The following is a 142,712-nucleotide window of genomic DNA, read 5'->3' as shown; positions in this document are numbered from 1 at the left end:
TAACAGCGGCTAACTTGACTGCTACCGTTCGTTAGCTGGTTAGCTACTGAGCAGCAAAAGAGGCCAACTCAAATTGCAGCATTCCGAACATAAAATAAATCAGCTGTTTTCCTCTGTTTTGCAGACTACATGGCGAGTTCAGCTCAGTAGAAAAACATTAAAGCACAAACATCAGTCACACACCATATTTACCTTCAGAAGATTTGTCTGCTTCCTCGTCAGGTGTATGACAAACACTTCCGCCTTACGTCACGTACCCACCGGGCGCTGAGTGGTGGATTTCCGGTGACGTAGTGTACAAGATTCGTATTTTTCTTTATTATCCTGAATTTCTACATGTAGAAGAGTCTGTACAGTATCAACAGTTCTTATGCGCATTTCTTGTTTCTTTTTCTAATGTGCCTACATTTTGTACTATCTTCGTCTTCCCCGCATGTAAGTGCCCAGTTTATGTTTTATTTTATTATTATTATTTTTCACTTGACCATATATTCATTCCAAAGTTGATGTATACTAATGGGTTTGACCTAATGTTTAGACTTTATGTTCTTTACAGTTGTACTTTTTAAACAATAAAATAGATGTGTTACTAGAGCGGCCATGTCACTTGTCAAGTTCATTAAAGTAACTGAAAATGTATACTGTATATTTGCATTTGTAATTGTTTTGTTGTTGTTTTACTAATTGTTTCCAAAAACTGTGTCCAATGCACAACATCATGTTGGAGTTGTAGGGCATAAACCTGACTCAACTAGCTTATTCATTATTGTTTGTTGTTACTTTATGGTCATTTTCAGTCATTCATTCCTTGAGAAAGAAACAGACACCTCAAACTGGGGCTCTGACTCTAATGCAGCAAACCTCTCGGTCGGTGATCACTCTGCTGTCTGGAGCAGTGTCCCATCCACAGTACTATCTACAATCTACTACCAACAGTTACACGTCATCAGTCATCACCTGTCAACACTCAAAGATAAATGCAGAAAAGTTCTATCAAACATGGACATGAACAAAAAGCATTAAAACAATGTTAGAGCATGTTTTGAATTCTGACATCAAGATGTTCATTCTGCCTGCAATGTATACTGATTCCAAACAATTGACGTTACTGTGCACAGGTACATTTTTTTTGCATGTCCAATAAGGTTTGTTAATAGAGGTTTTATTTATCAGGCGGAATAGATATTTTTGTTTGAAAATGGTCAAGAAAAAACAGTAAACTGCACAGATGTCAGATGAGGCAACGGAGACTCATTGCTTGCACTGACCAATCATGATTACTGTTGTGTGGAGTCACACACCAAAGGGGCAGGAAAAAACCTTGACTATTAGCAAGAAGTCTCACCGATTACTAGTATTTAACGTTCAGTTGACTTCAACTTTGATCGACCATCCATGACTTCAACTTAGTTGAATAAGAAAGTTTTCAAAATATCACTCTCTTTATGGCTATTTTGTCTTTGTTGTTTTTGCATTTCTGTGAAGTTGCAAACGTCTATGTCAGAGTCGACTATATTTTGGAACCAGTGTTGTCTGGTTTTACCTAGTGCCTCATCATTTATTTACTTCTGCTGTTTGAAGTTTTCTATAAAACCAGAGTGATGTTCAAGAGACTTTTAATTAAACTAATGACTACAACCTAAAGCCCTCAACTGTTTGCAGTGAAAACTGAGCTGAATCATCAGACGGGAGACGAGGCAGGGTAAAATGTTGAGATGCTCTCTTTAATTAAACTGTGTCCAAACAGCCTCCTGCTGCCTCCTCACAGCTCCATGTGACCGAGGAGTTATTAGTTTATTTACACTAATTTTACCCAGACAGTCATTCATTCACAGACACACACTCCATCATAATCACGGTACTGGACCAACATAATGCATTTAAAGTCACACTGTGTAGTTTTTAGGGGAAAGCCAGACATTTTCAAGCCTCTACATCTGTTTAACATCGAGATCCAGGTTCCTATTAGAACTTCACTGATTAGCATTAATTTGATTTTGACACATTCCTCCTAAAAACCACACAGAGCCGCAGGAAGTGGGCGGAGTTTTTGGTGACGTGGCTCCTGAATAAAGTGGGACACCTCGCTCCAACTCTCTCTCATGCAGGAATTATTCAGTGATGGAAAAACAAAACTTCCTTTTAGTCCTTCGAGTGATAATGATCCAGGTCAGACAGAAAAAAGGTCAGACGGTGCGTATGTCTCCTCCTCCTCCTCCTACAAACCTATTTAATCTGAAACAGACAAGAAACAGAAGATCAATCGCTTGCCCAAATCACTATCAATTCATAACGTGCAAATAAATAAGGGAACATAACTCATATTTAAGTTTTTGTTATAAATTGTGCAGAACAAGAAAATTTAGATAATCAAGGCATTGTTGGCAGCCTTTTTGCTTTTTAATTTCCCTATTTCCTATTCACACTTTGAATTTGATGTTTATCCGTTCATCTTATAAATTCTATATAATTTTAATCCATTTCCACTCATCTACCTCCAGTACAGTACAACAGCCATCTTACATATGAAAAAACATTAATGATATTTTCCACATTAAAAGCCTGCCAGTAATGCAAAGGTCTATTAAAATGAAAACCAGGAAAAGTTCTGAGTTTTATTGAGGAAAAAGTAATGCTTTTTGAATCAGTTTTGTTTTCAGTCTGACTGAATGGTAACAGAAACTAAACACCTAGAAGTGACATTTCACTGCATGAGGAATTTATATCCAGGATACTTGTGAGCTGCTGGGAGCTTAGGTTTTCTGCCCCAATACACACAGCTTTGTCTTTGTTCTCTTCCTTTCATTAAAAACTTAATTTAACGCTTACTAGGAGCATGGTTTTCCTTCACCACAACAGCACAGTCATCACTCTCCACCAGCACTGTTCAGCAAGCTTTACTCTCTTTAACTTCATCCGCTTCCACAAAATGAAACTGTACTTAAAAGGTTCTTGTTTTACGAGATTCAGCACTCATCGTAGATGGTATTTGACATGTTTACAGATCAGAATTTCGAGGGAGCGTTACAAGACTTGCACAAGTGCTGGGAACGAAGTATCACTGCACAGCAAGACTGCTGCAATGCAGAAAGTTATAAGAAGTATGTGTTTTGATTTTGATAAGCACAGACTGAATATTTTGATAATACCACATTATTATTACTGGCATTATCTCGTTGCTCATTCTCACTGGAGCAAAACTGGTTTATGTGGTTTTCTGTGGGTCAGCAGTTCTCAGTTGCAGTGTTTTAGACTGAGTCAGTGTGTATTTACTGAGTGTCACGGCTGCTCCTCGTTCCCGGCGCTGGGCGTTCGGTTGCGGATTTGACTCCTCAGCTGTTCAATGAGTTCGGGATTCTGCTGCTGCATCTGCTGAGCGAACTGCTGACCGCTGCAACACAAACAGCACCAACACGTGTTAACATCATCAGCGAACAGCTGTAATACCAAACCCCCTGCTCAGGTACGTACGCCTGGATGAGTCCTGATAGATCTCCAGCTGATGCAGCTCCGGGCACTGGACCTCCTGCACCTCCTGCACCTCCTGCACCACCTCCACCACCACCACCACCTCCTCCTCCTCCTTGTCCCATCCCGCCGTATGCTCCTGACATCATCCCTGACATCCTGGAAGATAGAGAGCAGATACGAAGTTAACTCTGGAAATGCAAAGAAAAAACAGCAACAGCTGACTGGCAGGGATGGACTTACAGCTGCTGAACCTGAGGGTTGTTCATCAGAGATGACGCCTGCAGAGAACAAGGGACAGATATTACCAAAAACAATAAGCACTGAGGCAACAAGTACCAAAGAAAGGTTTGTGTTAATGATGTACTGTTATTCACCATGTTCATGAAGCCAGGGTTACTGAGCAAACCAGCCAGATCGACTCCACCCATTCCTGCAGTCTGAGAGAGCAGAGACACATTCATATAAACACAGAACAAACACTGCATGACCACTCACCCTCTCTCATGTTGTTCCTTCTTACCGGACTGGACGTCTCCATCTTCTCCTCAGCAATTTTCAGGTTGGTTTTATAGGTGTCATTGTCGGGGTCCAGCTCCAGTGCTTTCTTATAGTAACTGACTGCTTCTGTGTGTTTGTTGAGGCTGGCCAGAGCCAAACTGCAGCACAAGAAAAAAAAAGCTCCATTATTTACCTGTGGTAAACCCTCCTCTACATTTCATTCATTTCTAATGACAAATCAGTTGTTGATCATTAACTATCAATGAAGGAAATTATTTGCACTTGGCCACAAAAGCAGCAAATTTTCCACATTTGAGAAGGTGGAACCAGAAAATGATTAATCTATTGTCAGAACCTGTCTGCGGGTTGCAATGTTGTAGCCTATTTATTTATTGCAGAACAATTCAATGAATTTATGTTTTACTGGATTCAGATTACTGGAGTATATTTAAAGCTCCATCTTTAAATGCGCTTATCCCAGGTAATATGCTGTGGAGCCCATCTAGCAGTGATTTCCTGATAAGATATCATTGAGTAATATCATATTAAACTGAGAGGATGTGGTGTCCTACCCCATTCGTCCGTATGCTTTGCTGTAGTTGGGGTCAATGCTGATGGCCTGTTCGCAGTCCTGCACAGCTCCAGCGTAGTTCCCTAGTTTACTGTAACCTGCAGCCCTGCAGAGAACACAACACAGCAGCTCCTTCCTGTTCAGTTCATATTAGGTGTGGTTGTAGACTTCCTACCCTTTAATTTATTCTGGTTAATCATTATGTAGCACTTTGTTCCATCACTGTATCAATTTATGGTGGTAATGTCTTCATCTATGTAAAGGTAAATACAAAATTCAGACAAAAGAGTAAATTATATAGCAGCTTTTACTTCAAATTGAGAACTTTCCATTTTTTCATCCTGAAACACAGCTTCATGAAGTTTTTTTTAATTTAAAACATTCACCTGAAATCAACTTTAAAGTTTGAAAACGTATTCATATAGAGGATCTGCTTTTGGAAGAATACTTGGAGCATTTATAGATTAAAAAGCTGAATAAATTACTTTGATAGCAGGAGTTCATCTAAATCTGTAAAAAGAAGAGGGATACACTGCTAAAGGACTACATTTCAGCTTTGCACTGTGCTTATTTTCCTCTTACATTTACAGTAAATAAGCTACAAGATAACTGACAGAAAAGCATCTTTATACAAGATTTAGGAACTTAAGTCTCAGTTTTGCTTAATAAATGATAAATTGAGCTTGTAGTTCATCCACTTTATTACCACTAAACTTTTTCTGAAGATGAAGGAGAGCAGACCGACACTAACCTGTTGCAGTAGTAGACCGCATTCTGAGGGTTGATTGCGATGGCCTTCGAGTAAAACTCAACAGCAGCTGCAAAGTTCTCCACCTTCATTTGATCATTACCTGCAGGTGAGGCAAAACGTACCCGTTACATTCAAGCGAACATACATCCGATGAACTGTGTTAATATGTGCTGTATTTTATGACTCACCGTCACTTTTGAGCCTCTCTGCCTCGGCTCTCTGTTCCTCAGAGGGGGAGTCTGGGGTGGAATTGTTGTTGGCTGCCGACTGAGCTGGAAACTGTTGCAGACACAAACACTGAGTCACAAATGATGTCCTGCAAAACAACCGCTAACAACACGACAGCTAAGAAAAAAAAATTCTGCAAAATTATGGACCTAATTTTGCAGCTTTATATCACTTACACACTGTTCATATGAACATAATGTTTGTGAAGAAAACTTTCATCCTCTGTTGCAGGGTTTCTGCAGGTTCAACAAGGTAAATCTGAGACTTTAAGCTTCCTCAGGAAGTATGATGGAATACCTGCAGTTATTTCTGTGTAACAGCGGCTTTTTTATCTCAAAAATGTAAAGATTTTCCACTTTTGGGCCAAATATGTAAATTTGACGTATGTGGCTTTCTGACTGGTGCCCAGACAAACCATGACAGAAAAACAAAAGCTACAGAAAATATTTAGTACTTTGTAAATTAAAAAACATTTTAATCAGTGAATTTGATGTTTTTTAAAACTCTCAGAAAAGCCAGTTCTCCAAGTCTACCTTTGCTGTGGCTGAGGCAAAGATCTCTGGTAACGTTATGGGGACGGCGAGACTTTGGTCATCGGTGGAAACTTCAAAGGCCGTCTCCAAACACTGAACAGCAACTGGAGAACAACGAGATTTTGTCAACAGTAGACAAAAAAAAAAAAAAAAAAAAAAAACACAAAACAAAATAATCAAGACAAGTCCAGAAGTCTACAGATCCTTCAGACATTGCTGATCAAGATTTTATCAAGTCATCAGCTACTGGCTCGACACAGCAGCATCTTAGATGGGAATAAAAACAAGAGTGTAAATGTTACTATACAGATTACAGATCATAAAGTACAGGCAATAAATCATCAGAGACTGCACAAAAATTGATGTTTTTACTACCCAAAATACTACAATAATGATGATATACTTTTGAATTGATACTGCCTAACTTTAAGATGTACAGGAGTGTGCTTGGAACCGAAGGGAAAGGAAAGGTGGGATGTTGTTTATGTTTGAGGACTCACCTTCAAGACTCTCCTGAGCGCCTGAGGACAGATTCCCTGAATGTAGCTGATCGTGGAGGAACTGGATGATGGAGAAGGCGAGGCGCTTGTTGTCTGTCATGGTGACAGAGGCTCAGACCTCTCTGTGCTCACTGAGGAAGAGAGACCTGAAAGTAACGGCAAGAAGATGCCAAGGGAACTCTTGCTTGAATGTAGGTGCTTTCCACCACAGTATCACTCAGAGGCACACTGCATTACAGCTAGAATGTTCTAGCAACTCAGGCTAAGTATAACTCAGCATGACTGTCTCAGTAATGGCAGTATCTGCCGGCTAACACTAACCACCCTTGTGCGTAAAGCATAAAAGAACACAAGTAACAGCTGACAGTGCGCAGAAAATCAGTTTGAAACAGAGCAGCTAATTTTAAAAAGGTCACTTTGAACATGAAACTCTGGCTAGCTTAGCCTGTTAGCATGCCAACAAAATACAAAACAGAAAATAAAACAGTGCAGCCTTGCGTTGGGCTACCATGTGTGTCTACATCTTCAAGTGGAAAATAAACAATAGTCCAGTGGATTTTTTGGGGGAGTTTAAGGTTTCATACTGGGACCACAAAGTAAATGTTGGAAGTAAATTTAGCAGCATAGAGAATCCCGGAAATCTTTTCTGAAAATTCGGTTTATGGGTAACTTAACGGACAGCATCTGAACGTAAATTAAACAACTGGTTTATCTTATAATCTACTCGCTGCCGGCTGCCCACTAGCGTATTTTGTGCAAGAAAAGAATGTGATAAAGGGCGAACCCGATACTAAAGCTTACATTAGATGTTTTCAAAGACTACTTGGAGTATGTAACCTGTGCCGAATTGGAGAGTGGTTCCCGACAGTTGATTACATGTCTTAATTTCTGTTCTACAATTCTTTCGGCTTAAGTCAGAAGCGAAGTTGTGTTGTCTTGCAGATATTTTAAAAGGAACTCAGCGTGACGTGTTCGCCAAATCACAACGGGCACGCTGCTAACGACTGACTAGCTAGCAGATGAGATTCCGTTGATTACACTGGCGCTGCTGGTTATATAAAACAGCCACGGCGCCAAATCTAACCTGATAACACAGCAGCGTGTGCTTCCTACCTGCTGTCTCCGGGTTTCAGTCGCGGATTATCCCGGCAACGGAAAGTGAGTTCACGTCAGCTCGACTCCTTCGAATAGCCGTTACTCAGCTAGCGGCTAATAAGCTCGTCGCTGGGTTTTGCCGTCATGTACATGCGCCAGGGTGGTTTTCGCGGGGTCAAGTTATCAGAAGAAGGGGACAATACCGGAAACGAAGCAAAATGGCCTTCAGAATAAAAATAAAAAGCTCAGCCCTAGTACACTTACCTGTTTTAAGCTACAGCAGTTACATGATACAGAGGAATAACTGACATGGGGGCACTGGCAGAGTTAACCTTAATGATCCTTTCCAGCTGGGATATTATTTGTCTATAATCATTTATAAAGCCTTGTAGATGCATTATAATGTCTTATAGATGTGCCCATTATAGATATGGCCTTCATAAGGATGTGGTATCTTTCAGAGCAGCGGCTTTAGTTTTGCTACTGGGTGTTATTTTGAAATGTGTTAGCGGAGGTGGTGTTGTCCCTCTTTAATCCGAACTCGCTGAGCTGCTGTCAGTTTCCCACACGGACCGAACCAACCTTCATTCAGAGAACCATGGGGCCGACAGGTGAGTCATGACGGGATGTTTTTAATGCAACGGGACCGTTTTAATGAAAAAAACCCTGTTTGGTCAGCAGGCTTTCTCTCTGTCTGTCTCCGTGTTTGTTTACTCTTCACTGGCTTTGATCGTTACAGCTAACGGTAGTGTAGCATGCTAGCACCTGATTTACTTAATTCAAACTATGCAGAAGAATAATTTACCCTTCGCTGTTGATTTATTGCAGCGTAAACAAGAAGGGAACGGTTTAATTTAACGGCTGCTCGTTTCTTCGTAGCTATTCTGCCTTGTTCTTGTCTCCAGGTGTTTGTAGCATGTTGGCTAAGTAATTGCTTATTCACCGAGCTAACCACACAACTGTGTATTGAGCAATGTGCCCTTCTTTAACGGGGTAGCTGCTTCAGACACGCAGCGTGGATTACAGATGGATTACCAGTCCTCGATCTCCAGATACTTCACGCCAGAAATTCAGTGAAGGAACAATTCGCCAAACTTCCTTTAAAATGTGACGGTTTAAAGTTCACCCTGCTCGCGGGCTAACACGTGACCTCGTTAAACAAAACTGAAGACCTCCTCTAAACGTTTATAAACTGATTATGGATTCGACATAGAGCTAAGTACCAAGCAACGCTGATTCTCTGTAATTATCACTTCACAACCAGAATTTTTCACAGGGGAGGCCAGACAGACCCAGTGACAATCTTGGGGTGATACCAAAACAAAAGCCAGAACTGAATTTCAAGAATTCAGTGATGCTGTAGTTGTAAATACCATGCAATAAAGTTGTGTCAGTATCAGAGTTAGGAATTCACATACTTTAGGTTCTTGTTTTACCAATAATGTTAATAATTGTCTTTTGTGCATAGACTAATACAGTTTACATTTTGGTTATTTGGGAGACAATCATACAAAATAGCTCAGAAGAAGATGCTTTGATATATTTTACGGGGAAAATGTTCATCCGCTGCTGCAAATATCTTGCTGTGAAATGGAAAAATTATATTTATATAGATCCTGCTGCTGTCTGGTGCAGCACATATTTAATTTAAACCAAGCTCAAACTGTTGTTTGCGCTCTCTGTTATGTTTATTAATGGCTGCACAGTTGACTGGTCGCTGCTTCACAAATCTGTTATGGTCTAATGGTTCACTTGGACACCATAGTTGCTTTCACATAAACTTCACCATCAGTGTTTCAGTGAATCAACTTGACCTGCCGATCTGGGGTGGCTACAGAGACCAGAGATTTCAGGGCTGGCTCCCCTTTGCAGACATCACTGCTTCTTATAGCTGTTTTTGGTGGAAACACAGACTGGGATTTTATCTTTAAAGTTAAAGCTGTATTGACTGTTCTGATGGAACTAGAATTGAACTGTCTGGACTCATCCTTAAGCATTATCTCTTGAGGAAAACACTCATCAGCTGCTCAGTACAACCTACAGGTGAAGTATGGTGGTGGCATCATAATGCCAAGGGGATGTTTTTCAGTCCAGTGGAAAGAGAGACTGATCAGGGTTGATGAAAGCCAATTCACCTTCGAAAAGAAGCTTAAACACACAGCCAAGACAACACTGGAGTGGCTTTGAGACAAATGTAACCCAGTGACCCTGTCAAAGCCCTGACTTGAAGCTAAACGAACATCTCTGGAGAGACCTAATTATACAGACATTTAGGGGTTTAGCATGTAGTCCATGCGTATCCAAAATCTTTCTCTGCCAATAACAGGTGTAACCAGTTTGGCTTATATGTTGTGTTGTTATGAAGAGGATGACAAACCTTGATTTTTTTTTTTGGAGATGATCTCCATTTATTCTAACAATCACAAATTACAAATAATAATCTGCCTGCTGCAGTTGCACAGGATTGGTACAAAGCACTGAGATTATGTATGGACAGTGAGTACGCAGTTGGCGCCAGTGCTGGGTTTATTACTAACTATTCAACAGTACTAGCTATTGCCTTACCCCTCCAAATGAAACAATATGCTGGCCCTCCGTCCTTACCTGTCCTGTGGTCTTGTTGCTCCAGGTGAGGTGGTGTTTGGCAGCCCGGTGCCAGTCTGCTCTGAGAACCGACTGCGCTGGGACCTGAGCCCTGAGCAGATCCAGCAGCTCTCTGATGAGCTCATCGCCAACACCAAGAAGGTGTACGACCGCGTCGGAGCCCTGGACCTCGACAGCGTCACCTTCGACAACACGCTGAAGGCGCTCGCAGATGTGGAGGTTGAGTACACCGGTCAGTGTCTACAATCGATAGAGTCCTCCTTCATCTGCTTATGCTAAACACACATATCTTTACATCTGAACTTAAAATAAACACACACAGTTTTTTTCTGCTCACAATAGGCCTTTATGGTGGTGACCAGTGGCAGTAAACATGATCATCCTGTATACAGTAAAGGCGAGGAGCCTGTGTTACCTTATTTGGTGGAAATTAAACCCCAGTTAACTATACTGTTCCATTCTAATGTTTTTTTAATCATTTTGATGCTTGCTTTCCTGTATTTCTGTCCTGTGATCGTGAACAAAATTTGCTCTTGGCAGGTTTGGCAGCTCAGGATTAAGCCCACAGTTAACAGGTTAACACATTAATCCTGCTTCATGGCACAAACACAACACACAGCGATGTGTTCAAGAACACCAAGATGTCTGAAATTTGGTTCTTTGCTGTTGAGAATATTTAAACGTCAAGATAAGTCATTTGCAAATGAAATTCAGAAGATGACATGGCAGACAACTTGGAGGGATTTCAATGTAAAATACAACTGAAATTAAAACAAACTTTTAATTTTCAGAGATTAAAACTGAAATAAAATCAAATGAGTAAAGTGTGACTGAAACAAAATCAAACTCAATATTGAAACCGTTTCATGCTGCCGCGTTTCCTGGTTATAATTTACCTCCAGATATTTCAGTAGTGTGTCCAGCTCACAGATTATGAACCTGAATGTAAAGAGGTCAAACGTGTAGCATGTACCTGACAGCACAGTCAGTCCGTTGGTCCATTGTGAGTGCTGCAGCGAAGCTCTGAGTCAGCAGAGTCAGTGTGTGATTGTAAAGACTCATCAGCAATTTGCAGAGAAAGCAGCTGAACCAGCTGCTGCTGCCACAATAGAGGAAGGCTTTGTTTGGAGGCAACTGAAAACCTGAAAACACCTGCAGTACTGATGCTGCTGCAGGAGGAAACACTCAAACACCCCTCTGGTTGATCACAAAATGAGATCATAGTAAGTCCATCTGTTTAAGGACTTTAGTGGTTATTGATTAGTAACAGACTGCAACAAGGGAAAGCAGATTAAAACTGTGGGAACTATTTTCTGTCAGGGAAACAAAAGGACTAATGAAATATAAGGAAATTATGATATTTACTGAGCTAAAATTACAAAATAATACAATGAAATTATAAATCATCAACATACCAAAGAAAAATGATCATGATATTAGAGAATAAATTGAAATCATGAGATATCGAATTGAAATGTGACGGACTATATTACAAGACTCTAATATTAAACTATGAGATGATATGAAACTATAAGGTACTAAAAATTACAAGGTACAAAATCAACTCTACTAGGCAGACAAAATGACTGCAAAATACTATATCGACAGTTTGGGACAGTACGTTTGTTTGAATTACAAGATGCTCTGTTAAAGTTACAAGATAGTCATTAGAATTAAAAAGCTGCTAAATTGGAATAGTATAAAACTTGTGTTGCAATTCTATCATGAAATTAAAAGATATTTTAAGTCCCATATGGTGAAAGTGTATTTTTATTATGTTTTAGGGTTCATACATACTTGGAGGTGTAAAATAAAAGCTGTAAAGTTTCCTGTGCTATTTCTCAAGCCTCCCCACGCCTGGTTTCCCTCCCAGCTTTACAAGTGAATAAGAGTTTGACCCAGGTGTTATGTGACACCTAATTAACCAATAGTCATTCAGTTCATACTGGATAGACTGTGTCTTCCTGAAGGGGGTGGAAACGACAGCAACTCGTTTTTTTTTGAGCAAAATAGTCTGTTCAAAACAGCCCTAAAACAAGGTATTAGACGGTTGTGCAGTATTTTGAGCTGAAAATCTGAAAGACGCACTGCCGGGACATGTGAGACTTTTAGCTGAAAAGGGGAGCAAAATGGGTTATTTAAGAAAACTTTTGATGTGCTGAAATGAAATAAAAAGATATTATACACGATATAATACAAATCAAACATTTTTGACCGATCATTGAAATCAAGAGAAAATGCATTTAAACCATAAATGGTACAAAACATGAAAGAAACTTAGTCTAAACCACAAAATGAAATCTCATGGTTACAAAAATGAAGCTATAAAGGTGATAAAGAGCCATATCAAAATGCGTAGGGTCAGAGAAATGTGATTTCTAATTATTAAGTCAAAATTACACAACAGTAAAATTAAATTTGAAAGTCAAAATCACAAACTTGTAAACTGAAATTATGGGACAGTTAATGTGTAAGATTTTCTTCATTTTTGTGATGCTGTCCCTTTACCAAACTTAATGTTTGTTTTCTTTTCTGATCTCTGGTGTCCTTTCCCCTTTCCTGTCTGACTCCACCGCTTTTTCATATCAGTCCAGAGGAACATGTTGGACTTCCCACAGCATGTTTCGTCCTGCAAGGAGGTCCGAGCTGCGAGCACTGAGGCCGACAAACGTCTGTCAGAGTTTGACGTGGAGATGAGCATGAGGGAGGACGTCTACCAGAGAATTGTGGCTCTTGAGGTGAGCTGACATCACAGTACTGTTGACCAATCAGCAGACAGATGTTGACCAATCGACAGACCTGCCATTCGTCTTTGTTTGTTTCTCTACACTTCCGCATACGACAACTGGCCAAAGGTTCATTTGCCCAGAATTAAATTGTGAAAGCTGCTGTTATAGTATGTAGTATGTGTTAGAACCGGTCCAGCTCCAGTTCTGCTCATGGTGTCAGGTTTCTGTAGGTTATCAGTTCTCTGTTTCTGTTTCCGTCTGCAGAAGAATATCGATGCTGACAGCCTCACTGCAGAGTCGAAGCGCTACATGGAGCGACTGATCAAACTAGGGAAGAGGAACGGCCTACACCTGCCCAAAGACACACAAGAGGTGATGCTGCCTCCTTATTTTTAACCTTTGACTCTCCTGCTTCTTTGCCCTGTAGACCACCACTCTCCTCTGAAGTGTTCATATTCTGATTTTGGTTTCTCCTTTCCTTCATTGTGTTATATATCTGCTTTTTTGTGTTTGTAAAATGTCTGCAAACTTATACAGCGCAAAGTCCATGTCAAAATGGAGTTTTTCTTTCCCACACAAAATTCTGCTCCTTACCTCCCTGAAGCACCTAATTTTAAGTCCAGGCTTTTCTTTTGTTACTAATCTACCATGTAGCATGTTTGCGTAACAATAGCCTAGCAGCGATTTGACATGCCTTCAAACAAGGAATAAAGGCACAATCCACGAAGCAAAATGTGTGCTCTATAACATGCAGGATCTCTGTGAATTAAGTCCATTTATGTGAAATGTTTAAAAGAATCTGTGCTGCTAATCACTGGCTTCCAGGAGCTAGTGGTAGTTGGCAATATAGGTAAAATCCTCTTATCATAGCGTATTAACTTTATGCTGTTGTGTCACTGATTATCATGCTGTCGGATCAGTTCATGGACAAAATAACCTGACCAAAGGATTTCAAACTCATGTCACTGTTTTGAAAGTGGTGTTTGGTCAGACAAGTCTGAGACAGTAATTGAATGGAGACTAAAGGCTTCTCTGTGCACGGCCGCCTAGCTGACTTCTGCTGCATGTGAGGTGTTTAAGGAACTTCCGTAAATTGTAGCGTCTGTTGACAAGGAGAGGTTCAGTCAGTGTGGAATTTTTTACATTTAAATTCACATTTTGCATCTAGGAGATGCTCTGAATTTGGGTGAAGATTATTTTAAGCCTTGTTTTGATGCAGATTTATATGCACCTCTGAGTTTCAGATCTGAATGTCTGATTTCTCTCCCTTCTCTCTGCTGTAACAGGTGATTAAGACCATCAAGAAGAAGCTGAGCAACCTGTGCATTGATTTCAACAAGAACCTGAATGAGGACACCACCAGTCTGTCCTTCACCAGAGACGAACTGGGTGAGTTCTGATCTGAATAATCTTGATGGAAAGAAATGAAAATGGAGATACAGGGTTACCAGACTTAGATCTTTGAGATGTTATGGATTTAACAGTAGCGTTTACTCTAGAAATATAACCCAGTGCTCAAGGAAGATCTGGCTTCACAGCATTGCATACGGTTTCAGAAATTTCTGAATTTATGAGTAAAGTATCTTCTCGAAAATTAAGATTTTTATTAGATACTTGCAGTTAAGAGACTGTTTTAAAGAGGAGCTGAGCCAGATGAGCCTTTGATAATGTGATTGTAAATGAAGGGTCTCTTGTCTCTTCTCTACCTATCTTTGGGAGGAAGTTGGAGGAAATCAATCAGGGGTAAAAATCCAAATTGCAAAATAATAAAAAGACTGGTGTTAGTATATGAAATACTACAAATTCACTGCTACAGAGGGAATTCTCGTGGAAGAATTTATTTTACTTTTCCCATAACTTCAGGCAGCAAAATAACACTGTTGGTTGAGCACTCGCATTTTTTCTGAAATTATACAAACAGAAAGTTATAGTGGAAAAATGTTAATGCAGCTGTTTAAGATGTCTTGTGACGTGAAACCCAAACACCTGCCAGATACCTTGGTAACATTGCAGATGTTGTGATGACAGAAGATCTCCCTGACAAAATTAAGGAAGCTGTTAACAAAATTGAGTTAAATGTAATCACTCCAAAACAGGAGTCTGCGTTTCAGTGTATTAAGAAGTGAAATTGTTGCAGGCGGCCTCCCTGAGGATTTCCTGAGCTCTCTGGAGAAGGATGGAGACAAGCTGAAGGTCACCCTGAAGTATCCTCATTACTTCCCCACCATGAAAAAATGCTTTGTCCCAGAAACCCGCAGGAAGCTAGAGGAGGCCTTCAACTCTCGCTGCAAGGAGGTGAGTGAAGAGACTCACTGCTGTCGCTGCTTCATCTGACAGGTCATCAGCAAAAATTGAAACAGTTTGATTTGCACCTGTCAGGATGATTGACATAAAATCTATACATACCTGTAAATACCTCACAGTCAGAAGCCAGAGGAGAGTCAAGAATTAAAACATTGAAATAAATGTCTTTCTCTGCTTATATTTTATCAGCTGTTGGTCAAACACAATAAACGGCTGGGTTTGATATTGCCATATTTGAACATCTATCTGTTGAGCATCTAAAATGAACATCTGTTCATTTTATGTCTGAACAAAAGAGCTCAAAACTACTACATGAGTAAAAGACATGATGAACGTTTTTGAAATAGCCCAGACTGTTCTGGGAAATAAAAACAACATACAGCATGTATGGCTAATTCTTATAATGACCGAAATAAGAGTTTGGAGCGCAGAAATCAGGTTCTAGTCTTTGCCTTAACATCTCCTTTGTTTACTTGCAGGATAACTCAGTGATCCTGAAGGAGCTGGTGGAGCTCCGGGCTCAGAAAAGCTCTGTGCTCGGCTTTGCCACACACGCCGACTTTGTCTTGGAGATGAATATGGCCAAATCTGCGAAGAAGGTCGCCAGCTTCCTGGGTGAGTCGACCGACTGTCTCTGAAACCTCAGACACAAAACAGAAATTAGATCTGAAACCTGCAAAGTGTGAGCAGGAATTAGAGTATTTGGTGTCTGATCTGCTTTTAGGAGGAATCATATAGATCAACTCATTAATGGTGGTAAATCTAAGTATTTTATTTTGAAAGGTAGCTGTGAACTAGCTAGCCAGATCTCAGATTGTGTTTCTCCATATTTATGCTGTGGCAGTCCTTAATGTCAATCAGCTGCCTCTTCAGGAGCCCCGCTGTGAGCTGGAGGTTCACCCCAACCAGAAACTGCAGCAGGTGGAGAAATGCTTCAAGTTATGATTCAGTATACAGAGCTCACTGAGGCTGCAGAACAGAACAAGGAATTCATGGGGTTAATACACCTGTGTTTACATTACTGTGACAAGTCAAAATGTCTGCCATGAAAAAGGTGTGTTGAACCTCCGTGGTGATTTAGAAACATTTACTTTGAGATACTCCAAAGGTTTTCCGTGTTACAGCTAGGAGTTTCATTTCTGACTCTTCTCTCCGCTTGTTGTCTTTCAGAGGAGCTGGCTCGGAAGCTGAAGCCTCTGGGTGATGAAGAGCGAGCCGTCATCCTGAAGCTGAAGGAGAAGGAGTGTCAGAAGAGAGGTCTGCCTTTCGACGGAGAGCTGCACGCCTGGGACACCCGCTACTTCATGACCCAGGTAAGAACAAGAGAGATAGCGGGTAATGTTTTCATTTTGTCCTCATTGTGTTGCTGTTCTGACTGTTACCATGGATACAGACACGATGATGAAGGAGTGTTGATGGTTTACATTGTGAGGACTTATGATGCAACCACTGAGGAGGTTTTCTAATCTTTTTTGTTTTTCTACACACTTCTCCTTCCCCTCTTTGTTTCTCTCTTCTTCATATTCTCTTACGCTTCTTTCTTAATAAACCCCCATTTCCCTTTTTCCTCCTCTTTGTCTCTCATCAGGTGGAGGAGACTCAGTACGCAGTGGACCAGAACCTGTTGAAGGAGTACTTTCCAATGGAGGTGGTGACCCAGGGTCTGCTGGACATCTACCAGGAGCTGCTGGGTCTGTCCTTTGAGCTGGTGGATGGAGCAGCTGTCTGGCATCCTGACGTTACTCTGTACTGCGTGAAGGACCGTGGCAGCGGTCAGGTGGTCGGGCAGTTCTACCTGGACCTCTATCCCCGGTCAGCACCGCTATCTGATGCAGTTTATTACTTGCTTTCCCCAACAAGAGCTTTATTCTCACAAAACTCCATCCGGAAGGAAGCAAAAGGTTCACATACACAGAAAGATAATAAAGATCAGACTTCCTCTTCCATATCCCATGTTTGAAAAATAAGAACATGCTGACAATTCCTACAAAGTGTCAAGAGCAGTCAAAACAAATGATGTAAAACTGCACAGTATCAATAAATTATGAAAACTGAAGATACCACAAATATAAAGATAAACAAATAAGCAATATAATTCTGAAGCTAACGTCTGGGGCAGAAAGCTAAAAATGACATTGTCGTAGATATTAAATTTGAACAGAACAAACATTTAATAGAATTCAATAAATTGAGATGAAAATAAGGGGAATTATATAGATGACATCCAGCTATTTTAAACCATTTGCACATGTTATAGTTGTTCCTGCTGTAATCTGTCGTTCCTGTCCTCTGCAGCGAGGGCAAGTATGGTCACGCTGCCTGCTTCGGCCTGCAGCCCGGCTGTCTGCTGCATAATGGCACCCGCCAGATGTCAGTTGCTGCTATGGTGGCGAACTTCAGCAAGCCGACGGCCGACGCTCCATCTCTCCTGCAGCACGATGAGGTGGAGACGTACTTCCACGAGTTCGGTCACGTCATGCACCAACTGTGTGCTGAGGTGAGCAGGTGAACTAGAGGCTTCACTGCTGAGGAACTGAAACTGTGCAGTCAGATGCTTCTCAAGTGGTATTTATATAAACCCAAATCATAACATACGTTCAACTGACTTTATGTGAAGTAACAAAAAAAATCCACCTCCCATGTGTGCAGGCGGACTACGCCATGTTCAGCGGGACTCATGTGGAGCGGGACTTTGTGGAGGCTCCATCTCAGATGTTGGAGAACTGGGTTTGGGAGAAGGAGCCTCTGCAGAGGATGTCCAAACACTACAAGACTGGCAACCCCATCCCCGACGAGCTGCTCGACAAACTCATCAAGTCCCGCCTCGCCAACACCGGTATGTTTCACAAAGGAAACTATAACCCTGCAGCAGCAGTCTCAGTCTTCGTTTTGTGTCTCTTTGTAGTGTCTTTGTCTCTGTGGTGTTTTGTCTCTTTGTGATTGTTTTGTGTCCATTTGTATTTGTTTGCTTTATCTGATAAGTTATAGGAGTTACGCATTCAGCTGTGAAGTGCCGACAGGAATGTGATAAAATGTCAATAAATTGTTGCACATAATAAATAATTGTAGGCCTTATTGGTAAAGATGCTGACTGGCACTCTGTGCAGTATTGAAAAGGTCTTTTAAGACTCACATTTATTGTGGAGAACCCTGGAGAAACACAGGAAACTCTTTCACCAGAAATACAGATGCCATATTTTATTTAAAAAATTATATTGAAAAGTACAGACTTTGTAAACAGTTTCCTTACTTTGGGTGGTCCAGTGTCACTGTTAACATGTTTAGTGTGACTGTCCTGCAGGTCTGTTCAACCTGAGGCAGATTGTTCTGGCCAAAGTGGATCAGGCTCTGCACACCAGGAAAGGACTCGACCCTGCAGAGGAGTTCGGACGCCTCTGTCAGGAAGTCTTAGGAATCCGTGCTTCACCAGGTCTCTCTCTCTCTCTCTCTCTCTCTCTCTCTCTCTCTCTCTCTCTCTCTCTCTCTCTCACACACACACACAGACACACACACACACACACACACACACACACACACACACACACACACACACACACACACACACACACACTCTTCAACATGAGTCTCTGTGACTTGTTGATTGGATGCATCAGCAGCTTAGGCTAACTGTGAATTTTACGAGCGCCGACCCAAAGCCACAGCAACACTCAGAGTGTATAATTTGAATTCAAACAACACGTCACAGGGTAAATATTTATTTTTTTCCCCTACATTCAAATGAATATTCAAATTTCTCCCTTTTTGGGACATTTAACTTTGTTCTTCTTCCGATTAAAGTTATATGGGCAAGTTTAAAGGACATTTAATAACTGTTTAGTATTTAAGAGTTTTATTTAATGTGTAAAAGTTCTTTTTCTCTTTCATTCAACTAAGTTTGTAATGGCATGATTTGAACCTTATTTGTACATCACTTTTGAGCAAATTGTCAAAAAAATGTAAATGTAATGGTGGAAAATGTTGCATTGGCTATCTTTTTTTATGTACAGACTCAGTAGTAGATTTGATTGTAACAGTAGGATCAAAAGAAACTTCATGGAAACCGATGTTTTTATTAAAATAACTGAACTTGTTACAAAAGCAGACCTCTGAACTTCTTTCACCTTTGACCTCTCCTCTCTGTCCTGCAGGAACCAACATGCCGGCGACGTTTGGACATTTGGCCGGTGGTTATGATGCTCAGTACTACGGTTACCTGTGGAGTGAGGTGTTCTCCATGGACATGTTCTACGCTCGCTTCAAACAGGAGGGAATCATGAACCCCAAGGTGAGCTCTGAGCTGAGGACATGTCACTGGTCCTTAGTTTGGTTCAGCTTCAGTTGTCAGAACTTATAATAATTAAACTCAGCTGACTCACAGCAGGTTACAGCTCTCCTGGAGTCAGAGCTCAACACGAAAGACTTGATTACTAGAAATACTAGCCCTCATCTGTCATAAACAGGGCTGGGGTTTGTATCTAAACACAGTGTCCACTTAATCAAATCAGAATCCTTTCAAATCTCTTACTGAGTCTCATGAAGTTTCCTCATGTGCAGGTAACCAGTGTTATAAATACATTAAGTCCAGATGTGAAATCAGCTGTTGACATCCAGAAGGCAGAAATGGCGTTTTTTATTGGGAGCTACTAAATTATTGAACATGAAGCCTGACTCATGTTGATGACACAGCTTGTTGATCTAAGTGTTAGGAAAGTGTTCATAAAAAGTGGTTGGACAGTTTGACTTTTTTAGCTAATGTTTTATAAACTAATTCACACAACAGAGGTGCTGATTCTCAGTTCTAAGTTTAATAAGCTAGTTAGTAGAAAAAAAATAATACAGTGAATACAGCAAAGATCAAATTGTCCCAAAAATATGAATAAAACATCTGAGAAGAATACAGATGAAATGTTATACAAAAAAACTATAAATTATCCCAAAAATATTACTAAAATTTACCAAAAATGTCCAAATAATTACATTGGAGTTTTCAAAAATGTGAAACTAAATGTTCAACAAATGACAGTAATGACATTTCCAGGTTATATTTGAGGAACGACTAAATAATAACAAAATGTCTGAATATTAATGAACAATAATTACAAAAAATAATAAATGACCGACTGTCTTCTGATTGGTTCTTTAGGTCGGTCTGGACTACAGGAAGTTCATTCTGCGGCCCGGCGGTTCGGAGGACGCCTCTGAGATGCTGAGGAAGTTCCTCGGGCGGGAGCCCAAACAAGAAGCGTTCCTTCTGAGCAAAGGACTAACAGTGGAGCAGGACTGCAGCACACCGTGTCCCTGCTGACCAATCACAGCAGCCAGCTCCACCCCCAGCAGTAATGCACAGAAAACAACGGACTGAAGTTTTCTAGAAAACAGTAAAATGTTGGCCAACATGGAAAAAAAAATTACTCGTAAATAAAATGATTTGAGGTGATTTCTGTGTGTCTGAATATCTGATGTTTTGCAGATTAATGAATAAGAATTTGAACAATTATTTACAGCCATTTTCGTAGTCAGTTCATCGTTTTAAAGCAAAAATGCCAAACATTTCCCACTGTGAGGCAGTCATTTGAGAGGATTGCCTGCTGGTTGCAGTCTTGTTATTTAAGATTTTAAGTTATTTTCTAACTAAAAAGGGTTTCTCCTTAAAGAAACTGACACTTTTCTTGCATTTCACATAAACAATGAACTTGTTTTCTGTAGTTCCCATTATTGCCTGCAAATACTGTGTACATTTCAGAGCTATATTATCATACTAACTAGTATGCCAATAAGAGATTTAATATGCTCCAATTTGCAGTACGTCAAAAATGCAAGCCAATGTGCTTTCCTGGTCATTCTGACACCCAGCCGTCTGTGCAGTTACATCACGGTGCATCGGGTGAGTATAAACGAGTTTGAACCGTCAGGAACACTCAAACAGATGACATCTCTTTTCCCACTATAGGCTGCGACAGTCAAGTATTATTATTGTCACATTATGGCAAAGTAGTATGTCCTCATTGTATGGATGCTGCATGAAATAGGACATCTGTGGAGGACAATGTTAATTTTTGGTTTAAATCTTACATTTGAGTTGAGTGAAAGCTTTCAGTATTGTTAGGTGTTTCCCAGCTGGATCTGATGGCATAAAGTCCTCAGAGAGCTGTCGGTCAACACCTCTGCTTCGAAGGAAAAAAAACAGCCTGAAGGTAAAACTGCACGACAAACAGATTCACAGCATGTAGTCTGATTTTCAACAAGCTTTAGCTCATTAATTGAGCTAATTCAGTGACACTGGAGGTGGAAGGAGAAATCTAAAAACAAGGTATTTGCAGAATGGTCACACCCAGTTATCAGTTAAAATATTTTAAGGATTAAGTGGTGTATAGATCATGGATGGATTTATTAATCATTTTTGATTCCATATATATGATTTATTTGTTTGTTTCACTTGCCAGTCACACGGTTACAGGAATATTGTTTTAAAATGTATTTTTTTTATAATTTGGGCAGTACTGGCTCCTGTGTAAACCACTGTGGCCCTTTATTTTTATTTAGTGATATGTAGTATTAATCACTTAAACTATTCAAACAAGCACTGCGTTATTTGTAGTTTGTGAACAGTAACTTCTTTTAACATTCTGCATTCACAGACAAAGAAAATACTTGGTGAAACAACAACACCTGCATGATGTCAGAAGTTTGTAACTGTCGGCACAGTTGTACAGTACAGCTTTGTTATCCTCATTATCCTCATCCATCTTCAGTGTAATTAGCAGTGAGCTGCAGCTGTGAGCTCTAGCCCCTGAGGGCCCGACAGGTCCCAGCGGCCCCTTCAGTAAACACTCAGGACAGATGACTGCACCACCTGAGCAGGTGAACTGATCTGGTACAGTGTGTCTAGGTCACAGCCCACATGTGCATAAAGCTGAAACACACACACAGGATTTCTTTAACATTTCATAAATCTTAGCAACCCTCTTACTCCAGCTTCTTTACCATCCGCCTGTTTTGTGTTGTTGCAGTATTATATGTTGTGTTTACTCTCAGCTGAGGTGGGAAAGTTGGTGTTTTGATTTTTTAAAAAAATGCAATGCCCAAACTCTGTTATTTTCATAACTGATTAGTCTGCCAATGGTTAGTTTGTTTAATTATTTGGCCTGAATTGTCAGAAATATAGAACAAATTTCTTACACAATTTCCCAAAGCCCGATTTCCCAACTGAAGCAGTTTTTTTTTTTTTTTTTTTTTTGTCTGACCAACAGTCCGAAACCCCAAAAGTACATGTAAGAAATTAATAAATACTTCCATTTGAGATGCTGAAACAAGCCTACTTCTGGCAACAGACCGGTTAATCTATATAATGAAATTTGACTTTATCTAATGTTTCCATTTAGGAGTTAAAACTGGAGGAGATAAGTTTTTTTTTCTTAAAACGTTTTTGTTGACATTAAAAAAAAATTAAAATTATACATGTGCTGTAACTGACAGTTCAGTTGTGGTTATGTTAGCAAGCAGGTCATTTTAGCAGTTCAAACTGGTTAAGCGTAGGTAACAGCTAACAGTCCAGTTTGGTTTAGGGTAGCTATCAGGTAGCTCACAGATTAGTGTCAGAAATTACAAACTGGATAACAGTAACTAATACATAGCTAACAGTTCATGTAGGTTAATAGATAGCTAGTAGTTCAGTTTTGTTAAGAGTAGCTATTTGGTTATTTTAGCTGAAGCGGATTAATGATAGCTAACAGTTGCTAACAGGTATCTCATAGCTAACAGCTCCATCTGGCTAAGGGGAAGCTAACAGGTCAGTTTTCTTGATAGTAGATAGCAAATGGCTAACAGTCAATAGCTCAGTTTAGATTAGAAAGGCTAACAGGTGGCTAACAGTTAACAGGTCTTTTTGGCTGAGGGTAGCTAACAGTTCAATTTATTGGTTAAAACAGTCTAGCTAAGGGTAGCTAGCGTCTAATTTAGCAGTTTAATCAGTTTAGTTTAAACAGGTTAAGCATAACTAACTAAGAAGTATCGTATAGCAGTTAATTTTAGCGACTGTTTAGTGTCTTAATTTAGCACAGTTTAATTTAGCAGACTAAACAGTTTGTTAGGTAAACTACAGAAGCAGCAGACAATACATCTTTTGAATTTATCACAGCATGGTTCATATTGTAATCGGCAGTGATGTAAAAGTGTAATAATTTGTAGTAGGTTGGTCACCTCATGGAGAAACAAAAGGAAGGCCTTTAAAATCATTATCAGGTATATTTCAGTCAGAATGTGAGATAATTAAACAGTATCTATTCATGGATTCTGCCAGTTTTATCCACTTCAACGTGATTACAACAACAGTGTGCTACAGTAACACCAAGTGATGCTCAGCAGCTGCAACTGCAGCTCATGTGGGAGAAGTGGTTGTTTTGGAGTGAACTCTCTGAGGAGGTCCAACAGGCTGGAGACTGGCAAGCAGCAGCTGACAGAGGGAACATCAGACGGCTGAAGGAGAAGAGAGGAAGAAGACTGTGGTTTCAGGCTGAAGACGATGGCCGAGGGTCCAGCAGCAGCAGGAGGAGACGTCAGCCTGCAAGATGTCCTGATAGGACGGATGGATGGATCTCAGAGAATGAAGTCCAACATGGTCAGAGTGTTCATCAGCTCCACATTCACAGGTCAGAGCAGATTAATTCAGTGTCTCTACATTATTAGACTGGATCCAGGGCTGCTCCTCTGCTCTGCACGTGATTATGTGCTCAGATTAGAACCACAATGTCTAAAAATGATGATGATGACATTTTTGCAAACATTTGCAAACATTTTTGTAATAATGTGTTTTTTTTTTTTAAATTGTAGAGATGTCACCAAGTTGTCTGCTTAGAACCTGTTCTCTTTCTGTCTAACTTTATTTAGACATTGTGTAGTATTTTATGCATCTACAGGTCTTTTCTTTTATAGTCTCGTCCTTTCTGTATCCCTTCAAATTTAAAGCTTTATAACTTCCCACAGAAGCACTGTTAGCGGCTTAAACTGAAGAGCACACTTTAAGTGTGTATAAAATATTGTACGGTCTTAAACTTAATATATAAATTAGCCAGGTAAATTTGTATTATTCGTGTATTAATGTTATTGTCAGTCTTACCTGTAATATTTAATTCGGTCAGGTTAAACTGTATTAAACAGTATAGGGTCTTTAATAGTTTAATCTGGTGCATTTTTATTACATAAGATACTGAAGTGACTGAGCCTTAATATTCAAATTATTATTATTATCATTGTTATTATTGTCCAATAATATTGCAGCATCTCAATATTATTGTTTAATATAGTCAGGTAAAGTTGCATAATCAATAATACTGTAAGGTCTTAATATTAAAGTATTTTTATATACTGTTTTTTATATACAGTGCCTCTGAAAAATATTGTTTTTTGATTTTCGACATTCAATCATTGCCAATATAATTTAGCTTTTTTGACAAGAATTTACTCTTAGACTCTGTCATGTCAAAGTGAAACGTATTTTTAGAAAATAATGTCCATTGATTAAAAATAGAAAAGACAAAATAAGAGATAGCATAAGTTTTCAAATTCTTAAAAGTGACTAACCTACTTCAACCCAGGTGCAGCCAATGGATGCTAGAAGTCAAACAGAAACGGAGATCATCTAAGGGCATTGAAGTGAATGAAGTAAAAGCATAAAAAGACACCTAAATCTAGAAAGTTCACTCACTGGTCAATCAGTACATCTGACTATAACTACACTATAAAGACAAAAGAACACTCCACCCAACTATCAGCAAACTCCATCCATCCATTATACACCACTTAATCCTCATTAGGGCCACGGGGGGCTGGAGTCAGTGCTAACCACCGAGCAACTATAGCCTATAAGCAAACGCATTTATCGTAATAATAATATCTTAGTTGTATGTCTTAGACAAAGTTAACAAAGTTATAAAGTCCTTCCCAGAGTAAGCAAAGAGCACATAAAACATAACATAAAACACAGAAACAGAGAAAACACTTTATTACATGACTCAGGTGACATGTATGAGTCTTCAGTGTTGATGCCACAGCAGATGGACTATTTGATTTTGCTTTGAATCGTTTTTCTTACTTACAGTTTCTCTGTTTTATGGTCAGATATGAGCAGTGAGAGGAAAGCCCTGCTGGAGAAGGCTTATCCAGAAGTCCTGTCCTTCTGTCGTAGTTTGGGGCTGGTGTTTGAGGTCAGTTCGGACCTGTTTCCTCCTTTAACCTAAAATTTAACTTGATGGCAACACGACTGAGTGACCGGTGTAATGTTTTAAAACACTGATAGGCCAAAACATTGTGACCACCTGCCGCTAAAACAGCCCTGAGCTGCCGAGCCCTGGACTCCACCTCTGATCCATCCTTCCTCAGACCACCAGCGCTGACCAGGAACAGCCCACAAAAAATCAGAATCAGAATTAAAAGAAAACACTCCACATCCAACACCAATGACTTACCCACTGTCTAATATATCCACACCCTGACATGCTCTGCTTCATCTACAAGTGGTCACAGTGTTTTGTTTTTATTTATATTTGTGCTGTCTCCGTATATACTTGATCAGTGATCAGCGATGTCACCTCCTCTCCAGGTTGTGGATCTGCGTTGGGGTATTCGAAATGTTCCGTCTGGAGACCATGAAGCCTGTGAGATCTTCCTGCAGGAGATCCAGAGAAGTCAGAGGATGTCAGCTGGTCCAGCTTTCACTGTGAGTGTTTCATCCTGTCTAAAGAAGATTTTTCAGCCTGCTGTAGTTCCCTTTAATGCACCTGTTGTGTCTTTATGGGTTTTGATAACTTTGCCATCTAGATACTCAGGGAAACAAAGACAACAGCAATGTGTATCTGTGCAAAATGTACAAGAACCCTGCAGCTTTCAAAAATCCCTGATTTTTACATGTATCGTTTTAAATTTTAGACAATTTTTGAGTCATTCTGGACATTTTTTTTGTCCAAATTATTGGACAATGTGTACAAGATTACAGTCATTATGCACAATTGCTTTTCACACTGGCTAATTTTTTTTTGGTCTTTTTAGACAAATTTTTATGTATTTTGAACATGTTTTTGTCACTTTTGACAAGTTTTGGGTCATTTTGGACAACTGAGAATTAAACTGAGATGACCTGTAAGCATCCTCTGAATGTAGCTCCTGACTGCAAAAAAATCTGACTCACACATGGAAATAAACCGAAGCATGATGATGGTGGTGATTAGGTCAGATAGCAAGTATCCTGGATGGACAGTCCCAGGTGACTTATTTCTGGTTTCCCTTTAGTCAGACTGAAAAAAGAATGACTTGTGTAGATTGCACAGTTGTCATGACAGATAGAAACATAACAGACCTGAGTTAAGTTCCAAATCAGCTCATATCAAACTCAGTGGAAATATACTGGAAAAGAGGGAGGATCTTTTAAAAACTTTACACTATGAATATAATAATGTTTTGCTGTCTCCCAAAACACAAATCTGCAGGAATCCGCAGATGTGAAAGTTCCTCCTTTTGGTCAGCTTTTGTTTTAACCGAACTGTACCGAGTGTGCTGGATGATGATAGTTTTTCACTTGATATGTCTTTTGGATTCGAGGTAGATTCGAGGTGATTCTGTTGGAATTTCCACACAGTTTTCTTCTTCTTCTTTTTATTTCCTGGTGTCTGGGATCTAAAGGCTCTGCTGGGAAACCGGTATGGCCACCGAGCTCTTCCTCGTCTCATCCCAGAGAAACAGTTTGACCTTTTTTTGGCCAAACTCCATAAAAACCCTGAAGGCATTAAACAGCTGAATCAGTGGTTCATAAAGGACAACAATGCTGTCCCGCCCACCTACGTCCTGCAGCCAATCACAGCTCACTTCCCCCACTACAGCGACCTCCAACCTGAGAGTAGGCAGCAGCACGACAGCAATGTCCTGTCCTGGCGTTTAACAGAGACTCAGCTGTTGCAACTCCTACGATCTGCGGCCGCTGACTCTGAGGCAGCCGGAGACATTACAGCTGAGCAGAAACAACACTTTCACACATCAGGTGAGACACGCAACATACCCCCCGACAGCTTGTCCCATGGCGCCTCAAAGTGCTGGTGAAGTGTCTTCTCTTTTCTGTCCACAGTCACAGAGCGGGAATTTGAGCAGGGTTTGTGGAAGAACAACCATGTGCCGCCTGCTGTGCTTTTTGTCCGAGAGATTCCCCGCCAGAGAGTGAGGGATGGTCCCAAACGTCTCGCCAAGTTCATGGACGTCACCGCTGACGGGCTGCTGGACGCTGAAGCTCAGGGACTCCTCAGTGGACTGAAGTCACGGCTCTATGCCACGTCGCAGCAGATCCTCAACCTGCACTGTGTGGAGCTCAGCAAAGGAAGCATCGACCCCAAGCGCAAAGAGCACGCTCAGTACCTGGACAGCGTCTGTGAGCAGTTTGTGTCGCAGATGAAGGCCCGGATTGGAGCAGCAGTCGACTTGTCGGTGGAGGGCGGGAGGAGGAGGATCCGGGGAAACATTCAGGAGGAGAAGCTGGATGTGTCGGACTGGGTGGTTGAGGAGGTGATGCAACACGTAGACATGAGTGTTAAACTGAGTAAAGGTGTCCATTGCAGGGAGGGCCTTCTGGGTAAGCTCTGCCTTGTCATGTGGGAGTCTACCAATGTCCGCCACAGCCCGCTGGTGATACATGGCACTGCTGGAATAGGGAAGACATCTCTGCTGTGCAAACTAGCGCAGGAGATGCGAAGTGTCCTGGAGTCCGGGGCGGTGGTGGTGATCAGGCTGCTGGCAGATCGTCACCCTCAGAGACCTAACATTGACCATGTCCTCCGCAGTGTCTGCCTCCAGGTATGTCTGGCTTGTGGTCTGCTTCCACCCTCACCTCTGACGACCAGCACTCACCTGGAGCTGCTGCAGTTCTTTAGGAAAGTTCTTGCCGACGTTTCGCAGCAGGGGAACACACTGCTCATCATCCTGGACTCTCTGGACCAGCTGTCAGACCAACATCATGCTCACAAGCTCCACTGGCTGCCTGTCGACGTCCCGCCCAATGTCCATCTGGTGGTCTCCATGGACACCAACAGTGAGGCATTTGCCAACATGCGGCTGAAGCTGGACTCTTTGAGGAGCTTCTTTGAGGTGGAGCGTTTGTCTCGTGATGATGGCAAACACATCATGGAGTCGTACCTGCGAGCGTCTCAGCGAACATTGACCTCTGATCAGAGCGATGCTTTGCTGCGGAGTTTCGAGCTGACCGGCTGTCCTCTCCACCTCAGACTGATGCTGTCTGCAGCCAAACGCTGGACATCATTCACGCCACTTACTGAGCTGCGCCTGGGCGCCAGTATGCAGGAGATGATGTCACAGTTCTTCCTGATGCTGGAGGAGAAACATGGGAAGGAGCTGGTGGGTGGAGCTTTGGGATACATCGCTTTGGCAAGGTGAGATGATGTAATTACAGAAGGACATTGTTTCCCAAAAATAAAATGAGAAAACAGTTAACATTGATTAGGGCTGCTTATAGGTACTAAGTGCTGACAAATTTTCTGCTTATTTTCTGGTTTAGTTTTTTAAAAATATATATTTTAACCAAATGATGACTTCAGACTCAGTTTTGGAGAAGCTCCAGTTTGATAAAAGACTGAATCTATCAATGATTGATTGTTGACCTTTAAAAAACTGCCAAATGGAAATGACCAGACGACAAAAGAATGATTTGATAATTTTGTCAAAACACCTGAGTCAAAGTCATAGAAATGCCTAATTTTCTCTAACTGTCCTCAAATATCCAGTAACAGGTGGTCGACTGATGTGGTAATTTTGATATCATGTATTTGTTTTTTTCTGCATTTTGTTTGCATCTGAAAAAATACAACATGTAAATAATAACGTATGTATGTATGTGTGTGTGTGTATATATATATATATATATATATATATATATATATATAAAAACAAGAACAATAACATAAATAATTAAATGAACATTTATATACCACTCTTTGCGATCATGAAACTCGTGTTAAATATTATTCTGTGTGGTTTTAAACATCTTAGATTTAACTTTTAGAAAACAAACTACAGTGACCCCTGTTAATGTGACTATCTAAGACTAACATGTTGCAACTTCCAACTAATGTGATCATTTAATAAGTCCAGTGTCATGCCAATATATTTACAAAATTACAATTATATACATCACTAATTAGACAGTGATCTCAGCATTTATTAAATAATTATTGTCACTTTATTGCAGGTATATATGCTTCTACAGATCTACTCAAAAACTTTAATGCAGCTATGAAAATAAGGAATTATGTTGTGAGAAAAAATACGTAAATACTGCTGCATTATATTCACAATTTGTCTGTTTTGGGGTATATTTCTTTATATTTCAGCTGTAATGTTTCTGTTCTTATATGTCATAAGGAGGTAAGCTTTTAATGTTCTTATTTTTAAACCATTTTAATCTGGAAACAACTTTTTCTCAATGCTAGAAAATAAATAAAGTTACTGTTATTATTAAGCAATGGCATCATCAGTTGTTCACTGTTATGACTCCACAGGGAAGGTCTGCTGGAGGCTGAGCTACGTGATGTCATGTCCCTGGACAACGATGTCATCAGCGAGGTGTACAGGTATTTCCTCCCTCCGACGCCCTCGATGATCCGGCTGCCCCCCTTCCTCTGGGCTCGGCTCAGATGGGACCTCGAGGACCAACTGGAGGAACGGTGGAGTGGCGGAGTCGCCGCCATCGCCTTCAACAGCCGGTAAAAGAAAACCTTCACATCAATCATCAAGTACTGAATTAGAAAAGAAGTCTATATTCAGCTTTACAGACAAGTAAAATGATTTTAGATAACAAAATAGAGGAGTAATGAGAACAGCTCCCAAAATCAAAACAGTTATTTCTATTGTCACTTTTAAATCTCTTTTTAAAAAACTATACATTTTGTGTAAAGATTTAAAAAGATTTAAACTCAAAGCAACTTCCACCTGAAAAGATCCTAAATTCAGTCAATAACAGCTGTGAAGCTAAGCAGAATAACCTCTGACTCGATGGATCAGAGACACTTAAGATAAATAGTGTCTGTGTCTCTATCAGCAGGTCAAAGGAAGATCTGAAAAACTGCAGCAATAATTGACATTTTATTTAGCATTATACATTAGAGAGTTAGTGACTTGTCTTATAGCAATGAATCAGTGACACTGAAGCTGTTTTGAAAGATTTCAGCTGAAGTTCTTCCAAATTCGATACAAAACAAGTTGAGCACAAAAAAGTAAAATGAAGAAGCCCCTTAATTTTAGGCATTTAGACAGCAAAGGGTTGTAAAATTGTGGCCTCGAATTGTATTTAAATGTAAAGGCTAACTAAACTCCAGATTGTCCTTCAGTGACAGTCAATAACCAAACATTCTAAACATGAAATAAGGACAGCATCTCTATTGAAACAACGTTTGGATGCTTCTGTTTAGGCGTCTGTCTGAGGCGGTTTTGGCCCGCTATCTGACATCAGAGAGGCGGGGGCGGAGTCTCAGGATCCTGGCGGAGTATTTCCTGGGTCGGTGGTCGGGGAAGCTGAAGCCAGTGGCTCTGCCAGGTCTGTCGCTGCTGCTGTCCGACAGAAAGGTACAAACGACTCTGACAGACAATCACCTCAGTGTCTTTCTTTGCCGGTGCTCAGTCTCAAGAGAAGGCTGCAATTTGTTGTTTTCAATAAGCATCATAAAAATACTGATCAGAGCACTGTTGAAATAGGAAATTCACACCTAATTTATCTATTGTTCAGGCTACAGTATAAACGAATGAGAGGCAGAGCGAATGCTATGTGACCGAGCCTAAACCTGACATTGGAGATAATTTCCTCTTTGTTAATGCTGTAATCTGATTGGTCTGCTGCTCTGTTAGGTCCCATCACAGCCACTGTGGTTTGCTTCAGGATTAGCTAACGTCAGAAAGCTCCAGGAGCTGCCCTACCACCTGCTGCACGCCGGCCTGTGGGATGAACTGCAACAACAAGTCATTGGTAAGATGAGGAGGAGAGGTGGGGTCATGTTAAAGCACTGCCCACAACACACCTGGACCAGGTTAAAACCAGTACGGGGCCAAACACGTTGATATTGTTCCTGCTATGTAAGTACATGCAGAAATGCATAGAAAAGCCAACTACAGAGATTGCAAACATTAGGATATAATTACTGACCTCAGCATGGCACAAAACACACATAAAACACGGAATATAACTATTTTTGCATTCATTATTTATTAAAATAATGATTATTGAGCTTATTATTTTCCTGTTTTTTTCTAAATGACACGAGATTGTAAAAAATGCTGACATGACTTTTAAAATTAAACCAGTTCAAACCCCTCAATATTCATTTTACTAACACATTTTTTGGTTGAACATTATGTATAATTGGGGTAGATGAATGCTAAATGTTAGGGACTTAAAAAAAATACTAAAATGATAATTTAAACATGAAATTAGTCATTATTTAATATTGATTTAAAACTAAATATATTTAAAATTGCAAAACAGAATTGTGAAGCAAAAACCATTATTACATTAAGTAATAAATAACTATTACTTTATTTATATTAATATTATATGATTACACAAGTCATTGCAACAGCTTAATTTTTTGACATTTTTTAAATAATAATTTTTTGTTTTCTGACACTACATGTGTGTACAGTTTCACATTTTTGCTATTTATTTTTTAAAACATTGAAATGAATAAACCCCTCAAAAGTTCAGAAGCAGATGTAAATCATACTGTGCAATATTTGAAAATGGTATACTTTATATTTTATTTTTAAAGTATATATGTTGTTTACAAAACAGTTTAGTCACTGGACTGCCCAGTGTGCCCAGTCTGTTAGATTAATGTGTGCCGTTGCTTTGTGTGTCCAGCCAGTGCTGAGTGGCTTTACTGTAAAAGCAGAGTGTGTGGGGTGTCCAGTGTGATCCAAGACCTGGACCAGTGTTCCCAGTACATGGACTGCACTGAAACTGGACTGGTCAGAGATGCTCTGGTTCTGATCAAACCCAGCCTGGACTTCTTGGATGGTCACATGGGTCTGTTACATTTATTTATCCGTGTGTTGGTTGAGAGTCTGTAGATTTTACTTTGTCAAAATACAATCTGATTGAGGCTTGTCTCCCTCTCAGACAAGCCTTTGTTCTACACTGAGCTTTTGGCTCGACTCTCTTCCCTCGCCACCGCCTTTCCGACTGTGGTTGGCCAGCTGTGCAGGCAGTGTGAGGAGTGGTTGATGTCGTGTCTGGAGCCGGTTCTCATCCCAAAGACCAGCTTCCTGCAGCAGCCAGGGGGGGCGCTGCAGCACACACTGACTGCACTGCAGGGAGGTCAGACCTTTTGATTAATTGATGGATCAATTGATTATAGTTTTTGAGTCTTAAAAATAATGAAAGATGTCCACATACATGTGGAGCCTATACTGACATACTATGTATAACATAAAATCAGTTCTGTATAAAGCACCAAAGGCTTGAAACAAATATATCATAATATCAACACTATAGACTGAAAATAGTTACAACATGTAAGATCAGGACTGAAGAGTCTCTTTCACAGCTTGAAAGAATGCAGCTCCCTGTCTAATGAGCTGCAGTTTTACTTTTGTGCACAACATTTTTACATGTTTTAATCAGCAGCAGTTGATTTCAGTGGCTCCAACAACAACTGTCTTTACCACAAAGTTATCACATCTTTAATTTGAAAGCTGTTGCCTCCACAGTGTTTAGATCAGGTCATCTGCTGACTAAGCTTTGTGACATTACATTGACAGATCAGCGACTGGCTCATCTGTTGACAGCGGAGTTGTTAGTGTCTTTGTTTTTTGTTTGTTTTTTAATCATTTTTGGGTAAATTTTGAGGCTTTATCGCAGTGCAGGTGAGGAGAAACAGAAAAGGTGGAGGAGAAGAGAGGATGACTGAGTTGCAGCAAATCTTGCCACGAGTTAGAAGTAATCCATTGATTTGTTTTTGTTTTTTTTTGTTATCGAGAACAGACAGTATGTCACTGTGAACATAGGGGTCATGCTGCAGAGCCCACAATTACGTACCTACAATTTAATCAGTGTTTTCTTTAAAGCACCACTGTGGTTTGTTTGTTGGTATTCTTTTGACCTGTGCAGCAGCAGAGACTGTATTCGTTCTTGTGTTTCCAGGTGTTGTCTGTGTGGACATCAGCACTGAGATGAAGCTGCTGGTTGCAGGATCAGACGACGGTGTGGTGGCGGTCTGGAGCCTCGCTGACAAACAGCTCAGACACACTCTGCTGGGACACACAGGTCAGTCTAATTAAAAGCACATTTGGACCATAGAACACACAAATACGGGCAATACAGAGCAGAAAGCAGGTGCATGTTAGGGTCTAAATGAAGCTGCAGCAGTCTGTCAGTGATGTGAATTGTAGATGGATGAGTGTCTCCATAGTTCATAACAAACATGTTGCTGGTGCTCCACTGGCCTGGCAATGTAAGCAGTGCATGAAACACATATTTATTCATTTTTTCCAAATCTGACTATAATATTTTAGTGTATCGACACCAGAAAAGGGAAAAAAAATCTTAAAGAGGACTCGCTTTAACTGCACCAACCATCACCTGAACTCATGTATGAACCCTGATGTACAGTGTACAAGAAATTTCAAAGAACTTTGTATATTTTTGCATAAATGTGGCACAAAACATATTTAGATTTTCACTGATCCTAAGGTCTGTCAATGATCATGAACTGAATAATAACAATAATTCTAGCAATCATCATCATCATCATAATTCAGTATGTACTGTGTTGTGTAGCTGCAATCCTGTATGTGAAGGTGATGGACAGCTCCGCCCAGTGCCTCTCATTGGCTGCTGACAGCTCTCTGAGGAAGTGGAGTCTGACGAACGGCCAACAGCTGCTCTGTATGCAGGAGGTGGTGCCTGCTGACTCCACCCCTTCCTCAGTGCACCTCCACCTGTCTGAGCAGCTGCTCTTTGTGTACACCAGGACACAGGTACTGCTGTTAGTGTTACTGTTGTTACCATTTCTTTACTCACTTGATGCCTGTCCTTGTGAGAGAGTTGAAGCAACAGATACTTAACAACTGGGACACCCTTGCCTCAAAGCTGTTTTGTTAAAGCATCATTAATTAGATACGGTGCATAGCATAGCTGCATCATCGCTCTATGGTTTTGTTTTAAGCTATAACTGTTTTATGATCTTCGTCAGATGAGCAATGTTCACGGTAATTTAGAGGATATTCTTATATAGTGTGCCACGCCTCTTTTATGTCATGTGTGGAAAAGACTTCATTGAAGATGCACCTCGCTCATAGCTGCTCCAACAAGCCTCCTCAATCCTCGAGATTCAGTTTAGGAATCGAGACGTCCATTGCTTAGGCCCACTAGACCGAGTTTTGGGCCATGGGCAGGATGATGGAAGAGATGAGAGGCTGAAATTAGTGAACTGAGATGAGCCTATAGTTTGACTTTGTTGTAGGTTTAAGATTGTATCACAGTATCAGATATTTTCATCCTTGTTCGTGTTTATTCCAGACCTATAGCGCTTCATCTGTCAGTCACCTGTCAGTCTGTACGACACCTGTTTACTGCTTTGTAAATGTTGAGAAGATGCAGGTCCAGACTTTGTTAGGAGATTCTCACTTCTTCCTGTTGTCCCAGGTGAAGGTGTTGAGACTGGATGGTTCAGAGCTCCGTCTCAGCAGCAGCAGCAGCGACGAGGCCTGGCTGGTTCTGGGGGTTCTTGGAGAATCCGTTGTGTCTCTATCAGACTCTGGTCGAGTCAGAATATCTCATCCAGTTAACGGGACCCAAACTGTGAAGCCTCAACTGGAAAACCTATCAGGCAGTCTGACTCCTGTGATCTCTGTTACGTTGCCTAAACAAGGAAAAGTGTTAGTGGTGTCTAAAGAAGGATTCCTCCACCAGGTATGTTTCTACCTGTCTGACAGCCACCTGTGTTTTCACTGTGTAATAAGTGTTACATCCTCACCAGGAATTAGTGGAGACTGAAATAATAATCTTGAAATTGTGAAACTCTCATAATTTAGTCTTTCAACCTTAACTCTGGTGTTTCTTTTCCAAATACTACAGTTTGTCAGAAAAATCTACCAAATATAAATGAAAAAACAAAATATATTTCTAATAATTATGCAGAAATAAAAGTCAGTTTTGCCTATCCAGTGCAAACTCAGAGGTATTTTTTTAAGTATGTTATGTAGACAATGTAAACATAAAAAATACATAGAAAACATACTATATAAGAAATATAGAAAAGAAAATAATATATGTTTTAAGTTCTATTACATATAATAAAAAAAAACGTATGATTGTGTAAATGATAGGAATAATAGTATTAACACTTAAATAATACAAAAATAGATTAAATATAACAAAATCAAAACAGAAAGTGTAATATGACAATACTAATAATACAATTATAATTCATAGACATATGATATACACATTTAAATGAATAAAAATAAATTCAGTGATATCTAAATGAAAATAGATATTAATAAATAAATGAAAAAAGGAAAGAAATACATCCTAAAAAACCCCAACAGACCCTAACCTCTAGGAAATTGTATTTATATCTGTATGTCTTATTTTATGTTTTACATCAGTTTTAACTGAATTTCCTAAAAATTTTAATTCTAGAGTCTCATTTAAAATTGAACCACAGTCCACAGATGGAGCTCATATGGCCATGCTTCATTATCTATCAGTATTTAACATTACCTGAATATTGCTCTTGTTATTATTTCACTTTTTGTGTTTTGTGAAGCTGATATTTACCGTCCTGTGTGCAGATTTCCCAGATAGGTAAACACACTCCTGCTGAGTTCCCTCTGCTTCCTTCTTTACTGTCAGTTACTGAAGATGAGAAAATCCTGTTGGCAGGTACAATGATGATTTATTCATTTATTACGATGGTCATAAATACCATAAGCACAGATTATTCCTCCGCACATACGGCCATACACTTAATGAAAACACATCAGCCTGCTCTTCTGTTTGCATGAACCATCGAGTACAGAAAAACATTAACAGGATATTAAAGACAAACAGCCTTTGAAGCTAGTCACAGTTATTCAAACCATTTATTTATTTCTGCGTTCTGCAGGCAGTGAGTGGACTCTGAGCCTCTTCAACATCCACATACACTCTGTGGACAGATTCCTCGATCTCCAGCATGATGACACCGTTTTGTCTGCCTGCATCTCTTCAGACTGCACACTGGTTGTCTCTGGAGCTGCAGATCAGCTCATACGAGTAAGAGAAAGGAAGAATTACTACTGTGTTCAGCTTCACATTTAGATCTGCCACGATGCTTGAAAATGATCCAAAAAGGTCTGAAACATGGGGAAACTTCTGTAAAGCCTTGGCTCAGTGCTTGGTGCTGTTTCATGTAAAAGCCCTGCAGCTGCTTCATTGCAAACAGCACCTTCGTTGTTTTAAAGTCCTGCATTTTCCTGAGGTTTTTCAGGTTTGGCAATTTCAAAGCAAAGCTGCTTCACAGTAAGCATAGTGAGTTGTTTCACAATTAACTCCTCCTTTTGGTAAAAACCCATCCATTTCTTTACAGTTAAATGCCTGCAGCCTCTTCAAAATAAAAGCCCTGTTCTTGTACCTTTTTGCTTGCTTCTGCCTACCTTTAGTCAGTCCCCGTGTAGTTGGAAGTCTTTTACTGTAAAGCAGGTCTGGGTAGCTATCACACTGATCAACACTTGCCTAAATGTACATTTGTGCATCTTGTGCAGTTTTATTGTAAAGAATGTTTAGTTTCTGAATATTGAAGTAACATAGCAGCTGTCTACACCTGCAGGTTTCAGTCTCAGAACAAAGTGCAGCTCAGAAAACAGATCTCTGACAGTCTGGTCACAGTGACGACCTTCACAGCCACATTGTTTATTTCGGCAGATCTGGTCGGTCACCACTGGCACTCTGTTGGACACTCTGTGTGGTTCAGACGCTCCGGTCACATGTGTACTTCTCTATAACGGCTTTGTGGTTTCTGCCTCAACGGCTGCAGCCTCTGTCCAGCTATGGAGTCTGAAATATGACCCTCGCCACAAACCCACTGCCCACATCCCTGCTGGCTCCGCCCACGTCGCCATCACCAAGGACACAGATCGAGTTTTCTACGTCCGACTGCAGAGTCAGACGGAGGTGATTAGCTGGAACAGTATCACAGGTCAGAGTCGGTTTTAGAAGAGCTGAAGTACAAATTAACGTTTTATTGACACTGGTTGTTTCTGATTCTGCATTTCATTGGATGGAAAATCGTTTCTGTTGCTTTACCTTTATTGCTGTTTCTTCACTTAAGACATACTTTATCACTGCAGAGAGACACTGAAATAAGATTACAAACGTTCTAAAGGAATTGTAGGGTTGGAATGGTACATTTTAAACTAATTAATTCAGTTAGTTTTGATGAACTTTACATTGAAATTTTTATTATGTATTAAAAAAAAGCATCAAAACAGGCCAACAATCTAAGTGCATAGTGGCTAAGTGATGTCCAAATGTTTTCAGATGTGCCGCCTACAGACTTGCTGTTTATCCATGAGCCATCATTTTCTTAAAACTTTAGGACTTTTTAAACACACAGAAAAAAATTTTAAAAAAGATTTTCAAAGGAAGACATTTTATTGAAACACAACAATAACTTAAAAAAATTGAGAAAGTTCAGGACTTTTATGGCAACCTGGACTCTTTTTAATTTCAATCTAGCAAGACAACCTTTCAGATGCTCCTGGTCCAAAGCTTCTGTTTCAAGACTGTAAATGTGTATGTATGATAGTAAATATCTCTTGTTGAGACACAATACAACTACAGTGAAATTAAAAATAGCTTACAGTTACAACAAACAAGCCAACATGACAGAAAAATGAAAGCAAAGACCCTCAAAAAAGGAACATTTAGTGTATGGCAAGCCAACTACAGAGACAAAAGATGACTACTATTAACTGACAAAAAAGTAAAACAAATACAGAGATGCTTAAAATGACCACAAGCAGGTGAAAACCACTAAAAATAGATGCCCAAAGAACATCAAAGGAAACTACATCAAGACAAAAGAGACTTAAAGTATCACATTTTTTAAAAAAATAATGCAAACCATTGAAGAAGAAAAGTCAGAGTCAGATAGATGCACAACTACTACAAAGAGACACAAACAAACAAAAAACATGACTGCAAACCAACAAGTAGGGTGAATGCTGAAAGAACACAAAGCAAAACGTCCACAGAGAGACAGAACACTGAAAATAGCTAAAAGACATTTTTAAAAGATTCAAAGAAGAAAAAAGTAATGGAAAAAATGTAGCCAAAGAATGCAAAATTAACACAAAGAGACACAAAACAACCAGCAACAAGAGCAAAACAGTTACAGAGATGCAAATTTATGACAAGGAGACATACAATGAGCCTGAATGCACAAAATGAGCGCTACAAAAAGATCAAATAGCCTGAAGAGAGACAAATAAAGTCAAAACCAGTCAAAATGATTGCAGATACACAAAACACTGTAGTGTTTGCTTTCACTCAGCTATTCTCCTTCATAAAAATTAAAATAGGTTCACAATTAAGCCACAGACAGAGGAGGGAGGTCAAAAACTGTTGCTGATGATCCGAGCTCTTCTCCCTGCAGGTTCTCTATCGGAGCGTCTGGCTGTCTCTGCTGAGGTTTGCTGCCTGGAGATAGCTCAGCACAAACGTTTACTGCTCTGTGGCCTGACCAGCGGCACCGTCCTCATCTACCCGTTAGCTCTGCCAGAGGAGACGCTCTGTATCCCCCCTCCAGAGAGCCTGTCCAGGGTGCTCTGCCTGGCCGTCAGCAACCAGGAGAAGCACTTGGCGGTGGCCTACGAGGACTCGGTGTGTCTGTTCGAGATCACCACCAGAGACAGAGACAGCTTCCCCACAGTGGAGGGGCCCCTGCAGAGGTTCCCCCTGTCCCTCCTCCACGCCCCGATCTCCTCCATGGCCCTGCTGCCCGACCGCAAGCTGCTGTATGGGACGAGCTGTGGGGAGGTGCACCTGCATGACTTCGACAGCGGCAGAAGCTCCAGCCTGGAGCCTCATCGCAGCAGAGTGACCTGTGTGACGGGCAGTAACTGGGGGACTCACACTCTGGTGGGCTCCGAGGACGCCGTGCAGAGGCTGTGGGCCCTGAACCCACTGGCCTTGGACCACACCATGGAGTACAAGGTCAGTCCTGCTTCTGCTGAGCTGCTGAATCTACAAGCCTCAAAGCAGCTGAGCTTTACAACGGCAGAGAAAAAAAAGCCCTGCATAGGTGTCACAGAAGTGGTTATAAATCATTTTAAAGAAACGTACTACCTTAATGATGGTATTGTGCAGTCAACAGTGTGTTTCTTCTTTGTTTCATTCATGTTCAGGGTTTTTTCTTTGAGGGCGTCCTTTCTGCTGCATTCTCAGACAGCGACCAGTTTGTCTTCACAGGGTCTCAGGACAAAACCGTCAAAGTCTGGGACGTGGCCTCAGGTATGTATGTGCAGGTGTGGTTGAATCTGTTGCATTCTTAGTTTTTCACAGTTGATTTTGGGAAAAAGACAATCAAGACCATGTTGTTGTACAAGGTCCTGGATCACAATTAATTAACAGGTATACTGTGTGTTAAATACCTGCATCTGCTTGCATTGATATTAATCTACACCAAACTTCATTCAGATATCAGTCAGTTAACACAAACATCCCATATATTTTACATAAATTATTCAGCTCTACTTAGGATAACTGTACTAAACTACATACAAAACACCAATCAGTTCTTAATGCCGTAGATTTTTGACACAAAGTATTTTCAACAAGGTTAAGGTTTTAAAGTAAAGCAGTAAAACCTTTACACATCTGCAAGGTGTTACATTTTTTAAAAATGTGTCTACTTTGATAAACCCAAAAGGGGAAATCCTGTTCTCACATATGCCAGCTAGTCATTCAGCTGGGGAGCCATCTTACATACTGTTTATTGAAACCCCCAAATTTCTGTTTGTTAGCCCCAAGCTGGCCATGATGGAACCATCACTACCCTCTAAAGATGGATCATCTGGGATTTGAACCCAGGACTTCTTACACCCGTAGCAAGAATCATACCCCTAGACCAATGAGCCACATAGATGTTTTAAGTTCTGACTTGACCAACATTTTTTATAGTACTATTAACCTTCTGATCTGTGAAACCTGCTGGTGTGTTTCAAATGCATGTCTGACATGTTTCTTTAAACACTGTCAAAACTACACCATTTATCAGCCAGAAACTTTTTAAAACAGAAGGAGATGTAAGATTGTCCATGTTCTGGCGGCCCTTGAGTGTGTCATGTATGATTTGCTGTTCGATCTGAAAAATTCAGTGTACCTAAGCTTGAAAATATGTTCAAAATTTCATCAGAACAACTACATTTTTACAAAATCAACTCTTAAGACCAACCAGATCTTACAAAAAAACAACACACAGCTGAGATACCATCTGCGGCTCAGCTGAGAACAACACTCACATGAAATAATTGTGAGCGTTTCCAGGTGAACTGCAGGTTGCGTTTAATCAGAGAAAAGAGGAGACAAATGTGAAATCAAATTTAAAATGTAAATACTTAATTTCTATCGTCTGTGGGATCACCATGTTTGTTCCAGTGTTGTTAACACCTGTGGGCTCTTGGTAAATTGTTGCCCATGGTGACTTCAGATTTTTTGGATTTTTGTAAAATAAATAATCAAAGCGTTTAAAGTGTTATAATTGTGCTGTTTCCATAGAGGTAAGGTGAAAAATTATCCCACAGTGAAAAAAAATGTGACAGCACAAAAAAACAAACAGCCAGAGACAGTTTGGAGTTCAGGGGGTTAAATAGCTTTGGATCAAAGTGACAGACTGTTTGTCTGGAATAGAACCAGAAGCCTATAACTCTCAGTCAGATGTTGTAATTCTGTCAGCCTCCACTGTGTGTCTCATCTGAAGCAGCACCTGTGCAGGTGATCAGCAGCACTCAGAAACCCGGATTGCATGTTTATATGCAGCAGAACTTTTTTTATTCATGTCTCCAGCTGAATCAGGACTAATGCTTATATGCACAACTATATACACTTGAAAATCCTGACCAGAACCTGGACTCTCAGATCCATGTGGTTTTCTTCCTTCACTCTGGTCGAGTTAAAGTGAGTCACAGTTCTGCTCCGTCTCTCATCTACTGGACTTTACTCTGTGTTTCTTCCCGTCAGGAAAGCTGCTGTACGTCCAGTACGTCTACTCCCCCGTCGTCCGGATGGTGACCTTCAGGAACGGCTTCGTGGGCTTGTCTCAGCAGGGTTCTGTCATCAAGGAGGTGTTCCGCTGTCCAGAACACATCAGTCCAGACTACAACCCCCTGAGGAACGTCAAGGCCCAGTACCGGGTCACCTCCAGGGAGAAGAGCCGGGACGACAAGCAGAACTCTGTGTCCGACCTCCAGGACTTTAACCCTGCCCAGTTCAACCTGAACCTCCTGAGCATGCTCAGAGCTAAACCCTCCTCCACCTGTCTCATACTGTAGGACACTGGGGCCCAAGCTGTGGCTCCTGGACCCTTTTATGGGGTCAAGGTTCTTAGAGGCCTCAAAAGAAATTAGATTTTTCTTTTAATTATTAAAAAATATTTTACTATCACCAGAGTTAATGTACATGTTATGCAGACACCTGCTATCCTGTAAAATGTTTGCACATGTTAATTTTCTATGCAGCTATTTATCATATGAAAAATATACTAAATATCAGTTTTGGATTGTAGAAGTCTCTTATTTTAATAACATTAAATACTTTATTTGGCCTGTTGAATCCAGCTGCAACTTAGCTAACCAAAAGCGTTTCCACTCAACACATTTTGGCAAAACCATACATGTTTTAAATAAATGTTTGTATGTGATTTTTTTTTTAATAGCAGTGACAGTACAGCTACTGTCTTCTCCAGAGACACACACAAGCTGTTCAGAGGAGTCTTTCAAGTCTGCAGGGTGAGTGTTACATATAAAATACAGAAATATTGAAATGGTGGCAGGCTATGACTGTAAAATTTGTTGCCTAGACACCGTGTTGTGGTTTGATGTGGTTAGCATTTTGCTAACAGTGTGCAGAGCTGTCTTTAAGGCAAACAGTGGTTTTTAAGAAGAATCTACAATATAAGGTAGTTTTGATGACTTCAGTTTTGTTCTATACTGTAGAAAACAAACAAACAAAAAATGTTAATGTTACTATTGACTATTGAAACAAGCCTCCAGTGCACTTGTTTAGGTTTAAAGGGGACCTATTATGCTTTTCCATGTTTTCTGTCAGGTTACAATGTTGGATGTTAATATTAAATGCGGCATTAAATGTGTGAAAGTTACATGTAATGAGATAAACATGTATAAGATTAAATCACTCTGAACAAAAAGTTCACACTTCACACTGCTCCGAACACTTGGATTCAGGTTGTCATGGATTTTGTTATGCAGTCATTTGCACCAAACACAGCGCATCCACCAAGTAGCAACAGAACAGCTCACACTGGGTGCCGCCTCCTGATAGACTTGATGAAATCTGCTGATTAAAAGAAAGTGGCCTTAAAGAGACAGGAGATAAAACAGCGTATTTCAGATATACACTGTTTATAATGACATTTGGACCCTCTGATGTGACTCATAGGTTTCCTGTAGAGCGGTTTTGAAGGTCAGTGTGGTGGCTCTGGTCCATGTAGTCTTGGTCATGTCTGACTTCTCTGAACATCTGGCTAATTGTTGGGTGCAGCATCTCTGGACCATAGACTGTCCTCATAACAACTACACATTGAGTATTGCATAACTTTGAGCCTTAATCCAATGTGAACAAGTGAGTTATGTAAAAAGAACTCCTTGTATAATTGTCATGAATTGAGAAATTGGCTACAGAGACCAACACAGTTGTTGGTACCAGCCTGTAAACATGTTTATTTCTGCTGTAAAGTTGAATATTTCAACATGGGGGTCTATGATGGTCGCCTCACTTTTCAAACCAGCTTCATGGATGAATATAAGATAAATAAGGATGTTGTTTTTAACTTTGAATCATGCAAAACTTCTCTATTAAAGTCCCAGATTAAAAATATAGATCTGGAAATGAGCATAATAGGTCTCCTTTGAAGTAAAATCAGACTAAAGCATGTGTGTGACACATGCTCAGCCATGTGAAAGCAAAAGCTGACCATCATCATAAATAGAGCGAGCATTATAAAATCTTTTCCCATGAATCTCTGTCTATCGTCAGTTTGAGTCAAACATTAACAGACCTGCAATGACCTGCTGGTCCACCAGCAATACCTGACACACTGATCTGCACTCAAACACTCTTTGTTTAACTCCACTGCTGCAGCTTCAGTTCCACCAGTCAGCCATCAACACTTTGTTTTTTCTCAGCCAGAGATTCAGCGATGGAAAGAATGATCACACTGGTTTCCTGTTTGCTGCTTGTTGTTGGAGGGGTGACGGCCCAGACAGGTACGAACTTTACAGAAACAAATCCTATGAAAATACAGAAGTACTAATCAGTCCAATGAAAACATTTAAGCAACTGTTTAAGCTGCAGCTAATGGTATTTTAATTAACAATGAATCTGTAGCTTCTTTTCTTTGGTAATCATATTTAAATTGCCAAAAACATTAGTTGTAATGTCCGTTTTGTGTGATCCACAGTCCAAAACCAAAGATATTCAGTTTTCTTTAATAGACAATAGAAAAAAAGCTAAAAGACTCACTTTTCAGAAGCTAAAACAAGCAACTGTTGGCTTTATTCGAAGCTAAATGAATATAAGGCTGCATACAAAAATGTTAAAATACTCAATTGGTCAGTTGTTTAATCAGTGTCCTGGTTTGGGAATGTTAGCATTTAAAACCAGAATGTTTTAAACTTGCTTAGGATGATTTAACAAAGCATGAGATGATAAAGCCAGTAAAGGAACAAGGAAGCAGCTTTTATTTTCCCCTATCTACCATTACAGAAAAAAAAAAACATTGCTAATAAAAATATCACACAAGGGAGGAGACGTTGTTGTAAGTTCGTATAATAACGTCATAAAATATTTTACAATTCTATTTTACTGAACCCTGGAATGTGAAAATGTAGAAATGAATTAGATTAATAAGCTTAAATTCAAATACTTACATTGGAGCATTTAATTAGTGCGTCTTTCTATCTTTTTTCACATTGCAGTTGAAAAATATTGAATATTTAGGTCATTTGTTGTTAATAAAAAACAATAAAATGCCATAAATGAATTATTAATTCATCTGTGTTTTCCTCTGTGAACTAATTCAGTTTTACAGATATACATAAATTTCTGATATGAATTTACACATTAAAGTGAATTAAACTTGTATCTCAAAAGACATAATAAAATTTATTTTAAAAATGATGAAGGAAATTCAGGGGTGTCACCCAAATAGTAATAGTTTTTTCACCAATTTCTAAGTAAAAGCTAAAAAATGAATGCAAAAAATAATGAAGAGATTAATTTACAAAGGAAATATTCATCATTTGCAGTTCTGTTTCATACACTGAGGGTCATTTTACTTGTTAGAAATCTTAATTCATACAGATAATTAATGCTTTGAGATGTATTTATTTTTATATTTGAGTTTAATTTACCATATCATAAATTTTCCAAGCACTATCCTCAGTTTTTTTTCTAATATTTGGTAATATTTGCTAATTTTTTCAATTAAAATTTGCTTATTAACTCCTTGAACTCCAAGCAGTTTGTGGGTGCTTTTTGCTCCTGTCACATTTGTACTCACTGTGGGCTCATTTTTACCTGCACCTCAATGGAAATATCACAACTATGGCAAGAAGCAGAGAGAGCTAAGAAATGTCCTCTGTGCAATATGACACACTTAAAATGCCATAATTATATATTTTTTTAAAGTTGTTTGCTTCATGATTTATTTTACCGAAAGTAGAAGAAAAAAACCTGGACTCCACATGTCCAACATTTCTCCAAGTGCCCACAGGCGTTACAATACTGGAAAAAAGAAACTGTGAATCCACATTCAATAGATATTTTATTACTTATATTTTAGATGAAGTTTTCTCTCCATGTCTCCTACTCTGTGTCAACAGATTTTTGTCATGTGACTGTCACTAATGGCCTCCTGGTTGCACTGAGGACCACAGATTTTTCTTTTGTTTTAACAGAATCTAGTACAAACGACTCATTTTTGAGGATTTTTAAAAAGAAACTCGTCAATTACAGTGATTTTGATGAAGTATCATGATTTTCCACTTATTTTCAGTTAACTTTCACAGTTTTTTTTTTTTTTTTTTTTTTTTAACAATTTCTGGCTAATAAATGGTGTGATGTTGGTTTGGGGATTCACTAATCTAAAGCAGAACCCACATAAAAGAGGACAGATGGTCACATGGAGTCAGGATGACCTCTGACCTCTGTGTGTTGCAGGTCCCCCTGTGCCCAACAATCGGCCCCTTCCTCAGTGGGGAGTTGGCCTCATCGCCGTCAGTGGCTTCCTCTTCCTCAGCTTCGTTGTCTTGCTAGTGAAAAAGGCCTGGTTTGAGGACCCCAACAGGTCTGTCAGTGTTCCAAATGTTCTTTTTTTCTTCTCTGTTATTCATTTCTAAGGACAGCACACATTAATTAATCAGCAGTTCTGTGAATGTCCCAGTATTAACCAGCTGGCTAATTTTTAACTGCAGTTCTTGTGTAACATGTTGGTAAAACCACTAAAGTGAGGAACCAGATAAACAAAGTCAATGATATATTGTAGAGCTATAAAAAAAACCCACAAAATAATTTGTTATTGTTATATATTAATTTAATTAGTTCCGATTATTCATCATGCCACGTTTAAGTTCAAAGTTTAATAACAAGTTTGAGTTACTTAAAGATTTTCTTTATCAGCCACTTTATACTTTGTACTTTTTTCTACAATATAATTATATGATTTACTTTACAGTTTAATCTTTACTAATGGAAGTTTATAAGATCCATGGCTGAAATTATCAATTCATTAATCAGTGATTAATGTTTGCCCACGTCTGATTCTCAGTGTAGCAACGAGGCAACTTACTGACAATGTGATTAACTTGGCAGAGTAATTGTTATTATTACACTAAAGGTCAGTTTTAGCCTTAAACTGACAAAAGAAGATGCTGCTGATCTTGATATAAACAATAGTTTAAAGTTGAGCTAAACTGATGCATTTATCTTCAACGTCTCATTTTCAGATATTTTATACAGAAAACTCAGTTTTTCACTCTTCTGCAGATTTAAAGAAAATGATTCTGAATTATACATCCTCATGCATGAAATGTAGATTTTTGATTTTTTTCCCCATCTGTGTGCAGGACGAGGAACGGTGTAGAGTCAGTGAGAGGCAATGATTTTGTAATGAGCAACACCTTTAAGACAGATGTGGGTGACAACAGGTAAGAATGTCTGCACAAACACCCAGCAGAGCATTTTTTATTCTGATGTGGGAATTATTGAGAGCTTGCTACACTGTATACATTTTACACTTATATTTTAGGTGCTAAATAAACTTTAGTTTTAAAAACTGGGTCAAAACTGAGATAAAAAGACAAATATAATTAAGTTAAAACTCACATTAAATCAAAATAGGATCACAGATAAGGTGAATCCTTCCTAATTCTGTACAACTCTCTATGGCAGGGTTTCATCCCCTGGAAAAAAGGCAGGGAATATTTCACGCACAAAACTTGATAACTTGTAATGAGGAAAAATACAATATGGCGTGTTGTAGTATGATATCATGAGTTGTCGTATAGTTTGAGTTGTAGTATAGTGAGTGGTAGTATGGTGAGTCATAGTATGGTACGCTGAGTCATAGTATAGTTTGTCGAGTCATAGTATAGCATGATGAGTCGTAGTATAATATGCTGAGTCATAATATAACATGATGAATCGTAGTATATCATGGTGTCGTAGTATGATATCATGAGTCATAGTATAGTTTGATGAGTCATAGTATAGTATGCTGAGTCATAGTATAGCATGATGAGTCATAGTATAGCGTGGTGAGCCATAGTATAGTATGGTGAGTCATAGTATAACATGATGAGTCGTAGTATATTATGGTGTGTTGTAGTATGATATCATGAGTCATAGTATAGCATGATATGTTCTAGTATAGTATGCGGAGTCATAGTATAGCATTGTGAGTCATAGTATAGCATGATGAGTCTTAGTAAAGTATGCTGAGTCATAGTATAGTATGATGAGTCGTAGTATAGCATGGTGAGTTGTAGTATGGTGTGTCGTAGTATGAATTCATGATTCGTAGTATAGTTTGACGAGTCGTAGTATAGTGAGTGGTAGTATAGTACGGTGAGTCATAGCATGATGAGTCGTAGTATTGCATGGTGAGTCTTAGTATGGTGAGTCACAGTATAGCATGATGAGTTGTAATATAGTATAGTGTGTTGCAGTATTACGAGATGTAGTATAACACAAAGTCTTGTAGCATAGTCTGGATTGATGTAGTATAGTATAATGTATTGCATTATAAAGTGTCACACTACAAAATGATGTGTGATAGTATAGTTTATGGTGTTGTAGTGTAGTATATGGTGAGTTGTAGTATATTATTATGTGTCGTAATATAGTATAGTCGCAGGGCTGTATATATATTTTTTGATTACTGCTAACACACAAATTAATTCATCAAATTAGTTTCCTTCCTTCTTATATATACTGATGATTCGTTAGATTTATTTTGATGCATCATGTTTTAAGAGCTTTTAATATGCATGTAAATTCTTAATTTGTAAATGTCCTGGAGAAGACGTACTAGGTTCAAATATATTACTGTTAGCTCAATTTGCATAGCATTTAAACCTTTCTAATAAACTGTGTGTGTGTGTGTGTGTGTGCGCGCGTGTGTGTGTGTGTGCACGCGTGTGTGTGTGTGTGTGTGTGTGTGTGTGTGTGTGTGTGTGTTTTGGGACTCAGGAGCAAAGCTGATGTGAACACCTATGACAACCTGGTGATTGACATCTCTGAGGAAAAACTTACCAGCATGTGACCACCCAGTACGGATCTTACTGCCTGTTTGTCACCTGTTGTCCACCAGCAAGTCCAGACAGACAGAAAACACACACAAAATGATATTTAATATTTAATGTTGTTGTTTTGTTGCTCCTGTCTTCTCAAACTGGATGAGTGTACTATAAGAAATTGTATCTGTGACTGATTTCTCTTGTTTTTCCTGAATCCTGAAATGCAGCAAAGTGATAAATAATTTAACAGAAAGTGTGAGATTTTCTGAATCAGTCGTGATTGTTAGTGAATCTGATTGTCAACATATCTGTTACTGTAACATCTTACTTAACTTAATGTCTGACCCTTAAGTTTTGAGTTGATTAATAAGTTATCTTGTCCAACAAACGTGCTGTGTCGGCTCTCATTACTGATAAATGAAGCAATGACTTCTGATTAATAATTAAACATTATGGCGGCAAAGTCTAAATGGAAAGAAGACAAACAGCCAAAAGAATGTAAGGTTCAGGTGCACTGGGAAAGAAAGACCTTAAATTTAATTTACAAAGTTTTAAATATTTCCTCTTGCTTGCTGTAGGTGCAAATGTTAGATATAAAATGTTTCCATCAGTGGTGAAATGGAATAAAATGCATTTACTGAAGTATATGTAAATATATAGACATATTTGTGCTACATATTTACTACAGTATATTCTTTCACTTTACTAGTACTTCCTGCCTGCTACATTACAGATGGAAATGTTGTACTTTGTGCTATATGTCCACCTTTAGTACATCTAAATCAATTAACGATACATTGTTTCATAATCATTTATTTATCGAATATATTTATGATTCAAGTTTTATTGAACAGATCATACCAGACATCAGATACACTATCACGTCGTACTATACTACGTCACACCACACTACACAGGGCTGCGTGATGTTAGAAAAAACTGATGTGATATGAGGAATACTGGTTACACATTCTCAAGGCTTGTTAGGACCTCCTGGCTGATTCATAGTGGGTCACGCTCCAGTTGATGGGACTCTCTTGGTCTCCATAGATCAGACTCTGGTGTGCTGGACTTTGCTGGAGTGTGCTGTGTGTTGTTGGAGCCACGTGGGACTGGAGGCTCTCTGTTGGCTGTTGTTGTTCACCAAACATCCAGATGTTGTGCCGGTCCAGGTGGATGTGGTCATTTGTCAGAATGTGGTGATTCGTAATGCTGACTTTGTCCAGTGCTGCACACTGCAGTATATATATATATATATATATATATATATATATATATATATATATATATATATATATATATATATATATATATATATATATATATAGTAAAATGGAAAAAACTATTACATTTCAGCTTTAAAAGGCAAATTTTTTATAATGTTCAATTGTAAAATTACACATTGTTTTACTGTATTTAAATCATTTCAGTGAAATTTGCCATTGTCTGAAAGAAAATTTGATGATTTAAAGATTCAAAAATGGTATGTATTTTTTTAACAGACTTTCTGTTTTGTTAAATTATAGACAATATCAGTCGTCCATATGAAAAATATGTATTTTTACAAATAGTAATGTGCCCTTTTACAGTGTTTGACCATTAATGAATTATTATGAATTACACAGCTTTACTGTATTTCAGATAAGCTAAAAATATTATTATTTATTAGATACTTGGTGCTATTTTCACCATATTTACAGTTTGTAAGAATTATAGTGTTCTACCATTTTTAAACAGTTTTTTCTTCCTCCTTTGTTCCCAGATTTTCACTGTTGTTTTAGCAAGATTTTATATACAGTGCAGGGAAAGTGCACACAATGACATGAGTAATAGGAACTGTGCACCTGTGTGCTGTTTGAGATACCTTCATGATGGATTCTGCTAGTTTCTCTCCTTTGTGCTGGACGTCATTTGCTCCAGTGTGAATCATGATCACACACACAAGTGGCCATGACAGAGTAGATAGAGAGTTTTATCAGAACACTAGAACAACTTAAAAAGTCAGCCTCACCTTGCAAAACAGAATCATTTTGAAAAACTATATAAGCAGTTTTCCCCCTAGCAAAGTCAGTCATGAATTGGAACAAATCCAAGAAGCCCTGAATCAGCAATAAAAGCTTGTCATATAACTTGTTGTGACCAACCACCTCCTCTCCCTCATTGTGATACGACCCCTGAAGGTTCACCCTAAATGCACTCTGGAGAATTATCAGAAAACTGGTGCAGCTTTGCTACAGAAACTATGATCCATCCCATGATATTGATGCTCAAGTTGCTTTGATTGTGTAAAAAAAATTAGTAAATGACTTCAACTCCAGGGACCATTTTTGTGGGCGTCACCCTTCTGACATATTTACCTGGAGACAGAAAGTAGTTGTCTGCAGAGTTTCTGAACGTTAGACACAAAATACTTCCTCTCTGGACATCGGTGGATGATGCTTGTTTCTTAAATGTCTCGGGAATGACTCTAATAGAAATTTGTGTCACTTTTATAATGGATTTCCCTCAATATATGAGTTCGGTGTGTCAGCTAAGCTCCTCCTCCTTACCTGCACATCTCTGCTACAGGAGAGCTGCATGGATGGATGAGTAGCAGCATGGCGTAGTGTGTCTTCTGATATATTTAGAGATATTTGCACTAAAAATGGAGACACGTACATTCATCGTGGATGGTCAGAACTCCCAAACTTTCCTGACTGGTCTGATGGCTTTTTGCGTCGAATCGGTCACCACCTGCTTCTCTCATGACGCAGACAAACTTTGCGTCCCCGTCGGTCTGACTTTTGTCTCGGCGCTGCTTTTGCTGCTGTCGTGTCTTCTGTAAGTACGTTTTCATTCAGATCCTGCCTCAGTAATTAAATAAAGAAGTCGTGGCATTAAACATGTGTTACCTGTTGAAAGGATCGTGTGTCAAAGGTGCAAACTTGGAGGAGAATATCCAGCAGAAACCATCCTGATCTTCTACTGCTTCCTGGGTGACCTGTGCAGCACAGTGGGAGCGATTCTGTCCAGACAGCTGCATATTCAGGTAACCAGGCTGTAATAAAAGTATTTCTCATCATTTTGCATGCAGTAACGTGCTGTAACTGTGTTTTGGTTGTCATCTGCAGATTTTAATGAGTGCCTGTGCTTCTGCTATGGATGCTCTGAGTTGTATTTTGTGCTGCTTCCAAGTTCTCCTGTGTTGGAACTCCAAAACAGGTGGGACTGGAGAAGTTTTAAACCTTATTATTCTCAGACAATCTAACAACTACACTGTAAAAAAAAAAAAAGTTGTTTTTATGGTGCTACCGTGAAATTATAGTAAAACATTTTCTACATTTACGGGAAAGAAATGTATTGGTATTGTTGATTTTATGGTTTAAAAAAGTGCTTCATTCCATAATTTACTGTGGAAAAAAAGCTTTAACCTTTAAAATCTGAAAATTTACATGAAAGTACTATATAAAATAAAGTTGGTGTAATTGATTATACATATTACAGCATTTTTCCATTATCAGCACAACAGTTAGTGTATTTAGCATTAAATATATATTGTTGTTTTTTAGCAAAAATTGCAGTTAAAGCTGTCATAAATACTAAAGCATATGTCCGTTATTATCACAAAAGTACATCAATTTGACCAGTAACATGCTGTATTTTTTTTACATGTAATAAATGCAGAAATTGCCATGTTACTTGTTGTAAATATTGCAGCATGTTTACATTACCAGTACAACAATATGTACATTTAACTGGGAAAAACTGGATTCTTTTTAAGAAATTTTTTTTAAAAATTTCAGTATTATTAAACATATTACTGTGTTTTCTATTATAAACTGTGCAGGAGTCAGAAAATGTATTTTTTCAAGAGAAAAAAAATCTAAAAAAAACACACTTTCCTCCTGATTAACCTATTAACGGTGATTCTGTGTCATATAAACTGCATCAAACTGTTTTAGAGTTTATAGATTTTTACCATCATGGTTTGACAGTTGTTCACCGTAAAATGTCCAAACATTTTTGACAGTGTATATAATGTTTAAACACATTGCAGCAGGGTAGTACAGGTGTTTCAGCTGACCAAACCCTTTAGGCAAAGCAGTCAGGGGACTTATCAGAGCACCTCTACAGATAAACATACAAATGTTAAAACTGTTTCTAGCAATCTAACCGTCTTCTCTGGTGTTCTGTACCAGACAGGAGGCTGAGGATGATGAAGAGGCGGAGGAGACAGCATCTTCTAGCAGTGTGTGTGCTGATGGTGGTTGCGGGAGGTTTCCTGAGGCCCAACCAGCCTCCAGCGTTCATTCCTGTCCGAGAGAGGAGGCTGTTGCATGTGTCTCTGCAAGACTCCAGTTGGAGTCCTTTAATGGTGCGTTTGCACAGGCCATTACATGTAGACAGTGATCTGTGAATAATTTGCATGCAGCTCACCTGCACACATTAAGTCTTGAATCACACTGAGCGTTACTGATCAGCTCTTAACCTGTGTTCACTGACCTCTGCCATGCTGCAGATAGCATTAATGCAGTGCTGTATAATTTTAAACGCCCAGTTGTATCACACAGCATCAGTTTCTGCAGCGTGGATAAATACTGATGATCTGATTTGACAAATTGTCCTTATATCTTATTGTATCTAACATCTTAACACTGTTCTTCTAAAGGACAACACTGAACTCCTGGGTTACATACTCGGCCTGCTGTCTTTTGCCATTGCCTGCAGCTCCAGGTTTCCTGCACTCCGTAGAGCAGTAAGTGACAAACATGAGAAGAATTGGTCAAAACAGGGTTTACCGCTTAATTCACAGCCTTTTATTGTGCGGACTCATGATTCGATGCTACAGGGTCTTCATCAGAGTAATTAAGCAGTCTCCTTTTTGCACTCTGAAACAATACATGAGTAGCTGAACTACTTGCTTTCCATTAAAATGTTACTTTTTTCCTTCAAGTGCAGAGGACAGATGTTGACCCAGGCCAACATTTTCTCTGGACTGTGTTGCTCACTGGCTGGTGTCCTCTACACAGCTGCCATACTCCTCTACGACACTCACTTTGGGTTTCTTATGAGAGTCCTGCCGTGGCTCCTGTCTTCAGTCAGCTCTGTCACCCTGGACCTCCTTGTATCTTTTGTGGCACATTGTGACCACATCTTAAAACATCCGTCTGGAGATGCTCGTTTGCACTGTTTCCTATGAAAGCTTTTGCATGTTCTAAAGAAAAACATTTTCTGGCGTTTGCAGTAACATTTAAAGGCAGCATGACTGAACAGGTGGAGTCCCACAAGCTGCAAGTTAAATGTCATCTATTAACAAAAGCACTGTAGACACAAATATTAAATAGAGCTTCAGAATCCCACTAAAATCAGCAGCTAGATTTAGATTTTAGATTTTATGTGTGTAAACTGAACCAGGGTGTGTTTTGTTCACCTTTAACACAATATTTTCAGATTGTAGTCATTCATTGCTGCAAGGGACGAAGCAGGCAGCAGTCTGTGAGCCTTTCTTCAGACACGGAGAAACTTTTAGGTGGCTCAGGCCTCCACACTGAGGATAACGCTGTCATGAAGAGACACAGAAAACAGAACATTCATTCGTCTGCACCACCAAAAGTAAGTTTGTTTGAAGATTTTGCTGCTGTTGCATGTACAAGGTTACTGCCTACATTTCTTGGAGTCAATTAAGAGACTTTTGATTTCAGTGGGAATTCCCTGCTAGATAAATTACTTATTGTTTTTAGTTTAACATTGACAATATTGGACTTTGGCTTATTTTATCTGAATGTGGCGGCTTAAATCTACAATACAGTAATGAAGGAATTATTCTTGTTTGCATTTGCATAAATGTTTGTGAATAATGCTTTTTTGCTCATGTCTTGGTTTGAATAATGTAGTCTTCAACCTTCTCTTCAAAGATGAAAAAAGTCCAGAAGATGTCAGAGATGGGTCATTACATGGATGTCCATGTTCAACCTACAAGAACAGTAAGTGAAGAATCTGTTGTGGCTCAGACTTATAGCAACAGAAATGCATACTTGACATGAAATTTTGATGTTCAATGCATATTATCTTCACTTCAGTCAGTTGTTATTCATGCAATGGTTGTGTTTTGTTTTTATTTGTACGTGTCTCTGAAGGATATGACCTTGTCAAAGCAGCAGGTGGAGGGTGGGCCTCTCAACAGGATGGTGCGAGTGATCAGAGCTGGCAGTTTCTGCTCCACAGATACATCCTATGACTCTTCAGTGGTCAGCTCTGATCTGGAGGTGGGTTGGATGTCTTTGGTAAAAATTACTTAAAGGTCCCATATGGTGAATATTCTTTTTTATTGAGTTTTGTGGCTATTATAAACTTGGAGGTATAACGTAAAAGCTGTAGTCTCCCACTTTACAAGCCAGTAAGAATTCTACTGCTCTACTTCCTTCCAGCTGAGGAACCAACAGCTCAGATTTTCTATGATCCTGTCCCTTCACTCACTGCTGCTTCCAGGTCAGCCAGTGACAATGAGCTGCTGCCTCACCGTCCACCAGAATTACTTTACTTCCTAGAGCAGCTTCTGCAAGCTGTAAAATGTCTCAGCCACGAGTACAACTCATCAAATGTTGTGCTGTTGGCAGAACGTGTGAACCCAAGAATCTTCATGCACTCCCAGCATCTGAGTAACTGAAGATTAAGTGGGCTAGTTTTGTTTTTGATGGCAGTGACCCTACAACAGTCATGTTAGCATGTCGTGTGGCTAATGTTATCATTAGCTTTGACTGTGCGCAGGTCAGAGCTCTGTGGAAACTGCAAAGCTGAGAGACATTCAGAGATGATGAGAATTTAACAGCAATTGGAAACCCATAAACAAGGACAGGATGGGTTACTGTGTTTTCATGTCACCTGTTGTGTTTCAGTGAAACCTCAACTCAGCCGGTGTTTCCATCTGTTTACTTCTGTCTCCATACTCACATATATCGCTATATTTTATTACAGCCAAATTCTCAGTAAAGCTGTTCTCATTTATAGATTTTCTTTTTGTTTCTGCTGCCAGTCAACAGAATGATAATGGAACAGTGACTAGAACAAAGCCCATCTTTACCGGCCACTTCAGAGTTAATTCCAGTCTGCTCTCTGCATAACTAAAATACCTCATAACTGCAGCATCATCTGACAAACTCAACATATTTATGAGTTACAAACAACTGTGGTGTGAATTCAGGGATGTTTATAGAACAGGAGTGAAACCAAGTGTTATACAGTCGTGGTGAAATGAACTGTCTTTGTGGAGTTTTGAGGTGAAAAATTGAAAGACATGATAGAGAGACGTGAGACTTTCATTAATTTGCTGAAAATGGGCACAATATGTGACCTATAAATACGAAATGAACTTTAGTAAACTAACCAATCAGAGCAGTACATTTAATGTAAATCCTCTCTTTTCCCTCCTTCTCCAGAATATTATATAACTACGTCTAAATATTTCAATGCAATACTGCTGCATTTACTCATTTGTCTCTCAAAATGCGTATCTGCTTTATTTTTGTGCTTCCTGTTGTCTTGAAATTGTGCAAATTGACCTTGAATTCTGCAGTCTATCAGTCATCACATTTTCAGGAACAGCATTTTGGAAGTGTGGAAATCTGATTTGAGAACAAGTTTGTCACCAGAAACAGCTACAATGTGCACTTCTGACAAAGCACCACTAGGTGGTGACAACATGTTGCTAGAACAGATGGTGAGCACGGTTACTGTGAAAATATTCATGAGTATAACTGAGTGTTTGTGCCAAATCGCCTTGTATGAGCTGCAGTCATGACATGAGTGTGTTTTGTTTTATTGCCTCTTTGTATCAGGTTGTGTAATGGGTTTGCGCCTGCACAATACGGCACCGAAGTTCATGAGGAGGCGAAAGTTGAGACTGATGGGTTTTGATGAATGTTTGACAAACTGAAGGGATTTGCTGTTTTCTTTGTTCTGTTTTTCTGAAACTAAGCAAGAAAATGTGCTTAATGTTATTTTAATTCATCGTTATATGAATACATGTACAGTAAAGGGACAGCTTGTTGAAACAGTCATTATTGGATGCTACTGTCAAAACTATGCTTCCCGGCTTTTGTTTTTAGTGCCACTTGAATTCCTCATCATTAATATGATATTAGAATTTATTATTGGGAGTTAGCATTGACTTCTCTCTATATTTAAGTCCGGCAGACTAAAGATCTCATAAGAAGAAGTCCTATTGAGGACAGTGTTTTTGCTGTTGCTTAGTGCTTTTTACATGTGACTCTGGGGAAGTAAGTCAGAGGACAGCAGTCAGAGGTTCTTTTGAGCAGACAGTAGTCAGCATGTTCTTGTAGGACGCTTGTGTTGGACTCTATGGACGGACGTGTGTGTGCATGTGGGTTTGTTAGCAAAAGTGTAGGGTAGGGCAGGGTTTGTATTTTATATTTGTTCTGCAGCGTACAGTTGAGCCAAGAATCGGTCCTGGCTACACAGAAAAACTCATCTTGTTGTTGAGGATAGTTTACATTTATATAATTCCCCCTCTTTGAAATGTGTAGTTTGAGTTTGCAGGGCAGAGTGAAATTACAAGCTTTTTCCTTCTCAGGCCTGGACGCTCACAACCACAAGAGAAACTCTCAGACTGCTGCTGTGGAAAGCCAAGCTCTGGAGGATGTCATTTAATCAGAAACAAAGGCAAATGGTGCAAGCACAAACAATTGCAGGTTGATACTGTTCACCGAACAGGAAAAAGCAAATGACGTGAATACTTTTAGCACGCTTGGTGTGTTGGAGAAGTAAAAGGGATTAAAAAAAATGTCCACTATGAGTATTTGTTGTACTGGGTAAAGTACGTAACTTCATTTGAATATGAAAACTCTGTGTTATCAACTTTATCTAATCTCTGCTGTCATTGGTTGATGGATGCCTGTTAGTCATTAACACAGCATAAGAGACCAAATCTATAAACTTGTGATTAAAAACAGTCAGCATTTGCTGATCAATTCTGAACAAATCTCTTATCCGGTCTTTTAAATCACAGTCTGTTGCAGGTAAACTCAAACATAAGGCCGTCCCTCTGTGACGCTTTTTCCACTTGTTAGTTAGAATTAACAGAAGCTGTTTACTTGGTGATATAATGGAAATATGGTTTCTTTCCAAGTTGACTCTGTGTCTAATGTTTAATCCTCAATATACAGGAGTCCAGATGGGTTCAACACTTTTCTTTGGTAGCTTTACTGTCACTATATTAAATCCGGAGGTCGACTAAGTGCTAAACTGCTTTAAGGAAACTGAAGACACAAAGGAAGATCACTGAATCTTTTGTAAGAATTATTCATATAAAAACATTTTGGATCCTTTACATGATATCACTATAATTGCTGCTCATGGGAAAACCCTAAAAAAACTTTTGGAGTGTGCTGCATGTCTAAACTGAGCAGCCACCACAGCCAGCAGCCTGGAATCTCTATTGTGCTGTGTGTTACTTGCACACTTCTGCTGAGGTCCGGTTCTCGGCCAGGGCGAGGCTGAGGGGTACAGTGATGGGTGGAATTGTTTGAGATTTGCCATGTGGCCCAATTGTTCTCCTGTAAAGGATCTTTGATTAAAGACCCACACTGGGCTGGGTCTGTCTGCTTAGGAAGTACTGCAAAATGGTTGCCTTGTCTATAGGGGGCCAGTGCTACCCTCTGCTATTTTAGGAGACGTTTATGGCCTCTTGTGTGATGCCTGCTAGCCAGGAATTTAACTGTGTGTGTGAACAATGTGAAGGCTTTTGTACTGTAGGTGTTCGGTTGATACTGTCATACAGTTTTACAACAAACTCTCAGGATCTTAAATGTTACAATTACCATTTTCAAAATTAAATGAAGATCAACAAATCAGAAAAGTAGCACACATTCCTGTGGTCCAACTAGAGGAGTGATGCCTTACTCAAGTGATTACTCTTCAGGACACCTTTAATATTTTCATTATAGAGGAATAATTAAAAACAAATTAGGACCCTATTACATTGATGATGACCTGCCTCTGTACTCCTCATATTCTGATTTTGTCTGTCTGTGTCCGTAGCTGCATGGATTTTATGTGGATGGTCGTAGATTTTAGATATGTTTGGATATGTGCTTTTGGTTATAATAAACCAATCACTTGGTGTGTCTAAACTGGCAGCCAATGGATGATTTGGCAATATTTATGTAACTCCCACAGACATGATTATGCACATATGCACTTATCACAGTGTGTTGTATATTGTAAATATTATTTGCCAATATCAATCAAAAATATCATATAAAAAACTGTCTCCAAGGTATGTCAAACTAGTAATGTTATCTACTTTTTCCCTATTTATATAAACCTGGCAGAATGTTACCTGTCATAACCATTCTACTGTAATTCTCCTTCATGCTACTTTGACATCTTCATGTTTTTCAGTGGGACTTTGAGGCAGCAAACACACAGTGGAGGGAACCAACAGCAAAACAACACCAGGGGGATGAGTTTCCCCTGCAGCAGTGGCCAACGAACCCCAAACCCTTCGACGCCTGCGTGTGCTCCATGTCTGGACTTCCACAGAAAACTCCAGAAGAGGGCGACCCTGCTGTAACCTCTGTGAAATGAACTCTCCTTCACACACATCTGGAGCATTCATTTCAGAATAAATAAACAGTGCAAATATTGGCCTATTATCTGTTTTATTTTAGTACACAGGTTTGCAACTCAGCAAATATGAGTGTAAGGCACTGTAACTGAAATTATGCTGGTCGGTTTTGGTTTTACTGAGGGCACATGGTGCAACACGGTCTTCAACTCCAGCTTCCATCAAACCCTCCCTGAGAACTCAGATCTGTCTGGAAAGTTTACAGAAAAGACCTTCCCTAATAAAACAGTATTACTCCCCTGCTGCCATTCGAGGTTATTGGGTCACATCCTGTATTTTGCTGGTCGACCGGGTTATCAGGGCTGGACTTGGAAAAGGGCCGGCGGAGCAGATAAGCTGCAGACTAGACGTCCAGGGCTCGTCCGTTCCTCTCCATCATTCAGCAGACCTCTGTCCATCTGCCTGCGCTGAGGCTTTACAAGATGATGCTGGATCAACACAACGGAGCATTTTTAACTGAAGGGACTTCCTACGGCCCGATAACTAAACAATACGCAGATTGGAGAGTAGCTATGAACCGCATTTTACTCCTCCTTGCGACATTTCCTCGAGTGACGTGTCTGAGACAAATGACTGGGAAACAACTAATGAGATGTAACAAAGCAATTGCTGATATCAGCAGTGGACATTAATGTAACTTAACACCTTGATCTGCCTGTAAACATGACCCAGTAGGTCGGACCAGGAGATAACTTGCAGTTGTTTACTGGATCTTACGTGATCTTACTATGTCAGTGGAGTAATTTCTTCTATACTTTTAAAACTATGAATATTGGCTGTTAAAATTAGGCCATTGTATGCCAGAAATGAATAATTAGGTGTTGATGTATTACATAATCCTGAACAAACTGATTGCTTTCCACATTAGTTTGTTTACATTGAACATTTGTCATAACATTTATTTCTTTAACTGTTTAGCTTTTAATATATTTGTGAGGAGACAAATAGACTCTCAATAGAAGGTCATTCAGTGCCTCTTGCTGTTTGTAGGCTGATCTATTGTTGTTGATACTCAGGAATGAATGAATGAATGAATGAAAAAGATCAATCATTACATACATAGTATTGTTTAAACTGTCTCCTGAACTCTACTGCCACATTTTTAAAAAAAATCTGTTCGTCTGTTGCTCACCGGAGAATTTAACTGTTAACCATCTTATAGACCAAAAATACAAATTGCTGTTTGAGGGCTCTGATCTCGTGACAAATGCTGAGCTAGCATTGCTCCATCTCTGGGCCTCATCTCTGTCCCTTCTGAGACTGGGCCAAAGGAAAACAAACTGTGCGTCCCACATGAAAAGGTGGAATTCTGTTTGCAGAAGTGATGGAGAGCCTGGATTAGCACATCTGAAGCAGCAGTGGGGAACAGGCCTTTCTGTTTTTCTTGGCCCGTACGTCAGCGATCACTCCACTGCAAAGGACATGGAAGATGCTGGATGATCTGTGCCTGCAGGACATTTTGTTCACCTTGCAAGTTAACCAGAGGAGGAGGAGGGAGAGGGGGAACTGTTCAGGAGTAACACAACAGTTGGAACGAATAAGTGGTGAATAAATCAGAAAGCTAGTGTTCATTAATGAATACAAACTGTATCTGTTCCTGAATAACTCTGAGTAAAGGATTACATAATAGTGAGCTGCTTGTCTACTTTGTAAAAGAAACACTCCACCGATCTGACAAAAAGATCAGGACATTTTTCTTGTCATAGTAACATTATCTTCAGACACTTGTACAGCGTCTTCTCAATCTACAATCTGTAGATTCAGAGTTTAAGAAGGTTGACGCTCACGCTTAACTTCATGAAGGTGCAAAAAGCCCCTTTCATGAAACATTGCCTAAAGATATTTGCAAATCTACTTAGTGTAAATGGTTCCACAAACAGGTCTATGGTGCACTTTGTTCTATATGCAGTCTATGGTCAAATCAACTCCAGCTGACGAAGAAAACTTCAGAAAACAGGCATTAGAGTCCTGACAGAGACAGAGTCTGGGATTTTCTAAGGTGCATTCACAAATTGTTTTAGGCCCTAAAACTGTAGTAAAATCTGATTTGATAGATAAATAAGCTAAATTTAAGGCCCATCGCTTTTCTGTCACTGTTATTAAACAAGGGTTTGTGCCTAGCTACACAGAAGAGTTTTTCTGTATTTATTACCATTTTTATTGTGTTCTACAGTTGTTATAAACTTAGACGTATCAAAGCTGTTAAAGTATGAAGACAATTACTTCTCTCATTCCTTAAGTTTTCGACAACTAGTTAGCCTAATGACTTTACCACCAAGTAAGAATTCAACTCAGGTGCTGCGTAACTTCTAACTAACTGTCAGTTGCAGATGCAGACAGCGCGTTTTCTTCCTGGAGGGGGTGGGAACAGCAGCAGCTCATTGGTTTTTGATGCAAAACAGCCCATCCTTAGAACAGCCCTAAAACCAAGGGATAGAATAGCTTTATTGTCACTGTACATATCTGTACAATGAAATTTGTATGTGCAATGCCTAAAAACTATATATGTAATACAAGTCCTACAGACATAGGCATACACACATACATCTGTCCCCATGAATGATAATAATAAAACCCTGATGAAAACAGCATCAAAATCCAGTGGGATTATGATAGTATGGAAAGTTTTAAATATAATTTCTGCATGTAATGATCTTAGGCTGCACAGTGACTCGGTGGTTAGCACTGTTGCCTTGCAGCTAGAAGATCCCCAGATCTTTCTGCATGGAGTTTGCATGTTCTCCCTGTGCATGTGTGTGTCCTCCCACCGTCCAAAAACATGCTGAGGTTAACTGGTAACTCTAAAATTGTTCTTAGGTGTGAATATGAGTGTGCTTGTTTCTCTCTGTGTAGCCCTGTGATAGACTGGTGACCTGTCCAGGGTGTCCCCTGCCTTCACCCACAGCTGGGATAGACTCCAGCCCTCCACGACCCTAATAAGGATTGAGCGATGTACAGATAATGAATGGATGGATGGATGTAATGTTTTTCAAGTTATTCTGCATCATGCTACGTTTGTAGAGAATTAAAATAGTTAATTCTGTGATGTGAAATACTATGATGATGCAGGGGTGTGGCAATAGTAGGGCAGTGTTTATTAGAGCTCAGCTCAGTAAGGGCATTTTGCTGGGGGAAAAAAAACTGTGATTTAAAGATATCTGGTAGCGTGGACAGATCTGGAGATTTGTCTTGTTTTCTTGAGCACAGTAGTACACTTTCACAGAATAAAAAACAGAAAAGACACACCATGGGAACACTGGAGACTTTGATTAATTTGCTGTCAAGTAGCCCTTTAATTTGATCAGTTGTCTATTATTATTATTATTATTATTATTATTATTATTATTATTATTATTATTATGATTATGATTATTATTATTATTATTATTATTATTATTATTATTATTATTATTATTATTATTATTATTATTTTGCCTTACACTGCGCTTGCTGTTACTAAAAGCCCTTCTTATCTCACCATATTTTTTTACAGTCATTATTTTGGACACCTGACACTGAATGAGCTCTTCTATCTGTTTGTGTGACGTGCTCCCCGCTTACATTGCGTGAAGCTCCGTGATGTCACGAACGTCACTTCCTGGCGTCAGACAGCCAGTTGAGGCCAGTTCAGTATCGCTGTAGTATCAGTCTGTCAACACACGGCAGCCTCAGCTCTGCCCGTCTGCCGCGACAACATTTTTCTATCAAACTTAGCTCGGTTTCCTCTTCAACGACGTTTTCCTTCAGATAACAGCGACTCTCCCCTCACTATGACTCGAAGGTGATCTTCAGAGTGTCCGGGTGGTTCTGGGTGAGTGACTTCTTTTCCAGTATATTCGCGGTTTGCCTACATCGCTGTCATCATCACCCATGTGTCAGTTGCTCCCGAGCGCGGCTAAAGCTAGCTGATGCGTGTCCGGACGTCAGCCTCCTGCTTCCTGCGGTAGGGCTGGAAAACTACCCGGGGCTGCTGTCTGCACACAGTTTCGCCCAGGGATATGGGATAAAATCTGAAGCAGAACCCACAGCGGAAGGCGCACAGACGTTGTTATTAATAAGCTAGTCACTAAGTAGCAGGCTAACAATGAAGATTGGCTAACGTTAGCCGGCTAGCAAACATCCAGCGATGTCTTCTCACCTACCCAGTGGAGCTCTTCCCCGGCAGCCCCGGGACTGGAACCATGATTAACTGTCAGCAATCTGTCACCCAACGAGGACTAGTGTTGTCCTCTATGTTGTTAACATTAGCTAATGACAAATGAACCGGCGCATATCTGCAGACGGTTATGATTTACACCTCTTAATATGAAGGTGTCCGATCGCTCAGATGTGATAGAAGTTATTTGGTCTTTCGAATCTCTGTGGCTTAATAAACTTTTCTTTTGTGATCCGGTCAGTTCACAAAGATCTGAGCTAAACACTGTTGGTTGTCATTTCTTTAGTGTTTGAAGAAGCCTGACTGTATACGGTATAGACCGTTGGCCAACGCACCTCCTTTCTGACAGCTCCATTCGTCTCAACACCTGCCACACTGATCTGGTTTCCATCTAGTCAGCTTCATGAAATCATCAGTATCCTCCGACAAACTCTTATTCACCTTACACGTGTCTATGTAGATCCTCAGTCGCCCAGGTCATGGTAATACCAGGGACAATGAACCAAAGTGCAATTCATTCGTGTAAATATTGTTAAATTTGTGTCTTGGTATTCTTCTGTTTTTCTAATTATATTGTATATATAGTGTGTATACTTCACCTCTTTAATTTCTAGTTGTGTTTTCTTGCTTTTCTTTCTCTCACTTTGCTGCTGTGACGTTGCAAATTACCCCTTATGGGACTAATAAAGATATTCAATTCAGTTCCATAGAAAATCACTGCACTTTTAGGTTACTGAAGACGTTTCACCTCACATCTAAGTACTGCAACCTAAAGAGGCCACTTGGATGACAGGTGAAACATTTTCAAAAACCTAAAAAACTGAAGTGGCTTTATACTGAAGTGCCTAGGTCCACCTTACACATATTAAATAATATAAGCTATAACTTAAGTGTAAAAAAATGCAGCCGAATCAAGCTCTTACACATGTGAGGACTGTTCCTAGACAGGAAGTCTAATGGACTTATGTGACTAATCTCATAATAGTATTTAATCACAGTGCATGGTATTAAGTTCGATGATGAAAGAAACATGTTTGATAATGTCTTTGTAAGATCACAGTAATAATATATGAGTGAACAATATAGAAAATATTGAATATATTTAAGCTTTATTTAAGGGGAGTCAAAGATAATCAACAATGTCTATGACATATTTCACTCGAAAATAGTATGACACTCGGATGACTAATTTAGCTTCCACATGACTTCTCAGCATTCATAGTTTATTATATGCTGCATTACACAGTGGAATGTGTGCAACTTGCAGCCCATTCTAGCCAGCAAATGCATATAAAGAAGTAGTGAAAACATGTTGCTCCATAAAATATAAAAACTCTGTGCCAAAGTTGTTGTGATCAGACCGATCAGTTTAGAAATAACTGGACTGGCTTGCCAGTCATTGAGAGGTCTTGTCACATTGATGAGTGTCTCCTATTAGTAATTAGGATTGGTGCTGTCTTTGTCACCTAAGAAACCAAATCTTTAAAAACTGTTTCACTGTTGAATAGATTTAAGGTACAGAGTAATTGATTGCATGAATCAGTACTAGTTTACTAGAACCATCTTTTGGCTTGTATGTGCTGCAAATGTGGACTTGGACACTCTCCTATTCTTTATACTTTCCCTAATTAGTGGCTGTCATACAATGAATTAAACGAGGGTCTTATAGCTACATTGCTTTACATTTTGGATATTCAGTGCCTTTAAAGCTTTTTGAATTCTTCTACTAACTACTAACTAAGAGATACTTTACACTGACCTTCTTGCAGATTCATTTGAAATATTGTTTTGATGTAGATTTTGCCAGATAATTGACTTACCAACAGTTTGGTGAATATTCAAGCTAAACTGTACCTTTATTTAAGCATGTGTTATCCATTGAACTTAAAGTTTTTTGCATCATTAAATATTAAACTGTCAGCAAAGTATGCCTTTGTGAATATGTGGTGTATTTGGTATATTTAGTTAAACTCAATATATGAAGATTAGTTTCACTGTGTACAGTTCTTGACCCAGAGAGGCTGTCTGGGCAAAGCTTGTGACTCCATGTTGTTGAAGTGGATTTCTTTAATTGAGACTGCTGGCTGCTCTTTGTTAATTTGTGCTGTGGCGTGAATGAATACCCAGATCACAAAAGGTTTCAGTAAACAAAGGATCAGGATCTTTTTAGTTATTGTGTGTTACTGTGTTCTGTGGCCTGTCTTTTTTAATTGTGCAGCACTTTGGTTCAGCTCTTGGTGATTTTAAATGTGCTTTATCTGCATTTGACTTTGACTCAATGCAGCCAATGTCGATCAATTGAAACTGTCCCGATCGAGTTCCACTTTGTTTGTGTAGCACAAATATGAATCACACAGAGCAGCTGAGGACACATTTGTTCATTGTTTATTCACTTTTATGTTCATCTGTTAACAGAGACAGTGGCGCCAGCTTGTGCACTTCAACTTCCATGATTTCCGCAATGCAGGAGCGAGGCTTAAGAGATAATTAGTTTGTGTGGCTTTAATGACAATATGACCTTTGCATTAAGAGCAGTGATACTCTTACACATTTCTTTTATGCGGTTCCTGTAGTTATTATGAAGAAAAGTTTCCCACTCACACGCATAACCTATGCTGCCTTTGAACAATGTAATGTTTGAATGTTATACACGGACGTTTTTGTAATAATTCGACTGTGATGTTACAAAAGAAAAGGGAGTGTGAACCAGTGTGTGACTAAATGGTCTGTATGATGAATTTGTGGTCTATTAATGTTGAAAAATAGAATTTAGGAACATTTCTGAATTTATGATCATCTTAAGCTGTGTGTGCAGAACAGTCAAACATGTGAGAACTGGTGAGTCACAAAGTATATTTCACAATTTATGTAAAAGATAATCTCCAATTATGATTGACAAGTGTCTTTCAAAAGCTTTACAGTTAAAACTGTAGCTGATATCAATCTAATATGTTGATTAAAAATACCTACAGAGAAATAAATTCCTGGAATCAAGGAACAGAGAAGCTAAGCTGAACTTGCCCTTTTCACCTCTGAACTTGCTTCTTCTCTGTGAGAGACCTTGAGGTCTTGTCAAACTTGGCGCTTGGAAGTGGTTTAGTCTCAGTTTCAGAAGTGAGGCGCCAATGTTCCACTGGCCTTTGAGCCAGTGCCTCAAGACTTTTCACAGGTGAGGTTAAAGACATCAGGCTGTGATGGAAGGCCTGCCAGTGTTGATTCAGAGTGCAGATGAGAAATATCCTGACATGGTATAAGTCCTCTCAGCAGCCCTGCACTGTTTGGTGTGGGAGCCTCAGAGCAGCGTGATAGAGAAACAGATCTTTCTTGTGCTGATATAACGGTTTGCCTCCACTAAGGCAAGGACAAGCCAGCGGGCCGCATCACTGAGAGTGAGAACACTTTCAATAAAAATAGAAACAACGGTTAAAATTTGGCAGAGTAATGCAAACCCGAGAATACAGATGTCCTGTTGATTTTTAGATGTTACAGAGGATTTTTAAGGCATTGCATAGCCTGGCACCCAAAACTTGCAGCCTGAGGTCCTCTTTCAAGAGTGCCTTCACTACATCCCTTTTACAAACTGAAAAACACTGACAGTTGGTTGTGAGATGTTTTTAGGACATGTGTGGCAGATAATCAGTTTTAGATTTTATGGTGTGTCCCACACTGTTGACTGTAGTTGGCCCTTATCAGCAGCTTATCAGCAGCTGCTTGAATGAAAGCTCAGGACTGAGATCAGGATAGATGCCACCTTAAAATGATATTGATGCTCATGAAGTGTTTCGAGATCAAGTTATATTAAAGCAGTCATTTTTACATCCCTTTCACAAACCTGGTAAAAATACCAAACAGATGACTGTGCCGCAGTTGTTAGTGAGACCACTAGTCTATCTGATATTATGACTGTTTCGCAGCCTCACACTTGTTGCATTGTGAGTTCTACAGTGGTTATTTTGGAGTTCCAAAACTGATATTGTGCAGGAAGAAGCAACTGCTAAAAATCTGACTCTTTTTATCTGTGTTATGAATGAACGAAACGTATATGGCACACCTTTGCTTTGAAAATAACCTGGATAAACCTCAATCTGCTCTATTCGCTTGTCACATGATACCACAGTGACTCACACCCCTAAGATACTGCCTGTCTGGGTCACTGTTTGAGTTATATTTATTTCCATAACCCATTTCTCATTTGGAATAGTCGAGTAAATTTAGGCTAATAAGTGAAATAATAATCTATCATCTTGGTCTGCCCTCATACAAAGATGACATTTACAGCTTAATTTTGCTTGTGAAATAATGAAACTTTGAATAATTTACTTAGCTGTTACATCCGTGCAGAAATATTATTTCTCACTCAGGGTCATTTTGTACCAGTAAGCAGCTCTAAAATGAAGTAAAAATGTGTTTTAATCTCTCACACAGTGGTAAAAACAATTTTTCATAGACTGTCCAGCAGTGCCACTGTTAATCCCAGAGCATGTGGCCTGACTTAAAACTTAGCACACTTTTGATCTGTCGGATTACAGCTTTTCCCAGCCCTTTCCCACCAGTTTTTCTTCTCATAGTGTTTCCCGTGTTGAACTCTTTTGTCTTCCACTTTCTGATCTCGTCCATGTTAAAGCTTTTACCTCTACATGGATAATAGCAGCCTGTCATTTCCACAGGTGTCATGACAATACAGTGACACAAATAGTGCTTGTGTTGGTTGACAGATGTCTGGTTGTCTATCTTACACATGGTTGGTACTGGAAAAACAGCCTTGTGTTGAGAGCACTGATTCAGGTTTGTGCACAGGTAGTTTAGATGTCTCAAAACAGGTACCACATCAGATGTAGGAAAGTTTTTTTTTAAATATGTTACATATTTATGGGCAGAGAGTGGCTTCAGTTAATGGATGATGAGTGCTACCTTGGCTTGAGTCATTTGTTGTTTAACCAGAGCAGCGGAGTCACCCAGCACCAAATAGGAAGAGTAGACTGGCTGCAGATTTGATAAAGTAGCAGGTTGCACTTTGTCTAGAAAATCTGAAAACTATATATACATGCATCAGCCATAATTATACAACCACCTGCCTTATGCTGTGTAGCCAAAATAGCTCTGACACGTCGAGATATTCACTCCACAGACCGCTGAAGGTGTCCTGTGGTATCAGGCACCAAGACATTATCTGCAGATACTTTAAGGCCTGGAAGTTGTGAGGTGAGGCCTCCATGCATCAGACTTGTTTTTACAGCTCAGCCCACAGATCAGGCTTGGTGCTTATGTTTCTCTTAAGGGGCACACATACTCCTAGGATGAGAAGAAGAACACATTAAGAACTTTAGGGAGCAATAAAAATGGATCAACTAATTAGTTTTTATCTAATTAAGGGTTACATTTTGCTGTGTATTTGTTACAGCTAGCCTCCTTTGCCTGTTCAGTGTGACTACAGTCGTGAGAATTGAACTGCACCTTGGCGAACATAAAAAGCTTCAGTGGAGACAGTGGAGAGACCTTTTAGTTTGTAGAGAATACCACAGAAATACTCACATCCTATTAGGAGCAGTCTGCGGTTGTTTTAATTATGACAAGGTAACATATTAAAACACAATAAAAGCAATCAGTGATCCCTGCTCATGGTTTTAACCTTGATATTAGATTAACTGCCATGTAAAGTGGCTGTCTGTGGCCATCGTATCAGTTTCACACTGTACATAAATCAGCTTCTCAAGCTTTCTTACTGGGCCTGGCTCTCCCAGCCTACATAACTACTTCAAATCAATAATAAATAGCCACATTCACTGGGTAGAACTGTTTGGCCCTACACTTAGTCCAATTAGTATTACAATCCATTGTCACATTTACTTCCGTAATGGCAAAGTTCATTATTTTTTTAAATACAGTTGTGTACAAACTTGGTCTTCAAAGTAGACATTTTCAAATTATTTGTACTGCGCAATAGACTGCAAACCGTGGGCATGAACGTAATGAACACACATTTAACATTCAGTAGTAAGAACTATTGTCAGTTACTTTAGTGCGTCAAACTGTTATCTTTTACAGTAACATTTTTATGTTATATGTGCTGGTTCAGACCCTTGATATAATAAATATACCATATATTGCAGGGTCTCGTTACTTCAGGACATCTAGTTTAAATAGCATAAATCCTGTATGACTTTCATTTCCTAAGAAACGTGCTCACCAAATAACATTACTTTAGCATATAGAGTAGCATAAGCAACTGATGAACTGTTGTCATAGAAGTCATGTATATAGTCTTCTGCTGCTATTGTTCTTTCGCCTAAACTCAGCATATTCTTTGACATAGTTGTATTTAAAATGTTGAGACAAATTGGCCCCGTTTCTCTTTAGAACAACAAATTTGTTCTTGCAGTATTTGTTTACTGTGTAGTCCTGTTTAGTGTTGTGTTTCCTGAAGCCACAGTGGGCCCGTAAGACTGAGTAGGGCTGCTAGATTAAGGCAAAAATCATTGTGACAGTTGGTTTGGTCAGTGATTAGATCCTAATTATTTTACACGGTTACTCATTGACTTTAGAAACATTGTGCATTTATTCATCTTTAGGGAATTCATGTTCCCTGGTAGTAAGTGAACAACCAACCCTGATTTGCATTTGGGCTTTTAGGTGGAGGAAAAAATCTTTTTATATGAGTTGCACATCTGCTCTGATGGTTCTTTTTTTTTTTTTTTTACATGAAGAACAGCTTCCCACTAATGATGACACTAGAAGCAGCAGTGCCCTTGTTGATTTGCTACATCTGCTACAAATAATGATGTTTATAATTTTACAAGTTAAGTGGGTTTTCAGAGAATTAGCTCTGCTGTGGATGCTACTAAACTAATATTTGATCAGTGAAAGAGCTTTCAGACATTTGATTTAGTTACAACCTGAGAAATGAAGTTAAACTAGTGATGCTGCAACCCAACACTGTATTCTCACTGGTGGTGGCCTCTCAAAGCTGACTGAGAAAGAATTTTTAGTTACACAGCAGAGGAAGGGTAGGTGGTCAAAGATTTGTTAGTAAGCCCGGTGGTCACATTGATAAACAACAAGACTAGCTCATGATGAGGAACAAAGCTTGGCTATAATACCCCATGAGTAGGAAGGGAAGTGATAAAGAAAGCACATTGAGTGCAGAGTATGATGGCAACAAAACACTTTTTCCTCCAAATGCTTCCATGAATTATAGACTTATGTCATTAGGTCATGGCTCATTGTTCACATTTTCCTTTTTGTCTGTGTGTTGAAGAACAAGACAGAAAGGGAAAGGATAAAACGTCTAGCCTTAGTTATCTTGGAGCTATTTGTATGTAAATCTTTGTTTTGCTTATGTTCAGGTTTTGTAGTTACAATCTATATAAAACATCTAAGCACTAAAGATAAAATGTGATATTTTAAAGTTGTTCACCATGCTAAAACAATTAAAACAGCAAAGTTGATTAGTCAAGACGTGTTGAGTAATGGTTTATTTGGTGGCTTTATTGATTTATTGCTCATTGTAGGTTGAAAGCAGTTCACAGCACTGTCAAATAAAATACTAATTTATAGCATCTGTTGATAATCATCTCTTAATGTATCTGCCATTAGGCTGTGCAAGAGCCATACTCGATCAGCTGTTCATGTTTATGCCTTTTGTTGTGGTTTGATATACAAATATTCAGTGGATTTTTTTTGACATCTTACTGTTTCTGTCCAGGAACACTGATGATTGTCATGTTTAGTCTTGTTTGAAAAAAGATCAACAGCTGCCTCATGTTTTATTTTTTTCCCCAAGCCGCATTGCTTATTAATACAATAGCAGACTAATCAAATGAGAGACAACAATGTGGCTTTAGGCTGGGCTCGAGAAACCTATAAATATCTCTGAAGTCATGCTGACTCCTGGAGGCCCCAAACAGGGTCCTCGATGTTCTAGCAAGAAAACTGATTTCATCTGTCAGCCCCGTATTCAGAACCAGAGGGATGTCTTATCTGCTGTTGCACTTAAGTTTTTTTTGTGGCTGTTTCTGATGGGGACGCTAGATGCTAGATTTTTTTAGGAATCCTCTGAATGCATCCTCCCCTTATAGGAGACTACCATCTCTTTTTTAATCTAATTTCATTTGCATATTAAACAGGTTTTTGAAATGCTCTGTCTCGCCTTTTCTTGCTCTAGTGTGGTTATTTTCTCTCCTTATCACCCAAGATCAGGTGACACTCTCCCTACCACTCTAGTCCAAGTTGACTTGACACACAGCAGTTTCAAAATTGGATGCTCAGTTTGGGGACCGTAATCGGCAGGTTGGGCACAGCGGCAGGTGGAAGTTTGCGCTTCACAGCAGGCAGCTTTGGACAGACTTTGCGAGGGTTGCTGCAGGCTTCAGTTCTGGAGCTGTGGCAGGTTGTGGTCACAAAGTGTCTTCCCAGCTAACCTTATTAGCATGTCATAGCCCATAGACTAGTGCAAAGCCAAAATGTTTCAGCTGAAGTGAGACATAAATACACTGTTCTGACAGTAACTGTTCTGATCATGGGTCACATTGACCCAACAACGTCTCGTACTGAACCAGACATCTTGTGCTGAAAGATCTGGGATGAATGTTTTAGGGCTGGACCCGAAGATCCGAATATTCAGTCATTAGAGTGGTATCCGAATTTTTGATTTCTCGGTACGTAAAAAATGATATCATTGGTCTTTCAGTCTGGAAAAAGTCTGAAGCACAGTTTCAGTTTCTCGTTGAATCTACTTAACAGAGGATTCCAGCTGAGTGCTTGCTACTGTGCAACAAACATGTTCTCTAAAAACTGTAGATAATTGAACACTTTGGCATGTGCTTTGTATTTTTCAATGCACTTTAACTGTTAGTGTTTTTCCCTGCAGATTATATGTTAATGTTTTGTCAAATGTCTCTCCCAGTTAAACTTTTTAAAAAAATGTTTTGCTTTGTTTTCCCCTTTAGGGTTCCAGGTTGGTGTGGTGAGAGCAAGCTAACTGTGGGGAGGAGGACCGCCTGGGGCATCGTGTCCCTGGCTCTCAAGGTAGGAATTTACCAAACAGCAAGAAACTTTAACCTGTTAGATGAGTGACTGAAACTTATTGACTGAATTAAACATATTGTTGAAATGTGGTTGTAGAATAGCTTCAATGCAAACCAGCAAGACAACCATGAAACTGCCTAGAAAAATCTACACCGTAAAATAAAAATGTGCAAATGTGTATGTTTACAGTTGTGTGTATGTATGTGTATATGTATATATGTATGTATGTATGTATATTGGAATTGTTTTTTATTTAGAATAATTTTTTTGTTTTGTTTTTTTATCAGTCCGATGGCAAGTTTTTTACATCGAGATTTCAGTCATGATGTGCTCCAACTAGTGTATGTTCTGTTTGACAATAGAGTGACTATTCTATTCTTCTATTCTATGCTAAGCTGCCTAGAAGCTTATTCAATTTCTAGTTTGCTGCTTTGGGCTCCCGCTGAGCTTGAGCTAAATATGTCTTTTCCCATGAACGCTCACCAACATTGTAGTTACCTTCTAATTTTGTGGTATTCTATGTAGCCACAAAATCCACAAATATCCAAATTCAAATCACAAGACAACCAAGATATAAATTCCCAGTTTTACTGCCATGTTCCAGGCACTGTTTGGAAAAAAGCATTTATTTAATTATTTAAAAATCTTTCTGTGTAAATATCTCATGTTACAACATGAACACCTGCGGCTTATAGACAAGTGCAGCCTATATATGTACAGAGTTTTTTTTTCTTTTTACATTTAGTGGGTGCGGCTTATATTCAGGTGCGCTCAATAGTCCGGAAATTACGGTACTAACTACAGTCTGTGACATAATGTCAGCAGCATTTGGAACGTTATTGTGGTTATTTGCTGATATCGATTGACTTGTTTTATGTTACCTAATGTATTACTTTATACCACTGAAACATTGCACTGTCTGATGACATAGAGGGGGGCAGGCATGTATGTGTGTGTGTGTAACGAGGCACACCCACACATTTTTTCAAAAGCATTTTTTGACAAATATATAACTGAGCATTATATTTAGCTGCCTCTCCCATGAGTTGGACTCCACCTCCACCATCTTGGACTGCAGCTGGTAATGGTAGTTGACTATCTTATCAAGCTGGGACTTTATGACGTCCTTATCCTGCTCTGAAGCCTTGGTGAGCTTGACATAGCTCTTCATGAACCAGTTCTCCACCTGCGGCAGGCTCTACTTGGAATACCCTTTTAGTTCACAGCAGGCGTCTTGGAGAGCAGAACAAGGAATTCAAGACGGTGGAGTTAGTGTGTCCGTGGGTCAATCAAATAACTTTGAGGACTGCCACGAAAGCGACCCAGTCTACAAGTAGAGAGTGATGAGAACAAAGTCCTGGCTGTTATTCACTGTCATATCTCAGAACAGAAGGGGACATTGCCACCAAGTTTCGTATTTGGTCAGATACTGATTTGGTGACACTAATCTTAAAATGGTGGTTTCTGTTTAGATTTTCTGTGCTGCCAGGGTAAGATGTGTGCAAAGCATCTATGTTTTAGAATTTGTAGCTTTGTACAGCAACATTCACGTTTGAAGCTTTGTGTACTGAATCAGCTTTTCTGCTGAGCTTGTGAACACAAGGAATTTCGTTTTCTGTCTCCCTAACTTCACACACTTCAGGGTTTTTACTACCTATAATATATGAGTCTGGGTAGAAATGGATGCAAATTTGACTGGTAGGTGGAAGGATGAAACTGCGATTCAGTAACTTTAGTTGTTTCTGCTATCTAGAAGAGCATCAAGCGATCAGTTCTTTCTTTTGCTGTCATCTGAATGTGCACTATGATCACATGGTTTGTAAACATGTCTATACACAGTTAATACACTGAGATTTTGTGACTGTTCCCCATCAAATAACCTGACTGAAAATATAACTAGACCTGAGTTAACGTGTAATATATTGGAACTTGAGCCATAAACAGGGTCAATGTGTCTGTCTCTCAGCCACAAAGTTTTAACTTTGCTCCATTGTCTGTGTGGAGCCTGTAATAACAGGTTTCAACCCCCTGTCAACTGGACAGACTATGTAACAGTCTTTAATTCAGTAACCACATGAGTGTGATACTTTGAAATAGTTTCTGGTTGCTGTTTCCATTGGTGTGCTATCTCCGAGTCATCATTCCAGGGCAGAAATCTTGTGATTTTGTCCATGATACACTGGTGTCGGCATTTCCAGTCATAGCAGAAATTCCCCCACTGCTTAGCGCTGGCCAGGGGGGCTGCCATTGTAAAATACTAGGAAGGGCTTGGTCCTAAGCAAAATATCCCGCAGTATGCCAGAGAAAAAGTCCACCCGAGTGCAGCGGGCAGATAAGATCCGAATGTGGGGGGCGGCAATACAGGGACATTTTCTTTGTAAAGCGGTTGGGGCAGTAACAGGGTAGCTGAGGGTGGTCACCATGCCCTGACACCATGACAGCACTGTGTGTTTGTGTACTGTTTTTATGTTTTTATGCTGTTCCATATTTATGTATTTTGAAATGGGTTTTTTTTGGAGTTATCTCAGCTTTGACTCCCACCAATCTACCAATGCTGACCTGGAAAAGGAACAGCACTGTAACAGAATTCTGTCAGTGTCAAATTGGAGTGTAATTAGACAAAAGTCACAACAAAATGTACAACTGTAGGGTTGTGTGTGGGAGCATGCCAAGCTGTGCTGTTACAAATCACTTCCAGAGTCTGGTTTTGTTCAGCCTCCCTCTGGATTGAAGCAAATTCAGAAAACACAGAAGCGTAACTGATTTATTAATTGACTGCCATCTCTTGACATTGGCGCCAGTAGCCTAACTAATTCTGTCGAAATACTTCCTGAGAGTTTGATTCTTTGTACACATTAATTTTCATTTAACTTAACGCAGTGCATAAGCAATTAAATAATAATAATAACAATAATGATGATAATAATGACAACAGTTATTATTATTATTATTATTATTATTATTATTATTATTATTATTATTATTATTATTATTATTATTATTATTATTATTATTATTATTATTATTATATAGAGCTTTTCAAGATGCTTAGACATAGCAACGAAACAATCGAGACAGATTGTCTGCAGCCTAACTAGTATTTCAAGTGGCCTGTTTGTCTTGACACAGATGCCCCTCTCTGTCAATATCAAGGCTGAATTCACATACACATTCAAAGTCATAGTGTGGCTTCCCTGGCAGCTGGCTAGTCCTCTGGGACAACTGAGAGGGGGAAGGAGAGATGAGCTTGATATTGGATAACACAAATCTGATGACTTAGTCGATCTGTGTGTTAGGTATGTTGACACTCTTAAGAGATAATCTCAGGTGTTCTGAGGTCAAGCACCTGTTGAGGAATTGCTGTGCATTCTTGTAGTTGGAGCCTCATGTGCTCTGAAGAACATCTGAGTGCTGTTAGCTTTCCTGTACTTTGTATTAATAGACAGTAGTACCGCTTATTAGCTCTTTTCCCACATACTGTAAAAGAGTTCACACCGATTTGAAATAGATTGTACCAGCTTCAGGAAAAAACAGAATGGTCCTGCTCACTATCTTCCTTATTGGATATTCTGCAGAGTATGTGCTTGTCTCATAGTCTGAATAGTTCCTGTATATGGTAGAAATTGTTAAATTGTTATCGTCATAAAAATAGGCAAAACTGAAAAAACTTTCTCATCTCAAGACCATTGTTGCTCATTCTGCATCTCCAAGTACGAGTGGGTCCGCTAGGGATAGTTATTTAAATTTTGTCAGTTGCACAAGTTTGTACGAGTCGGTATGGACTGTTGCGGATGTCTGCATGCTGCCTGGAATTTGTGTCCACACAGCCACTACACTACAACAGCATTAGTGTGCTTGCATGGAATATGTAGACGCTGATCTACTGCACAAGTAGTATAATTTTGAACAACTATGTATCCCTGATTTTTACAGCTGTCTGTTTGCCCATTCACAAGGCGGTATAATCCCACTTTAATGCTTTGAGAGTGATTAGTAAGATTGTAGCTGTCTCCAATATCTAATAGTAAATATATCTGTTGACCAATATTCACTGCTTAAAGTTGTGAAGTCTTTTTCCACAGCCTTCACCCGGACATTTTGTCTGTTGTGTTTGCAGTAACTAAGGAAGGGGCTTGGCAAACTGTTCCGCAGCATGGAGAAGGAAGACCTGAAGGTCCTCAACAAGGGGGAGGAGGAGGAGATGGTATGACTCTTTTCATATTCCATCACTACCAGTGTGAGAATAATTGCATTTTGACTCAACAGACCGTACTCTTCTCTCATCCCTAAGGAGCTGCAGGGCTACCGTCTGTGTCGTTGGCGACTGGCCCTGGTGGGCCTCGGGGTACTATGTACAGGGGGCTTCCTCCTCCTGCTGCTCTATTGGATGCCAGAATGGTGCGTCAAGTCCACCTGCACCCGTACCACAGCCCGTGATGCTGAAGTGGTGTTGCTGCGCTCTACGGTAGGTGGCCAGTACAGCTGCATTGCTTCACTGATCAGTTCATCAACAGAAAATGTGCTGACAACTACTTGCCAAATAGTCAGTTACTCAATTCAGGCACTTTCTTATTTTGTCATAAATTACTTTGAATAGAATGCCGTTTGATTTAGACAAAATAAGCTAATGCAGGACATCCCTGAAGAATTGTAAACAGCATTTTTTGCTCAATTAATCAAGAAAATAATTGCCAAATTAATCCATAATCACAAAAGGTGTTGTTGTGTCCAATCACATATTGAGGTATTGGAAGTCCAGAAAAGTAACTGCATGGCAAAGTAGTGATTATTTATGTATCTCACTGGCAGGCCTTTAGAAAAATCACACAGTCAATATAGTACTGTATCGGATGTTTACCAAGCGTAATGTAATGTTACTTTTCCATTTCAATCAAATGAAATGAAGCAGTTGTGATTTGACACAGGTGCTTCCAAATGTGCCATAATGAAAATTATCCCAGCATTTTTTTTTAAACCAAGAAAGTCAAGCTCACAGGATATATGCAGAATACCTAAACCTGAAGTCTGTGTTCTTCCAGAGCTGCGCATGAACACAACTGAAGTACTGTAGTAGTACAATGACGTGCATTAGTCGTCCATAGCACACACTGGACTCACTTACCTGGGTCAAATTACAGTACAGGCATAAGCCAGGAATTCAGATTTCAGAAGATAAAGTTTTAGTGCTGAGGGCCAATATATGCAATCAGAAAAATACACTGTAGCCTGACAACAGCCTGCGCAAAAATCCAAGAAGAGTCTGAAAACATGTGATAGCAGGGAGATTTTTGCTTTCTCTCTGCCAAGATCAAGATAAACTCAAAGTATTCACTCCCTTTTTTGTTCTGCCTCAGTAGACCATCAAAAACCACATTATACTTTCATCAGCCAATCCATCATGGTTAAGTGTCCTTCACTGATCTATGATATTAGTAACCTACTGTAGATTAGAATTCAGTACTGAGTGAATGCAGCTCACTGCAGGTATTAATTAGTCAGTATCACATCTCTTCAAGAACTTCACAGCTTATTTTCTCATTAAGCACACAGAACTGCTGTCACAACAATAAAATGTTATGCAACATTCGAATTTCTAGCTTTTTTCCATCATTTAGAACACAGCAGACTGACTGTCTCTTTACAACTCTTTCCAACAATAAAACACACACGGGATCTATCAGAAAGATAGATAATAAGCAGCTGATGTGAAATTCCCCTCAAGCATTAAACTTCATTAGTTATGGACAGGGTTATGTCCTTACTGAATGACGGTTCTTAAAAGTTCCGTGGATTAACTTTGTTCTCATGTGTTGTTGACCAGGATGAGTTCCGGCGCTGGTTCCTGGCCAGAGTGCGAGTGATGCTGGCCCCGGGGAGCAACCCCTTCCACAGCCTGGAGACCCAGACCACCTCCCCCTCCTCCCCTTCCTCTCCCTCCTGCCCCTTCTCCTCCCCTGCCTCCCCCCCTCTGGCCAACGGACACACCCCTCACCCCTCCGATGGCAGCCCCGCTCAGGAGCTCATCAGTAGATTTGCCGACTACCAGCCCACACAGGTAGGCACAACGTGCCCACACAGGTAGGCACAACGTGTCCCCAAGATCCTGTACAAAATATTGTTTTTATGAACGCACCAATGATAGACCACCTATCAGCTGATAGAAAGGTTGCCATGTTTTAATCATGTGTATTTATACTCCCTATTTATAATAGATATTCAAGTACTCAATTTAAAGTAAATGCAGTTGGATTTTTGTATCTTGGACTTTATCAGACTGCTTCTGCTGTTTGTTTTGTTTATGATTTCAAGTGTATGTACAAGAATACAGTAAATCTGTCAAAGAGTGTTTTAAGACAACTTTGTGTCTTACTTTTGTCCATCTTCTCTTCTGTTCTCCTCAGATTCGCTATTTTACTTTCCATAGCACAAAGTATTATTGGAACGATGAGGTGCAGAACTTTGAGGTTTTAACGTAAGCATTCTCTAAATACATTTTATAAATTTTATGTTTTTTTTTTTCACAAGTTTGCAAACTGTATTTGCTGCACAAAATTCCCCAGTATGCATATTTGGCTAAGGATAACGCACAGCAATATTGATCGCTAAATCTATAAACACAGTTTAACTCATAAAGAGCCATTCAATAAAATGAACAAAACAAGTTAAATATTAGACTAACATCACTGGTTTTGTTACGGGTAATTAAAAGTGTCCATTTTGTGTCCTCCTTCTACTTATATTACCTTTATAGCGGCCTGGAGGATCTGCAGGTCAGCTGCTCCACTCTCCACTCGGAGCACAGCACAGGCCTGACCAGGAATCAGCAGGAGTACAGGTGACATGGATACATCACACAAGTGTATATGCCATTTAAGGAGAAAAGAATTCGGCCTGTTGGAAACCTTTTTCTATTGTTTGAGTTGTTTGCACGGTAACTGCAAATTATAATCCCCTTGCTTACGAGGGGTGTCGCTGTGCACAACATTAATGGTTTAGTATGCACCTCACTTTTGGGTTCAAGGTTTGATGGACTAGCAAATTGTATAATTCTTATTATTACAGTTAAGACATTCAAATGCTGGCATATTTTCAACACGAATAAATAGCAAGAATAAATAGCAGAAATTTATAGAGTAATGCTGCTTTGTAAGACTCTGACCTTTATAAAATAAAAAATTACAATCATTCTTTATTCCTGAAATGTTTGCTCTCCTTTCCCATATTTCTTATCCATCTCCACTGCTAATTAAGGCAAAATGTTAAACAAATAACTTTAAAATAGCAGTTCATACTCTATTTATACTTTGCTGATTAAAAGCCCTTCAACTAAAGAGGAGAAACTAATCATCTGACAGTTTGGGTCAAAATGGAAACCTACATGTCCATTCTGTTATAATGTTGTGTGATTTACCATGGGTGCGTTAGTGTGTGACTGGGTGTGTCTAAATGTGACGGTCTGGTACACGACACTAAACACAATGTCTCTCTCACCTCTTGTCAGGAGACTGTTCTTCGGAGTGAATGAAATTGCAGTGAAAGTGCCTTCTGTTTTCAAGCTGCTTATCAAAGAGGTAGAGCCCACTCCGCATTAACATATGCAATATTTTCCTTAACTTAGAGTTTCAGTTTTCCATGAATGAAAGACTGTCAACTTCTGTGCTCATCTCATTGTAGTTGCATCGATATTTCAATACACTCTTACATCAAATATTAATAATGTGATTTGGTGTGCGGCACACAGAATTTATAGACAGCAGACTTCTTCTTCAGTTGTCAGAATGTAAATCTTCATGAGCTACTAACTTGTAATAGCTTTGAAAGAAGTACTGATTTTTACATTAAGGATAAAAACATTATATTTTGTGTCTTTGGATTTATTTTTTTTGTTACAAGAGTGATTGATACCTCTGAAGTCAGTTTAGGTGCCAGCTTTGGTTAGTTGGTAAGAAATCAGTTGCCACTTTTGCATGTTTCATAATGTATTTCCTAGAAGAGTTGAAATGATTGGTTAGTTATTGCTACAATTCAAAGTCATTTTTTAAACCAACAAATTCAAAACATGCACTTGTTCTAGATAATAATTTAGCTTTTTTAGTCCTTCCATGAGGACTGTATTTCATTGGGTTTTAGATTGTTGATCAGACAAAATATATATATTTCAATTTAGATTCTATCAAAATGATTATGGGGACATATTGTATGCCTAATGAGCAGTTGATTTATTGAGAAAATAATGATCAAATTAATTGTTAATAAAAACAATCTTTATTTGCATCTCTACTTAAAAGTTTGCTAGCAGAGAATCTTGTTGGCATGAGAACATTTTCATACTTTAAAGTAAACTTGTTGTTTCAGTTCCTGCAAAACCTAAAATAACAAACCAATGCATGTATCCTTTAGAAATGCCTCAATAAAGAAAGATCCATATTTGATAAATACTTCCGTGTGGTTAATTCTGCAAGGCATTGAGACACAGAAAAGAGCAGTGTGCAACCAGGATCTATTTTAGTAATGTAAACAGCTACTCCTCTGCTTTGGGGCATTTATGCTTTCTGTATCTCCTACAACCACTGCTTCACTCTCATTATCGTTCCTTTAGCCAGGTTTCTGTTGCAAATTCATTTTGATCAAACTTAAACTGCTAGTAAATACAGAAACTTTTCCAGTTATGTGAACACTTGTTAAAGAAAAATATTTGGATTATTTACTTAATACGTTTCAACAAGAGAAGTACTTAATTGGTCTTAATACTACACTAATGGGTCTTGCAGACAAACACCGTAATGTGGGTCACAGCTTGGATAACATTACTTGACGGACATGTGTGTTGAACCAGGTTTTCTTGTGGTATCTGATTCTCGTACACCTTAGACACTGCTAAAGCGTGTATAGAAAAGTGTGCGCCACCAGTATATCTTAAGTTGTATAAATGATTAATGATCACACATCTTGTAAAATAGTTTATGCACACACACGGTAGCATTAGTATATAGCAGAATTTTCCTTTACCATCTTGATTTCATCTCTTGCAGACACCTCTGTTTTTAGGTTCACCTCTGCATTTGCCACACTAATGCCTCTCTCTGTCTCCTCCTGCAGGTCCTCAACCCTTTCTACATCTTCCAGCTCTTCAGTGTGATCCTGTGGAGTGCCGATGAGTATTACTACTATGCTGTTGCCATTGTTTTCATGTCGGTCATATCCATAGCTACCTCTCTGTACACCATCAAAAAGGTGAGGTCTACAACACATTAAACTTCTTTATGAGACTATTGCCTTTTAGCAAGAGCATATTTAACAAAAATGTGATCAAAGTGTTGCAACATGTTCAGTTTTTTTTTAATGTAGCTATAATTGAAATTTTATGAAGCACATTTTTGGTGGAGGTATACCAATATGGAGTCATAGAAATGCTAAAATATGATTTTTGTGAATACATTTATTTATTATAAAATGTGTTTGTAATATCCTCAGTTTATGTTTATTTATCTAGTCTAGTTGCAGTACTAATAATATATTAGCCACTGCTGTATCTCTCCATCCCTAGTTTTTATACTGTGTCTTCTCATATACACATGACAGCTTACTTTGCTTTTTGCTGTTTTTTAACAACACTAACGATAGGGCCAAGGCCTGTTAAGGATGGTTTGTCCATGCGTTGATATCATGACGTTTAAAGAACAATGGATAGCTTGATTACTTCAAAATAAATTCAGGAAGGTTTAGTGATCAGATCTTTCCCTGAGACACAACAACAGATCAAAATACAAGCTTTCTATGCAAGACACTGTAATTCCTAAATGTCAGTAAAGACCTGAATGAGACGGCATCTAAGTGGTGTTATCGTACCATTAATGTGTCTTCTATCAAATTATTGATACTTTTCATTTTGGTTTTAAAGGTTATTTATGACGTTCGGGTTTTGATTTTGCAGTTTACAGTGTAGCGTGACAGGAAAAAAGGGTAAAGGGGGAAGTATGTGGGTTATGTGGTATGCGCCTTCACCATTTGACCACTGGATGCCCTTAATCTCAGACTGGTTTCCCCTGAAGTGAGACTCAGATATATGGAGCCATAAGTACCCAAGAGAATCACAGGAATGCATATTTAAAGAGTCTTTGAAGTTTTACCCGTCACTGCATGCGTCACAATAACTGAACTACTCCAGTGCTATGACAGACCCACTCACTGCCTCCATCATGTCTAATCCAGGGATTTCAGGCCAACATAAAGGCTCATCTGCACATGGTCTGCTGCCCCTGGACTCATAGCTCACAAATTCAAATGAAAACACTCCTGTAGTCACACAGGTGTTGGTGGGAATCAAGAAGCTGTAAAAGTTTTTAACTCCTGTTTTCTTTCTTCTCTTTCTTCAGCAATACGTCATGCTTCACGACATGGTGGCAGCTCACAGTATTGTCCGCGTGTCTGTATGCCGAGCCAATAATGGTTTGTCAGACTTTTTTGTTTTTGTCTCCTTTCTTTTTTTTGCAGATTTCCTTTGTAGAGTCATTTAAATAGTAGCACAGCATGTGTAGCTCTGTTCACTTCATTGCTTTTCGAGAGAATGCTTTCCAAACCAAACCTGACAGTCGACATTTTTCCGCTTCTGCACTGGGCCAGACTCAATTACACAGTCACCATGGCTGTCCTCCAGATGGCTGCTACAGGGAGACTCTGCAGAGTTAGGGAGAGGGAGTGTATGTGAGACAGTGGGTGTAGCATATCCATATATTCAAAGCTGTTTTTCATGGTTCTGCCCGTGCCGTTGTATGTCTGAACACCTTTTAAAACGATGTCTGATTCCGAACCACTGACAATATCATCAGGTGTCTTATGACCTGTAGCAAAAGAAAATAAATTCAGGAGTTGTCCAAAGGAGAACACTATGCTCGTGTTTAGAATCAAGCTTTGCTGTTGAGGCTCATACATAGCTTTAATTTTTGTTTATGTGTCCATTTATCGCACTGGCCACTGTTGTGATGCCTCAGCGTTTTTTCCTGCTACCTCTAGAGGTGTGAGTAATGAAAGATGTGCTGAACAAGACTCTGAGCCTGATACACACAATATTTCCTCATGCCCCTCCCTGTCCACCATCTGCTATTGTTGGCAAACACACTTTTCACCTTTCTTCACACTTATTTTCTATCTTGTGTTTTATCACCCATGATGCTCATCACCTGCTTGTATTTAATGCACACATTTGTCTCATTCTACCACTGATGCTCCCGCCTTCTTTGCAGATATTGAAGAGATTTTGTCTACTGACCTGGTGCCCGGCGATGTGATAGTCATCCCCAGCAATGGGACCATCATGCCATGTGACGCTGTGCTGGTCAGCGGCACATGCATAGTCAATGAAAGCATGCTCACAGGTTAGACAACAACTTCGTAAACTCATGTTGAAAAATTTTCCTATGTAATTTCCAAATAGCAAACTGCTTGTCCTGTACATTTCCTGCAACCCTATGTAATTTAAATCTACCTTTCATCAGGTGAGAGCGTTCCTGTGACAAAGACCAACCTCCCAAACCCAGGCCCAGGGGAGAGGGGGGAGGAGGCTTATAGTGCCTACAACACAGAGGAGCACAAGAGACATACACTCTTCTGTGGCACCAATGTGATCCAAACCCGCTTCTACACAGGCGAACTGGTCAAGGCTGTAGTTGTCCGCACAGGTCGGTCTGACTGCCAAGATTTTAGGAGCTTTAATATTATAGTGTAAATTTGTTCTTTAAGTCTATAACTCTTTTTTTAGGACCTTTAATTGTAATAGTGAGGCATTTAATGTCAATATATATGTGTTCTTCTGAGCTGGTACCACCTCTTGTGTAATCTTGCATCCGACAGTGACTTCAGTGTTTTGCTTAAGATGCTATTTCCCTAAAGGTAGCTGATTGAAGCTGACTGAAGTTGACTTTTCCACAGACAAACAATGACAGACTAACAATATTCAGAAGCAACCTTTAAGCCCTTAAATTCCTTGTTACAATAGCGTATGGAGAATTTCAGAGAAAGGTAATCTTATTTTCACTCAGGCTGCCAGTGCTTTATATGATTTGCTAAATATGTGTTAGTCACATTTCATATGAGCTTTCTTGAGAAGACTTTCGTCACCAAAGCCGTATCTCAACGGATAGGATGAAAGGAAAGCATAACATAATTTAAAAAAAACTTTGACCTGAGACTTCTTTATCCAGGTTTCAGCACAGCCAAAGGCCAGCTGGTGCGCTCCATCCTTTATCCCAAACCCACCGACTTCAAGCTGTACCGTGATGCCTACCTCTTCCTGTTGTGTTTGGTGGCTGTGGCTGGAATCGGCTTCGTATACTCTATTGTCCTCAGTATCATGAACAAGGTAATGTAGGAGGTAACGGGGGCAGATGAAACAAATGCAGTGTTCTGTTTGAGGGTTTCTGTGGGGGAATGAGAGACATGAGACAATGATAGCATTTGCTGGCTCTGTCTCTCTGTTGATGTACAATCATAAAAAATACATTGTTTTTACAATATGCATTATTTATATACACAACTAATTTAAAAAAATGTAATTGATGTTTATAATGTGTGTTTTTTTTTTTTTTTCCAAGCACAAACTATTTAAGTTGTGCCCTGTTTCTTACATGTACCTTAACAATCAGACCTGAAAGCTGGTCACTCAGTGTAACAGTTTAATCTGTTGACCACTGACCGGCTCACTGTGGCAGAGGCTTAAGAGAATTAAGAGATTTTTTCCCACTACATGGCAGAGTCATTCACAGTAACAGAGCCTTGATCAGCTTATGATGTTCTTTTTGCTAGCATGTTAGCATAGAATTTCACAGCATATCACTGGAGTCATTGTTCCCACCATCTGACAAATCGTGCTCCGTGATCGTTGTTTTGGCCCTGGTTTGGTCTGCCAACTCCACAGAATATTTCCACCATGGTGTTGGCTTGAGAGACTTTGCAGGGCTCTTGTTATGTCACCCTAAGCGAGTACAGGTACATCTTAGTTGCTACAGTTGCATCCATGAGGGAAGATTTTGACTTAAGAATAGAAATATAGAAACATAAATACTTTGTTAATCCTTGAGGGGAAATATGATTCAAAAAGTGTGAGGAAAATTTGATTTTTACAGTCATATAATTTCTATTGTTCATTCAATACCTTTTAAAACAGATACCAGTGAAATATGGAAAAGCTTTTCTTTCTGAGAGTCAGTCACCCGCTGTCTTTGACTGTAGGATTAGCAACAGACGAATCACTCAGATTGAATTAGTACTTTGGATTTTTTGTTAAGTAAGGATAAACCATGAACCCTTGCTGGTTGTCCAAATGCACATTTATATCTTGCGATGTGACAGCTAAAGACAAAAAGATTATCAAACGTGTAAAAGTCTAATCATTTTTCCTCTTTCTGCCAGGTGCCAGCTAAAACCATCATCATCGAGTCCCTGGACATCATCACCATCACTGTGCCACCAGCACTGCCAGCCGCCATGACAGCTGGCATTGTGTATGCGCAGCGACGCCTAAAACGCATCGGCATTTTCTGCATCAGCCCACAGAGGATCAATATCTGCGGGCAGATCAATCTGGTTTGCTTCGACAAAGTGAGTTTCATACTTATGTAAATTTAGGAGAAATATAAAGCACAGTGACATGAACAGTAGTTGAAGTAGAACATTGAGCAACTGAACTCATGTTGTCGATGTTTAGTTTGGTACCAAATTATATGAAGAAATGAATAATTACACACAAAGATCAATTAGAATTGATTAAGTAGAATTTGATTGTATTTCTTGTCTTTTCTTCTTCAAGACTGGAACTCTGACTGAAGATGGATTAGATCTGTGGGGAGTCCAGAGAGTTGAGAATGGCAGGTAAGTTGGTCTGAACTTAAATTTGAAAATGTGAAACTACCAGTTATGATAGGTTTTGGCTGCTTCCCAGTGAAGCTTTGGAAATGTGAAGTCAGTGTTTTATTTTTGCCATTGGTAAGCTGATGTTGTTTTACTGATTACCTTGGGGAAAGGATGTGAAATGAACTGAAATATATTTTGCTGAAAGTAAGATTTAAATCCCTGCAAATGCTGACGTTTTTCTGAGCAGTTGGGGGTGATTCTGTAGCATGAATCAGTGGTATAAGCATTTACATTTTCATCTTGAGATAACGTGTTTCACAACATAAAATCCACACTGTCAGTTTTTCTTCATTGCACCTCGTAATCTTTTTGTGAGAGTAAAAACTTAACTTTCTTTGTCCACCATTTCCTTCTCCTGTCTCTCCAGTTTCCACCTGTCAGAGGAAAATGCCTACAAGGAGAATCTTGTCAAGTCCCAGTTTGTGGCTTGCATGGCCACCTGCCACTCTCTTACCAAAATAGAAGGCCAGCTGTCTGGAGACCCGCTAGACCTCAAAATGTTTGAGGCTACAGGCTGGGTGAGTTGCTCTGTGTCTATCCATAAGCTTCACATGAGGGCAGCACGGTGGCAAATTAATTCCTCCGGTCACCTTTAAAAGTTGTTGTTGTCATCGGTAAACGAACAACAACTTGGAATCCATTTTGTATTTCGGGTCCCTGTCTGTGTGTGTTGAACAGAGATAGGGAATCAAAAGATAGCAGGCTAAATATTTACGTTTTCTCCTACCCTATCTCCTAAACGTCTTTTTTACATACACCCTTTCTGTTAATAGGCAGGCTGAATACCTTTCAGTCACATAAAAGTCTTAATTGATTGAACTTGGTACCACGGTTACTGTATCAGTCGCAGCACAGATCTGAAGGCTGCATGAATGCACTAACAATGATGGAGATCCTGAGATAAGAGAAGTGCTCTCCGTTCACACCAAGAAAAAGATAACCAGTGGTTTAACAGGACCGTAGAAGAGACAAGACTGTTAACAGACAGTGAGGGTTATACATTATACACGACTTCCTGGACTGTCTGGACTTCACTATTAGATGTCAAATATTACTTTTCCTCTCCAGGACAATCTTGGCTTTTCTTGGTATTAATGACTTAAAAAGCCAATAATGTTACATATACCATGTCTAAAAAAGGCTTTACTGTTGTCTGATCCCTTTTGCATTTTTTGTTCTTTTCATTATTTTTGTTTGCCCAGATCCTGGAGGAGGCCACGGAGGAGGAAACATCTCTACACAATCGTATCATGCCTACTGTAGTTCGACCACCAAAGCAGTTGTTGCCCCCAGAGCCTGCTGTATCACCAGAACAGGACATGGTATGTACAGCAACGCAGTTGTTCAACAGAAAACCAGAGGCCTTCTGTCTGGAAAAAAGTTAAAAATTTTATGAATAAATCTATCCAGCGTAGGGTGCAAATGATGCAGTTTTTTTCAGGGCCAGTAGTGCTTATTAATCATCAAGGAGACTGATATGTGGAAATGATTTGTAGTAAAAAAAAAAAAAATCTTAAGCACAAAATGTTGTCGAAATACTTTTATTCATTATATTTCACATAAGTGTAATTAAAGGAGAACTTTTACATTTAACATTTAAGTGTAGATTGTACTGTAAAATACACTTGTAATATATCGGCTCCAATAACTGACCACGCGATAATCGCTCGACCTGCAATCCAGAAATCTAAACCAGATGTTCTTGTGCATCTAAATAGCCTCAATATACCATGATAGCACAACAGCAACATATATTTAATCTTTACAGCTGTATTTTTTGTTTTCACATTTTGGTTTCATTTTTTTTCTTTTATTATAGGAACTCTATGAGCTCTCGGTAAGTAACCTGCTTCTTTTTAAAAATATAGTAGTTAAATTACTTCATTCACAATCCCCTTTTAAAGAATTATAAACTTTAGAATGAAGTGTCTTCAATTGTTTACATAGTGTTCATTTAGTTTTCATTTTAAAATGAGGCTTTCAAAGAATATTTTAAGAAGCTGACAAACTTCATAGTGACTAGTCAAATATAAAGGTAGCTTAAAATTGTAAAATGAAGCATGTTTTTGTTCACTGTGTATGAAATAGGCTCTAATCTCTGTAGCATTCATGACTTTGTCATCAAAGCCTTTAGATTGTTTAATACTTGCTCTTTTATTTGTATTATCATCTCTTCTATTTGAGCAGATGAATATTTTGTTGCTTTGTTCTGATAAAAGCTGCTGTTTTGTTTGGATGTCTGTGTGTGTGCAGTCAGCGTATGAGATAGGTATTGTGCGCCAGTTTCCTTTCTCCTCTGCGCTTCAGAGGATGAGTGTGGTAGCTCGCTTACTGGGGGAGAAACGTATGGATGCCTACATGAAGGGGGCTCCAGAGGTGGTGGCTGGTCTCTGCAAGAAAGAGACAGGTGAGGTACCCAGAAACTGTAGCTGCTATGGTAACCATTGCAACTGTAAAACATTTTAGAAAGGCCTTGTTTCTACCTGTTGTTCTGGGAGATGTGGCACATCAGTGTTGTCAATTCAAATCCAGTTAGATTTTATTTTTTGTTCCTCTTTGTCTACAATAAAGCTCAGCGTCTCAAAAACTATTTATTGGAATTTGAACAATGGGCCAAGTACCTTGTGATGTGAACAATGTCACTAAGTCTCATAAAGCATTTTGTTTTTTGGCTCAGCTGAGGTGCACAGGCAACACTGAACCTTTCCAAGTAGGTCACTTCTAACTAAACAGAGCAAATCTCCAACATTTTTAAGCCATTTTTCACAATTTATATTTAATACTTGTGTAGAGTCACCTCAAGAATTAATGGTTTGTTTTTGTGCTATATCAAACGTGTTGAGAAGAAATCTGACCAGAGTGTAAAATCCACAGCAGTTTCTTACATGTTCTTTGCTTTTTGCCTGTCTAAATGTACTTATTTCTTCAACTTTCAGTGCCAGAAAACTTTGCAGAGGTTTTGGAGGGCTACACGAAGCAGGGCTTTAGAGTCATTGCTCTGGCTCATCGCCGACTTGAATCCAAACTCACCTGGCACAAGGTCCAGAATATCAACAGGTAGTGTGCTGTATTTTGTTGCTATAAAACTTCATTTTAAACCTATCCTGAGAACTTGAAGCTGAAGACTGCTGGATCTTTTTAGCATGCTACTTCACACTGCTCACATTAAAAAGTCATGTCTGCATTCCTTTAGTAATAGTCTATATAAGGAAAATAGGGGAAGGGACTCTTACTTACTCAAAAGTAAAGTGATTTAGCATGAAGAGTTGTATTCCTGTTTTAGGTACGTTGATACATGCGTACAAATGTGTGTGTATTTGTCTTTGAACTAGGGATCACATCGAGGCAAACATGGAGTTCCTTGGTCTTATCATCATGCAGAACAAGCTGAAGCCAGAAACCCCGGGAGTGCTGCAGGATCTTCATCGGGCCAACATCCGTACTGTCATGGTTACTGGTGAGAACAAACCAATATTTTGCAGCATTACAGTCAATAATGAGAAAAGACTCACAGTCGTGCAAATAATTTCCTGTACATGTACACTCAATGTTTATCTTTGTAGCTGGTTACCCCTCTTGAAGTGTCATCACCCAAACACCAACCCTTGACTACATTCTGTTTTTTACTCAATGTGCCTGCAACCATAAAATGTTTTTAGTTGAGGTTGGAGGTCAATTTGCCTTAAAAGAAAAGGTCAGTTTGTCATACAACATGTCACCGTAAAGTTGAAATTATGACTGATTCATGAGCTGCACATACTTGATGCTATTTCAAACTCAGGCTTCCTCTCCAACTCAATTGATAGGGTCACTTTGGAATGTAACTGAGCTTCTGTTTCAAGTCAATATCTACTCTCAGTCACAGGCAGGCAAAGTTTTGCTGTCTAAGTTGTTATTTATTTATAGGATTTTTAATTCATTTGACTCTCCTGGGTGGCCTTCAGGTCAGAAGTTTGAGTGTTTTGGTTGACAGTAAATCTAAAAACATAATCAGAAAAGTTTGCGGGAAAAGCAACTAGCTTTGATTTGACTTTGAGGTTCTGTGGATCTCTGTCCCCTTTGCAGGTGACAACATGCTGACCGCTATCTCTGTGGCCCGGGACTGTGGAATGATCCCTCCCCAGGACACAGTCATAATCGCTGATGCCATCCCTCCCCATGATGGACAAGCAGCCAAGATCACCTGGAGATATGCTGACAAACCTACCAAGACATCTCGCCTTGAGGTGAAGTGATGGGGCTAATACTAACACAAATATAACACACAGCGCTGATGTTACTTATAGAGTAGAAGCAACAGGTGATGGCCAACAAACTCAGAGACACAATAAGGCAAACAGGCACCTTTACAATCTGGAAAGATGATTTTAACCCCATGTGTAGAACAAATGTTCATCCAGACACTGAAACTTTCTTTTTCATGTCTTTTCCTTTTATTAATAATGTAAGAACCAAACAAACTTGAACATATTGGTGATATATAGACTGAAAGATATCTTGTGTACGAAACACTAAGTGTCTTTTTGTTAAAAGGTGTCCTCCATCTGTGACATCTATTCCAGCATTTCGTTTTCATTGAGTGATATCAGTCATGATGTAGTATTTAAAGCAGTAGTTTACGGATTAGATGACATTTTAATGCTGGAAAGGATCATCATAGTTGCTGACTCAGTTCTTTCCTCAGTGTTTTGAGAAGACAGAAGTTTTGACACCAAAATACATTTATTTACATAATGCTGTCCAGCATAGCCACTGAATATGAAAAATGACAACCATGTAATCCTTAATTAACAGAGTTTGAAAAATTCGTTCAACTCTCTAGTAAAATACTGATTCCTATATTCTTATGTTATAATGTGCTGACTCTACACCATATTTGCATTACTTTTAACAGGAGGTGAACATAAGCCTGGAGGATGTATGTCACGTAGATGAGCCCAAAACACAAGAACTGTACCACTTCGCCATGAACGGAAAATCATTTGCTGTAATCGCCGAGCATTTCCCTGACATGCTTCAGAAGGTATGGCGTCTCCTAAATAATTACAAAAGACTCAATATTTTCTGCAGCTGGAGAAAATAAATGTAAAACTTGGTCCTACTGTTCCGAGGAATTTTTTTTTTCATGATTTTTAATATTTTAGCTGTTTTTATTCTGTTTTTATTGCTTTGCAGTTAGTGTTGCATGGGACAGTGTTTGCCAGAATGGCTCCCGACCAGAAAACCCAGCTCATTGAGGCACTGCAAGGAGTAGAGTGAGCATTTCAGTCATCCACATGATGCAGCTTTGAAAAAATACTGTTGATCAGTCTCTGAATATTTATTATTGTATTCCCAATGTTTGCTGCTTGATAGGTATGTAATGTGGAGTGGTAGAAGCACATTTCTGTCAAAACTAGAAAAAAAATTGAATTGACAAAAAGATAAAATGACTTTTTTTGTCTAAACACTTAGAGATGACATTGAACTCTGAGTCTTTATTATTTGCTTGCAGCTATTTTGTGGGAATGTGCGGAGATGGAGCCAATGACTGTGGGGTACGTACAGCAACCATAAAAGCATTTTCTGTTATTATAGTAACTGGTAGTAATGGCCATATATTGGTTGCACAGTGTATATAAGCATTATTTCTGTCTTCCTTCACCCAGGCTCTGAAGAGGGCTCATGGTGGGATCTCTCTGTCAGAGCTCGAAGCCTCAGTAGCCTCTCCTTTCACCTCAAGAACCCCCAATATCTCCTGTGTTCCTAGTCTCATCAGGTTTTCCTTTCTTTCTTTTTATTTACATTCTGTTCTGTAAATATGTGCATAATTGAAAAGGCATGACTTGTTGATATCTGCTGATATCAGAAACATGAACTGTTTATTAGTGTGACAAATTGACTTATTTAGCAGATACTGTATTTTCTAATAATATGTATTTATGGTCCTTTAGGATTTCGGCTGTGTTGTCATGGTTGAAAAATTTCACAGTGTTTAGTTTGGTCTTGTCCATGTCACTTTAAGCTTCTTATAGTGCCCATTGTGTATATGACAATACTATACCATATAGTTTATACACACAAATAAACAGATTACTCACACCTATGGGAGGAAACTGTAATTTCCCAGTTCTGTGTTGGATAGAGAAATGACACAGTGTTTTCTTGCTGTTACAGGGAGGGACGTGCTGCTCTTATCACCTCCTTCTGTGTGTTCAAGTTCATGGCCCTCTACAGCATCATCCAGTACATCAGCGTCACCCTCCTCTACTCTGTACGTAATACCGCCTCAACAATCAACAGTAACTGTGAAATCAATGAGATTCCATGAATTTATCTGATCAGTACTCTCTGTTATCTTTGTTTTATTAGATCCTAAGTAACCTTGGAGACTTCCAGTTCCTCTTCATCGACATTGCTATCATCCTTCTTATTGTCTTCACCAGTAAGTCCAAAAAAAACTTGGGTTTCTTTTACCCCCCTAACTTTTTGTTTTCATGATGTTAAGCTGTTTCTCATCACCTGAAATGTCCCTTTTCTGCTCATCTTCATCATTTATTCTGCTCCTCCTCAGTGAGTCTGAATCCAGCCTGGAAAGAACTGGTGTCGCGACGCCCTCCGTCAGGTCTGATCTCAGGGCCTCTTCTGTTCTCTGTGCTGACCCAGATCCTCATCTGCTTGGGCTTCCAGACCATTACATTCCTTTGGGTCCGACAGCAGCCCTGGTACACAGTCTGGATGCCACTTACAGAGTGAGCAGCTAATGTCTTTTTTCTAACGTGCACCTCCCAAGCAGCAAAGCCTCATGCCACCACTGTTGGCTGGATTTGATTTAAGAATAGTCTCATTTAAATAAGTATCCAGAACAGTAATATTTTGTATGTTAGCAACAATGTGAAAATATTCCTCCGTCCCTTCTCAGTGTCTGCAACCTCACATCACACATTAATGTGTCCGACCACAACGACACAGAGATAGATGACCACAACATTCAAAACTTTGAAAACACCAGCCTCTTCTACGTCTCCTGCTTCCAGTACCTCATTGTTGCCATCGTTTTCTCCAAAGGCAAACCATTCAGGCAGCCGAGCTACAAAAACTGTAAGAAAGTTGCTTCTAAACAGCAATGAAAGTGTCCTAAAACTGGTTACAGTTACTTTTCTACACTGTAATTTTGTGCTTGTGTGTCCTTTCTGCAGGGCCTTTTGTGGTGTCGGCCGTGAGTTTGTATATTTTCCTGCTGTTCATCATGTTCCACCCTATCGAAAGCATTGACGAGTTTCTAGAGGTAGGAAGACATTAAATATACAGCCTCACTCAGCTCAAGTGTGACCTTTATTCTCTTTATATTTTATCATTATATAAAGGCCTTAGTCTGTAATGCCATCAAGATTTAACTAACTAAAGTGCTGCAGACACACAAAGCCTCAAAACAGTGTTGATAATAATCACTTTTACGGTTTCTCTTGTCAGCAGAGTTATAGATGTTTCTCTGTCTGTACAGATTGTTTGTGTCCCATTTGATTGGAGGTTAAAACTTTTCTTCATCATCCTGGTCAATGCGGCCGTGTCTGTTTTGGTTGAGGTAAGGCACACACAACAGCACGGTAACAATAGATGTTTTTCTCATGTTCAGTTTTTGTTTTTTCATGCAGTGTGCTCATCTTTGTCTCATTTAGTCGGACAGCAGGATCAATCTTGCGTCGTTAAAAGACATTATGTTGTAAAGTGAAACTATCTTGCCATTGAAGAGACAAACTACAGTATCTGTAATAGTTAATACTACAAGCATGTGATTGTTATAAACATTTTCATGTGAAATGTATGCCTTTGCAGGGCTTCTGAAAATTTGCAAAGTAGCATATTTTTGTCTTGTCTTTTTTTTTCAATAGACAGATCCTTTGTAAGTTTTTGTCTGTACAACTGCACAACTTTGTGTAACTTATGCTTTCCTGCTGACTCAGTGGAACAGCGTTTCGATGTTTCTTTCTCCCTTTGAGATGTTTGCCTTTGCATACGTGCACTGCTTAGCATAGACCCCAGATAATGCTTTTTCCTTTCACCTTTTAAGTGAATTTAAAAAGGCAACCAGAATGATTCTGCATATGATCAAAAAATTCAGCACAGTTTGCATTATTTTGAGACTATAGCATCCATGCACTCTCTTCTTACTAATTTAATTCAATTTTAACCTCACATGTAATGATTAACACACAGCTTACTGGAAGAAAAAGTTACGTGCTATCTTAAAGCTCTGGTACAGTGTGGCTCTAGATACCAGTTAAACACCTCTCTGCAACAACAATAGCAGGAGCTATGTGCAATCAAATTAGCCTCTCTGTAATTCTTTCCCCTGCCCACTGCGCTATTCCATAGACCTTCATCCTTGACATCGTCTTATGGAAGCTTGTGTTCAGCCGAGACAAACAAGGCAACTTTGGCGTCACCCCTGCTGCCCCGACACCACAGGTTGGGAAAATCTGCCACCTTCTTCTCTAGCCCTTTTCCTTTTCCTCTTGTGTGGTGTTTCCTCTCTCTGTCCCCACTTCTTTCTCTAATGTTGCGGAGCACACCTTTCTAATGTAACTGCTAACCAAACATGCATGTGCAAGACCCCAGTCTCATTCTGATCTGTGTCCCCCTCGATGCCTCCGTGTTCAGGATGTGATAACCGTCACAATCTGACTCAAAGACCAATATTTTTCTGGATAAAATCTCAATGTGTTTTCAAATATAAAGCTACAGATTGTTGCTGAAAGGAGGGCATTTGCACAGTTGTTTTAGTTTCAAAATTTCAGAAAATTAAAGTTGTCAGTCAGAATGTGTTGGCATGAGACAGGAAGCAGTCTTGGGTCCATGAGGTTGGCTATTGGAACTATAGCATAAATTCTTTTCTAATCAGCTGCAGAAAATATGAGAAGTAGCAGAAGAAGTCATTAGATTCCAGCAATGATGATATTTAAAGCAACATCACCGTCCTCTTTGTGAAGTAAACTGTTAAGGTGGAGATGTTCATCGCAATGCAGTTTGATTGAATTTTCTGTAAGTATGTGTCAAGTTTCGATATGTGCTTATATACTATACATCATAGTTAACAACTGCAATGGAAGAAATTATAACAGCATATTAAATTTTTAACCGTTTCCAAGCCTTGGATACCTCCCATTGCTTCCCATTCTTCTTCCCTTGTCTACTTTGCCTCCAGTTCCAGTCTGTGGCCCTAATGAGCTCTGTTTCCTGCCCTTATCTGTTAGTTTCCCTGCTAGCTGTTAGTTTCCCCATCAAGTACGATATGTTTAAAATTGAAGCGGTCAAAACTTAAATGTCTTTGTCATTGAAGGGTTAATCAATCAAATTTTATTCATTTATCATTTTTTTTTATTTGCAAAGATCTGCTGTGGAATCCTCGGTTTGTTTGATCTTTGACTCCATGAGCTTGTTTTTAAGGAGTAGGCTCAGCCTTTAAGCTGTCTAATGCCAACTCCTTTAAACTATTATCATGCTGAATTTTGTTTTGAATGACTTGCATGCATGCAAACTTTTGCGGTTTACTGTTGTAAAGAATTATGCATGCATATTGCAAATCCAGTTGCGCCTGTTCAGTTTTATATTTTGCATGTTACAGCTGTCGTAGCATGTGACTGTCTGATTTGTCGGTAAAAGTTGTTTAGAAAATTAGAACAAAGCATGACACCATTTCATGGAGTCTTTTGTCTCTCCCTTTCTTCCCCTTGTGACATTTTGGTTTAATTCATCTCTTTATCTTTCGCGCCGTGATACTTTCAGGGAGTCATTGACTTGCGAGGGTACAAGTGTCTGTCTCGGCTCTGCTGTCCACGCAAGATGATGCCAAAGGCTCGCTACATGCATCTGGCCCAGGAGCTCAGCGTGGATCCCGACTGGCCTCCAAAGCCAACGACCACCACTGAGGCCAAGCCACGCCCAGAAAATGGCTCTACCTATCAGATCATGATCAACTCCTAGCATCCCCACAGCCTACAACTATCCAGTCTCCACCTTTCATAATGGAGACATGCATACAAGGTGTGTTTAGTAAATACCTATTCAACCTATTTAAATGAAAGTGTCACCGGATTGCTTGTCTTCACTGTTCTTACATCTTGTCCTGCAATATTGCAGCTTTACTGCAAAAACCATTAGATTACACACAAGTACCAAAAAAATTAAGGTTTAGTTATTTCAGTACTCTTCTCTGTCTGGCTCACCCCATCACACGCTCTCAGGTTTCATTTGCATGTCATGAAATGTCATTTAAACATAATTGCCATCATGTTCAAATCCCATTCTCAACTGCAATGTCTGGTCACCAAAGCTGAGCAGCATTTGGCTTGGGCTGGGAGGAAGGCTGATTTGCCAGGTCAGATTTGTGCATTGAACCTTTCAGATCGACTGTCAATACAGGTTTAACATCCCCTCACTAGAGAGCAAGAGAGAGAAAGTCCCACTACACTTCAAAGCCATATCCATATAGTTATTCTGCCGGATGGAAGTTGTTGTTGTTGAATGCTGGAAGTAATTACTTTTTTAATTAACAAGGTCTTTAGATTTCATTAGCTTTTTTCCTCATAATTTGGTCACTGCTTTTATAAACAGTTAGGACCTGGAGTATAAAATAACAAGTAAATGACTCTAAGAGAACAGTGAGGAAGACAAATGTACTGGTGCAGGCTGGGACTTGTGGCAAGGCGTCCATTGTGTCTATGTTTAACTGTAGGGGTTTTTAACAAAGATAGGATTAGATATAAATAAAAAAGAGAATTACAAAAACAAAAAGACAGATGTCATCTCAGCTTTTTAGCCATATTTGTGTCTGGGATCCTTTGATCTGTTGACCCAGAGTATGAAATGTGGGACAGACATTCATGGTCCCCAGAGGATCGAGTCAAATGAGTTTTAGTGCTGATAATATTAAATAGTAACGGCACTAAAAACCCTAAATTCATGACTGAGTTCCTATCAACCTTTACAGTACTTTTACATTAATGCTAATATGTCATGCTAACAATTACTCTGTCTTTGTAAGTGTTAGCATCATATGCTAATACCAACATGACCTCTCAGTCCATCCTGCTTTGCCTCACTAATAGTAAAAGTAATTTACCAGCAAACTTGTCTCTACTTTCCATCTGTCAGAATATATTTTCTAGTACGTAGTGCGCTTTGTACACTCATCACAAACTTGCTACAAACTCTTAACCTTGTGTTTGCATTTATGAACCATGTCTAGTCAGCAGAAAACACACGAAGACTTGCATGAAGCCAGCTCCCTGTCGTCATGATCTGAACACTTGATGGTTGCAATAGTAGAACTATTACTACGAATATACAACATTACTGTAGAAATAAGCAGCATTTACATTACCATCACTGTACTACAAGAAAAATCTGCACCAGAAACTGCATGCGTCTGGCCAGTTATCTTGGACAATTAACCACATGCATGAGACCATATGAATCAAAGCATCCTACATCTTCAAACTCCTTAGAGATTAGCTGCAGAAAGTCAGAAGTACGACTTCAATTTCCTTTTTTAAAGAAGATTTCTTCCTGTGGAAGATTGATTATAAGTGTGACACAGAGTAAATTAAGGCAAGAAATTGTGCATCTCATCTGCCTGCTACTTTGGCTATTTCAAAGCATCCATGTAACAGCACACCCTGCATAAACTGAATGCAGATACGCAGCTGTATTCATGTACACATAGACTACCTGCATAGAGTGTTAAGGGCTATATCTTATGTTCACTGCTCTTCCTTTGACTTTCTAAAGTGATGCTCCCTGAAATCTGTTCTTTGACACTCACTCATTAGACTCGCTAGACTTTGAAGGTAGCTCTAAAGTTTGTAGTTTCCTCCTTAATGAAACCTGATGGCGGAAATTCAGTCTGTTGAAACAGATTCCAATAATGACATACTGAGCAAACGGAGCAGAGCTTTAGAGAAGCAGTTTACACTCCTGAATAGAAGTTTGAAGACTTCTTATTTGCATTTTCAGCCATGAAAATGGAGAAACTTCTAACTTTTTACAGCCACATTCAAGTGCTCTGTGGTAGTGATTAAAAGGGGAGATTTATGGTGGTAAAGTGTCACTTTAAAACTAAGATTGCATCTCACATGCAACAGATTACCAGTGTCAGTATAACTGTATACTTTGCATAGCAGTCTACCTTTCATGAATTGTATAGCTTCAGTATTTTCAGAGTCCTTATTAGTAGTTATGTGACGCCATGTCAAAAGAATGTCAAACTAAATGTAATTTTGCTGTCCTTCAAAAACTAAGTAAATTATGTCTCATACATCTGGTAACAGCGCTGTATTTTCTGACATTTTGTCATGTATGTCACAACACATCACATTTATCTTGTCCGTTAATTATTCATAATATTGAAACAAAATCACAGCAAATTTCATGTAATACCAATATCATATTAGTAATGACAAGATTTTAAAGTTGCTCAGTTGCTAAAATACATTGTCTAGTAAGATATATGTAATAACATTTAATATTCATAGGACATTTGAGCTTTACACTGTTCAGGATGAGTTAAAATGTAACATGTAACTATAGTTTCCATGGATGCATTGTTCTTTATTATTTTGTGGGTAAATTGTCAGCGTGAAAAGGGGGATGTATAGTTATGATGCAGATGTGGTGATGATGTGTACAGATGAGAATTGCAAAATGTGGTTCGCAGAACAATTCTCATCCAGTATGTCATCAGAACTTATGTCTGTTGGATTGTGTTGCTGATGTACCCAAACACTGGTCCCATAAATCACACCAGTTTCTCAGCTTTTGAATTATTCAGTGTTTTTTTTTTTCTCAAGATACCTACTGAGGCTAAGATTGAATGTTGTGTAAAGAGCAAAATTTAATGCAATGCAATACTAGTTATTGATTTTATTTCCAAAGACTTTTCATTGCAATTGTGCTGGTTGTAGAGAGAATTAAAAGAGAAAAGTTTAATTTTAGCCTGTAGTCAATGCTGTCAATTGATTTGACACAGCAGAAGTGGACTTTAAGGGGTGATAATAATATTAGAGGTTGGATTTTATCTGTATATATGAGATGTACATTTCTAGCGTGAGCATAAAAGTCAAAATATTTAGTTATAAAATGTATGTTTTTTTGAATTATCAAAGGGCTGGTGTGTCTTTTTCCACTTTTTTGGTACTGTGTTACAATCAGTCGTCTACTTTTGATTTGTACTGTCTGTTGGATTTATTTGTACTTTCACTTTTGTTATGGAGTTGCTTTATCTTGGATCTTTCTTATGTGGGCATCAATCCTGGGCATTTATTTCACAGTTTCAATCAGTTATTGCAAAGTATGATCGGGGCACGTGCATCAGTATTTGCTTTGTCTTGGGTAAACAAAATGCAGCAAATGTCTATTTTAGACTTTGAAGCTGAACTGTAACCATTGTACATGGAAAGTTTTGTCTGCAATTTGTCTCTTGAGGTTTCTAAAGTAGATCTGTCCGTCAGCTTTTGGTTTTCTTCTCTTTTGCTTCAATACTTTGTATTAATCTGAGAATCTGACACAAGAAGGGAATATACTGTAGTATGTTTGGCGCCTTCGCTTAGCGCTTTCAAAATTGAAGCAATATCTGACAATCTTTTTTTTCTGATCATCCAATGTGTGTATTTTACTCTATTTGGAGATCTTTTTTTAAGCTCTCCTTTTGCATCCATGTAAAATTGAAATGTAATTGGCAAGCAGAATGTGCATTGCTGTTCGATATCAGCGATCCGTTGTAGAAGTGATTATATTGCTGCTAGGAGCAAAAAAGATTCAGTCTCAGCTGTGTCCTAACTGTGCACCTTGATACATAAAATTTAATTTAAGAAGTGTAAATACTACTAGTGCTTCTCTTCTACGCTACAGTTTTGCCTTTTATTGTAACACAGCTGTCTCAAAGCAATGGATTATATGCTGAAACCTCTATGCTCTTACACAGGTACATCATATACTGACTGTTCAGTTGGTATTGGCCTCTTACTCACATCATGTATTTAAAATGAACCATCGAATGGCATTTAGATTGAATCTGCCGAGTAAATGAAGACTCACGTGGATGTTGTTTCCTCAGGGAACTGTCTATCTGTAATCAAGAGAGGAAAAGAAGTAAAATTTGAAACCCAAACTGAATAAAAATATACTGTTGCTAAAACCATTTATTGCAGTCCATCTGTATGTCTACTGTTTCGGGACAGATTATTTGGTGTGTTTATTTTTTTTTCAGCTCCCTCACCTCAGCAAGAGGCTTGTCTGGGCTATGTTTTTTTTTTTCTTTTTTTATTGGCAGAGATGTACATTTTTTTGAAAACTTTTGTACTTTATAATTTATTTTTTATTTATTTTAATTTCATTTTCCCTGAGGATTGTATTTCAGATTCATCTTGATTTCTTTCTTTTCAATAAATGTTCTCAAAGCAGCCTTCTGCATGTCTGTGAATAATTTGCTTGTGTTGGACATGAATGTGACACCATAATGCTGCAGAAACGACAGTAAAGTAATTATATGTTCAGTGGTTAACCCTTTGATACGCAACATGGATCAAAAGTGACCCAAGTTCAATGGAAAATGGGCATCTCCTGACCCACACTGCGCATCAAAGGGTTAAGCTTTAAGAAACCAGTATTTTTATAGACTTTACACACTTTAAATTGGTGCAGTACCCGTCTTCACAAAATACCTCATAAACTGACAGGGATCATCTAAATGTAAACATGAGCAGCACATAAAGGATTGTGGAAAATGGGAGGGTTGCAAAGATTATACAGATTGTGTTCTCGAATTTCAGGCACCATATATCTTATTCAACAAAGGCTCTTGAAACATGCCTTATTGCCCCATTCTGATACTTTGAAATAAGAAATGTGGACTTTGGAAGAACCTTGAGTTGTGTCTTTCCTTTGAAGCAGCCTTCAGAAGACGATTGACTTATTGAATTAAATCAACTTGCAGCCATTGTTTACTCTTTACAAATGTGGACGTACCTGAGGTTACTAGCAGAACATTGCTCACTAAGTAGCATAGTGATGATGGAAAACACAGATTATGAGTGTCAGATGTCACATCTGTCACACTGAAAGTTTTTAAGGAGGTAAGCACTGACCTTGAAAACACAGATCACTTGTATGAAAAGCACAGTCGGGGAGACCAAACACACCCTGAGAAGATTAAAACATCAACATTTGTCCACAGCGAGAAACTGTCACTGATAGAGAAGTGAAGAGGTGAGTAAAGAGGTACTAGCATTTTACAGCGGATGATGCAAAATCGTATCTACTGATTCTTTGAAACTGGAGCTTTGAGTATGCACCTGCAGTGGTGAGCAGCACCTATTTCCAATGGTGTCACAAATACAGCTTACGAATGGCTTGACAGGTCCTGTGTACATTATGGGGTTTCTTAACAGCACCAAAAATGTGTTCTCCTGCTGTATAGTACTTTTGAAAATGAGTGACACCCACAGATCTTTGGATTGCCCTGTGTGACTCTGAACATGACAATGTGCAGCATTTAACCTTCAGCTAAGGGCACATTCTCAGCATGTAACTGGGTATCAGTGCGGTTTGTCTTTAGTAGGTCTGAACTACAGCTGCTTATTCAAATTTTCATTTTTATCAATCATGTTAGCAGTTTGCTTATTTAAATGTGCCAGTGCAGCTGACAGGTGCCTATTTTTCCACCACATTGTACACTTTCCTTTAATTGGTGATGTTCTTACAGAAAATTAAAGCACAGCTGATTGAGATGGTTATTTTTATTTATTTTTTTGCATTGTAGCAAGTCAAGCCAAGCCACTGTTAATATTAATACATATCACATTTAAAGCAACAGCTGTAGAGCCAAAGTACTTTCCAATAGGAAAAGAAGGCTGTTGCCATGGATCACCTGAAAAAGGCCAAGACCCCACAGTGTTATCAAGGATGTGAATTTACCCAAGTAATCCAAATATCAAGGTTTACAACTCCACAATGAAGAAATAAATTAGAAAAATTTATCTCACTATAATAAATATTAAGGCTAAGAACCCACAGTGCACTTATATGGAGCTTAACATGGCTAATTGAAAGATGAAGACTAAGCCACTACTTTGTCTCTTTTGGTCTTATAAAGGCATCATTGTGATCTTTATATTTATTTAATTTATTTTTTGAATTGTCTAATGATTTTACAAATTGTGATTCATTTCATTTCACAAAGGGTTTTCCTATATATGCAACACATAACAAGTTCATATTTCCTCCTACACTGTTTTGATAGGTACATAAGTCTTGTAGGGTTTAGTCTTCAGGGCTGATGGTGGATTTCAGAACCGTACAGCTTCATGATGAGGGCATAAACTGGGGCTGCACCTGGGGGAAAAATTGCAAATAACAAACGACATTAGTACAAACTGTTGTGGATGTCACCATCCTGAATCAGAGGAGGAAGGAAGCATCTGAGAAGCTATTATACTGTAATCATTTGGGATGAACGACATCTTAAAAACTATCGTACAACATGGGAACCAATTGACTGATTATTATTTTTTTTGTCAGGGCTAATTTCGGGGTGGTACCGTTCACAGGAAGTGGACTGTCATTCTGGCTGTGTCCTTGTTAGCTAACGGGCTAGTTAGCTGCCCTAACAGGCAAGCAAATGTGTACCATTTGGAAAGATGAATTAAAGTGTGCCTGAAGAGTGAATTTGACAGAGATTTACGTTTAGCCGCTGTTAACGGCACCATGCTGCGTGTCGGGAGCAAAGCCGCCTGGTGAGTGAACATTTGACGGAGGTAAAGATTAAAGCTGCTGCTAGCTGTGCTCTGAGGAAACATATGTAGCTTCTCCTGACAGCTGAGGACAGGCAGGCTAGCTCCGGATAAACAACGGTAGCTGCCCTGCTGATTGAAAAGACTCGCTTTGAAAACATGCGATGGCTAACTGGATGCATAACATCTACCCACAGCCTGTTGGTGACATAATTGGTGCCGGTGCTGCTGTTGTGGAGGTTGACGTTAGCTCGCCAGCTAACTGAGTAGCTAGGTGGCTAACCCGGGTGTTGGTGAATGTGTTTTTGACTGTCTGACCATGACATTTGGGTGTTAACATAAATTGACTTGTTTGACAGCACACAATGATCTGACAGGACTTGCATTTATTCACCGTTAGTGTATGTTTAGCTAGGAACCTGGTAGTAATACATGCCGTATAATATGACGAATTATAACGTCTACTACCGGCAAGTAACATTAAAGTTACCTTTAATTATGTTTTCTTCATGGGCGCCTTCATAAAGTTTTCATAGGGTCGGCAAGATGGAGTCACTGAAAATCTTGGGATTGCACACCAGAACCAAAAGCCAAAATATTAGGAATTCTAATATGCTGTATTATGCTACTTTAAAGCTAGGTCACTATGGAAGTTATGAAATGGTGTTGTGCATAGATTAATACAGGTAAGTTATTATGGGGACCACTGTTCAGAATTACCCAGGAGAAAATTCACCCACAGGCAAAACATAATTTGTGATTTCAGTACTGAAAATTCTATCCATTTGTGATGAAAATTTATTAGTATATTTTAAATAAACAGCCTCTTATGGTACAATAAAATGTGTTGTACTTGTTACATTACATTGCTATATTTTGTTAGTTACTTTATTGATTAGAGAGGTCGCCTTCTTCAACACACATTAATAGCACTGCTGCGAATATCCTGCTGTATAATCTTCCCAATAATAAAACTTGATAAGACAGTAAAATATTGTGACTTCAACAAACGGACCAGACTAATGGAGTAAAATAATATCCAGCTGTGATGGAGCTCGGGACTGTGTAACAAATACAGCAGATGAACTCCGTCTTTCTGTGTGACAGCTCACCTGTCTCAGGTGAAGAATGGTACACAGTTTTATTTATTAGTAGATTCTGATTGATCCTGTCTTCATGTCTGGATTAATAAATAATCATAAGTAACCAATGAAGTTGCCAGTTGTGAGCCCACGTCTTTCGCTTTGGAGACACCTATATGGTCCCTGCTGCTGTCTGATGCTGAAGGTAGTTCATAAAGTAAAAAGAAAGACTCCTAAAACAGCTGAAAGCATTAAAGTCACAAACTGTTTTTTTTGCACTCTGTGATGTTTATAGATAGGACACACAGCTTGTGGCTGATACACACAATTAAACAGTGGTCTAATGCTGCTTTTACTTGCACTCGGACACCATTGTTGCATTCACTGAAACTTGGACATTAGAGTGTCAGTGAATGCAACAACTACCATCTCCTCTTTGCCTGTGTGTTGCTTATCTTGTGGAGATAACTTGCATTCAAAGAACCACTTCTGTTACTGATAGCTTGTCCCAGTATGGTAGACTAATACACTAGCTACAGTTACCAGTTATATGGGCACTGTTACACACATCACTTGATTCTCTCTATATCAATGGTCCTCTAGCTGATGAAGTTGCAGACTGGAAGTGAAAAAATGCCTGTTTAACTGTATTATGCTTCTCCATTGTTACACCCAGAACCAGTATTTACTTGTTCCAAAGTAATGTTTTTATCTTGTAAAATGTTTTTCTTGGCAACAAACTAAATTGTTTTCTTACTATTTGAACAATACATGCATCATCAGTGCTAAAATTGGCATGGTGACTAAAAGCATCTTTTGAGATTATATTTTACACATGAGGAAGTCGACCTCTTGTAATGTGTTGTTCAATATCTTTGTCTTCACAGCATGGCCTGTAGGAACCTGGTCTCCACCAACATGGGGATACGATTTCGGGTACCGCTGCAGAAGCTTCACCCTCTGTCCCGTGCCATCCACCACCGCTACTCGGGAAACACCAACCCTCAGCGACCACCTCATCGCACAGCAGCCCGCTATTTTACCTCTATGTCTCGGTTGCCCATGAGGCCACCTAAGCCTCCTCCAGGGTCAGGGGGCCGTGGCTACCAGCAACAGCGCAACTTCTGGATGGTCCGTCTCGCTGCTCGGCTGCTAAGGCTCAGATACATTCTGCTGGGAACAGCAGTGGGAGGCGGCTACACAGCTAAGAAGGTCAGTATTCTCTATTGTTTAATATCAAAAGTTACCAGCAGTTCTAGTTTTGCTGATTCTGTAAGGTGCATCTGGATTCTTTCTCAGGCACTTTTTCAATTCGTGATCCCAATGCATCCATATGTTGTTCTAGCTGTCACACTGGTGCTTATTAAAAAAAAAACAATACAGGAAAAACTGTCATTCAGACAAAAGTACCAAAGGGTTTTCATTTTATTTGCAGACCTATGAAGAGTGGAAGGACATGCTGCCGGATTTTAGTGAATACAACTGGATCATTCCAGACTTTGTCTGGGAATTAAGTGAACAAATTGATTTTGGTAAGTGTTTTAATACTAATGGCATTGTCTTCCTCTTACTGAATTATGAGTTGCAACTCCCGACTGTCTTCTCCACTTTTAATTTTATCCGCAGATAAACTGGCCAAAGCTCTACCGGAGATAGAAGAAATAGCCAAACTACTACCTGACATGGACAAAATAGGAGAGAACTTCACTTTCCTTAAAAGCCTCCTCTCCTCTGGTGAGTGAACAAAGCATCAACTATTTCTTTCAAAAGTTAATGCATATTAACAAAAATGCACGTGCAGACAGAGTGTCTAGTGGAATTGAAGAGCAAACCTGCCTTCCAAAGCTACCAAACTTGATTGGCTTCTACTTTCTTCTCTGAGTCATGCTCCATGTATTGTGTCATGCTTCATGTATTGTATTTTTGCTCTCTCCTACTTCGATGTGACCTTAACAGAGTAAGACAATAGAGAGTTAGTTGTGACAAAACAGTTTGATTCATTTTGTAATTTTCTGCTTCTCTGCTACAACCTTTCTGCGTGCCGTTGTGGGTTTTAAAAAGTTCTACAGAGGGAAGTTAGTGTACAGTAGAGTGATGTCTAATTAAATATTGTCATGTTCATAATATTTATTTAAAAACTAACATCCAAATTGCTAATAGTTCATCTTGCCACAGTACAAGTCTGTTCCTGCAATAATCAAATAATTCATTCCTTTTATTTCACTCTAATAACCCATGAAGAGACGAGTCTAAATATAATAAATATTGAATTCTTCCTACAAATCTCTTGGCATTCAGTGAAATGCTTTTTTAATAGAGCAACTCTGAATTGTCTGCCATGACTAAATATTACATTTTGACCTCATTGAGCATGAGGCCACTGTTAAGGGTGTACTCATCTCTTTTACCAGTCCCTCATTAAATGACTGCTTCACTTGAAGCTCTGGCACAGCAGCAGCTTTGTATTAATTCACATCATTTAGCTGTGTCCCTGCTTTGACCATCATCCCTCTGCTTCTGTCTTTTATGATTTTTATCTTGTGTTGTTCTTCCTTTCTCCTCCCCCACCCTCCTGTCCTCCTCCACATTCTTCACAGGTGTGAGTTTGGGTAGTGAAGTCAAAGGAGCTTCTGGTCTGCATCTGTTGTTAGGTGTGTAAACCCTGCACTCAGTAGCGCTGCCCCTCTTTTCTTTCTGTCGCTGTTTGACCACTATTGTGCCAACACATTGCCATGATTTGGCAGCAGCAGAGCATCTTCCTGAGACCTTGGCTACCAGTTTGCAGACCAGCGCTGTAGTCAACAGTGGCATTGTTTGTTGTTAATGCAGATTCTTTATTCAGTTAAATGTGTGACATGCAGAGGGTTTAAAGGTCCTATCTTGGTGGATGCACAGGAGTATTTTTACAGCCAGTATGTGGCTGACATCTTTTTACCCTGATTCAGTAAAAGTCTCTCTCAATATATTTTTCTCCCGTTTTTTTGGAGTTATTTAACATCCTTAAAGAACTTGAATGGTCACTATTACCCACCTCATTCTTCACAATACACAGTTTCAGTAAAAGAAAATGTTGTACAAAGGATCTGAAGCTGCAAATTCATTGTTTGCCTGTATTATGTCCCCCTCTTCCCTTTTTACTTTCTTTAACCTGACTGTCCTTGGCTGTACTTTGTCCTACCAGTGTGGTTTTTGCTTCCTTTGACTTCTACCCTTTCTCTCACCTGGCCTGTATGGGTTTCTTCTTTCTTTAATTGCAGTCTCATCGCTAATCTTTTGGTCGATCTCTTTCTGGCTTTAGCTATTGAAACTCAAATGTTTGGAAAATGCACACAAAATGCAGGTTAATGAAGACATCTATTTGACTTCAAAATTCTTGCCATTCTATGCAAAAGAATGCCCGTTCTTTTTTTCTAAATGATGCAAAATACTGATAGAGATGAATTTAACAATGATTTAACTGTTAAATGGTTTAAAGTTATAAAGGTAATGTACAGTGGTATTTGGAAAAGACTTGATCTTCTAAAGTCATTTGTACAAAAGCTTTCCAGGCCAAATGGCACCACACCTCTACTGTGAGTCATTAAAAACAGCAAAGGAGTGTTTGTGGCTCTTCTTTTCACTCCTATTTATGTACCTTTTCATTGCTTCGCAAAAGGTCTTTTCTATTACAGTTTGAAGTTTTTATTTATTTATTTATTTATTTATTTTTGTATATATATATATATATATATACACATACATACATATATATACAATATTTTTGTATGCATTCTCTATACTTATCCTATTCCATCTGCTTCTGTTATATGACTAAGCAGACTTTGCAGTGTGCATGACAATAACAGCATGATAATTCACATCATAAAAGTTTAAGTAAGCCACTTTTGATAAGGTGCCTGTGAATCCTTGCATATGAGTGTTTTAAATTAAAGTTCTTCAAGATGATGATTCTTTAAATGATTTTTCTGTATGCATGCTATCTCAGTCCTTATTTTGCCACCTACAGTATCTGTATTTCTGATCATGTTGTCCCATGAAAATTCAGAAGCCAAAATTTCTGTAATGGCTGTCTAAATGTTACCTAAACTAAACAATATTTCAATTTTTCTGTCAACACTGCGAGAGATGATGAATCTTGATTTTATGTTTGTCAAATGACTCAAAGAATGCCAGCTGCACTAAATATGTTGAGGATATTTTTAAGGGGTTAATGTGTATTGTGTGTTTTAAATATATTATACATATGTTCATGTATTAGTGCAACATTTTCCAAACATTTGAATCTGAATCACACTGGTCTTTACTCCTCTAATCACAGGCATGCTTTATTTGAGAGCTATAGGTGTTACCATCTCCTGAGCGTCATTATATTCAGCATGCAATAGTCTTGATGCGTTTTCTTTAGTGACCTTATACCAAGTTGTTCTGTCTCCTCTGGTAGAAACTTCAGGCGATCCTCAACTAAAAGCCACAGATTCTTCTGCTGCAGCAGCACATGATGCCAGTGACAAGCAGTACAAAAAGGCAAGTCTATGAAACCTGTTGACACTTCTCAGCTTTGTGCTCTGTGCCATCACAGCTCGGCTTCACTCAGCTCCTGCCTGCAGCTTGGATGCTTTTCATTTCACTGCCAAGAACTGTAGTCAACTGAATCAAAATGTAAACATGAGTTTTTATTGTTTAAGTGACATTATGTTCAAAAATGCTGATTCACAGAGCTTCAAAGATCTGGCATCAAAGATCATATATGTTGTTCCAAGATATACTTTGTAATAATTATAGGAGATCATTTGCACATAAAGCACTTGAAATAAAAAAGACCTCTAAATGCTTTGTACTGGGTATCTTATGTAATAATTAGAAATGTAGTATTTTGGGATACATTTTGATTCTACCAGTTCTTCTGAATGTGAAATGTGAGTTTTATGTCAGCCTGTAATGATAATTAGTGTTTTAGTTCCTTTGACAGTGTTACAGGGAGCAGCGGCTCTCCTCAACCTGAGAGTTTACACACTCTGATAAGTGTGTGACAGTTTACTTTACCTTTGCCTTACTGCTTATTCATTCATAAGACATGACCTTTTTTTTCTAGGTTTTCTTGTGTAACTTTCTCTGACAAAACACTTCAACTGCATTTGTTTTATTTCTGTTGTCCCTTTTCTTTCTTATTCATCTGAGGTTTTGTTCTTAGTGGTTTCAGTGTCTCTCTTTTCTATTTTTTATGTTTGTTGTGTGTTTTAAAATTTTACAAGGTTTAAATATAGGAAAATTATTTGATGGTTTGACATTTAAAAGAGGTACATTGCAAAAATGACATTCCTTTCCTATTTCCTGCTTTTAGTCTGGAATCATGGTCTCCAACATGAACAAAACACAACTTTTACAAGTGAATGTTTCTCTTCGTATTACATTTACCAGGTCCAGGTATCATATGCACATTTCACAAAGTGAAAACGCAAACCCAGCACAAGATTTGACTAAGATGTCATGTTGGGGACCCCTGAACTAAGGCAGATTTCACCTGCTCTTCAGTATGCTTTGTGCTTCACCCCATAGATCAGTACCCTTATGCTTGCTTTGCTTTTTTATAATCATCTTCAGCATCATCAGACCAATTGTGTTGCAGCACATTAAAGCACTGTGGTCAGAAGTTAGGGTCTTGGTCATTTTACAGCTACTGTAAAACTTCATCTGTCTTCTAAGCATATTATTCTGCCAAAGTATGCCCTTCCGTTAAAGTGTTGTGAGAATCATGGTGAACTCATAGTCATGGTTCCACAGTGGTGCATGATGGTGAGGAAAAACAACAGAATCACTGTTGTTGCCACTTGCTGAGAGGCATTGGTTGTGGTATTAGTTGCCTCTTCTGCTTTCAATCAGGCAAGGTTTGGCATCTCCTTTCAGTGTTTAAGAGAGACTGACCTTGTTGAGTTGCACTGATGATGGTGGCAAGATTAGCAATGCCAAAGACCTTGATTGTTTTTCAACATAAGCCTTGACTTAATTGTGATTCTCCAGCCTGAATGACACCGGTGCCAGTGGATGCGACGCTGGTCATGCTTCCTCTGTCGTAGCCCTGTTTTGGGCAAAGCATTCGCCTGTGAGGCTGACTAGTGTAGTGGCCGGTTGTTGTTTTTGTTGCTCCTCCCACCTCTCTCTCACTATGACGTACCCCAGCAGGGTCTGCTTGGGGAGCTCATTCTTATTCAGCAGCAGATCCAGCGGCACGAGGAGGAAGTCCAACGGGCCGCTGCTGCCAATAGTGCGCGTCCCCCACCGCCAGAGCCTGTTCCCAGTCCGCCTCCGAACCCCAGCCCCCCTCAACAGAAGCGCAAGGTGAAGGTCCCACCCCACTTAGATTCGCCCTATCCTACCAGTGGCTAAATAAAGATTAGAGCATAGGAGCAAACTATACATACACAATTGTGAACAAACGATTACATACACTTGTGAAGACCATGTATATCATGGCAGTCTTGAGTTTGTAATGACTCATATAACTGTTAGTTTTCTATGATAGAATCTTTGAAACACATATGTCTTTGTCACAAAAAAAGCTGATGCATTTTGGTCATTTCACATACCTATTATAGGTCTTCTGGAAATATGAGAAAATCTGCCAGATCAAAAATATACATGCAGCAATGCTAATATTTGGTTCAATGTCACTTGGCAATTTTGACATCAGTTAGGCGTATTTGGTAGAGGTACACAATTTTCAGGCAAGTTCTTAGTTCTTTGACCACTCCTCGTGAAAGAATTTGGTGCAGTTAAACAAAATTTGTTGACTTTCTGACACAGACTTGTTTCTTCAGCACTGTCCACAGGTTCCTGATGGATTTAAATAAGGACGTTGGAGAGAGCAGTGTTGAGGCAGTCAAATTTAGCCATTTCGTTACCATTTTTGATGTCTGCTTGGGATCATTGTCTTTTTAGAACATCCAACTGCATTTAAGAATAAATCTTGTGTGACACAAATGTACAATGCACTCTATGGTTACAGTTGTTTGCACAGATGATTTAGTATCTGTAGCTGCTTTGAAATGGCTCCAAGTGACTTTTCTGATGTGTTTAAGTCAATAATTTCCCTTTCCTGTGCTGAGCTCGTTAGATTTCCCCAGTTTAGCATTTGTGGCACAATCTGATGAGTGTAACCAATGGACCTTATTTAAACTGGTTCAGAAAAGTCAACAGCTGTAGTCAAGTGTAATCTCTCATGAGAAGTTCAGAAATCATTCCATTAAGAAAATTTGATTAACACAGCTATCTACATTGCCAAAACTCATTATTCAAGTTGTTGGATGTACATTTTTGACCTATTAGATTTCATTTTTCCAGAAGACCTATACTAAATCTAAGAAAGAACCAAAATCCACCATTGCTTTTTGTGACAAAAACATGTGCGCAATGATTCTACAATCATAGGATTTATTATAGGGTTCATTGGAAACCCAAGACTGCCATGATATACATGATCTTTTCAAGCATGTGTAAACTTTTGTTCACAACTGTATATATTATTTGATATCTACCAGCTGCATTGTAGCCATCCAACAAATACAATCTCTATTATGGCTTTTAATTAACCATTTTTATTTAGCTGTGTCTGCCATGTAGAAAACAAGAGCAACACAATCTTAAAACAAAATGAAACACGCTTTAATCAGCTAATCTGAAAGTATTTGTTGGATTGCTATTTGATTGGATCGCATCATATTTTATACGGACATATGTTTTGCCCTCTACTTAAGCCATTATGTCAGGGCTTTTAGATATTTTTTGTCACATTTTAAAATTGTCTGGATATGCAGATGAACTAGCCTATCAATATATTTTAGTCTATCCCCCTCATTACCCAACACTACTCTCCACGTATCACCCCATAGATTGTCAAGCTCTGTTAAGATTTGGTCTGAAAGTGCGCTGTAGGAGGGGCATGCATGGACCTTCGTAGCTTAGTCTAGAAAAATGGCGACAAGCTCAGCCTGATTCTCTAATGCAAATGGCTGGATACTCATCAGCAGTACGTTAATGTACGGAAGCACGGCATGGAGTGGAATGGCAACCTGCTGCATGGTGTGAGCTGCACTTTTTGAGACTACCGTGAATGGACTTAACTTTTATTTTAAAAGTTTATTGCTTCATCAACAGTACGGTAAAGCTGTTTAATAGTGTCCAAATAAGCCTTTTCATAACAAATAGTCACAATTGTTTGATACACCTTTTCGACACAGTGCTAGTTGATCTCCAGAAGCACATTTACTGTCCTTGTTGTGTACTATAGAAATAGTTTTTGATGAAGTAGTTTGGTGTGTCTGTCTGTTAAATTCCTTTTCTTCTGCTGCCAGTCCCATTTGTTCATGTCCGCTGTGTCTTCTGCTTCCTGTTCTGCCTCTCATCCTAACAAACATGTTGTATATAATCTATAATCAGATCTCAATCATGAAAAAGCAAGCTGTAATGACAAAATGATTGTGTTTTTATTCAGCCAGATTTTACTGGGCTCACTGTGATTTGTGCCTGTTTGTGAATCAAAGCTTGTTGATCGAAGCTGAGTAATACCAGAATGAGAAATGTCTTCATGAAAATTTTGTTCCTTTCTCAATGTAATAACTTGACTCTCAGATTTGGTTCTCTCTGTGATACAGTGTGCACGAACGTTTGTGGTGCTGGTGGGATTTCATTCTTATGAAATTTTACTGCAAGAGTAACTGGAAGCCTTTATTTTCAAAACAGAAAGGAAGCATTAATGCAACATGTTGCTGTTCTCTTTCTTTGGTTCGACTATGACCTTTAGTCATCAGACAAAGAAAAGATAGACCAGCTTCAAGAAGAACTCCTCCGTACCCAGGTAGGCTGTGTCTTGCTTTTTGTGTGCTAAAATCTAAATTGAATTTCTTCTGGTTTATGAGTTTTACATTTTCGAGTATTTCATTGTGTTATAGAATTGCCCTTAATGGTGATGCAAATGGCCTGAAAGTCAAATGGAGAATTTGTTCATCTCAGAATTGATGCAGTTGCACATCAAGATCATATGCAAACACCAAATTTATCGGAAAAAAACTTTTTTATAAGTGTTACTGATGCTGATTGTTGATTGGATAACTGTTTATCTCTTAGTTAAAGTATCAGCGCATGCTGGAGAGACTGGAGAAGGAAAATAAAGAGTTAAGGAAAGTGGTGCTGCAAAAAGATGATAAAGGAATTCACCAAAGGAAAGTGAAGGTGAGTTATAAATGACCACGTGATGGAGTGATGGACACAAACATAACTTTAAAATTTTCCCCTTTACCCTTGTGTGGATTTTGCTTTATTTGGGATTGCTTAATCACACATGAATATTACAAATACAAGAACATTGCCTAATTATGTCCATGTTGAGCAGCAATGGGACAACATTTGTTGTGTAGACTGCTTGTAACACTACCTCATGAGTTTAATTTTTCTCCTGTTTCATTTGTTGTTCCTTCTTTGATCAGGACAACTAATTGCAATGTAATCATTGGTATATCTTTTCTGTTGTGTCTCCTTGTATAGAAATCCCTTATTGACCTGTATTCTGAAGTCTTGGACATCTTATCTGACTACGACGCCAACTACAACACCCAGGACCACTTACCCAGGGTAAGGAAGAACTGTAGTTAAATGGAAGATACATTTTCATTACTTGTATATATCTGTTGGCTCCCCACCTGTTTAAGATGATGTCATTTACAGTGCAGTTTAAAGATTTTTTTCTTGTTTTCAAAAAACACATTGAAGTTAAAATATTTTGCATTTATTTTTGCGGTAGAATTGACAGCGTAATTTGTATTACTCACACATCAAATTTCTAGACTAGTATCACTAATCTTACATCACTGGTAACATCACATAATACCTCCGGTTTCCTTTTCCACTGACCTTATGCCATTAGGTTTACTTGTCCTCTTTTTGTCATCTTTTCTCCTCTATTAATCTATCTCGCCTTTTGTGTTTCAGGTGGTCGTGGTTGGGGATCAGAGTGCTGGAAAGACAAGCGTACTTGAGATGATAGCCCAGGCCAGGATCTTCCCCAGGGGCTCAGGAGAAATGATGACACGGTCTCCTGTTAAGGTGCATGGAGCCACAGCGGCGACTGATTGTGTAGTTCTTCTTTGAAAAGAATTCAAAACAAAGATTCACGCATATATTCAAACTACGCTTCATGCCAAATTTGTTGTCATGACATAGTTATAAAATGATAGCATAGACATGTTGCTCTACCAGAATGGAGAGAGATTTGACCGACTACTGTCAATCAAGAGTTTAAGGTGTTTTGGGCCTGTAAATTAGCCCAGTATTAACCTATTTTTTTTGTGGTTTTAAATACATGTGTTCCCTTCTTTTTGCAGGTAACATTAAGTGAAGGCCCCCACCACGTGGCCCTGTTCAAGGACAGTGGTCGAGAATTCGACCTTACCAAGGAGGAGGACGTAAGTAACATTCATTCATTTATTCATCCATCTAAAATGCTTTACAGCTTGAACCCAGCTGCTTTTTTACACCATTGTACGTTCTTTCTTCCTGTGCCCTGCAGCTTGCTGCTCTGAGGCATGAGATTGAGCTGAGGATGAGGAAGAGTGTGAAGGAGGGGCAGACAGTCAGCTCCGAGGTAAGACACAGTGCCTCCATTCTAATTGCTAATGAAGCTCTTATTTGCTCGTTTAATTCAGTAGTTTTCCATTAAAACTTCTATTTTCTCTTTCACACCTTAGACAATATCCCTGAGTGTCAAAGGCCCTGGCATCCAGAGGATGGTACTTGTTGACTTACCAGGAGTAATCAGTGTGAGTATACGTTATTGAATTGATAAGGGTGGAAATGGTGTCATATTCCTTTGTCAGTGTACTGGAATCCTTACTGTATTGTGTGCACATGTACTTTATTCTTACTTATTCCACACCACCTCAACATAAATATAGGATGTAGGTCCCACCTTACTTAGATCCAGGTTTTACTTATCTTACTTGCTGCTCTAAGTTTTTTTACATAAAAAAGGAAAGATATCTTCAAGAAAGATATATAATCCTTCTTCCTCATGAGCTGACCATTTATAGATTTACCATCAGATACAAGGGATATGTTTATGATTCAACAGTGTTTAAAAAGTTAGTTGATGTGTATATTTCACAGACGGTCACTGCAGGCATGGCATCAGACACTAAGGAAACCATCTTCAGCATCAGTAAGGCCTACATGCAAAACCCCAATGCAATCATCCTCTGTATTCAGGGTGAGTCATGAGCACACATTCCTGTTTACTACAATCTTATATACAGCCAGCAGGTATCACAGTGAGCAGATGATCTGTAACAGGACTGACCATATTGCTCTTTGTGCAGATGGCAGCGTGGATGCGGAGCGAAGCATTGTCACCGACTTGGTTAGTCAGATGGACCCTCAGGGGAAGAGGACCATCTTTGTACTGACCAAAGTGGACTTGGCTGAGAAGAACCTGGCCAGCCCAAGCAGAGTAAGAAAGCATGACTGCCCCAACATGGTGTTGTATTTGTACAGAGTTATAAAGACTATTTATGGTGTGGATCTATTCACCTATTTTATCACAATTCTTGTGATGAAAACACAGATCTATCTACAGATTTCTTACACAAAAAACACAATGTATTAATGTCTTAAATTCTTAAATGATAAAAGGTTTTGAAGAAATTACACCAATTGTCATGTCATCCTGTAGTAATTATTTGGGACTCGTAGGTTGGACCACACCCATCTTTAAACTTGCCCCTTATTTTGATCTCAACTACATACCTGTAAAGTTTTGGGACTATATCTTGCATAGTTACAATGCTGTTGTACGACTATAGTATACACAAAATCTGTCCTCATCATTCTTCAGTTTTATCTGTATACTAACAAAGCACAGCGTTTGTCATCTCTGGGTGCTCTAAAGTATTGACTGAGAGAAACACAAAATCTGACCACAGACATAGAAAACCTGCCAAAGTACTCAACACTGCCTTTGTGGCAGGTCCTATTACAGTAATTGTCCTCAGGGCTGCATTTTGCCATGATCACACACACATTGACAGACTTGCAAGGTAAAAACTGTACCAGCTTCACTGTTGTGGCTGCTAATCATAATAACTGCTATACTTATTTGACTGGAAGACACATAAATAGTGAAAAAATTATGCTAAAGTTGACTTTGAGGAACAAAAAACTGCATTTGCACATTTCTTCAAACCAGACAATAAATTTTGGCCACTGTGAGTGAAACCATTTCCAACTAACCCACAAGAGGGCGCTCAATCCTTTCAGAATGGTACCTCAGTGAGCCAGTGCTTGAAAAGGCTCACACAGCAGAATGAAGAATTCAAGTCCTTTCTTTAAAATCTTCTTTTTCAGATCCAGCAAATAGTGGAGGGCAAACTATTTCCCATGAAAGCCCTGGGCTACTTTGCTGTAGTGACAGGAAAAGGTAACATCTGTTATTGAGTGACATTGCAGGCTGCATTTACTTTATATCACTATATGATTACTTTAAAATCATGTCCCAGTTTTGTTAACTTTATCTACCTTTTGTAGTAACCAGGAAGAAAGTTGAAGATTGTTTATGTTTTTACATCATATTGTTGCTTGCATATACAATTTTGTAGGGACATTTTTGCACTGTGTAACTTTTCTTAAACTTCAATATGTAGCGTGCATAGTTACGCAAATGTAAATGTTATAATTATTATCATTCTGTATCATCAAATCATTAACTTATCGTTTGTTCTGCTCACTACTTGTGCCCAGGGAGCAATGCTGAAAGCATAGATTCCATCAAAGATTATGAGGAAGACTTTTTCCAGAACTCCAGATTACTGAGGCAAGTTATATTTTAATTTCAACAACCATTAGTGCTTCATCATACGAATTATTTCGGTAAGTGTTTTAAGTTTACAAATTATTTATTCATGGAACTAGGGATGGCATGCTGAAAGCCCACCAGGTAACCACCAAGAACTTGAGCCTGGCTGTCTCTGATTGTTTCTGGAAGATGGTCAGGGAGTCTGTAGAGCAGCAAGCTGATGTCTTCAAAGGTATGACAGAACCTTTAGAACAATTCTCTCTCCCAGAGAGGTCTCTTTGATTCATTTGATTTGTGTTTTTCCATTTGATAAATGTGTATATCTAAATCTGCTGGCATTACAGTGCGTGATTTAATTGTGCAAACGGACATAGTAGTAAAATTTTATCCATTAACTGTAAGCAGAGCAGGTGATTGTACTGCTCTGCTACTGACTCTTCAGTCTCCCTGTATTGGTATTCCTCAGCCCACCTGCCACACTTCTCCACCCCCTCTGTCCTGCCTTCCAACTACAATTAGTCTAGACAATCACAAGCCCATTGCTAACAGCATCGGAGATTTATGGCCATGAGACTGCAGTTCCCATAGGCCCATTGTGTTGTGTATCGATCCATATCCCATCAAATCACACGCAGCTGGCTTCCATCCTCCATTCTTGGCGCCACTACGGCTCCACAAACCAGCAATTAGCCTAATCTCCACTGTGGATAGGGAGCTGTGGATAGGGCCGTAAGCTTCGTGTGCTTGTCTCTCTGTGTGAATATGTGTGAGATAAAACTCTGACTTTTGATAAAGAGTGTGTGATTGGCCCCATTGCCTCAACTCCTCAGGGACCAGTTAAGAGAGTGAGTGTGCAAAGTCCTCACACAGTGTTATTAAAGGATAGACACCATTAGCAGTCTGAAAGCTGCCTTTATATCATAGCAAGTGAAAACAAAGCAGGCCCTGTCTGTATGGTGATTGCCTGTTGATTATAGAGAATTGCTGTTTGATGGAGCTTAGCATCAAAGGTGGAAAAGCAATAAAAACATGTTTGGGATAAGAATTATCCAAGCGTGAAAATGAGCACCTGACACATCACAATATAAATGAATTTGGGGACCAGCTCGAGTTTCTAATAAAGCTTAATGATGGTACTATTGTTTGTTGTTGTATTTCAATCAACTTTGACTTATTTGAAATATAAAATTAAATATCATTGATCTGTATGTTGTTAAACATTGTTAAACCAAATGTTCATTATCACTGTCTTGCTTCTCCCAAGCATCGCGATTCAACCTCGAGACAGAATGGAAGAACAACTACCCTCGTTTGAGAGAGCTTGACAGGGTAAGAAACACAAATGGCAAATCTAGTAAAATATACGTTGCTCTCTCCTAAAAGTTGGATACAAACCTGCATATAAACAAAGCAATTCTGATAGGTGACCCTGTTTTCATAAATGCAATTTATAAAAAAAAAAAAACACCTTTGTCAAGATAAAAACAAGAATTTAAAAACCGATATTAGAGCAGCTGTCCATCGAAAATGACATGTAGTAATAATACAGCTGTTACAGTTGTCATTTTCTGTTTTTGCAGAATGAACTCTATGAAAAGGCCAAAAATGAAATCTTGGATGAAGTCATTAGTTTGAGTCAAGTGACTCCACAGCACTGGTAAGTTAATGATGAACTAATATCTGTTTGTCCTTTTATTATATTTGGTTACTATCTCTAATACTATTGTTAGTATCGGTGTTTTCTGTGTAGAATATTGGTCTTAATGAGATGCCACTTTGTGGGGACGGAGCAGTGTTAAATTGTCTGCCTGGTCTTTATCTGAAGGCAGTTAGATTGTATATTTGCAACGAGTTAGAGCTATTTTTAAAACGAGCTTAAGATCTTTCTCTGTGCCTGCTTTGTGAATGTATCGTTATACCTCACTTACAATGAGGAAAACCTTGCTTAAATGAGATGTATGCATGGTGTTGTGACCATCCCCTGTGTGCGTGCCCTCAGTTTTCTCAGATCAATACACTGATAAATGGCCTATGGTTGGGAACAAGGGTGGCCCTGTTAGCCAGCCTGCAGCCAGCCAACACTATTGGAGATAGCGCTTATTGACAGTGAGCAGTGCTAGCTTGAACAAAAGGGGAGTCTAATGAAATATGAGTGTGTGTTTATGATAAATGTGAGAGGTGCAACACCGCTCTGGTCTCGCGGGTGCTAAAGACTCGGGGGGACTCAGGGTTTTGTTCTACAGTCACACTGCCATGGAGAGAAAGAGTGAGAGAGGAGATGCTGTTAGCTGCTAACAGGGTCATAGCACAGTTGTGTTGGAGTTTGTAACTAAGTGCAGTCAGAGTAGTTGTGGCTGCCTATGTGAAAGCATCTCCGTTAAGAACAATTCCTTTAAAGTCGTTATTTCTTTCGACACTGAGTCACTAAAAATGATGTCCCAAATCTTAAAGGTGTTCACTTAAGATTCAGGTTCTAGAACACGTAGAACTAAAATTGAAATACCATCTTTAGGGTGTGGTCCAAATTATAATATAGCTCTTTTGGAAATTGACATATTATTTTCTCTCCTTTGCAGGGAAGCTATTCTGCAGAAGAAGCTGTGGGAACGTGTTTCCACTCATGTAATCGAGAACATCTACCTGCCTGCTGCCCAAACAATGGACTCTGGTACCTTTAACACCACTGTAGACATTAAGCTCAAGCAGTGGACTGACAAGCAGCTCCCACACAAAGCACTGGAGGTAAAGCAGACTGTCTGACTTTATACAACTGGTCATATTATAATTTGTTAAAAGTAAGATGCTGATTGTTGCTAAAATAAAGTCAGAATATTTTTTTGAGTTGACCCTTTGATGATAAGAGGGAATTCCCAAATGTGTTTCAGTGAATGAGGCTTTGACATTTTAAAGTATTGCATATTGTGTAATGTTGCATTGCTCTCTAATTTCATTTTCTCTTTATTTTTTATTACAACATTTGACTGAGCTCTGTTGATACAAACTGCAGAACTTATAAGAATATAAAATCTGGCAATGCCCTCTTTCCTCCTTATACTTTGTATACTTTGACCCCGTCAGGTTGCCTGGGAGACACTGCAGGAGGAGTTTGCCCGCTTCATGGCTGAATACAAAGGCAAAGACCAGGATGACATTTTTGACAAGCTAAAGGAGGCTGTGAAGGATGAGAGCATCAAGAGACACAAGTGGAATGAGAGGGCCATGGACAGCCTGGTAAACACACAGTAAATCCACTCAAAAGGAGCAAGGATACCGAGAGCACACGTACTTGTTGATTGAACTCTAAGCAGACAGAATTTCATGATGATGTGCGATGAACAAGAAAAAACTCGGCTTGCAGACACTGATGCAAAACCTTTGAATCTAACTTATGGCTCACATGGTATAGTACTTAATATGCACTGCAGTTACATTGCAGCTCAACTAATACTGTGTTTTTTCCCCTTGCCTTGTGTTTGGTTGTATCAGAGGGTGATCCAGCACAATGCTCTAGAAGACCGGTCCATCACAGACAAGCCACAGTGGGATGCAGCAATCCAGTTCATGGAAGAAACTTTGCAGTCACGCCTTAAAGACAGTAAGTTATTGTCACTCACCTTCCAGCCCTAAACTTGTGATAGCCTACATGTTGCAGTATTTAAAATGTCTTTCATAGATGTGCATATCATTTCACAAAGTAAACCATTAACACAGCACAGTGCCATTTATTGTCACTTCACAAACAAGGATGTTGAAAACAACAGAAAGCTTAATTTTCATAGATATTGTCACAAAATGTGACAGTACTGGACAACTCCCCCCTCCACCACTGAAGATTGCACTCCAATGAATAGAATGTGTGGAAGTAGCAGACATTTATGGTGCCTTCTGCACTTGGAGGGACTCTATCATATTTCTTTTCTGGACCAAGCACAGCATTAAGACTCACTGAGGTCTGATCCTCTGAATCCTCTGAAGCTACAGATCAAATGACTTTTCAAGGACATCACAGACACTTAGCTGTCCTCAAAGTTTGTCAGTGGTTATGAATTTGTTCTGTCCTCTAGTATTAAGTTATCTGCATTGTTGCCGGGTTATAGAGTCTGTTTTTATGTTTGAGATGAAATACATGGGATAAGAAAGATTGCTTAATCATGTAATCATAACATTATTACAGTTTCATTTTGTTTCTTTTCTCCTTGTTTTCTACTCTCTTCCCTCTGTAGCTGAATCAGTAATCAGAGACATGGTGGGTCCAGACTGGAAGCAGAGGTGGCTGAACTGGAAGAACCGTACACCAGATCAGGTCAGAATTGCAGCATTTTCCCAAAAATTGTAGCCATGATGTTTTTAGGATTTTACCTCTAAAACTGTGAAGTGTAAAAGTTATGAGGATACTTATTAGATATAAATGGTATATTTTAAGCTGCAACATTAGTGTAGATCTCCGCACAGCTTATAAATCCAAGCACACAATACATTAAATAATTTTCTGCATCTAAATAGTCGTTTGCCATTGAGAAGACAATGCTCACTTACTCTTCTCTGACATTGTAGCACATCCGTAATGAAACAAAAAATGAGCTGGAGCGCTTGCTGAAGCTGCACGATGACCACACAGCTTACTTGGCTAACGATGAGGTCACCACAGTCAGGAAGAACCTGGAGGGACGAGGGGTTGAAGTTGATCCAGTTCTGGTAAGATGAAAGCATCTGATTATCGAAACAAAGTTTAGGAGAAACATGTTAAGACTGAATAATAAAGGTGAAAGTCCTTGTTTTTCCTCACTTTATCTTTTCTGCCAGTTTACACCATCTTGGTCTTCTTTAAAAATGACAACAGCGATATGATGCATTATGTCTAGCATCGATTAACTGCTGAAATACTTCCATATTTGGCCAGATCAAGGACACGTGGCATCAGCTGTATCGCCGACACTTTTTGCAGAAGGCATTGTCCCATTGCAACCTGTGCAAAAGAGGCTTCTACTACTACCAGAGACACTTTGTTGACTCTGAGGTAAGCAGAGAAGATATGTTGTCCTTATTCATCTTCTCTTCCGGCTTTGTCGTAACATCATTCGATGTGACTGGGTGCAAAACGTAACTATGTTCCTGAATTTTCCTCCAGTTGGAGTGCAATGACGTGGTACTGTTTTGGAGAATCCAGAGGATGCTGGTCATCACAGCCAACACTCTCCGACAGCAGCTCACCAACACAGAGGGTAAGGATAGTGGACTTATAATGGAAGACTTTGACCATTTTTGTGAGCTGAGTTGTAATTTCAAGTATTATTGCTGGGAGTTTTGCTTATTACGTTCTTAACTTTTTTGATGGAATAAATTGTTCTATCAGTGCCACATTAAATTATACAGGAAGATGATTCAATGTGCAATTTTTTGTTAGTGTTTTTTTTCTTTTTGAAGTGATGCTCTCCATTACCAAATATTTAAAAGCAGTCCAGATACGCTTGACTGAGTAGCTGCACAACCTTTACTATTGTATACATATATTTTACCCAGGCTCTATAACAGTTATCCAGATCATCAATACATATTCAATAATAAATTGAATGCTGTTTGTGAAAACAGACAGTTCCTTTCTCTCAAACATTTTAATGATGGTAAAATATCTTGATTACATAATTCTAACAGAACAGGAACAGAGCAATTGAATGCATTGTTGTGGGATCAAATATTGATTATTATCCTTTGTGTATGTGTTTTTTCTCATTCGTCTTCTCAGTGCGCCGATTGGAGAAAAATGTGAAGGAAGTGCTGGATGACTTTGGGGAAGACACGGAGAGGAAGATCCACCTCATCACTGGCCGCAGAGTCCAGCTGGCCGAGGATCTCAGTAAGACACATAAAGACTTACCCAGCAGAAAACACACCGTACATACTCAAAAGCTAAATTAATATTAGTAAGGATGTAGATTATCACTATTTAAACTTGTCTCAGTGGTTGTTATGAGGGCCATGTGCATGTGATTGTCGTTACGGCTTCCGTGGATTCTAGTGCATTTGGTGAATGGGTCCATTACAGGAAATCTGGAAGTCATCAGTAGGTGTCAGTGGTGCTCCACATTGACTAGTCTGATGGAGCTGGATTACTTGGTTAATGCATCAGGCTGGCAGTACAGGCATGTTTAAATAGTTTGAATGTCAGCTGAACAGCTGCTTTTATAGCTTCTTTTTTAAAGAAGATTCTCTGTGCTTTTGTCTCAGACACAAGACAGTTTTTTTTATATATAAGCTACAGTACTTCCGTGTTGCACCTGTTGTCAAAAATTCGAACTAACCTTTTTATTGATCGCTGCCTACATTGGAGCTAAAACCCAACATGCCATATGTATAACCTTCATGTGTGGATTGCCATAGGGGGTTAGATATAAATATACTTGACATATATGTCGGTGATAACACCCCTCCTACATACAAAGGTGTGTTTCTGAAATATATACGGAGGCTTTAATTGGCACATGAGATACGAGGGAATGGAGCATGTGCAAGTCTGCCTAGCAGTGTGTACCAGCCAGGCTCTCTGTTAACACAACCATGCTGATTAAATGCAGCAAAATTTGCAGAGTGCCCATGTTCCTAAAAGACAACCTCAGACTTATGTGCTCTTTCTTTCTCTCTGTCAATCAAAGCCTCCTCCTGGCACACTTACACATCAGGATGTGGTACCTGGTTCTTATTCGGTGACAATGCATGTCTTAAAATGAAATCACACATTGGTTTGACCATAGGGCATCTCACTTAACATTGCAAAAGTGTTGCCACCCACTTATAGAAAAAGACCAGCTGATCAGTTTTATTGCTTATTGCATAAGTTATGTTTAAGTTAGGTTAGTGTCAACCCCAAAATGGGGTCTGGGGGGAATATTATATTTTTAAAGTGAATCATAATCTGTTTGCAAAGATCATGCTCCGACCCAAACACATATTGCAAATGAATGTCATACTTTTTGAGCCTCGTTTGTTGTGTTTGCGTGAAGTGGCTTGTATGAGTCAGAGCACAGTACTGGTCTGGTCTCAGTTTGAGCCTGGGGTTAATGGTAACCAGAGATGGATGAGGAGGATTTCTGTGCTTTTCATGCTTTTCCATTCAGATACACACATACAAACACCAGTAACTACCAGTGTAGTTGTTGAGTATTAGTCATGCCTTGGACTGTGCCACTAGAATGCATATTGTTTGGTGTTTCTGTGGATATAGAAATCTTGATGTATCCACATAGAGCTGATTTGGGAACACAGATTGGTTTTCCTTTCTGGTAGGATTCAGACTAGACTCAGTGGATAGATTTTAAAACAGGTAACCCGTCTCCTCATTTTACGCTGTATGATCTGTGGGAAACTTGTGTGCAGTTTTGCTCTTGCCTCAGTGAGAATCTGCATTTGCATTCTAGACTTACAATCGGTACAGAAATGTTTGTCATTTACATTGGTTAAAAAAACATTTAAGTATGGACAGTTTTTAGTGTTTGTGCAGTGACATTGTGTGCATGGACTACATCTGCTCTGTTAGTAAGTTTTGAAAAAACTTTTCTTTGGTTTAAACCTATATATCTGCTAATTTTTGTCTGCTTTCTGAAGCCTAATTAAACGCTGGTACAATGGGTTGTCTCCAGCTTTGGTCTTCTTCAGCAAAGCTGTGCTTGCAAAGCAAAGTTTGTGTTCATAAAGAAACATACACGATCTGCTCCCATCTCAAAGCTCTCTTTAGAACACACACATAATGATAGTTCCTGACTCCACAGAAGCACTCGCTGACAAGCATAATTTACAGAAACCTACCTCAAAGTACAAGCTACACACACACTCTCATGTACACCAGGAAACTTTAAAACACTGAAAATGTCTACATGATCTTCTTTTAGGGATTAAAGAATGGTAAAATGTCTTAAATAAACAAATTAGAGATGGTAGTTAAAAATATGATTAATGAATGCATCATCTCTTAAGTATCCTGTAACTAATGTAAAAAACACTAACCTTAGCAAGGTAGTCGGTTTTTGAAAGATGTGACATCTATACCTCTTCTCTCACTGAAATCCACAATCTAAAAATATATTTAATGTGGTGTGTTTTTTATCACAAAAATGTAACTAGTGGATACATGATGTTTCCTAAATCAGTGACAGACAATTCTTTATGTATAAGCAATGCAGGCTTTACACCACACATCACACTTAAGTCGTCTATTAGACCAAATTGCTTGTGATGTCATAAATCATGCTTTCCAGTACATGATTTAAATTTATATTTTAGGTGAACTTGAAGAGAAATGTTCTACTTTCAGAGCATACATATATACATATCTATATGTAGTGTGTATTTTCAAGAAATGCTATATGTACACTATCAGTCAAAAATTTGGACACCCTTTTCTCCTTCAATGGTTTTTATTTAATTATTTTATACATTGTAGATTAATGCTGAAGACATCAAAACTATAAAAGAATACATATAGAATTATGTTGTAACCAAAACCATGTTAATCTTCGGCATTAATCTGCAATGTAGAAAATAATACAGATAAATAAAAAAGCACTGAATGAGAAGTGTCCAAACTTTTGACTGGTAGTGTACACACACACACACACACACACACACGCACACACACACACACACACACACACACACACACACACACACACACACACACACACACACACACACACACACATATATATGGTGAAAGTGAAATATCTAAGAGAAGTACCAATGACAAAAAAGAGCATTTCTGAGTGTGAATGATGTTTAAATTAGTTTTAAAACTCAGACGTTTTGGATATGTAATGTGTACCAGAGTGAGTGGCTGGTCTGTACGTGTGTTTCCTTTAAAAAAAATAAATACATAAAATTAAAAAAAAAAAAAAAAAAAAAAAAAATATATATATATATATATAAAAAAAACAAAATATGCATTATGTTGATTGCATTTAAATTGACAAACATTCAGAGTAATGTGTACACCATATATTCAGGTATATTACATTAAAAAAAGATAGAACAAAGCAATCGAACTACATAAAGTGACTCATAGAACAGAAAGAAGCGCACCACACAAGCTGCCTTTTTGCGGAGGACTGTTTTCTCTTCATCTGCAGTGGAGTCAGGTTTTCTGTGACACCAGCCCAGGGGAGAGGAGTGAACAAACACATGGTCTCTCTCCATTCCACACACACACAGAAAATGCCTAGACCTGCCTGGCCTTGCAAATGCTATAAGGCAAGTCGAGCCAAAACTTTTCCAAACAAGCATGACGTTCTCACATCCCACCACCAAAGACTTGCTCCGCTGATAGATGTGGGAATGTGGTTGGAATATATCATTGGATCCTATAAGATAGAACCACACCTGTACATGCACACTGTAGCTTCTCACAGACTTGTGGGGTCCAGCATAAAATCCTGTTTTCTTTGCTGGCAGCTAAATCTCACTTTTTTCATCCATCAATCCCACTAAGTATGGTTTTTTCTATTGAATGAAAAAAACATATTTAGTGGGATTGAGGCTGGGCTGAAATATAACTTGTTCAATGTTTTGTTTTGTCTTTTATGAAATCCATTTCTTTTTGCCACAGAATAAGCTTCAGAGTTTGCATCTATGTCAATACAAGCAGACAGGAGATCAGGATCAGAGCTGCGACACTTTTGATGCAAGAAAATATTGCCGTTATTGTATAATGCTTGGGTAGTTTTAAAGTGCTATGGAATGAAGCCAGCTAAACAAAGCTAAAGAAAAGATGTGAGTTGAAAGCGGAGAAATGTTCTATTGAAATGATTATATCCACCAGGTGCTGGTGGCTCTGGGTTTAAGAACTGACCATAAAGTCAGTCTAGTTAATCTATAAACTGTCCCACAAAATACATTAGAATCTAACGCTACTCACCTTGTCGTAGCTCATACCTGCAGTAGTGCAGTACTTTGGCATTATACCTCTCAGCATGCCTATATCACTTAGCCCTAATTTTATGGCGATGTCAGATTTTTCCTTTTCCTCCTACTAAGAAAATGTATGTTCCAGAGTTTTAGCTTTGTCAGTCTGTCAGGTTGAGTTAGTGGGTGAGTGGAGGATCTGGGTCATTAGCTGTCTGACACTTTGCACAGGGCTTTCTGTGTAATGCAGCCTAAACCCAAGTGTGTGGGCGTGGGTATGTGGGTCCATCAGTCTAGACTGAACTGCATGGCTGATGGGCTGACTTGGTGACATGCCTCAAAGCACAAAGTGAGCGAGCTTCCTTGGGGCAAAGTTGTTTTTTTTAAACCAAAAAGTTCATACCAAAAGTTTTCTGTGCAAGAACTTTTAACTTGTAGTGCTCCTGAGATTTGTTTTAGAGTCTTGTTGCAGGTTTTAGGCTTATTTAATTATACTGCTATGTACTGCCACTGCATTTAGATGCTGAAGTTTCCAGAGGCTAGTTTTAATGATTCCAATTGGTGATCTTTGTGGGAGAATACAGTATTAGTGAGAGCAGTGTGTATTTTCAAGAAACGCATTTCAGCTGTTAGCAGGCTCTGAACCTGTAGTCTTTCAGTCAGAGGAGTGCGTTTAACAGCATCAGCTTTTCACCAAGGTTATTTTTAATGTAGTTTTTCAAATCAGAGGTTAAGAACACTTGACAGGAGCCAAACACACCTCTTCTTAGCCATGCAGTGCTCTTCAGGAAAAGGGATTCTGTCTATGTCTCTCTGTAAAGCAACCTTATTCAATGTATTATGAAATCATCTTTCCTCAGAGGTGTTGTTCCTCTTTCATTCTTCAGACCTTTTAAAGACAGCAGGTCATAGTGCCTCAGGCTCAAACCATAGCCTGACCCCACAGGTCAGCCAGCTAATACCACAGGCTACTTCCACCTAGCTGTTTTTTTCTCTCCATCTTACTGGGTTTTTCTGCTGCTGCTGTTTCTCTGCCTCAAATTCTGTCCAACTGACCTTGTCTTTCTCTACTCATTCTGAATGGTCAGAGAAGAGGACCGACCTTCACCTGACAGACTCTCCTATAAGAAAAGGAGAGAAGAGAGGAGGGAAAAGAGGGAGAGATAGGAGGCCGGAGAAAGGATAAACACACTTAACAAAGTCAGAAATGTACTCCCAGGGGCAGTTTGCTGTTAAGCTCTAGTTGCCCCTACTTGCAGACGAGCCCAACATTGCTCAGGTTACAAATACAGGTCAGGTGCATGCGTGAGTGAGTGTGTGAAAGCACTGGTAATGAATGGTACGTGTACACAGGAAAGAGGTGTATGTGTGTGTTTGTGTGTTTGTCAGCGTGTGCCAGACCAGCTGTATGGCTCAGTGCCGTGTCTGGAGCAAAGCCCAGGCCTAATGTGCAAGCACAGGCCTCTTAGGAGACCACTGGGCTGTCGCTTGGCTGCTTCATCGGCCGTCATAGAAACTGCTATGTGTGAGTGCTGTACTGGAAAAAGGCACTGCGGATTTGACAATAGTGCACGATACCAGTGTTTCCAGAATCACTGCTCTTTAATGAGGTGTCGAGTGTCATATTTAATATCGTTAGCTTCCAGACACTTCACACTGATGAACACAAAGCTTCACTGCACCATTTTATTTATTTCATACAAGACATTTGTCAGTTATGCCACATACAGACCCACATTTTCAAGGAGCTGTTAATGGTTATGTTAATGTAGGTTAACATAAAAGTTAACGTAAGCTTTTGTACACATGCAGTATTACAGGGCTGCTCATAATCCCCCTGTTTTTGGTCAATGTTGAGATCAGAATTAGTAAAAGTGTACCTTCAAACCCAGCTCTGGGCCTAACTCTGGCCAGTACATAATTTTGAACATGCTAAAAAAAAAAAAAACAGAAGCAGTTAAGAGACTGAGAGGACGACAAGGGAGGATGTGTGAGTTTCTCAGGGACATACCCAGGCCAGAGAAAAGTTGAGAGCAACACATGCCGCAGAGGGTGCTTTTAAAGACTTTTCTCCTCCAAAATTCATTAAATCAGGCATTAGTGTGATGGAGGACCATGGTGATCTCAAGCTGTATCAATCTTAGCCTTGTCTTGTTTTCCTAATTACGATAATCCAAATTTGTAATTGAAAATAAATTTGGATTAATTGCCCATCCCTAAAGTATTAGTTTTGAGTTTACCCCTTTTCTTTGACTGTGAATGCATACTCTTTATTTGTGTACCAGAGATCCACAGCCTTTCACTTTGCTTACAGTGTTTGCAATTTGCTTTGTAAATGGCAGGTGGAGCAGTTCTTTTTTTCTTCATTCACTCCTCCTCTTCCTCTGTCACTTGAATTAGCCGTTCACGAGCAGGAGGAAGCAGTTTCCAGCTGTCTTGGTGGCTTTTTATCTGCCTTGTCAGATTGATGGAGAGCTTGTGTACTGTGCACTGGCACCAGCACCTGAATACACATAAACAAATGTACTTTGTACTTCTGTTCTAATGAGCACCCTCATTAGTATAATGAAAAGTTTAGCCCCCAACCTTCACCACCACAATCAAATGCCTTCCCAAAAATATCTACAGTCGCAAAGCCAAAAAATCTGATTGGTCCTCACAAGGGTAGATATACATGTAGACTATGGATTGTTTCTAATCAATATATTACAAAATCACCATTTTTAAAATTTGAGATCAGGTGTTCAATTTAAAACCTTAAGTCGTGGGAAAGATGTTGAAGACTATTATGGAATCTATACAATATGTTTCCTGGCAGTTTCTCAAAGTCTGATTAAGTGTTTGGAAACCAATAAACCTCAATAGATTATCTTGAAATTTTTCCAAGGGCAAGAAATCAGTCCATCAATACATATTTTTTTTAAGTGCTTGTTGTCAAGGTATTTATACACTGGCATTCTTGCAATAATAAATCTGTCTTTGCAATATATCTGTATTTCTGCCTTAAAGGTTAGCAAGTGTGTGTTACAGTTTCTGAATTGCTAATTGAACAGAATGATCAACACATATCGTGTTGTTCACTCAAAGATGTAAAAGGCAGTCAATATATTTAGAGTTGTTGATGATGAATAATGGTAAAATTAATTTCTCTTTAATTTTCTTTTTAGTTTTTATTGCATGATTTCTATCACACTTGAAGTTAAGCATTTTACAATGTTTGCATTTTTGGACACCAAAATCAAATATATTGCTTTGGTTGCTGGCACTGTTTTGCAAGGGCGGCTTCAAATGAACACCTGCACAACTTTGCACAACAAATTCATCATCTTCACTGGAAAGTTGTTGGCACTGATGAATGCAACAATGTGTGGAACACCGTGGATTTCAGCTTTTGTGCTGTGAGGTTATTTGAGGGTTAAGGAATGAAAGGTGTCAACAGAAGATGCCTTGAAAACAGTGGTAACGTGTGAAGTGTTTGCATGTTTGCACATGCAGTCACTTTCTCCCTCTTCTTGTGTGGAAGCAGAATACAATAAAGCTCTGGTTGTCTGGGCTTGCTCACCGGAATGCCCTCTCAGCCTCACGCTCACTTCGTTTCCTTTCATCTCCTCCCCCTCGTCCTCCTTTGAGCAGCTTCCTCCAGAGTGATTAGTGAGGGCTCAGTGAGAAGTGCTCATCTGTTCTCCTCTGCTGTACGGGATGACGTATCATCTTAAGGTGCTGAGTGCACATGTGCCTGTGTTCACGAGAGAAAGAACCAGACAGTATCAGTGACTTTAAGGGCACATTTCATTAGCCATTAATGCTTCTGTTACTTCAGTGGCTTTATTAAGTGACATTCTTGTTTGTTATGCGTATCTCTTAGTTTCCTCAACTAACTTCTTATACCAAACTCTGTGAGGACAAGGCCAGAGTTGTCTTTTTTTCCCAGAGTAACAAATTCCACTAAGAACAGTTTGCAATAAGCATAAACACTGTGGAACTATAATATTTGCACCTGGGCAGTCTGAAGTTATAGTGATCCTTATTAGTCATTATAGAAGCCAGTTTTAATAGTGATTCAGTGATTCCACAAATTTATTTCAGAATATTTTACCATGTAGAGCTACAGCATTTTAATACTGTTCACAATGTAAGCAGTGTATGCACACCCACAAAGAAATACCCTAAACCAAAACATTATACAGTTAATTATTTTTGCTTGAATTATTTTGGTCTGATTCTCCTCTACATTTTGTTTTTAGATATGCCATTACCAGTGCACCCAGTCATCATACAAAAGTTTGCATTAATTTATACATAAAATAGAAAATAGACCTGAACTTTAGCACAGTGTGTACAATATCTGGTGGCGTCATCATCAGGGTGTTTTGTGTTTTGCTATGTTTGAGTGAGGCCATGACCACACATGATATCAGGAGAAAAAACTAAATGCTGTATTTGTGGGTCACAGGTTTTTACCCACACTCCAATTTTCAGGTCTTTTCTAAAATTTCACTGTTCTCAATAACAAAGCTACTTCTCTCTGCTAGCACTAAATTATGCATTACCATTATCATGTAATGAGGAGTTTTGGCAAACTGTACTCACTGATAGACAGCCATCAGCCTAGTTTTAGGTTCATTGTCTCCTCCAACTCGCTCTGATGCTTATTTTGTGTTTTCATATCGGCGAACACACAACAGAAGAAAAGTGATACATCATTGTGTTTGTGTTATCATACACTGCACAAACACTCATTCCCAGCCATTTTATGAACTCGTAGGTGTCAGACATTTGATTGGCTTCTGTAACATTCAAATGTAGAGATCAAAAAAAGTGGACTTTTGACACCAAAAGTTAACACCTCACCATGTCCACGAAAGTTGGTACACATTGCATTTTTTAATAGTTCCTAAGCATTAAACTAGTGTCATCCACTGAGGGGGATATTTGTATATTTTTTCCACAAGTCGACATGCCCTTACTCTGGTCTGTGTTTAAGAGTGTGGGGGAGGCTATTGCAGTGAGATTGTGAGGAGACCGTCTGCTCTTTTGACACTTCACTGTACTCTTCCTTCAGTATGACCTTTTTTGTTATGTTTCTCCATATACACTTATATCTGTTGCTGCCACTCCCCGCCACTCCATTTTTCAGACTGTCTCGCATCTATATCTCATTTCCTGACTCTTTTTCTTTTGCTTTCTCTCTTTTCCCACCTTTCGTGCTCTCTCTGACTCTCATTCCCACTCTTCCTGCCATAGTCTTGATAATCTCGGAATTAAATTTACACAAGCTGGCAGTGTGGTTTTGTAAACTGAGAGGCTTAGTAGCGTTACAGTTTGTTTTTTTCTTCACGAAGGAGGTAACCTCAGGCTTAAAGTTCTTGCCAAATGATCCATTTTCTGCTCGGGAGTGTCAAGTACACAAACATTAGATCCAGAGTTGTCATAACACAGGCAAAGATGAGGCAGTCCTTTATGCGTGTCATCTAATTTTGTTTTAAAAATGTTGTGGGAAAGTGACTTCCAAAATGAACAGACTCACTGCTTTTCTATTGCAGGACACCCTGAAACATCTGTAAATCACAGTTTTTTCCGCATTATGACAGCTTTCTTTGTACTGTGTCCTTGGATAAAAAACAGGATTAACAGGGAATGAAAGACACTTTTGTCATTTCATAGATGGTTTACTACAGAATGCTTCCTTTTCTTATTATAAATGATTTCCTGCTGCTCTTGTTCCGATGCCAACAGATGGTTTCAGATTTTTTTGCAAAATGGTCTAACAGTGAATTTCCACAAGGTTAGCATGTTTTTTAAAAGTCTAGCATTAGAACGTGATACTCTATTGCTCCAGTCTTTCACTCCCTCCATACCTTTGCTTTTCTCAGCTGCTTTTTTTGGTCTCCTTTCTAGAATTCTCTGCTGTTTACTGTCCACATTATTTGAACTCTTGTATAGTGCAAGGGTCTGTCTTTCACCTTTGCTTCTGTTCCTCTTTCTCTCCATCAAAGCTTCAACCAGCCAGCTGCCATCATTTACCAAAGTCATGACCTGCTCCTCTTTCCACTTTCCCATCATCTGTCTTTATCTCCCCCCCAACTTTTCACTTCCTATGTGCACTCTGGTACATCCATCCTTCCTCTCTTGTCAAGAACCAGAAACATCTTTCTCTTGCACAGACATATTGTACACACATGCACAGCTATCCAGCATCTGACTGTCAAGCGCTTAATAGCACATCTGTTGATCACTAAGCATGATCAGTTGCTAAAACAGACCTGGTTAAAGAACCTAATTACCTTTGTAAAGTAGCTGAAGTGAAACCATAATGTAAATGTAAGATTGATAGACAAGTTAAACATCCACTAAGCAGCTAACAGTCCTGCTAACACTAGCAGTGTTCAGGTTTTAGAGAAGCTGCTCTAACATAGTTGTGGCTGCTTTGGAATCTCCTCCCTAGATAGAAACTCAAGGAATAAATCCAGTGGACTAAGGAAGCAAAAAAAAAAAGAGCTGCATGTTTTCGATGACAGCCAATCAAGAGGTGATGATTGAAGTGGTGATAAAGAAATAAAACTATGAAGGAGATTGTGAAGTCATCTCTCATCCTCCTCAGGGAAAGAGGAGAGAGTAAGTGTGGGAAAATCGGAAAGAGAGATGTGGGGTGATGGGAGGGGAAGGCTTCTGTTCACATGTTCCCAGCACAGTCTGGCCACTAGGGAACCATTTCCACTGAGCGTCCTGTCACTCACACACATGCACACACTAAGATGTGACATCAGGTGCTGGATAAGATGAGGTAATAGGAAAACCATGCACCACCTCACTTTTACAGTTTAAAAACTGCAAACTTTAGGTTGGAATTCTTTCACGGTCATACTGTCCTAAGTGGTTCTTCTATCCTTCTTATTGATGTATTGTTGTGCTGTTCACCAACAACATCAACAAAAAACAGTATTGTGGCCAAGAATGTTTTGTTATGATCAGACACACTTCGTTACCAATGAGATGCATTAATAAGTAGAAGATACAACAAATATGCGTTGTGTGTGCTGTCAGGAGCGTGATCTAGAGCCTTACTTTGGATTGCTGGCAGAAAAATAGTCCAATCAAATCATCAGGTGCCCAAAATCACCTTTAATATGTGATCTTAAACATTAACATGTTACTATACATGACTCTTGACAGTTTGAAGTGTGGTAAATTGCTTTTGTATCCAATACTACGGCACATTTTGAGGAACCACTACTACTTTGTCCATCTTTGCAAGTTAAACACCTGTAGACCAGTAAGTCCAGCCTCAACAGGCCTTTTCTAGTGGCTCGAAGGAACTCCAGGTGTTTTTTCTGTCACCTCAGTGTTATATGGATGTGTAGGTGTGTGGGATCCTGAGCAGCTGGAAACATGTATTTACCTGAGGGCAGCAGGGGGATGAGGAGAGCTGCTCTGTCTTATCTCTCTTTCACTGTGTTTGATCGAATGGTACGAGGTTGGTGCCACATCAAGAACAGGCCGAGAGAAATGAGTTATCTGCACTCCTGATGCATGCATATATTTTCAAACATACGGTAGTGTTTTCCTTCATGTGCTAACTGCAGAGTTCATCTGTGTTAAACTTGCCCACACACCTATGACTGATTCATAGAGAGGGGAGTTTCTCTGAGGGATTATGACAAGTTCTCATTTTAAACCAGACTTGTCAGCCTCACATCCCCGGGCCCATGTGGATTCTTAAGATTGATTGCCACTTAGCCTCAGCACAGACCTCCATTTGAGTGCAAAAGGTGAGTCTTAGAAAACTTGAAGCCCCTGACTTGCTGTGATTTACACCATGAGTCATAAGTAGACTTACTGTCTCAGACCTTTTCTTTCCAAAGAATAGGTGTAGTGAGGGTGACTGTTTACAGATATATTTGGATGACAAGTTCCAGTTAGTCTACCTTCACTGCTGCTACATTAACATCATTTGCAATTAGTGTTGTTCAATTAACCCATCAGACCTAGAGCTAAATCCACCATTGCACAAATTTTCTCATCATTATCCTCATCTTTACAGCTTCCTCCTCTAAAATCTTAATGTCTCGGCCTTCAAAGGCTCAAGCAATGCTTGTCAATAAAACCTGCACTATACAGCTCAACAACAGTCATCACCTGGTTTCCAAAGGTTTTCCCTGCATTTTGCTTTTTTTGTTTAGTCTGCCCTCTGGCTGACCCAAGGCTTTGACCCATCCAGACCTATGTATGTCTCTCCCCAGGTTGGGCTGCTTTCTTCCAGGCATCTGTTTTCTAGATAAGAGTCGTGAGTGCAGGGGCTGATTCATTGCTCTGTCACAGACACGGCGTTTGTGCCGTCGACAGTACCGCTCTCCCTGCGTCCATGTCTCCCGTGGCCAAGCTTTTATAGCGTGACAATCCAGATTTAGTGACAAATCAAGCCGCGTGCTGAGGAAAAAGACTTTTCTGTTTGTTACATTAAGAGATCAGCTTTCAAAGAAGGAAACAGCAGAGCGTTTAAACGTTCAATGTTCCCACCTACACTGTGACCTTGGCAGTCCTGGGATATAAAAAGTTTCTTCATGAATGATGACAGGTTGGGACAGGAACCAGACCCCTCACCCCAGTCTCTCTAGTGTCCATGCTGTGAACTGTTGCTCTCTTGTCAGTAGAAAATTTCAGAGCAGCATGCTAAAGTAGCCTCAACCTTGGCGCCAAGCTTCATCCTTCCGTTGCCACTTCTTCATAACAGCCACCCTTTCTTCACGGTTCCCTCCCTTTCACATCCAGTGAAGAAGAGTGGCCATCTCCCATAGGAAGGGGATTAGTTTTTCTACTTCACAGTAAGTTCCAGGCCTCCCTGTCCTCTCCCTCTCATCTTTTTCTCTCCTCTGTTCTCCATCTCCTCTGTGTTGGCTACTTGTCCAGCAGGGCCACACAGTCTAATTACAGGTCAATTAAAGGCTTTCTGGCTCAGTCGTCCTTCTGCCAGCGCTTCAGCCACTGCAGGCTTAGGGGACTCTACAGAGTGAGTGAATGAGATATCATTTCATGTGGAGATCAGCCGAGAGAAGGCCTTGAAAGAGAGGATTTGGGGAAAAGGCTCCCCTCTCTTTCTCTCAGTCTGCCAGAGTCCCTCCACCCGGGACAACCCACACACCACCAAGCATCTTAAAGAAGGGGCCTCTGGGATAGAGGCCAGAGGATTATGGGAATATTCATGACCAGATAAAGGGGTGAGCGGTTGAATGACTGTGTTTTGGGGCTCATCTCTTAGGTAAACAGGAGCCTAAATGGAGTTTTAGATCGCTACTCCCACTGCTCAGTGAGGAACAGGCAATGGTGACTCTGTCCACTGTGTTTTGTTGCATTTCCACAGGACGGTGAAAAGAAAGCCTTGTTGTGGCCTTTTCTTCCTCTTGCTGCTGTCTTTCTGGTAGCAAACAGATGGTGCTGGGGGAAATAAATATCTGTTTCTCACAGTTTTTATCCACAGAATATTGGCTTTTCTGAAAGGCGGCATTCATGTTCACCCGTGGCCCCCTGGGCTCCTGAAAGCTGCTGAGGGCTAATTTTAAAGCCATTAAGCATCTTGCTGTAAGGGAATGGTGGTTGAGTTTTGCTTCTCTGATCTATGCCATCTTACATTTAATGTTCAGGTAGTCAGACAGGTAGAAGTTGAAGTGGAATTTATATCAGGGTTAATGGCTGGTCATTTTAGCCTGCTGGCAGCTTTCTTGTCGCGAATCAACATTTTTCACTCAAACTTTTCTACCCTCTGCCTGAAACTCTTAAACTTATTACACTTTATATGCGCTCAAATGTTTTCCATTCTTATAACACTGCATAAATGACTTACAATCATGCATCAATAATTTCTAGACTGTCTAGACACTATGATCTCCCATCAGTCTGAATTGTAAAAGAAAATGGCAAGGACCAAAGTGAAGAAACTGAGGCCTGATGACTGATGGCTAGTTGTTTGGGACTTGTATCAACTTGGCATTAGTGGTAAGCTCAGTTAATTCCACCAGTGTGTTTGTCGTGTCCTTGTTCGAGTATGTTGATTGTGATTGGAGCAAAAGGAGCTCAAGAGTTCTCAGCAGATAGTCAGTTTACTGTCTTATAGAAGAAAACAAACCAGAAAATATTCCATTTTTAACCGATTATCGATCATGTCAATAGTTGGCAATTAATCAAACCATTGACAACTGTACATGTCAGAGTCTTGGCATGACACCCGACTGGCATTTGAATTATTTTTTCTTCTTCTGACAATCAGCCAGCGCTTGGGTGTCTTAGCTGTTACAATAAGAATTATGGCCAATGAGCCATTGCTGAATGTTTATTTTATGATTTTTTCCTACCAAACCATGACTCCAAAACCAAGGTACATGCTGACCTGTGAAGTTACCCTTACACCCCTAGTCAGAGCAAAGGATTTATAATCTGCAGTTCTGCCCCTGTCATGCACAGAATACACCTGAATGTCAATAGGAATAACATTTACTTGACTTGATAGCAGCTTCCAGTAAAGCCATGTGACCTGTTCTCCAGTGAAGCATTGAATCAGTGATGGGTGTTCAGTTGCCTCAATAGGAGGTGTTTTGAAGAAAAGGAGTGACTTTCACCCTCCCACTGCCAATCTGCGAAATCAAGCCTGTGTCTTTTTCTTATCTCAAACCCTCTCATCTAACCTCTGGACCACTGCTGCCTCCAGTGATCTAACGGAGCTCTGCACCTCTGCCCAACAGTTGGTAGTATCCTTAATGTTTGACCTGCATGAAGTGGTGTATACATTTGAAACACTGAGGCTCCATAGAGCACTTTATCATCAGCCACATCTAAACCCAGTGAGAAGCTTTGAAGCTTGATCCAGGGGAGTTCCCATGTTTTTGATGATCTGACAGTCAGTACCCTCCTTGCCTCACACCAACCGAAGCCTTCCGCCCCCTCGTACCTCACATCTCTTTTTCTTCAGGTTGGACAGATGTTGGTAATCCTGCTCTGATTGGCTTGGATTGAGTTCTGTGGTCCTGCGGTCAGGGCACACAGCCCACGTTGCTGAACTCTGTTAGCTGCCTTTGAGCCTTGCCCTGCGGTGGGCTTCGTGTTGGAATGGCGTACCGCAGGGTTATGTTTCATTCAACCCCACACCTGCTGCAGTGACTTGTCAACGTGCCCCTCGACAGGCCCCCTTAATGCCTCCATTAGGTGTTGTAATCTCCCCCTAACGCCTTGCCATTTTGCCTGAGTGTGTTAACAGAGTATCAAAGGCCGGGGATTTTTTTTTCTGCCACCTGCCAGAGGTGAATGTGTAGGAAGGTGAAAAGAGGTGGAGGTGGCATGACTGTACAGCTCTTGCAGGTTTTCAAGACATTAGGGCGGTTGTGTCTGTGTCTTTCATGGCCAAGCTTTTCTGGCTGTCAGTCAAGTTTTCTCAGTTCTGCCTACCGGTGCGTTCTGTAGCTTTTCTTGTGTTATCAAGCACTCCTCAGCTTTGCCAATGTTCCAGTACATGAGGCGGGGGGGGGCTTCATCTCTCTTAACAACCGTTTGCTTACCATCCATCAAGAAAAGGATACCCCAGCAGCCGTGCTCCCAACAAAAGGGGGCTGCACACGAGCCCCTGAGTATGATATTTAGTTTCACTCCAAAGCACGCACACAGCTATCACCTTTGTGCTGACCTGAAATGGACACTTAGGACACTGTTGCTCTGAGGTCCAAACTGCTATGATTTATCTTTTAGTCTTTTAAAGCTGTGTTTTCAGTAGGCCTCCGCATAGGAAAACAATCAACAATAGTTCGCCTATGGATCTCGTGTTGCTGATTGATCAGACTAGAGCAGTGCTAGTTTGTTCTTCAGAGCTGGTGTTTGAGTTTGTGCTTGGGGGAGATCCAGACAGATTAGCGAGGGTGACAGGGAAGCTGGAGAGCCAGCCAGGCCGGGAGGTGCAGCTGGCATTGGAAGCCACGGCTTCCTTTTCTCTGCGTTGGCCCGCAGACTTCCTTCAGCCACTGTTTAATCAGCGATTAAGACTGCTTTAGATGGCTGTCTCGTCTCGTGTGACAGTACATGTTGGGTGGAAGGATTGCTCGTCTTATGCAGTCTCCGGACAATAGGAGTTTAATTATGAAAAGAAGTGAGTGAGTGTTTTTCCAGTAGATTCCCACCTTTCATGTGAAATGTTGTTGTTATGGTATCTCCTTCTGTCCATTAACAATGTGCCCAGGAGGTGCATACCATAAAAAAGGGAGGACGAGAGCTTTGATGTGGTCTGTGCTAACTGGGAAACGGTACACAAACCTTCATCATCAGATGTGTGAAGGAGGTCTGCCTTGAGGTTTGGCTGTTGCTGTCAGAAGGGACCATCTGGTGTTATGGTGAAAAATGTGAGGGAATTTCTAGCTGCAGTTATACTGTACACTACAGTATTTAGTTTTATATATTTCTTTTGTTTAAAAAGGTAGTTTGTAGCCAGCTACCCATCCTGATACTACATCATTTAGTGTTTTTTAGTTTTCACTTCTTATCCACCACAAAGCTGTAAAAACACACAAGGAAACATTTATGTTCACTCTGAAACTAGTTGATGTGTAGCAAATAATTAGAAATGTTTAGGGACACAACTAATAATGTCCATTCATCTGCCAGTTATTTTAGTGATGATCTGTGAAATATATTCTCTATGTAATGTTATAAAAAAAATGTCCATTACAAATTCCATTTACCCACTTCATTTTCAGATGTCTTCCACTGTCTGACCAGCAATCCAAGTCCCAAAGTTAAACAGTTTATTGAGTAGCTTCATTGTTGATTTATCTACTGATAGTTTCCTCAGTCAGTTGATCAGTTGTTTAGGCAATGAAGCCTCAGATAACAGTAAAACTTGCCCATTTCAGACGCCAAGCTGACATCTGACATGAAAAAATAACAGAATCTTTTCTGATCTGAGAAGCTGGAAACAGAGAAAGTTTGACTTCTTTATTTGAAAAGTGATTGATGAATGGTTGATTAGGGAGCATAAAATCTGCAGCAAATCTTCATATTAACATTGTTTCCGACTTATCTTTTGTTGGCTGACTGATCAGTTATTCGACATTGTTTCATCATGAAAACAATGATTCTGAATTTGTTTTTGACCAGCTAACCTACTTTTTGTTTCTCTGCAGAGAAAGTTCGTGAGATCCAGGAGAAACTTGAAGCCTTCATAGAAGCTCTTCACAAGGAGAAATAAAAGTAATTTTTTCCAGATATCTTTATACAAATGATCCTGCATAGAGCAGCATTATCTAAGAAACAAAAACTGATTTGTTATAGCTTGTTGTTGTAATGACGTGAATAGTTGTTAGATGGTAGTAAACACTTTATTTGTTGCACAGAATCAGGACTGACAGTAGGATAAATGATAACTGTATCTTGTTTGTTTTCCCTCCATACTTCTTAACAGACCTATTTAGAGTAATTGTTTGAATCACAGCAGAGAAATGCACTGAACAAAGAACTCATCTGTAAATGACCGTCATCACCCCTTGTTCCTGCCCCGACACTCACCTGGTTTCACCACCTCATGACTTGGCCCTCCGTCCCCCCTCGGACACTGATGGGGAGATGGACCTGAACAGAAGGATAAGCTGGATGAACAGTTTTCATGCTTTCTCTTTGGTTTATGTTAATTTTCTTCATGAGGCCACGAGGAGGACTTCTGCACAGGAGCCCAAACACCGACAGACGAGAAGCAAAATACGAAGCTTGCACAGTAATTTCAGACATCTGACGACTTGTTTTCAATAAATGAGGGTTGTGTACATGTTTATCTCCTACTTTCTTACTTTTGTTTGACTTTTTTTCATGCTTTTCTTTGTGTATATGTGATTATTCAAGCGTGTGTGTTCACTGATCTGTGTACATCATAGACACCGGTCCTGATGGGTTACATCGCCTTGAACTTCAGACCTTTTTCTCGCCTGGCGCTCCTAAAATATGCCGAGTTGCCCGTCTGATAGACCCAGGAATTGTCTCAAACTTTCAAAAAAAATGTTTTAGTTGCACCTAGAATCAAAGCACTTAAGTTGTCACTCAAAGCTCTCACTGTTTTCCCCATTTACTCTACATGTACCCCTAAATTAGCTGCTCCTTTATTCTACAGCTGTTGTAACGCCACAACAGCCACTCATTAACAGGATAAACACAATATGCTCAGCGCTCACAATATTGTGTATAGATTACATTTTTAATTGCTTTCTTCCAAAGGGGTTTCTTTGATAAATATTAATATTAAGTTTCTGTCTGCCAAAAGCACATAAGGTCACGCTTCTTGGTCACCTGTCCCTCTAAATCTGTCTCTGTGCATTTCTATCATTGTATAGTAACATTTCATCCGTGTTGCAACTCACAGACATTACAGCTTCACAAAAAATACCCTCTTACTAGGTTGAAAATATAGGTAAACATAAATTTAGGCTGTTTAAGAATCATTTAAACATGAGACACTAATAATGTAAGGCTTTTTTTAACAGTCCATTGTTTTACCTGTGTCTAAGGCATCGTTACATATTCACACAGTAAAAATGTTGGTCCTATTAACAGTTCAAAAACAGATTGTCAACCAATTTATTTGGTTGTAAAATTCTATTACTAGTTGTGAAATACTTTATACTTTGGGCCTGGTCTCTACCTGTCCAGTATCCAATCCAAGCTGATTAGTTGGTCCAGTAACACAGATATTACATTTGTTGTCTTCATGTGTTTCCATATTGCACCAGGTTTGATGTCCCCTTTTCACTAATGTTACGTCTTTGTGTGTGTACACAACACGTGCACTAGTACCCATCCTGTCTTCTGTCTGTGATTGGATGGTTGTTAAGCTCAAACACACCAAAAAGAAGGAAAATAATTTTCTCTTTGTTCTCAGACTCAAGAAAAAAGGAAAATATCTGACATGCTGGAAATGTGTGTGTTTGTCCACTCACTGATTCTCCTGCCAGTCATTGTTCAGGGCCCGGTGTTTCCACTTGCTCCTTCCTCATCCTCATCTTTAAACCCTCACCTCTTTGTACCCCCATTATTTGGACCCTTTCATCACCCACGTAGACATGTGCTCGTTCTTCCTAGCTTGAAAAACTGTTCTATATTTGCCTGAAAGGGGGGCAGTGAGACCACGCTCATCATTCATTCATATGTGTATATGGGTATATATATATATATATATATATATATATATATATATATATATATATATATATATATATATATATATATATATATATATATATATATATAATATGGCGTGCATTCTGTACAGGTGATGAGCAGTCATGGAGTTAGGATCATGTACAGCACGTGTAAGCAGAGTGAGCCACTTGTGTAACAGAAACTTGGTGAGCTGGTTCAAAAACATGTTTTATGTTGTAGAAAGTAATGTTTGCATGGTGTACCCCATCAGATGTGCTTTATTTATTGAATTTGTGTTTAAAAGACAAATTGAAAATAAAATTGACAAATAAAAAATAAGTTTTTTCATGAGGTGTCAGCTTGTCCTGTCAGCGTTAAACCAACCTCCGTCACTTTGTAGCTTTGTGCGTTGTCTGCTGGCTCAGTATTGGCATCACCTGACTGTTCCTTAATAAACAACTTTAGTCCAGACAGAAACACGGAAACAACTATTGGCTGGATTTTATGAAGTGATCAAGAGATCATGAATTGTCCTGACTCTGATGACCCCTGACTTTTCTTAACTCGCTAAATATCAGACAGTTTCTGGTTGTTTTTTGTTTGTTTGTGTGTTTGTTTTTTTATATACTCCTGTCAGATTTTTACATGCTGTGGGCTCAGTTTTCACTGTGATTACAAGTCCCACACCTCGATGGAAACAGTACAACCCTGACAGCTACAATGCCATTAAGCAAAATAGAAATGTACAATAAAATATAAAAGTTAAATTTAATTGATTATTATTACAGAAAAATGAAAAAAAAACTGAAGTTAATATTTTTAAGTGCCCTCAAGTGTTACCAATACTGGAAAAACTGGTGGCTTTAAATACTATTCATATTTCACTCTCACACACTTACACTACTCTTCACATCCCCTCTAGAAAGATATTC

At 39.3% G+C, this 142,712-nt stretch overlaps 7 protein-coding genes across 14 annotated transcripts in view; 5 read left to right on the top strand and 2 right to left on the bottom strand.

Moving 5' to 3' along the window:
- The window catches only part of LOC111563981 (zinc transporter ZIP3), a 5,466-nt gene extending 5,207 nt beyond the window's left edge, over nt 1-259 (bottom strand). Inside the window, exon 1 of the mRNA XM_023263282.3 lies at nt 193-259. The gene's annotated coding sequence lies outside the window, so the exon portion shown is untranslated. The remainder of the gene's footprint in view (nt 1-192) is intronic.
- A 1,444-nt stretch (nt 260-1,703) lies between these two features.
- On the bottom strand, nt 1,704-7,822 carry sgta (small glutamine rich tetratricopeptide repeat co-chaperone alpha). 2 transcript variants are annotated; one of them, XM_023263271.3, is made up of 12 exons: nt 7,666-7,822; nt 6,553-6,683; nt 6,053-6,156; nt 5,480-5,570; nt 5,292-5,391; nt 4,542-4,646; nt 3,992-4,127; nt 3,846-3,908; nt 3,712-3,749; nt 3,472-3,627; nt 3,274-3,391; nt 1,704-2,235 (listed from the first exon to the last, which is right to left on the bottom strand). In XM_023263271.3, the coding sequence occupies exons 2-11, from the start codon at nt 6,650-6,652 to the stop codon at nt 3,280-3,282; spliced, it is 1,005 nt and encodes a 334-aa protein (XP_023119039.1). In that variant the 5' UTR covers nt 6,653-6,683; nt 7,666-7,822; the 3' UTR covers nt 1,704-2,235; nt 3,274-3,279. The 2 variants fall into 2 exon arrangements, with proteins under 2 accessions (XP_023119039.1, XP_023119040.1); XM_023263272.3 differs by having other exon boundaries at nt 6,553-6,698; nt 7,666-7,820.
- A 281-nt stretch (nt 7,823-8,103) lies between these two features.
- On the top strand, nt 8,104-20,721 carry thop1 (thimet oligopeptidase 1). Its single transcript, XM_023263270.3, has 14 exons — nt 8,104-8,258; nt 10,277-10,483; nt 12,841-12,989; nt 13,245-13,352; nt 14,267-14,369; nt 15,118-15,275; nt 15,764-15,899; nt 16,455-16,597; nt 16,873-17,096; nt 17,580-17,781; nt 17,934-18,120; nt 18,586-18,714; nt 19,433-19,569; nt 20,428-20,721. Exons 1-14 carry the CDS (start codon nt 8,246-8,248, stop codon nt 20,587-20,589), a joined length of 2,058 nt encoding a protein of 685 aa, XP_023119038.1. The 5' UTR covers nt 8,104-8,245; the 3' UTR covers nt 20,590-20,721.
- Nucleotides 20,722-22,835: 2,114 nt separating this feature from the next.
- On the top strand, nt 22,836-48,729 carry nwd1 (NACHT and WD repeat domain containing 1). 3 transcript variants are annotated; one of them, XM_035944949.2, is made up of 23 exons: nt 22,838-23,932; nt 25,401-25,486; nt 25,882-25,998; nt 26,958-27,312; nt 27,397-28,708; nt 29,834-30,037; nt 30,743-30,896; nt 31,176-31,293; nt 32,185-32,349; nt 32,443-32,640; nt 33,466-33,588; nt 34,102-34,301; nt 34,969-35,235; nt 36,120-36,210; nt 36,434-36,582; nt 37,231-37,504; nt 38,963-39,522; nt 39,714-39,819; nt 41,548-42,314; nt 43,731-43,811; nt 45,766-45,892; nt 46,671-46,751; nt 48,295-48,729. In XM_035944949.2, the coding sequence occupies exons 1-19, from the start codon at nt 23,806-23,808 to the stop codon at nt 41,856-41,858; spliced, it is 4,917 nt and encodes a 1,638-aa protein (XP_035800842.2). In that variant the 5' UTR covers nt 22,838-23,805; the 3' UTR covers nt 41,859-42,314; nt 43,731-43,811; nt 45,766-45,892; nt 46,671-46,751; nt 48,295-48,729. The 3 variants fall into 3 exon arrangements, with proteins under 3 accessions (XP_054872114.1, XP_035800842.2, XP_035800843.2); XM_035944950.2 differs by having other exon boundaries at nt 23,879-23,932; nt 27,155-27,312; XM_055016139.1 differs by lacking the exons at nt 39,714-39,819; nt 41,548-42,314; nt 43,731-43,811; ... (1 more) ...; nt 46,671-46,751; nt 48,295-48,729 and having other exon boundaries at nt 22,836-23,932; nt 37,231-37,479; nt 38,963-39,151.
- Nucleotides 48,730-50,733: 2,004 nt separating this feature from the next.
- On the top strand, nt 50,734-60,594 carry tmem44 (transmembrane protein 44). The gene is made up of 10 exons (XM_023263280.3): nt 50,734-51,161; nt 51,243-51,369; nt 51,452-51,542; nt 52,520-52,695; nt 52,990-53,076; nt 53,275-53,445; nt 53,772-53,933; nt 54,236-54,304; nt 54,458-54,586; nt 58,740-60,594. The coding sequence occupies exons 1-10, from the start codon at nt 50,986-50,988 to the stop codon at nt 58,923-58,925; spliced, it is 1,374 nt and encodes a 457-aa protein (XP_023119048.2). The 5' UTR covers nt 50,734-50,985; the 3' UTR covers nt 58,926-60,594.
- A 1,997-nt stretch (nt 60,595-62,591) lies between these two features.
- atp13a3 (ATPase 13A3) lies at nt 62,592-100,492 on the top strand. Of its 2 annotated transcripts, XM_023263262.3 has the most exons (34): nt 62,592-62,776; nt 72,067-72,145; nt 76,263-76,349; nt 76,437-76,610; nt 77,967-78,200; nt 78,547-78,617; nt 78,897-78,980; nt 79,647-79,716; nt 81,245-81,379; nt 82,522-82,594; nt 83,389-83,520; nt 83,641-83,823; nt 84,346-84,503; nt 85,553-85,741; nt 85,950-86,011; nt 86,421-86,571; nt 87,256-87,375; nt 87,873-87,890; nt 88,307-88,460; nt 88,990-89,110; nt 89,386-89,510; nt 90,119-90,279; nt 90,948-91,076; nt 91,229-91,308; nt 91,548-91,590; nt 91,702-91,811; nt 92,210-92,306; nt 92,405-92,477; nt 92,607-92,784; nt 92,955-93,133; nt 93,232-93,320; nt 93,537-93,617; nt 94,409-94,501; nt 95,819-100,492. In XM_023263262.3, exons 3-34 carry the CDS (start codon nt 76,299-76,301, stop codon nt 96,014-96,016), a joined length of 3,816 nt encoding a protein of 1,271 aa, XP_023119030.2. In that variant the 5' UTR covers nt 62,592-62,776; nt 72,067-72,145; nt 76,263-76,298; the 3' UTR covers nt 96,017-100,492. The 2 variants fall into 2 exon arrangements, with proteins under 2 accessions (XP_023119030.2, XP_023119031.2); XM_023263263.3 differs by lacking the exon at nt 94,409-94,501.
- Nucleotides 100,493-102,653: 2,161 nt separating this feature from the next.
- On the top strand, nt 102,654-140,416 carry opa1 (OPA1 mitochondrial dynamin like GTPase). 4 transcript variants are annotated; one of them, XM_023263274.3, is made up of 31 exons: nt 102,654-102,822; nt 104,789-105,113; nt 105,337-105,433; nt 105,528-105,635; nt 106,499-106,552; nt 108,343-108,425; nt 110,082-110,237; nt 112,699-112,752; nt 113,022-113,126; nt 113,439-113,525; nt 113,883-113,996; nt 114,275-114,355; nt 114,460-114,534; nt 114,638-114,709; nt 115,056-115,155; nt 115,265-115,395; nt 116,289-116,361; nt 116,682-116,754; nt 116,853-116,968; nt 118,001-118,065; nt 118,317-118,393; nt 119,313-119,478; nt 119,815-119,967; nt 120,223-120,331; nt 120,960-121,039; nt 121,291-121,431; nt 121,637-121,753; nt 121,865-121,958; nt 122,480-122,590; nt 139,779-139,845; nt 140,057-140,416. In XM_023263274.3, the coding sequence occupies exons 1-30, from the start codon at nt 102,794-102,796 to the stop codon at nt 139,841-139,843; spliced, it is 3,111 nt and encodes a 1,036-aa protein (XP_023119042.2). In that variant the 5' UTR covers nt 102,654-102,793; the 3' UTR covers nt 139,844-139,845; nt 140,057-140,416. The 4 variants fall into 4 exon arrangements, with proteins under 4 accessions (XP_023119042.2, XP_023119044.2, XP_023119045.1 ...); XM_023263276.3 differs by lacking the exon at nt 106,499-106,552; XM_023263277.3 differs by lacking the exon at nt 110,082-110,237 and having other exon boundaries at nt 102,655-102,822.
- Nucleotides 140,417-142,712: the final 2,296 nt, after the last annotated feature.

The sequence above is a fragment of the Amphiprion ocellaris genome, chromosome 2 (assembly GCF_022539595.1).
Source record: "Amphiprion ocellaris isolate individual 3 ecotype Okinawa chromosome 2, ASM2253959v1, whole genome shotgun sequence".
NCBI classification, from domain to species: Eukaryota; Metazoa; Chordata; class Actinopteri; family Pomacentridae; genus Amphiprion; species Amphiprion ocellaris.
The sequence above is the reverse complement of the archived record's forward strand: the minus strand, read 5'-3'. Positions and strand labels throughout refer to the sequence as shown.

Bases quoted from the DNA above. Each gene is read 5' to 3' on its own strand.
- opa1 (XM_023263274.3), top strand. From the start codon at position 102,794: ATGCTGCGTGTCGGGAGCAAAGCCGCCTG. The intron at 119,479-119,814 runs GTAAAGCAGACT...TGACCCCGTCAG, and splicing joins TCCCACACAAAGCACTGGAG to GTTGCCTGGGAGACACTGCA. The intron at 119,968-120,222 runs GTAAACACACAG...TGGTTGTATCAG, and splicing joins AGAGGGCCATGGACAGCCTG to AGGGTGATCCAGCACAATGC.
- thop1 (XM_023263270.3), top strand. The intron at 10,484-12,840 runs GTCAGTGTCTAC...TTTTCATATCAG, and splicing joins TGTGGAGGTTGAGTACACCG to TCCAGAGGAACATGTTGGAC. The intron at 17,097-17,579 runs GTCAGCACCGCT...TGTCCTCTGCAG, and splicing joins TACCTGGACCTCTATCCCCG to CGAGGGCAAGTATGGTCACG.
- sgta (XM_023263271.3), bottom strand. From the start codon at position 6,652: ATGACAGACAACAAGCGCCTCGCCTTCTCCATCATCCAGTTCCTCCAC. The intron at 5,392-5,479 runs GTGAGTCATAAA...CCTCACCTGCAG, and splicing joins AGAGAGGCTCAAAAGTGACG to GTAATGATCAAATGAAGGTG. The intron at 3,392-3,471 runs GTACGTACCTGA...TTTGTGTTGCAG, and splicing joins CTATCAGGACTCATCCAGGC to CGGTCAGCAGTTCGCTCAGC.
- nwd1 (XM_035944949.2), top strand. From the start codon at position 23,806: ATGGCCGAGGGTCCAGCAGCAGCAGGAGGAGACGTCAGCCTGCAAGAT. The intron at 30,897-31,175 runs GTACAAACGACT...CTGCTCTGTTAG, and splicing joins TGCTGCTGTCCGACAGAAAG to GTCCCATCACAGCCACTGTG. The intron at 34,302-34,968 runs GTACTGCTGTTA...CTGTTGTCCCAG, and splicing joins TTGTGTACACCAGGACACAG to GTGAAGGTGTTGAGACTGGA.
- atp13a3 (XM_023263262.3), top strand. From the start codon at position 76,299: ATGGAGAAGGAAGACCTGAAGGTCCTCAACAAGGGGGAGGAGGAGGAG. The intron at 78,618-78,896 runs GTAAGCATTCTC...TTACCTTTATAG, and splicing joins CAGAACTTTGAGGTTTTAAC to CGGCCTGGAGGATCTGCAGG. The intron at 84,504-85,552 runs GTAATGTAGGAG...TCTTTCTGCCAG, and splicing joins TCCTCAGTATCATGAACAAG to GTGCCAGCTAAAACCATCAT.
- tmem44 (XM_023263280.3), top strand. From the start codon at position 50,986: ATGGAGACACGTACATTCATCGTGGATGGTCAGAACTCCCAAACTTTC. The intron at 52,696-52,989 runs GTGCGTTTGCAC...GTTCTTCTAAAG, and splicing joins CCAGTTGGAGTCCTTTAATG to GACAACACTGAACTCCTGGG. The intron at 54,305-54,457 runs GTAAGTGAAGAA...GTGTCTCTGAAG, and splicing joins ATGTTCAACCTACAAGAACA to GATATGACCTTGTCAAAGCA.